Source organism: Cydia amplana, chromosome 9 (assembly GCF_948474715.1).
Source record: "Cydia amplana chromosome 9, ilCydAmpl1.1, whole genome shotgun sequence".
NCBI lineage: Eukaryota > Metazoa > Arthropoda > Insecta > Lepidoptera > Tortricidae > Cydia > Cydia amplana.
The window spans coordinates 12,318,348-12,423,521 of record NC_086077.1 but is presented as its reverse complement, the minus strand read 5'-3'; the positions used below and the strand labels follow the sequence as shown (position 1 = coordinate 12,423,521).

At 39.6% G+C, this 105,174-nt stretch overlaps 14 protein-coding genes across 14 annotated transcripts; 8 read left to right on the top strand and 6 right to left on the bottom strand.

The window, feature by feature from the left end:
• Positions 1–1,873: 1,873 nt before the first annotated feature.
• Positions 1,874–4,945, bottom strand: LOC134651121 (glucose-induced degradation protein 4 homolog). The gene is made up of 4 exons (XM_063506128.1): positions 4,521–4,945; positions 4,249–4,416; positions 3,291–3,523; positions 1,874–2,636 (listed from the first exon to the last, which is right to left on the bottom strand). The coding sequence occupies exons 1-4, from the start codon at positions 4,665–4,667 to the stop codon at positions 2,573–2,575; spliced, it is 612 nt and encodes a 203-aa protein (XP_063362198.1). The 5' UTR covers positions 4,668–4,945; the 3' UTR covers positions 1,874–2,572.
• Positions 4,946–7,563: 2,618 nt separating this feature from the next.
• On the bottom strand, positions 7,564–8,332 carry LOC134650846 (uncharacterized). The gene has a single exon (XM_063505777.1). It carries the CDS (start codon positions 8,299–8,301, stop codon positions 7,564–7,566), a length of 738 nt encoding a protein of 245 aa, XP_063361847.1. The 5' UTR covers positions 8,302–8,332.
• Positions 8,333–25,690: 17,358 nt separating this feature from the next.
• Positions 25,691–30,303, top strand: LOC134651120 (serine/threonine-protein kinase N). Its single transcript, XM_063506127.1, has 2 exons — positions 25,691–27,241; positions 28,055–30,303. The coding sequence occupies exons 1-2, from the start codon at positions 25,935–25,937 to the stop codon at positions 29,871–29,873; spliced, it is 3,126 nt and encodes a 1,041-aa protein (XP_063362197.1). The 5' UTR covers positions 25,691–25,934; the 3' UTR covers positions 29,874–30,303.
• Positions 30,304–31,347: 1,044 nt separating this feature from the next.
• Positions 31,348–32,800, bottom strand: LOC134651119 (BTB/POZ domain-containing protein KCTD5). The gene is made up of 2 exons (XM_063506126.1): positions 32,567–32,800; positions 31,348–32,488 (listed from the first exon to the last, which is right to left on the bottom strand). The coding sequence occupies exons 1-2, from the start codon at positions 32,765–32,767 to the stop codon at positions 32,036–32,038; spliced, it is 654 nt and encodes a 217-aa protein (XP_063362196.1). The 5' UTR covers positions 32,768–32,800; the 3' UTR covers positions 31,348–32,035.
• Positions 32,801–33,207: 407 nt separating this feature from the next.
• On the top strand, positions 33,208–49,990 carry LOC134650845 (BRD4-interacting chromatin-remodeling complex-associated protein-like). Its single transcript, XM_063505776.1, has 13 exons — positions 33,208–33,604; positions 33,768–33,998; positions 36,677–36,809; positions 37,564–37,713; positions 39,100–39,273; positions 39,858–39,949; positions 40,538–40,655; positions 41,548–41,662; positions 43,001–43,183; positions 44,059–44,147; positions 45,889–46,076; positions 47,697–47,819; positions 49,778–49,990. Exons 1-13 carry the CDS (start codon positions 33,368–33,370, stop codon positions 49,928–49,930), a joined length of 1,986 nt encoding a protein of 661 aa, XP_063361846.1. The 5' UTR covers positions 33,208–33,367; the 3' UTR covers positions 49,931–49,990.
• A 1,662-nt stretch (positions 49,991–51,652) lies between these two features.
• Positions 51,653–54,754, top strand: LOC134651149 (small ribosomal subunit protein mS23). Its single transcript, XM_063506182.1, has 3 exons — positions 51,653–51,794; positions 53,965–54,129; positions 54,408–54,754. Exons 1-3 carry the CDS (start codon positions 51,751–51,753, stop codon positions 54,682–54,684), a joined length of 486 nt encoding a protein of 161 aa, XP_063362252.1. The 5' UTR covers positions 51,653–51,750; the 3' UTR covers positions 54,685–54,754.
• On the top strand, positions 52,066–52,991 carry LOC134651145 (uncharacterized). Its single transcript, XM_063506177.1, has 3 exons — positions 52,066–52,354; positions 52,442–52,642; positions 52,735–52,991. The coding sequence occupies exons 1-3, from the start codon at positions 52,083–52,085 to the stop codon at positions 52,898–52,900; spliced, it is 639 nt and encodes a 212-aa protein (XP_063362247.1). The 5' UTR covers positions 52,066–52,082; the 3' UTR covers positions 52,901–52,991.
• A 430-nt stretch (positions 54,755–55,184) lies between the features above and the next one.
• LOC134651153 (uncharacterized) lies at positions 55,185–62,131 on the top strand. The gene is made up of 3 exons (XM_063506189.1): positions 55,185–55,432; positions 60,567–60,650; positions 61,788–62,131. Exons 1-3 carry the CDS (start codon positions 55,387–55,389, stop codon positions 61,946–61,948), a joined length of 291 nt encoding a protein of 96 aa, XP_063362259.1. The 5' UTR covers positions 55,185–55,386; the 3' UTR covers positions 61,949–62,131.
• Positions 62,132–62,227: 96 nt separating this feature from the next.
• On the bottom strand, positions 62,228–70,120 carry LOC134651135 (splicing factor U2AF 50 kDa subunit). The gene is made up of 8 exons (XM_063506160.1): positions 70,020–70,120; positions 69,354–69,941; positions 69,108–69,190; positions 67,644–67,766; positions 67,483–67,570; positions 66,034–66,187; positions 63,599–63,683; positions 62,228–62,514 (listed from the first exon to the last, which is right to left on the bottom strand). The coding sequence occupies exons 1-8, from the start codon at positions 70,033–70,035 to the stop codon at positions 62,383–62,385; spliced, it is 1,269 nt and encodes a 422-aa protein (XP_063362230.1). The 5' UTR covers positions 70,036–70,120; the 3' UTR covers positions 62,228–62,382.
• Positions 70,121–70,586: 466 nt separating this feature from the next.
• Positions 70,587–77,112, top strand: LOC134651118 (major facilitator superfamily domain-containing protein 10). Its single transcript, XM_063506124.1, has 8 exons — positions 70,587–70,753; positions 70,845–71,270; positions 71,598–71,756; positions 72,746–72,928; positions 73,294–73,540; positions 74,672–74,863; positions 75,609–75,746; positions 76,855–77,112. The coding sequence occupies exons 1-8, from the start codon at positions 70,751–70,753 to the stop codon at positions 76,944–76,946; spliced, it is 1,440 nt and encodes a 479-aa protein (XP_063362194.1). The 5' UTR covers positions 70,587–70,750; the 3' UTR covers positions 76,947–77,112.
• Positions 77,113–77,395: 283 nt separating this feature from the next.
• Positions 77,396–78,516, top strand: LOC134650721 (protein chibby homolog 1). Its single transcript, XM_063505653.1, has 2 exons — positions 77,396–77,613; positions 78,287–78,516. Exons 1-2 carry the CDS (start codon positions 77,430–77,432, stop codon positions 78,496–78,498), a joined length of 396 nt encoding a protein of 131 aa, XP_063361723.1. The 5' UTR covers positions 77,396–77,429; the 3' UTR covers positions 78,499–78,516.
• Positions 78,517–80,119: 1,603 nt separating this feature from the next.
• On the bottom strand, positions 80,120–92,817 carry LOC134650844 (DNA topoisomerase 3-alpha). Its single transcript, XM_063505775.1, has 15 exons — positions 92,484–92,817; positions 92,188–92,397; positions 91,622–91,874; positions 90,887–91,057; positions 90,479–90,654; positions 89,584–89,866; positions 88,901–89,112; positions 88,283–88,394; positions 86,894–87,129; positions 86,256–86,391; positions 85,119–85,282; positions 83,942–84,425; positions 82,277–82,487; positions 81,554–81,669; positions 80,120–80,289 (listed from the first exon to the last, which is right to left on the bottom strand). Exons 1-15 carry the CDS (start codon positions 92,670–92,672, stop codon positions 80,120–80,122), a joined length of 3,123 nt encoding a protein of 1,040 aa, XP_063361845.1. The 5' UTR covers positions 92,673–92,817.
• A 217-nt stretch (positions 92,818–93,034) lies between these two features.
• On the top strand, positions 93,035–94,133 carry LOC134650719 (rRNA methyltransferase 2, mitochondrial). Its single transcript, XM_063505652.1, has 3 exons — positions 93,035–93,277; positions 93,368–93,569; positions 93,647–94,133. The coding sequence occupies exons 1-3, from the start codon at positions 93,123–93,125 to the stop codon at positions 94,037–94,039; spliced, it is 750 nt and encodes a 249-aa protein (XP_063361722.1). The 5' UTR covers positions 93,035–93,122; the 3' UTR covers positions 94,040–94,133.
• A 5,515-nt stretch (positions 94,134–99,648) lies between these two features.
• LOC134650718 (uncharacterized) lies at positions 99,649–102,196 on the bottom strand. Its single transcript, XM_063505651.1, has 4 exons — positions 102,003–102,196; positions 101,645–101,855; positions 100,470–100,685; positions 99,649–99,865 (listed from the first exon to the last, which is right to left on the bottom strand). The coding sequence occupies exons 1-4, from the start codon at positions 102,117–102,119 to the stop codon at positions 99,651–99,653; spliced, it is 759 nt and encodes a 252-aa protein (XP_063361721.1). The 5' UTR covers positions 102,120–102,196; the 3' UTR covers positions 99,649–99,650.
• Positions 102,197–105,174: the final 2,978 nt, after the last annotated feature.

Below are 105,174 nucleotides of genomic sequence, written 5' to 3'. Positions count from 1 at the left end.
TAATTTTCAAAATGTATTAGTTTCGTGTATTTTTAACGTAGGTATTGTTTAACTAACTACTCATAACTTGTCTACCGAACTATTACAAATACATTATAACGATCCCACCAAAGCTTAGATTAAGTATTAGAATATCTAATAGTGACGCATTGGTGCATTTTATCTGACTAATACAAATTAACTATATCAATTAACGAATTATATTGACATAGAAAAGTGGATGTATTTTTCAGAAATATCGAATGACTATTTAAAATATATTATCAATGAAGCAATATATTTTTGTAATAGTCTAATATTACTAGGGATTTGGGCTAAATGCTGACAGTTTTAATCGTGAAATTAAAGTAGGTATATATACCGGTCACATTGTCGTAGGTACAGTCAGCAGCAGAAGTTGCTAATATAATAATTATTTTATCTCGGGGAGTTGTGCACTAAAAAGTGTACCAGTTATAGTTTATTTACCACGGCAAAGCAAAAGGAAGGTTATGATTTTGACCGGTATGTATGTGGGTATGACGTATGTATGTTCATCTGTTCCCTCATAACTTCAAAAGTGCGTATTTTAATTTATGTATTGAATATTAAATACGACATTACGTTTAGTACAGAGATAATATACGTATCTATATTCTCCATTTAAAAGACTTTATTCGCGTTTTCTGTTATTATTGGCTTACTACTCGATATAAACCTGAAGACGTCATAAATGTGAAATGGGGATACTTTTCCTTAATAAAATCTATCAATGGGCACTTTTGAACCTACATAGAAAAACTCCTTATTAAAAACTCGAGAGATACACCGTGAAGTTTCATGTGTAGATAAATCTAAATTATTCCATGCACCTGTTCCATTCCGACCTGATTTCGACAGTCACCTTTATATTATAAATACAATAGGTATTAAAAATTTGAGGACCCCAGATCCATTTTGATGTTAACTAAAGCCGTAATAGAGAATTTCCGTTATGAAACCAAACTTCCTTAGATTCTTTTAAACTATTAATAAGAATAATAAGCAGTGTTGACGTACTTAGGTATACTTCGTCAGTCACAATTTGTAACCAGTGGATCCACTTTATAAATATTGAAAGTACAAAAACATCTTCATATTCATACTTTTTAAAAGAGACTTACCTCTAAAGTATTGCGTAGGTTCTCATCTCATTCCATATTTCTAAACATGTCGCGTCTTTATATACAGTTCACGTCACGAGCTGCATGACCCGAGCCGAGTCTTGGCAACACTTCAATTCCTGATTGCGACTGTTTTGCGCTAAAAACGGCTTGCGAAGGCCCAGCCCGTGTATGTGCATCGGTCAAGTCTTGCACAAATATAACTGTTTACTGTACAAATAGATTAAGGTATTATAAGTAGTGAACTCTTAATATAATAACGACTTGAAACAGAACTAACGAGAAACTGGATAATAGTCATACAATTTCTTTTGGGACAAAGTTTGGGTTTGCTTGCCTATAGATAGTCTATCAAGTCTATCAGAAATCTCGATCACATTCAGCTTTATTGTTTTCATATTTACGTCTGTCTTAGTTTACTTAATTTAATATACTTTTTTTTTTAATGCTACGACTATTTGGATAATGGACAGTTTGTTTTTTAAATCCGGTAATACAAATTCAATGTATGTCTGGTCACTGTTAGTTCTGTTTTGAATGTTGTCGTAAAATATATCTCTAAAATTTGAATTACTATACTGCATTTCGATGAATTACACGAATATGATTATCTGCCAGTATTTTATTATTGTAAATATTAAATGTGTTATATTAAAACTGAATCAAATGGGAAGTTACGTATTTTATTTCAACGTAAACGTTACTCAAAAATAATAATAAAATCTCCAAAGTGCTGTAAAGACATTTTATTGAAAATATTCAAATATTTATGATCAAGTCAAAATATTAACTTGTTCAAAACAAAGTTCCCTGCACTTGCACATACTTCGTCAGATTGATTTGAAATGGCTTACATCTACAACAGTGACATCAACGTGCACGACAATCAATGATTACAGTGACATGATGACTTACACACAAGTTATTTGTACAAAATATCACAATAATAAAAACTTACTATTATTGAGAAAGATAATACATTAACTACCATACTTTTTGGCCGATCATGTTCCAATGTCAAAAAATAAATAAGAGTATCATTTTATACAACATATAAAGTAGTATATAATCACTACACATTTACTAATTTCATTTTGCTTGCCTACAAGATGTTCAGATAAAGCAGCATAATATTAGATATTACACATATCTTAGTCACTGACAGACACTAAACAGAAGTATGTGCAAGACCAGGCGGCTGCTGTTCGTGATCCACACATAGATTCAAATCAAATTGCTACAACATTACAGATTATTGAATATTTTGTTCTGATGAATTTTTTGTCATTGGCCCTGCATCTTTCACTTACATTTATTTTACTGAAGAAACTTATACTGGTATATTTATCTTTTCCAAAGAGATAGACTTAAGGAAAATGTAAGTACTAGCGGACACAAATAACCATCCAAACTTGAAAGTCTGACACATCTCATCTGAACTCATAAATTTGGATGCTGTGTTCCGGAACATGACTTAGAGTCAAAGATTGAAACCTGGAATTAATAGAAAAATAGGATATTGGTGATATTCCAACTTCACTTATTATAAATATGCAAACAAAAGTTGCACACAAGTTGCTTATGGTTGTATATCAGTTTATCACAGCATTGGCCTCATTGGGTCTATAAATATTCATAAAACTATAAGTTATTAATCTACATATAAACAGTACAATGACACTTTAGGCACAGATAATTATTATATGTATACACAATGAGGCCCATACCATCTTCTTTCAAGTACCATAGAAACCGCTTATTAGTATGGTATATAGTATATTTATAGCCATCTATAGGCTGATGCACTCCACATGCAAATTCAGCATGGTTTTGCTGCCACTTCTATAAATCAATATGTATGTATGTGACACCGTAAGATTGTGAACCCGTTAGTTTATAATCTAACGTAGGTTAGGTTAGGTTAGATTATAATCTCCCTACTGTCAGTTTATAATGTAACTAGCGAGATTATAATATGACGAGTGTTTACAATTTTACGGTGACATATGCATATCTTAATTTGTAGGAGCTGCAGCCAGCCTGCCTGTACAGTGTGATATAAATATTTCAGTTCTATTAAGCTTTCCAAATTGTAATAAGCAGATTCCACCAAACGAATAAATGATTAGTAAAAATTTCAATGCTCACCACTCAGAACTCCGATGATAGTAATAACCTTCTATTGTTGCTGCTGACTTATGGAAGCATATGTAATAGAAGCCTGCGAATGAAGCACCATTTATATCCTTAATTGTATGGTCCGGCACTAGGAAGTGTTCTTTCCACCTCATAAATACATAGTCAGCCTTTGCAAGTGAGTCATAGTCAAATGAATCGGAGTTGAAGGTCTTCAGGTATGGAACAAATAAGTCAAATTTACTCTGAAAAAGAAGAAATTAAAATTAAAATTGGATCAAAACAATAACTTGATAGTTGTCAGCCCCTAAACAAGTACCTACTACTTTTTGAACCACACAGTCATCCAGTAAGGTAATTCATTAAAAAAATAAAGTGGTAATATGTATATTTTAAACACTACTTTGAAATTCACAAGAACACTGAGGTCATTAACATTATAATTAGTTTAGAGTTCATTGACCCAGTTGATAACTGATAGATATGAGGAAAAAGTCAATACATAAACACTCCATTATTTATTGATATAAATAAAATAATTAATGGCAATTAACCAAAACTAAATGTACGATCAATCAGACTATTTGAACCTTTAACACATTCACTGCCAGACAAAAAACCGCACACTACCCCAGAAACCGGTCATATAAGCTGCGTATAAAACAACCCGCCCAGCGGGTTGTCTGGCATCTGAACAAAGTACACGAGCGCTCACCAAGTGGGTTCCTGGCAGTGAATGTGTTAAATGCAAATGGAAGCAACCAACACATCGAGTTGTTGAATTTTAACAAAGAATAACTGATTTTCTTGATGTAAATAAATATTTTATACTTCAATACTTTATTATTATTATTATCACTAATAGTGCAGAAATAAGTTTAAGGAATCCTAGAAGTCACATAGATCTTAGCTGTATTCTATTAACAATCAAAAATAAGATTTTAAATGTGAATCCAATAGAGATACTTACCCAATGTTTCCTATCAACATCCTCGTCAGCATCCCATTTTCGAGTCAGGAATGGATATTTAGCTGATATTATTTCACCATCAAAAAAGGTGGTAAGTGTTGGAAATTCTTCTGTCAGACCTTTTATTTTTAAATAACCACAAAGGTATGAATTCTCCTCATCAACATGCTAGAAAAACAAAATAAAACATTTAAGATTGGTCAGAAGTATGCCAAACATTTCTATATGATGATAATATTAAGGTTATGATTGTATATTTTTTATACACTAACCTGCAAAACCACCTCGACTTCGTATGAGTTGCCCTTTGATTTCTGATGCCCTTGGAATTTTGACCCATTGTACAGCAGGGACTTAGTCACGCCAGGCTGTTTGGAGTTTGCTGGCGGCGGTGGAGTAATGTCAACCTTCACTGGCATCTTCGTTCCATCAAATACAGGGAACTAGAGTATGATCTAACGTCACTACCAGCAGGAACCCCAGAACCAGATTTGCGGTACCGAGTTACAGCTCCAAGTACATTTTACGCAGCAGCAGAAGGCATCCAAGGTACAGCACCTGACACCTGACAGTTTACTCGTTTTTCCAGTAGATTCTACAGAAACTTACACAATTTTCTACTTGAGCTTTATTTGGCGCGTCAAATTTTCGTTGCTTGCTTAATTTTATGATAAACAAGTTTGTTAATAGATCAGCTTTTTACGAGTCCGGTTAATGCTCAACCCAGGAATGTACAGCCCAATAATTGGCGTCCACTTTTTTGGACGCGAATTATTGGGTTGTACATTATTGCCCTGTCCAAACAGTGGCTTCATATTATTGGCACGGACCAAGCTTGTACACCCTGATAACGCTCAACCCAATAATACACGACCCAATAATACGAATCCATTTAGTGAACGCCGAATATTGGTCGCATATTATTGGCCCGTACCGATAATGCTCGACCTGGGATTGCTCAACCCAGGAATGTACAGCCCAATAATTGGCGTCCACTTTTCGTTGCAAACCACAGACTATAAATATTTGACACATAGAGTGATATTCTAGGGATGGGACGACGATTTTTAAGTTTACGATTCAATAATGTTGTCATGCGCAAAAAATAAAGCAAATACTGTACTGGTATTATGATGTATTATAGCTGGTCAACCAAATCTTGTCAGTAAAAAAAGGCGCGAAATTCAAATTTTCTATGGGACGTTATCCCTTCGCGCCTACATTTTTCAAATTTGCCGCCTTTTTCTACTGTCAAGATCTGGTTGACCAAGTATATAAATTATAGTTTGTCAAAGGACTGTCTCATTTCAAACATAGACAGAGAGAATCATACTGTCTTTGTCTTACACTAGTACTAGCACCCAAAAGAAAAGGATGAGTATAGTTTATAGGATGAGTATTTTTTTGTGGTAACACACTATCGCACCGCCCGCGACCTTGGTGCGTGGCACCCATAAGTGAGAGCAAGAAAGAGATATCTGTCTCTCGCTCTTATTTATGGGTGCGACGCACCAAGGTCGCGTTACGGTGCGGTGCGATAGTGTGTTATCACTTTTATGTACTTACAATTTGGTTTGACCAACTATATATTTCTTTGTCATTCATAAGCCCCCTCCACACTCATGCGCGAATCGAGGCGCGAAGCTGCGAACGCGAGTGCGGAGTCGATTTCGCAGAGTGTGGAGGGGGCCTAAGGTGGAAGTTCGTGGAAGGATATTATGGTCTTGTTACGGAGCTCCTGGATGTGGTGGTGCAATTTAGGAGGATGTCGTCGGCGTATTGCATGATTGTGGTTGCCATTTTGGTTGTTTTAAGCCCCCTCCAGACAATGTGCGTGAATCACGGCGGGATAACGCGAACGGGAGTGTGGAGGGGGCTTTAGAGGCGGTCCAGATTTTAAGGCCCCAGTACACAATGGGCCATCGCCGGCCACTCCAAGAGACGCAGCCATGCGGTAGAATGAGATAGCAATATCTCTTGCTCCCTCAAACGCATAAATGCGTCCCTTGGAGTGGCCGGCGATGGCCCATTGTGTACTGGGGCCATAGCAGGTATAGCTGGTGAACCAAATCTTGTCAGTAAAAAAAGGCGCGAAATTCAAATTTTCTATGGGACGATATTCCTTCGCGCCTACATTTTTCAAATTTGCCGCCTTTTTCTACTGTCAAGATCTGGTTGACCAAGTATAGTATCCTATAGAAGTGGTCTACGCGTGCCTCCGTGAAGGACAAAACATACGCAATGCGACGCTATGAATGCTATGATTGGTCGAATTTATTCGTTGCTTACCATAATCCAAACTAAATTATGGTGGGGAATAAAAAAAAATGTGAGACTGTGACAAGGACAAACAATAATAGCGCTTTCGCTGCTACTCCTACTGAAAGTTACATAAGACTATCCTCATATATATATTATACTACTCTTTGCATAAGACTATCCCGTTCTGTCAGTTATCCCTACCACTCTTGCCCAATCTTGTTTAATACTAGATTCATGACTGGGGCCTTTACATTATTGGTCCCAGCACTGAGCCCAAGTCGTAACACACTACCGCACCGCACCGATTTTTGCGCGCCCATAAGTGAGACCGAGAAACATATATCTCTTTCTCGCTCTCACATATTGTTGCGGCGCAACGTGGCCTTGGTGCGGTGCGGTAGTGTGTTATGGCTATTATGTTTTCCGGCAAAGATTTCAAGGATATGATAGCCTGGCCGCACAAGCACGGAATTTTCATTCGGTTTCCGTACGGAATATCAGGTGGGAACGGGACGTCCCTCTACAAATGCATAGCGCTGTCTAGAGCTTGCACATGTAAATTCCGTGGGTGTGCGGCCAAGCTATAGCCCCCTCCAGACTCCAGAGTATGGAGGTGGCTTAGCAAAAGAAGTAAGCCCCCATTCGCACGGCAGCTTTTTTAACGCGCGTTAAAAAAGCGTTTGAATGACACAAATGGATACATGTGTATTTATTGACACGACAGCGGTGGCGCTTTTTATCAAGCGTTATTGGATTTCAAACTTTATGCCTTGGTTGTTAAATCGAATTTAGAGTGCGGACAGATTCAAGCGCTTTTTTAACGCGCGTTGAAAAAGCTGCCGTGCGAATGGGGGCTAAGGCCCCATACTCACGAGCGCTTTTCAATTCAATTCAATTCAATTCAAATAATTTATTTCAGAATAAAATTCCATAAAACATACACAACAAAATTAAAATTAACTAAAATATAATTTAATAAGTTAGTAACATTAAAAATACTTAAAACTATGTTAGTATACAAGAAACAAACTACTTACTTACACTATTTAAAATTTATTTCCCCACTGTAGCATGGAGTTGAATCCATCGCCGCAGTATCGGGGAGTCCCACCTCTCGGCCAGTGTATGTAGGATGGTGTTCGTGGAGCCGCGCACACGTCTCATCATCGAGGCGGCCCGTTTCCTGATTACGGCGTAAAAGCCATCAATTTGCCGCTCCGCAAACATTACGGAGGCGCTGCAATGTCGCGGCAGCCCGAACAGCACCCTACACGCATCATTATACTGGACGCGCAGGGCGCCGTATGCACGCTGCGTATGTCTGACCCATAGGCTACACGTGTACAAAGATTGGCAGTACGCCCTAAAAAGGGTTACTTTGACTTCATTAGTACAACGTGCAAACCGCCGGGCCAGCATATTACAACGCACAGCCAGCGCCCTACGTTCCCTCTCTATGTCAAGATTGTCGCTTAAGTCATCGGTGACCCAGTGGCCTAAATATTTAAATTGCTGTACCTGTTTTAACGGCGCCCCACATAACATGACAGGTGGAACATCTAGATATGTTTTAGTGCCAGCCTTGAAAACCATGAACTCGCTCTTGTCTGCGTTATATTTAAGCCCATGGGCCTCCGCGTATGACTCACAGATGCGTAACATTTTCTGTAACGCACTAATCGAGGGGCTGAGCAACACCATATCATCAGCATAACTGATGTTGTTTATGCAAACTCCGTCTACTGAGCATCCTACGGTGGTGTTGCTAAGCTCCTCGATGAGCCGGTTCATGTACAGGCTGAAGAGCCGAGGCGAGCTTAACCCCCCCTGCCTCACCCCGCACTCCAACCCCTACACTTCCGATTGCGCACCTGCCCATTTAACATTGCTTTTACAACGCGCGTTAAAAAAGCGTTTTAATGACACAAATGGATACATGTCTATGAAGGATATGGTCTTGTTTCGGAGCTCCTGGATGTGGTGGTGCAATTTAGGAGGAAGTCGTCGGCGTATGCATGAATGTGGTTCCCATTTTGGTTGTTTTAAGCCCCATCCAGACTATGTGCGTGAATCGCGATGCGAAGCCACGAACGCGAGTGTCGAGGGGGCTTTAGAGGCGGTCCATGATTAGGTACATTCAGGTACATTACATTATTGGTCCCAGCTAGGGTTGCCAGATCGAAAGGCGCTATTATCGGGAAAAAATATAAATTTTTCGCGATTTTGAGACTTAAGCCGGGAAAAAGAAAACATTCAAATTAAAGTACCTAATTGTATTAAAAACAACGATATTTTACATTATTGGCACTACGTAAACTGCTCTGCCCATAGACGTTTTTATAACGCTGACGCGCTCGACACGGGTCGCTCGCTCGCTCGACGACAGTTCGGAACTTGAAATTATTGTTTTATAACGTGCAGCTATTTTTCGGGACATTAATTTCCACTTTGTCGGGAATCGGGAACACATGCTAAAAATCGGGAGAATCCCGCCAAATCTCGACCATCGGGCAACCCTAGTGTGAAGAAACCTGCATACATCTGCGAAGGTGTATGTGAAGTCCCCAATCCGCATGGGGCTAGCGTGGGGCCTACAGCCCAAGCCCTCTCGCGTATGAGAGGAGGCCTGTGCCCAGCAGTAGGACGTTTATAGGCTGAAATTATTATTATTATTATTATTATTATTTTAATATACACCGCCCGCTGATGTCTTACGAGGGGCGTTCAAAATATTCTCGGTATTGATATCTTACGACCTCTTCTAAAATTTCTTTCGTTACTGGCCGCTAAGGTTTATTCATTGACATTAAAAAAAAGTATAACTCGAACCGAGATAGTCTTTTGTTTTTCTGCAATTGCTGAACAAACATGAACATCATGTGCGAATTGACAATGTTAACTAAATTAGAACATCGATGCGTGATAAAATTCTTGACAAAACAGGGTAAAATTCAAAAAACCATAAAAGAGGAAATGCATTGTGTTTACCGTGAGTCTGCTCCTTCTTTATCTACCATTCAAAAGTGGTCAAGCGATTTTAAAGGCGGAAGGGAGAGTATTGAAGATGACCCTAGACCTGGCCGGCCTGTAGTAGCTACTTCACAAGAAAATATTGATAAAGTGGAAAAACTTATATTGGAAGACGGTCGAGTGAAGGTAAAATCTATAGCACAAGTAACCAATCTCTCTATTGGTACCGTACATGATATTATACATGACCATCTTAATATGTCAAAAGTAAGTGCAAGATGGGTTCCGCGAATGCTGACTCGGCTTCAAAAAGACATGCGTGTAGCTTGTTGTTCCGATTTTATTGACCTGTGCGGTGAAAATCCTGATGAGGTGCTGCAAAGAATAGTTACTGGAGATGAAACCTGGGTTCATCATTATGACCCAGAGAGTAAACAAGAGTCCATGCAGTGGCACATTAAGGGTTCAGCTCATCCCAAGAAGTTCAAGGTCATCCCTTCAGCTGGCAAGGTTATGACCACGATATTTTGGGATTGTGAAGGAGTATTACTAATCGATTATAAAGAAAAAGGTGTAAATATCACAGGACAGTACTACGCTAACATTCTACGTCAATTAAAGGATGTAATTAAAGAAAAGAGGCGAGGAAAGTTAACCAAAGGTATTCTGCTTCTGCATGACAACGCCCCCGTCCATACTGCTCATATTGCCAAGGCAGCTATTGTTGAATGTGGGTTTAAAACTGTTACTCACCCACCGTATAGTCCGGACTTAGCCCCCAGCGACTTCTTTTTGCTCCCCAATCTTAAAAAGGATCTGCGTGGAAATAAATTTTCTGACGATGAAGCATTGAAGGCGGCAGTGGAGGAGCATTTTTACACGAAAGATAAAAAATATTTTTACGAGGGATTAAAAAAAATAATTGATCGATCTTTTAAGTGTATGAACATAGGGGGGGAGTATATTGAAAAATAAAAATATCAAACTTTTCGTACTTGTTTGTTTTCATTCTCATACCGAGAATATTTTGAATACCCCTCGTATATGCTAGAATATTAAAAATTCAACATTAATAACAACTAAGTAGGCAGGCATAGCGGCCAATTTAGCGTATGGCACAGGCACTAGTTCTTACGATATTACCGTAATTTATTATTTGTGACGTTCCACGGCAAAAGGTACCTTATGGCACCTGGCGCTTACGTCGCATAGCGCCGCAATAATAATAGCGCGCGGCGGCGGAGCGGCGTTAATAATAGCGTAAGCGCCAACGGCCATAAGGTACCTTTACCCGTGGGACGTCACATTTTTATTAATCAAAGGACCTGAGCTGGTGAACAGAGTGCATGTGGCAGAAATGCTCGATAACGTGCCTAATGTCTACATCTGCGGAAGCTATAAGATCAGGCCAATACAAGACAGTCACAGAATCGCGCCTGCGCTGGTACGGCATGTCATGAGAAGACCTATCGGCAGTGGCGTAGCTAGAGGATATGGCGCCCGGGGCAGGTACCAAATTTGCGCCCCCCCCCCCCCAAACGAAGTGAACTAACGAAAGGGTTACTTTTTATTACTTATTAAAGTTTACTTTTGATTTAGACAAAGAAGTGTTTTTTTAGTCCATCGGTGGCTAACAAGCTTACGACTCACCTGATGGTAAGCGGTCACCGCATCCTATGGACGTCTACACTCCAGGGGCGTTACATGCGCGTTACCGACCATTTTAAAACTTATACACTTCTTTTTTGGAGATCTCCTTAGACTTGAAGATTCAATATCGCTTGTAAGTTTGGGATCGTAGACTATTCATAGCGCGCCTTTGGACTGATTTGAAGGGACCAAGGTGGCATCTAGGTGCTCCTGCCCAAAGGTGACAGCAGTACTCATTATATGGGATCTGTCCATGGTCGTACGCAGCATTTTTAAGGGGTGGGGCAGAAGTAGGGGAGGCTGGGGACGTTGTAACAGGGTACGGTTGAAACAGAGATTCTTAGCTTATGGTCAGAGATCAGGGTGGGACAACTGCCCCACCTTGCCCCACCGTGGGTACGCCTATGGATCTGTCTGCCCCAGAGTAAAGTATCGCCTCCCTTTATTGAGCACACCGAGTTTTTTGGATACGAGCGCAGCCTACCCAGCAAGGTGGCTACGAAATGATTGGACGTCACTGATGGAGATGTCAACACCGAGGCTCCCAATACTCCCTGACATGGGAAGGGTTGTGCCTTGAAAAATGAGGTTTTCTTAGCGGTAAACGCGCAAAATTGAGCCTTGGTGGGATTGAATTGGACTAAATTCTCCCGATCCTACACCGAAACTCTGGATAGAATGCTCTCAATAAGTACCTGACACAGGTTTTTCACGGCATTCTAGTATCACAGAACGAGCGATGTTGGCACGGCATGTGTTATACAGGTTGGGCCAAACCTTGCCGTCCAAAAATTTTTTTTAGATTTCTCACGCTGTGGGCTATCAGAATATGTATTAAGCCCACTTTTCGTAGTTTTCGAATTATGATTTTTATTTTTATTACTTTTAACTTTTGTTGAGAAATTCCGGGGTGAAGCCATTATTTATTAAAAAAAATATTGAACTTTTTTGAATATTTTTTTTTTTTGTAACATAATCCTTCACAACCGGCGCAGTTGCTAAAAAAAAATCAGCATCCTCACTTGGCTGAGTTGGGAAAAAAGACAAACTTTTACGTTCAAGCATGTCAAGCTTAGATGTTGCCCTTACCTAAATAAACTAGGGGCTCTGTGAGCTGTAGACCTCGCGAGCATAGCTTATTGGAACCGTGCACGATGACAGCGCCACACAGTGGTTTGATCAATCAACAATACAAAGATTTTAATTTATTAAAAAAAATACGAAGTTTAAGTGAAAAAAAAAATACAAAAAGTTATGTCTTACTGGGGATCGAACCCAGACTTTCTGTGTGCAAACAAAAAAAGCGACTGTTTACAAAATGCGCCATGATAGTTCTTAGCTAAGCTGACGAAATTCGCCTACTCATTCTCGAGTACAAACTAAATATCTAAATACCGCCTAAACCAGCAATACAATTTTTCTGCATTTTTTCCATTTACTATGTAAATATGTCTCAAAAAGAAAATACTCTTGTGATATCGATACGACTATTTGTTTCAGCGCGAGGTATCACAACTACTCCATTTTTAAAAATTTCCAAAATCGGGATCGACAAAAAATTTTTATTTACTCATAGAATCTGGTCACAAAATTTCACAAGAATCGGTTGAGAATTGTGACCTGTGGAGGAGAACATCCGGACATACAAAAGCAAAATGCCCGAGTCAAAACGTAGACCTTCGCTTACGCTTCGGTCAATAAAAAATACAAGCGATTTCAAGGACTTTTGGTCATTTTAGAAACTGCTAGACCCTACGTTTTTTTAAAAGGTCAAAAAAGTGATACTTAATAGTCATAATTTGTCAGAGTCGCCGTCAAAGGAACTGAGGTGCAAAGCTTCCAAATTAGTAATTCATTACAAAAATCCTCTTTTGTTATTTTTACTATTCCCCATCGCTATTTCATGTTATCAGTGCAAATACCACGAACAATTATTAGAAGGCATAAAAGCAACGCAAAGCTTCACCCCGGAATTTTTAACAAAAGTTAAAAGTTAAACTCGAAAACTACGAAAAATCGGCTAACATACATGGGGTATATTCTGATAACCAACGACGAGGATTCTAAAAAAATTTTTTGGACGTCAAGGTTTGGACCACCTGTATACAGGGTGGCTAAAAAATAACTGCATTTCCGTTACCAGGGAGGTTTTGGGATTATACTGAGCAATTTTTACTATGAGACCAACGCCTAAGTCGCGAAAAAAAAATTTGACTGTTTCCTACATTTTGGCTGGTCCATTTTCTATGGGAGGTCTTTTGCCCATTTTGGCGCCCCCCCTTGGACGGCGCCCGGGGCACGTGCCCCCCCCCAGCCCCCCCCCCTAGTTACGCCACTGCCTATCGGGCCTCATATCGGGACCAAATCCACGTGGCAGACTCCTTACTAATACATGGATGTCATGCAGTTATTAAAAAGGATCTCTTCAATAACAATTTTGATCCAGTGACGACCCAGAAACGATATCTCTGGAGAAGGAGGATTAGGAGAGCCGACCCCAATTAGAAATGGGACAAGGCCGGAAGAAGAAGAGAATCAAAGGACCTGAGGTAAAAGTGAGAAGAGGTTGATAAGCCTTGGAGGATACAACTAAACGGAGTAGCCATTAACAGGCTTTCCCCTCTGTCGAAAATAGGCGGCCAACGGTCATACACAATGTATGGACTGACGTTTATCTGACATGGCTATTTTTACGTTACGCATACATTTGACGTTCCCCTCCCCCGCAAAAATCAGCAGACGGTTTTGTACAGAAAATTACAGACATGGCGTCTCCGTTTGATTATATCCTCCAAGTGATAAGCAGATGCAACCTAGTCGCCTGCGCTCAGCTTCCCCCTGGATTAGCCCTTAAGCCTGCACCTAACAGATTTGCTCATAGGGGGCTATGAGCTTGCTGTTGCGTCAAATAAAAAAGTAGTCTATTAATAACTACTAACTATAAATGTTTATTTTGCCGCATTCTTCACTATCGCTCCCTGTTTCACTAGCATCTATCCCAGAGGAGAAAAAATTGCTCATTGTGGCTACTCCGTCTTCCTCATGGCTGATATTTTACTTCACCGAAAAGCAATTGGTAGTATCAAATTATAATTTTGCACACAAGTTACAAGAAGTAAGTACGACCATTGGTTTAAAAATCAAACTTTATATATATAATTTCTTTGTATAATATTATAATAATCTGTTTTCTTTTTGACGTTTTGTAGTATAGCTGGTCAAGCAAATCTTGACAGTAAAAAAAAAGCGCGAAATTTAAATTTTCTATGGGACGATATCCCTTCGCGCCTACATTTTTCAAATTTGTCGCCTTTTTCTACTGACAAGATCTGCTTGACCAGCTATATATGTATTGCTGTATGTTTATTTTCAAGTTTTTTTTATTCTGGACAATTGCCATATACACTCGTACCGACGGTAAACGGCCTGATGGCCTGACTTTGGTACCATGGGAAAGGGGGCGGTGTTTGGTATGGGACGCTAGGTGCGTCAGTACCTTCGCCGCCTCCCATGTCAGCCGTACCTCACGCGTGGCCGGAGCGGCAGCGGAAGTAAAGCGTCGAAAATATGATCCTCTCTCCCCTGCCTACATAATCGTCCCTTTCGCAGTTGAAACGGCGGGTAGCTGGGGGAGCCGATGCGCAGCGCTTCACACGCGACTTCGGACATCGACTCAGACAGAAAGGGGAAGGCCCCGAGTCGTTCTCGTTCCTCGTGCAAAGGTCCGTGGTAGGGTTGCCAGATGGTCGGGATTTGGCGGGATTCTCCCGATTTTTAGCATGTGTTCCCGATTCCCGACAAAGTGGAAATTAATGTCCCGAAAAACAGCTGCACGTTATAAAACAATAATTTCAAATTCCGAACTGTCGTCGAGCGAGCGAGCGACCCGTGTCGAGCGCATCAGCGTTATAAAAACGTCTATGGGCAGAGCAGTTTACGTAGTGCCAATAATGTAAAATATCGTTGTTTTTAATACAATTAGGTACTTTAATTTGAATGTTTTCTTTTTCCCGACCTAAGTCTCAAAATCCCGATTTTTTTTTATTTTTTCCCGATAATAGCGCCTTTCGATCTGGTAACCCTAGTCCGTGGTGATCCATCCGGCGTGGTAATACTGCGAGCATCATGGGCACCTTTGCACCAGGAACGACTTGAAGCGTTTTGTCTTTTTTTAAATTTATAATTTTTATTTTTATTTGTAATTTTAGATCTTGTAACTAAAATTTGAACAACTTCCCAGTATCTGATTCAGTTGAAATTTGGAGTACTATTGTAATTCCGGTGCCAATGCAATAATATGCTAGCAGGGTGGTGATCTGATGATGCAGTCCGTAGCAGGGATGTTGCGAACATCCGCATCCGCATCCGCAACCGCAGAACTTCCGCATTATTTTCGACATCCGCATCTGCATCCGCATCCGCATAAAATCGATGCGGAGCTTATGCGGATGCGGATGTCGAACAAGTTGGTACAGGAACGTCTTAGCGGCGGCGTAAGTACTGGGTAATTTCGTCATTACCTATAACGAAATCGTCTAGATCCAGAAAAGTCGGCCAAGTTACTGTTTATTAAATATAACGCACCTATATTCTTGCTCAAATACTAAACGTTTCGTTTTTTTTTTAAATAAAAAAATACTAAAAATTTAATATTTGACGTTTTCTAAGTACCTAATCTTGACATCCGCATCCGCGGATGTGAGCCTTTAAATATCCGCATCCGCATCCGCATCCGCGGATGTCAAAAAATCTACATCCGCAACATGCCTGGTCCGTAGGCAGCCAAAGGAACTCCTCGATGGAAAAACACAAACACAACGAGTTAGGCTCATTAGAAAGGTCTCAAGCAAGAAGTACTCGCTAGATAGACATGTAAATAAGAATAAGTACAGTCAGAAATAAAAGTGTGTCACAATTTTTGAAGTGAAAACTTCTTTAGCGGCGCTGGGCACTTTTTGAGGTGGGGAAAAAAATGATAAACTCGAGACAGCGTAAGGCGATCACGTGACCGTAAGATTTAGATGGATCACTAAAGAAAAACTCAATGACATTAAAGTCAGACCGTGAAAAGTCTGCAGCGATTTAGATAGTCCACGCAGTGCAAGTGTCATTTTAAACGTCAAACTTCTATGAAATTATGACGTATAAATAACACTTACATTACACTGCGTGCGCTATCAAATCCGCTGCAGACTTTTCTTGGTGCAACTATACATGGAAAAGGTTCTAATCTTGTACGGGCTGAAATACGAGTATCTCACAGTTACATTCTAACTTTATATCACTCAAATATGTCGCAGAATGGCCTGGATCATCAGATTATTGTCTATTTGTGGGCATCCTAATAACTAATTAGTCCTAGGGTTCTTCGACATAGTAAAACAGTCTAGATTCAACTGAGACACACTATAATTGCACGAAAGTCAATAAACAACATACAACATCCTTGTATTGCCAAATCTCTAATCAGAATCACTAATTAGGTAATCACAATTAATAATCGGAGATCAATGCGTCTACACGTGTCAAGGGTCGATAGGAACTGTCCCGTGGCACCGCCCGCGCGCCGGCGCTGGCGCAGCACTTGAGATTAGGTGACGTCATCAGGCTTGACCCGTGGTTTGTGCACTGGGTTCCCGACATCAATAAAGCTAGGTACATCTCGATGAAATCGCTAATAAAATTAACTCTAGTACTGGTGAATAAAACTCAAAATATCATGACCAAATATATTTAGATGCGAGGTCTGCAAGGTAACTTTACAATTTCTATTCGAATTTTAAACAATTAACGCTACAAATTTGTATTTCGAATTTTAAACAAGCTCACTGACCAGCAATTTCGGAACTAAAGTTTTTCAATAGAAAGGAGGATGCAGGATGGGTCAATTATACATAGTGCTGCAGACATTTTGGACTAGTCATTGAGTTTTCACTTCTGTCGGCACTCCCGGAGTGCAACCCGTTGTTGGTTTTTTTTTGGCATAATTGTGTTAAAATCCGAAATTATTTTTCGCCAGTATCTGATCCCAATTGATGATTCCTTCTACATCGAGTGGTTTGGAAATCCAAGGAAAAATTGAACTTCCAAGGTTCACAAAATTTATGCACACCTCCTGGAATTGAGCAAACTCTGATTACACGCATTTATTTTAGGACCAAATGAAGGTATTAAAACGATTTCCAGCTTGTTGAGAATTAATTCCTCAAAATGCTGTTTTAGGTAGGAACACAAATAAACCGTATACCTTCTCAGGTATAAATCTATTTGTATTAAATATCTTAATATTTTAGTTTTTAGGGGTAAAAACGGGACCCTATTACTAAGACTCCGCTGTCCGTCCGTCCGTCCGTCCGTCTGTCACCAGGCTGTATCTCACGAACCGTGATAGCTAGACAGTTGAAATTTTCACAGATGACGTATTTCTGTTGCCGGTATAACAACAAATACTAAAAACAGAATAAAATAAAGATTTAAGTGGGGCTCCCATACAACAAACGTGATTTTTGACCGAAGTTAAGCAACGTCGGGCGGGGTCAGTACTTGGATGGGTGACCGTTTTTTTTGCTTGTTTTGCTCTATTTTTTGTTGATGGTGCGGAACCCTCCGTGCGCGAGTCCGACTCGCACTTGGCCGGTTTTTTTTTTCACTTGCGGAAGCGCCCCCCTGGGCAGCATGAACGCCCCCCAATCGCTTCCGCGGCCCTTACCGCCCCCCTGAAACTCTTCAGCGTCCATTGGGGGGCGGTATTGACCACTTTGGGAAACTATGGACTAAGTCAATATTGAGGTAATCAATTTAACTTTCAGGCCTCCATTTTGATGATATATTATTTTGTGAACGAATACAATACAATTACCTACAAACAAACAAATCATCAAAAACATTAGGTACATGTAAAAAGGTGCAAGTTTCGCAACGCTTCTACTACAAAAAAGTTTAAGATGTAATGTGAAACCAAGTCGGTTATTTTAATCAGTGCCAGGGGGTGTTAAAACCGTATCAATAAGATATCTTTAATTTGTAATACGTATAATGACTTGGCCATCGCACGGCTGCATAATGACATAAGGATCATCGTCACCTATTCAAAATAATTCTAATTTGAACATAACGCTAGCGCTAATTGCAGTTTGAGCATTACACAATACACATATTTAGTGTACGGTACGGTGAGTATACGGTACGAGTAAAGCATTATGTGCGATTGCCAAGTCATTCTATGTATTACAAATTAAAGATATCTTATTGATACGGTTTTAACACCCCCTGGCACTCTGGCACTGATTAAAATAACCGACTTGGTTTCACATTTTACAGCTTAAACTTTTTTGTAGTATAGAAGCGTTGCGAGACTTGCACCTTTTTACATGTAATGTTTTTGATGAGATCTCATCTCTTTTTGTAGGCAGTCCTTCTTTTCGGGTACTCGTACCCATACTATGTATACACATATCATAACTAAACACATCTTCATTCATACTCACATCGTACATCGTAGTGTACCTTTACTATTACTTTACCTACTATTTGTAGGAACTGCAACAGTAATTTTGTAATAGCATATATTTATATGGGATTACAAACTTACTTATGCAGTTCTTAGATCTTTAAAACGTGACTTTTAGGTTTTCTATGGCTTGATAAGCTGAAAACTACTTATGTTTAAAATGTGAAGCTTGTGGGTATGCTAGAAGTACCTTAGAATTATGATGATCGTGAATGAGTGAATCAGTGTCGAAATTAAGGAACACATACTTTCCTTAAATAATTCTTAAACTACAAATTCAAATTGAATGTTTTTGAGAATATATCTTAAGCATGTTAAGCCCTATAGATAGATTACTGAAAATTCAGGGTTCTAGCTTCAGCCATTCAGCCAGCACAAAATTACAGGACGTCGAAAATGGCCTGAAATCCTGAATCGCTTCGAGAAAAGGGTGGTACGGCCGTGCCTCTTTGTTTTGCTCGACTTGGCTATAGATAACATTTAATTTGGAGAAAATTATTTTTTGTTAATATAAAATATTTTTTCACCTTTTCCAACTGTTAAACAGTATGCAATAGTTATAGTAGAAACTTTTTATCGCTGGAATCCAATCCTGGATCTATATCTAAATCCCTAAAGTCTTTTCTCCTATCGATGCATTCCCTAATATTGTTTGTCATAATGATCAGTTGTCCTAACACTAAAAACCCTAATTTTGGTTATCCTGATATTGATTACTTATCTTAATGTTATTATGCATATTTTCTTTTTTGCGAGGGTCGCAGTTGAACCCTAACCTAACCCACTTTTGTGGCAGCAAGTTCTAAAACCTAACCATTTTTCAGAACCTTACATTATAGAAAATAATCGTTATGACAATTGATCGTTATGGCATGTGCCCATTAGGACAAACCAGTTAGGGCAAGTGACTTTAGGACAAACGTTGTTAGGGATTCAGAATGACACCCCCAATCTTTACAGTAAAAGGTTTAAATTATAATAGCACAACATAACAGATTAGGATTGTCTGCCTCCGGCTTGCCTTAGCCGGCTGTCCAGAGTGGAGTCGTGAAATCTACGTTCTCGAGGGTAGATGTGAAAACATAAGTGGCAAGTTGGCTACAGGTATGTTTAAAGTCCAGTGACACCTCTCTAGTTATCTACCCTCAGCCCTCGCACCGGTGTTGCGCTTGAGTCAACTTAGATGTAGCTTAATGTGGGGGCTCACCTTGTACGTGGGGGCGAGTCACCATCTGCCCGAAATAAAATTGTATTACCTATACCATTTTATTAGGCAGGCGTCTGGTTTACAATGCCATAGCATAGCGGTAGCCCAGTAGGCCCAGTAAGTCCATGGCTTTGACCCAATAGCCTAGCCTAGTCCATTTTAGATTCCATCAACTCTCAATAGTCTTTATTAGAGATGCCCCGAATAATGGTTTTGGCCGAATACCGAATATTCGGCCACTCTATCGGCCGAATACCGAATATTCGGCGACCGAATATTCGGCATGAGATGCGAACATTGTGAGTCGCAATATTATGAAAACTGTTCGCCAACAAAGCACAACGTTTAGGTTTAAAGAATTTTATTACTCATAAGAATATTACAATTCACTTACATGAGTTAACATTACTTATACTAAGAAGTAAGAGTTATGTGCAAATTTATTAAGTGTTTCCAAAATATAGACAAGAAAATATATATGTAGGTAGGTAGACATTTTTTATTATTTAGCCCGCAGCGACTTACACAAGTTTCGTTCTAAGATATATTTTTTGTAAAACAGGACTAATGAATGTAGGGTTAGAGTCAATGAAACCAGACCCATGATAAAAATAAAATATTTCATAATCAACAAATGCTTAAATAATAAAGGTTCTTCCTATTTAACAACTTTCCAATAATACTTTTTAAATATTAAATACTTATACCTAAATTTGGTATTTTTTTTGTGTAATTATTCTTTTTAGTTAGAGGCAAGAGATATTCGGTATTCGGCCGAATAGTAGAGAACATATGGCCGAATACCGAATATTCGGCAAAAAGGCCGAATACCGAATAGTTGCCGAATATTCGTGACATCTCAGTCTTTATACACCTTGGCGGGTGCTGCTTCCACGTGCGTCCCATGACGGGCAAGGGCAGCATCCACTCGGTGTAGCCCCTACGGGCATTAAAATGTCAAAAGGCAATATATAATATATTGTCTTCGGCTCGGCAAACGCCTCCCACAGGTCCGGAATATCATTGTTTCGTGATAGGAAAGACATTAATACTAGAGATGCCCCGAATAGTGGTTTTGGCCGAATACCGAATATTCGGCATGACACAAATATTTTTTAATCAACAAATGCTCAAACAAGGGTCTTCGTATTTAACAACTTTCCAAGAACACATTCTAAATATACCTTACCTACATAGTTTTTGACTATTATTATTGTGCAATTTTTCTTTTTAAGTAGGTGCAACAGATATTCGGTATTCGGCCGAATAGTAGGCAACATTCGGTCGAATACCGAATAGTTGCCGAATATTCGTGGCATCAAACTTGCCACTTACCCATTTAACAACACAATACAGTAAATAACTAAGCTAACATAAGCTTTAAAGTTTAAAGAATAGTGGCATACGACCACGGCTATCCTCTGAATATCTATAATTTAAAGATAATAAATATAAAATATTTTCTAAATGCGATTTTGAGATGAATTTTTTCCTTGTTTCATACTTTTAAGAGCGCAATTTTTCAGTAGTCGGGTTTTAGTTTTTGAACTTATTTTTGAAGTGAAAACTTCTTTAGCGGCGCTGGGCACTTTTTGAGGTGGGGAAAAAATGATAAACTCGAGACAGCGTAAGGCGATTACGTGACCGTAAGGGGCGTAAGGCGATCACGTGACCGTAAGCCCCGTAATTTATGGTGGCCACTCATAATTTAAATGGCTTTTAAATCAATAAAGAAAAACTCAATGTTATTTGACATTGTAAGTCGGGTGACAATGCAATATTATGGTACCATCGAGCTGATCTGATGATGGAGACAGGAGGTGGCCATAGGAACTCTGTGATGAAACAACGCAACCTAATTGTGTTAGGGGTTTATAGAATTGTCTCGATAAGTATTAGTTGTCTGTCGTAAGAAAAGTACAGTCAGCGATAAAAGCTTGTACCAAAAATGAAATTTTTGCCAAAAACTTATTTATTTTAGTATGAGGGCACCTTCGGTGCCCGGCATTGCAGTGCGACACGTACGTCGGGCTATGCCCGACGCATTTAGTATGAGGTGCCTGGTATTGTCGTTCGCCACCTACGTCGAACTACGCCCGACGCATTTCGGCATTGTAGTGCGCCACGGACGTCGGGCTGCGCCCGACGCATTTAGTATGAGGGCACCTTCGGTGCCCGGCATTGTAGTGCGCCACGAACGTGGGGCGACGCCCGACACATTTAGTATGAGGTCACCTTCGGTGCCCGGTATTGTAGTGCGCCACGTACATCGGGCTACGCCCGACATATTTAGATGGTAGGCATTGTAGTGCGCCACGTACGTCGAGCTACGCCCGCAGCATTTATAGAATCCTGAGCGCTAGCGGATCCGAAATTCGTATTACCCGCAATATTAATGTTTTATCGGGTAGGTACATGCAGGGCCGGATCTAAGGTAGAGCGGCCGCTCTAGGCGCCGGATGGCAAGGGGGGCGCAAAAATGGCAAATGAGAAAAAAGTTTTAAAAGACGCGAGCGTGGCGAGGGGGGGAATGGGGGTGGAAAATAAGCTTGAAAACTTCAACGAAGGGCGCCAAAACCCGATTTCGCTCTACCCTGATCAAGGGCTCGGGCCGGCACTGGGTACATGCAAGCAAAACCGGGGGCAAAAGCTTATAATATGTACATATTTGAAATGTGCTAATTACGCTCTTTGAAATGATATATGACACGGCATCATAACCTTAAGGAATACTATCTTTCCCTACCTTAGTTTTTATTTTTATAATAATTGACACTGTTGTTTCTTTATTTAATAGGTATATATTGTAGTTTTTATGTATGTATGTATGTCTAGATGTATGTTTATGGTTGTATGTATTTAAGTATGTTTATCTTTATTAATGTTTTGTGTTGTTTGGTTATATTCAATTCGACTTTTCATATTTTTTATTTGCGCCACCTACCGTATATTCTAATTATTTTGTCTCCGATATCCAAAGGTTGTCTGGAAGAGATCGCTCTTTAGCGATAAGACCGCCTGTTGTTACCTCTATTGTCTTTGTTTATGTTATTGTACATTTATTGTAAACTACGTGTATGTGAGGTGTGCAATAAAGAGTATTGTATTGTACTTCATTTAATTTTTTTGTTCCTGACTTTATGACCTCTAGAGGGCGCATGATCAATTTAATGTGACGTTATAAGCCTATAACCAGCGGACAATCAAGAAATTCGAATGACACATCATTTGTCAAGTTATAATGCGTGCTTTTGAAGTTATGAGGGAACAGATGAACATACATACATACATACCCACATACATAATGGTCAAAATCATAACCCTCCTTTTGCTTTGCCGTAGTCGGGTAATAACATCATGAAAAAAAAAACATGTATTCATAGCATAATTTTTATTTATAAGTAATAATAATAATAAATAATAATTCAGCCTTTATACGTCCCACTGTTAGGCACAGGCCTTCTCTCATGCGCGAGAGGGCTCGGGCTATAGTCCCCACGCTAGCCCAAAGCGGATTGGGGACTTCACATACACCTTTGAATTTCTTCGCAGATGTATTGCAGGTTTCCTCACGATGTTTTCCTTCACCGAAAAGCTAGTGGTAAATTGATATTTCGTACATAAGTTCCGAAAAACTCATTGGTACGAGCCAGGATTTGAACCCGCGACCTCCGGATTGAAAGTCGGGCGTCATATCCACTCGGCCACCACCGTTTATAAGTGAATAACAAGTAAATTAATAAGTGCATAACCTAATATGTAACAAGTAAATTAATAAGTGCATAGCCTAAAAACAAATAAACTGATAAGTACATAGCCTAAAAACAAGTAAATTAATAAGTACATAGGCTAATAACAAGTATATTCTACAATATCGAGATACAATTCTATTGGCTATGTTCTACAACATCATACGAATAAATTCTATTGGCTATAATATTCGATCTATGCCCATGTTTCCTGGGACGGCACATAATTGAATATGGGGTAGCCATAGTGATAATTATAATACATTTCATTAATGCTAGTCTTACTAAAATCTACATACGTTTCTAAAAATGTATTATACTTATCGCCAATTGGCAAACATGACATTAAGTTTAGCTTATTTACTATCGGTGTATCCTTAATTTTTTCTAAATTTACTTCTAATCCTAATTGATTAGTTGTTAAGTGAGTAGTCGGTGATGTCAAGTCTGGTGAATAATCATAGACTATGGCTCTTAATTCTAATAACCACTGTTCTTTAGCATACTGTTCTAATAACTCACGATCATTGTCTTTGTTTTTCACTTCACTTTTTGTTATGTTTTTCAAGTGGTCTTCCCACATGTCATGATTGTTGTCTTTAGTAATGCAGAATCTCTGTGTGTAATGTTTTCTCATTGCTAACTCCACCCTGGCCAATTCTGCGACGTCATCTGCTGGTGCTGGTTGGGTGATCTGCATGTAGTGTAAGCGTTCTTCTATTTGTGCCTTCAAATCCTGCAGGTCTGCGATGTACTTGGGCTCTAATTGTGGCTCTTCTAACTTGCATGTGATTGATGCGTCTTGAAGTCTTCTGAGTCTTTCTTCGTAGACACGGCGTATCAAGACTGCTCGGTCGTAGAAGTGGTACTGCCGACACCACAACTTGAGCAACTTGTAATGTTCTTCACAATATTTGAATTTCATTGACACATATTTTTTACATGGTTTGTCGTAACAGTCGTAGGTAACAGTCGTATCAGGTAACAAGTCACTGTGGGATTGATTGATGTTATCGAGGATGCCGACACGTGTCCTAAGGCCTAAGCAGGCCACACTTATGGATCAGAGACTCAGAACAGGGTTCTTGCATCTGTACTGATATGATTGAAGCTCGCCGTGGGTTATGTGATTCTTCCAGACGCCATTGGTTATTCTGATTTCGCTCAGCAAGTAAATGGGCCACGTCTACACTTAGCCGTCTTCGTTCGAGTCACGTCCGTACTTCTGTATTCCTCGCAAAAATACATGAAAAATAAAAATTGATACAGAAATTGTAAAGCAACTTAAGCAACAAGTGTCAATACTGTCAATGTCACTGATAGATGTCACTAGAAAAACCGATTATTTTTGAGCTGTCAAGAGCTCATGTCAGAACGTCACTACTAATTTTGACAGCTCCCTTAAAAAAAAGAATGTCTCTGGTTTTTGGCTTCCAATTATTGGGTCGTACATTATTGGGTCGGGCTTTCTCGACCTGTACCAATAATGTTCAGCCCAATAATTGAAAGCCAAGGGACTCAAATTAGTGGACGCGAATTATGGGGTCGTACATTATTGCCCTGTGAAAATAGTGGCTTCGTATTATCGCCCCGGACCAAACTTGCGCGGACCGAGAATGCTCAACCCAGGAATGTACAGCCCAATAATCCGCGTCCATCATGGACGCCAATTATTGGGCTGTACATTCTTGGGTTGAGCATTATTTGGTTGTGTATTAGTGGCTCCCCTTTTTACTTGCTAAAAAATTACTGAGAAGAAAGGAGGAAGTGAAAGTTAAAGTTGGTACACACTGCCGCGCAGCGCGCCGTGATGACGAAATACAAATTTACGAAATGTATTTTCAAGAACCGAACAAACAAATAAATATAATGTTACATTTACGAAAGAAAATAAATTATTTGCTTTAAACATAACATAATACAAATAAACAGTGAAATGAAATAACAAAATAAACTTATACAATCGGTTTTGTTCGATTGACAAATTGACAATCGATTCAACTATATGTATAAATGGCAACACAGTCAAATCCATTCATTAATTGTTCACTCATTCACGCTAGTCTTGTCTATGATTTAATTATCATTCATTCATTCAATCAGAGGATTTCGTTTCGTAGTTCGTCGTAGATGTGTTTCGTTTTGTGATTTTGCATTTTTAACTAATATTTATGTTTAAATTTAACGCTTTGACACAATGATTTCTTTTTTCATTAGAAAAAGCATTCGTATGAGCAAACGTTATAAGTTCTTGAACACTTTGTGATCTACAAGCAATAGTAGTGATATTTTCCCACATAATTATGGTTAACTGACGTTAGTCTGTGCATCCTCAATTATGGCAGACCCAGGTTATTACCACAGTGATTATATTCGGCACCCCGTTCTGTACGAACTGGGCGTCAAGTATGGAATTAAGACGGAATGTATTCCAGAAATAGCTTTGCCCTCTAAACTGGAAGAACTCAAGGATGTCATACGTAGAGAGATACGTAAAGAACTCAAAATAAAGGAAGGTGCTGAGAAACTACGTGAAGTCGCCACCGACCGCAGATCCCTTTCTGACGTCGCAAACATCGTAAAAAAAGCGAATTTAAAGCTCAATGAACTCAAGTCAGACCTACAAGAGCTCGAATCGCAGCTCCTCCTCTCGCGCGGTCAGTCGACGCCGACGTCACCCGAAGATTTATCGTACGATGAAGAGATCATTCTGGCGTCTGAGGCGGCTCAGCAGCAACGGCAACTTGGCGAGGCCACCACAGATCGTAAACTCGCCTCTCTGGAAAAGCAGCTCAATATCGAACTCAAGGTTAAGCAAGGCGCGGAAAATATGATTCAAAGTATCACCAGTAGCAACCAGTCGCGCGACAAGAAACTCCTCGCTGAAGCTCATCAGATGCTAGCAGATTCTAAGGACAAAATTGAGTACCTCAAATTACGCATTTCTAAATTAAGCAAACAACAAAAAGGGGACCATGCTGGTGCCAATGGTGATGGAAGAAACTTAGATATGAGTGGGGTAGACCAACTGTTGGATGAAAGAATTGCAGAGTTAAGAAACAGACTCCGAATTGAGGCAGCTGTGGTAGAGGGCTCTAAGAATGCCATAAGACTCTTACAAAGTGACAAAAAAGTAACAGACAAGAAAGCTTTACAAGAGGCACAGACTAGCCTGCTTGAATCGTCTCAGAAACTGGACTTGCTTCGGAGGTCCTTAGATATGCGCCGCCAAGAACTTCCAGCAGAAAGTGCTGCATTTATAGAATTAGGTCATGAGTTGCGCAGTACGGGATCAAGCCCTGGTTATGTGAGTTTATCATCTGGAAGTGGATCCCGGGCTCAGTTCCTGTCACCTGCTCCTGTGATCAGCCAATGTGTTCAAGTGACTGGCACGCTAGAAGTCCGGTTGATGGGTTGCCAGGATTTATTAGATGATGTGCCAGGACGCAGCCGTCGGGACCCGCTAGCGAGCCCATCGGACCTAAAGTCATTTGTGAAAGGAGTGACGATACGTAACTCCATGAAGTACACATACAGTATCAAGGAAGACACGAGCAATGAGATTATGGCTGTGATGAAGCTGGACAACCATACTGTGGCGCAGACCAGCTGGCGGCCCTGCTCCCAGCAGGCGTGGGATCAAAGGTAATCATTTCATTATAAAAAAGAAAATCGGGCTCACAATGAGTCCTTATACTTCAAGTGCAATAAGGACGTTTTTATCTGACATTCCAACAGAAATTCTAATAGAATGGTCCTTATTGCACATGAAGCATAAGGACCCTTCTCTGATGGAAAGCCACATCTTACCTTTATTTTATACCAAGAAGGAAGTATTTAAATTTTGTGAAATAAACTAATCCAGTAAAGTAAATTTCATTTTTTTATTATTCTACAGTGCTTGCATATTTACTTTACTGTCTGAAATAAAGATTTATTTATTTATTAATTTTGTGAAATAATAGCTGTAAAATGAATTATATTTGTATCCAATTGTAATTTCAAGACATAATTTAATTAAACTGTTACTCTTTAAATTCAGGTGTTTTTAGTCACTCGCGCGACATGTTTTGGAGAGAGAGAGAGGTCTAGGACATATCTTAAATAATAAGACACAAAAATGGCGTGCAATATCTTTAGCCTTAACTAGCCAGGAGGATGCACAAATAGATAACTATTCAAATACTGCTATCTTAATAATTAGATAATTAAAGCTCCTTATTGTCTTATTTGAACAAAACTAAGAACAGACATTAAACTGTTATAAAATCAGAAATTGCAATCTACCATCTAACCTCATTATGTACCTGTACTTCCTTGAATTTATTATCTTTATGATTCTTTTCATATTAGTCATATCTTATCAGGTACACATAATGCATAGTATGACTAATTTAACTCAACTTAGAGTGACACTAGTTACGTTAAGATCAATGATTTTGATGTTTTATTTTACAGATTTACTATAAAGCTGGATAAGTCAAGAGAACTTGAAATTGGTATTCATTGGAAGGATTGGCGTGGGCTGTGCGCCGTGAAGTTTTTACGACTAGAAGAATTCATTGACGACATCAGGCATGGCATGGCCTTGGAGCTGGAACCTCAGGGTCTATTATTTGCAGAAATTAAATTCTTGAACCCCATCATATCCAGAAAACCAAAACTCCAGCGTCAAAGAAAAATATTTAAACAACAGGGTAAGAACATACCAAGACCTTCGTATGGCGACATGCACATACCCGCGGTTGTACTCGGCAGGCTCTTAAAGAGATCTTCACCCTCAATACAAAACAACATCCAAACAGCCCACATTACTCCTCCGCAGCAGCTCAACTTCCAGTTTGGATCAGCAGATAACAAAGATGTGGAGAACCCGAATACTACTCTTGGTGGTATGGCCGGTGTCCGGCCTTTGGGTCTGCCTACTGCAGCCACAGCCCCACAAACACCAGTAACTCCTCCACCCAAGCCGGCATTCCCACCTCCGCATGTCTCCACCTTACGAATGGAAAAGGAACTGCAGGAAGCATTTGCATTTTTAGAAGATTCTTACGCGCGGGACAATTTCGCACCTAAGGAACCGCAAACACCCTCATGTGATACCCCGCTTGTTGAGTATCCACCTTCACCATCACCTAAACTTGTACTGGAGTTCCCAAGCAATGAGGATCAAATTGTGGAGGTGACAAGTAACATGAGAATATCATCTTCTCGCTCCTCTTCAGTTATTGAAACCATCAAAGAGCTGGATTCTCGCCGACAATCTTCAGGGGAGATGTCAATGGAATGCTTTAGATTTTTGAGTGTTCTAGGAAGAGGTCACTTTGGCAAAGTTATATTAGCTCAATATCGACCTACTAATGAATATTTCGCTATTAAAGCTTTAAAGAAAGGTGATATTATAGCAAGAGACGAAGTAGATTCACTGTTGTCTGAGAAAAGAATCTTCGAGGTAGCTAACGCGATCCGGCACCCATTTTTGGTGAACCTGTTCGCATGTTTCCAGACTGACCAACATGTGTGTTTTGTGATGGAGTATGCAGCTGGTGGTGATCTTATGATGCACATTCACGCAGATGTGTTCACTGAACCCAGGGCAGTATTTTATGCAGCTTGTGTAGTATTGGGCCTACAGTATTTACATGAGAATAACATTATTTATAGAGATTTAAAGTTAGACAACCTTCTTCTAGATACCGATGGGTTCGTCAAGATAGCGGACTTCGGCCTCTGCAAAGAGGGTATGGGATGGGGCGACCGCACGGGCACTTTTTGCGGGACACCCGAGTTCCTCGCTCCTGAAGTGCTTACAGAGACGTCGTACACGCGAGCCGTCGACTGGTGGGGTCTCGGAGTGTTGATATTTGAAATGTTAGTGGGCGAGTCGCCTTTCCCGGGCGAGGACGAAGGCGAAGTATTTGACTCGATAGTTAACGACGAAGTGCGGTACCCGAGAACTTTATCATTGGAAGCGATAGCGTTAATGCGTCGCCTGTTGAGGAAAAACCCCGAGAGACGCTTGGGATCGTCGGAGAGAGACGCCGAGGACGTGAAGAGGCAGGCCTTCTTCCGCAACGTGAACTGGGAACAACTACTTCTTCGTAAAGTGAAGCCACCATTTGTGCCAACTATTAATAATTTGGAGGACGTGAGCAACTTCGACAGCGAGTTCACGTCGGAGGCGGCGGTGCTCACGCCGCCCAAGGAGCCGCGCGCGCTGAGCGCCACGGACCACAAGCTGTTCCATGACTTCACGTACATGGCGGACTGGTGCTAGCCGCGCGGCGCCGCAGCTACATACAGCTACAAATATTAAGATATTAATTGTAATTTCAAAACTACAAACAATAAACCCCCATTGCCTTACAAAAGTGTGTAACATTTCTGTATTTTGATAATAACTCTGTTATCTCTACAGATGAGTGTGTAGGTAGATTGTCTTGTTAACTTGTATTTAGTGCGGTTAAAATGCAATATTTTATAATTAAATATGTAATTTAATATCATAAGTTTAAAAAATGCGATAATGTTTATTTTTTTAAAACATCGTCTAATAGATTTATTATATATAAAATGTAGTTATGAATTTGAATAACTTAGAAATAACAATAATATAAGGGAAGGAGTGTCAAATCATTATCACTATTACGTTCTCAGTCAGTTGTTTACTTACATCATCAGTGAAATAAAGGCATCATCAGTAAGAAGCATAAGTTTTATTGTCCCATTACATAAGTTACAACATAACTTACGGTATACTTAACCTAACTATTATTGTTCCTGCTAATTAAATTTGGCATATTGATCTCTGCACTAGTTACGACTACAGTATACAGAAGCCCAATAGTGGCTACTTAATTATCATCGTAAATCCTTTGTATATATTATAATGTACGAAATTAGGGTAGGGTCATTGCGCTAGTTTTCGTCCACTTGACGGAGTAGCGAATTTTCATTTATAATTCGCAACCTGCGAAATATTTCTATGTCGATCGATCTAAATTCAAATTTCGTCAAGTGGACGGACACTAGCGATTTACCTGTACCAGAGACAAGGGAAAAGCAAAGAAAAGCCTGTAAGTACTTTCACGATTTTCATACGGACCTGCCCATTTTCGAGAAGAAACACGTTAGAAACATCGAGATAAATAAATAACAGCCTAGTTTTTTTGGCACTTGAGAGTACAACTTCGAAATCAATACTACTTTCAATAACCTCCGGTTTTTGCAAAAATTGGATGACCACCCAATAGGTGGGCTGGTTACATGGTTTTAAGAGGGGTTAGGTCAGTGCGCCAAACCAACATGGGTTGGGGACTTCTTACTCCATACATCCTTAGGAATTGTGTGCAATTTTCTCACAATGATCTCATTCACTGAGTAGGCGCTACCCCCTACGTACTTACCCATACACCCCTTTCCCATTGTCCTACTCCACATTGTAATCTACAATAGGCACTACCAAAGAGTAGTATAATATATTGTTTCTGTTCCAAGACATTGTTTCTATTCCTTGGAATAGAAATAGCAACATTGTATAAATTGCATTTATTGTTATTTACTCTACAATGTGAATCTAATCATAAAATAAGAAATCTACCTATACCACATATTTTTTGCACCGCCTACAACTTATCTGCTTTGCCTAAAGGTTGACTGGTAGAGAATGCCTTATGGCATTAAGTTCGCCTTTTGTAGTGTGTTTTCTTATGTGCAATAAAGATTAAATAAATAAATAAATAAAACAGCCGTTATGGAAACGTAAAATTTATATTTTGCAAATGAGCATATCTGGGAAACTTGGTACTGATTATGAATAAATGTATTATTATTTACAAAATGTCGTGTATGAACAATAAAGGCCTCACGCTGTTGATATTACAAAAAAAAACAACTATTATACTCATTACACTACCGACAACCAAAATCCATGTACTTGTAATTCCAATACTTATTAAATACACCCAAGTGCAATCTCTAGCTGAATCTAGGACTTCATATTATCTAATTTTGTGAAAAATAAATTTAAATAACTATTTTTATAAGCATTGAGTAATACCTTATAATCTGCTTATGGAATGTCGGCAGTTACACTCATACAGTGTACAAATATAGATGATTTTACATTACACAACAGTACTTTGCCTCACACAACGTTAACTTAATGACTATCATTAACTAGACTTGAAAATATTGTAAAACAAAGTCACAATAACATTATTAGTAATACAATTTTCTGATTTTTTTCTTTATATCAAACTGAGTATTCAGTTGCCATCTAATTGACATAATGCAATTAACATTCCATAAACTGAGATTTAATGATTTTGGTTAATTAATAATACAAATCATGTAGTCAAGGAAATAACTGACTGTCACACTACAAATACTTATATACACATTCCACACAGAGCTAACAGTCTCATAAACTAGTAAAGCTCACATCCGAGAACCCTTTTGCTGAAGCACCTTGGCCCGGTCAGTGGGTTCCACATCATTGCTGTTGAGGGAACTGCCACACTCCCGACTGACGACACACAGGAACTCCGCGTGCTCGTCGTTGCCGTAATTGTACTGAGAACCAATATTAATGAGCTGTTCAAACTTCCAGCCGTCTGACATGGTTGACACCATCTGAGTTAGCTCCTCTTCATGGAACTGCAAAACCCTATACACATGCTTCTTTGAGTCTTTCAGTGGCCTTCGTTCTCTTAAGCATATTCTTTCTTTGACTAATCTTATGAGCTCTGTAATATTGTAAAACTCCGCTTCCTCGAGGACTCCCTCTTCGGCGATGTCATTGTTGATAACCAGTTTACCGTGTCGAAGATAATTCAATACGGGCGAAAAATACGTAGGATCTCTGTCTATCAGATAGGCACCTGTCGCGTCCTGAAACAATCGACATACTTAAACACTGTCAGGGTGTAAAACGCTATAAATTCCAACAATAAATAAAATAGTACATACCCTGTCTGAAATCAAGTCACTGTCCTCTTGAACTAATCGATACAAAAATGAGTTAGGATCACGGGATAAAGTCGTTTTAGTAGTTAAAAAATAAGTTCCTCCGACGTTCAGCTTAACCCACTGCTTACTACTCCGCCTTTCATTGTTAAATTTCTGTATATTTTCTTTAAAAAAATCACCGTCACCAAGTTCGTCCGCCATGGCGTTCCATATACCATAGACAGAAACAGAAGTTTGATATTTTACCGAATGGACTTGACATGAGTTAAAAATTATTGCCACATTTCAGGGTTTTTTACCCTAGCCGTACACCAGCCACACACGCACGGAATTTTGCATCATAGCTTGCACATGTCATTCCGTACGAAAAATTTAGAAATATAAATCAATGATGCAAATAATAACTAGCAATTTTCCTTAATTAAAATGGTTCTCAGTATATAAACATTTGTACAGTCCGAGAAGAAATTGTAGAATTAAAAAGTGGCAACATTGTAGTGTCATCCCTTTCAAATCAATCTAAGAAAACGGGACGACACTACAATGTTGCTACTTTTTAATTTCTACAATTGCTTGTCGAACTATAATTGGCTGCTGCTTTATAAAAATATTTTGTCTATGGCAAAAGAAAAGTCATTTGTTTGACTTGACTGACGTTTACATTGGCGTTCTTTTTCGTCTCCGTTTACGTTTTTGAGAAAAGTTGTAATATTTATGAATTAAATATCTCTGAAAATTGTGGCTTTCCGATGTATTCGCTTATACCATGCTAAATTGATACAAGGAACAAAGTGATCTACCATGAGTAACAATTTAGAGAATGAAAGAACAATTACTCCTGGCAAAATGTATCCAATTGATTTGGCACCACAGAAAATAACTATCGTTAAAAGTGTATCCAATTCCGAAGTGAAAATGACTCACTTGATCACAAGCCAGCCCAAGACAACAGGTGCAGGTCAAATAATCACTCACGCCGGGTCTATGGGCTTGATTCGTCCTGCCACTCAAATTCTAACTCCTGGCGTCGGTTCGCAAGTACGTCCATATTATACACTTTTACGAGCTTACAAACGATTATTCTAACAATGTTCCTTTATATTTAGGGTTTAAATGTAATAAGAAACATTTTTACTGTCAGTATCTTAGTCTTTAGGAATAGACTTGTTTCTTGTTTTGTAATATTTATTTAATATTACAGCAACAGATGATTGTCAGTGGATCCCCAATCCTTCAAGGGGCATCAATAGTGAGCCAGGGCTCCCAGCTCTTGGGGCAGAGTTCCCAGATCATAACTCCACAGTTGCTCAGTGGCCAGATACTGCAGCCCGCAACGCAGATCATTAGCCAGGGGACTCAGCTGTCTGTGCAAGTGTCTAGTTCCAGCCCTAGTGTGCAAGTCAGTGTGGCTTCCCCAGTTAGCGGAACACAGGTAACAATATTATTACTTTTTAGGGTTCCGTAGCCAAATGGCAAAAAACGAAACCCTTATGGATTCGTCATGTCTGTCTGTCCGTCCGTATGTCACAGCCACTTTTTTCCGAAACTATAAGAACTATACTGTTGAAACTTGGTAAGTAGATGTATTCCGTGAACCACATTAAGATTCTCACACAAAAATAGAAAAAAAAAACAATAAATTTTGGGGGTTCCCCATACAACTGAAACTCAAAAATTTATTTTTATCAAACCCATACGTGTGGGGTATCTATTCATAGGTCTTCAAAAATGATATTGAGGTTTCTAAACTGAATAGTTTGCGCGAGAGACACTTCCAAAGTGGTAAAATGTGTGCCCCCCCCCCCCTGTAACTTCTAAAATAAGAGAATGATAAAACTAGGAAAAAATATATGATATTGATATTGATATTTATTGAAAACAAATTTTACAGCATTACAGCTAACACCAATGCACTGTAAAATTAAGTAGTAAAATTAAGTAAGTAATAATAAAGCGATTAATAAGCTACCTATTGCATGTTTAATTCGCAAAAACGTAAAATATCTTTAAAAAGTTTACGACTTTGGTCGGCAAACAAGTAGCAGTCAGGTGCAAAAGATAAAAGATTATTAAGGAGTGTCCGGGAACGGACAATTGGAGAGTACTGGTGTGCAGTCGTGTGAAAGGTTCCATTATCTAGGAGGCGATGGCCACGACAACGTAGGTAGTTGTCGGGAACAAACAAGGTAGTCGTTTTCGCCACCAAGTCTAAGCAGTCTGACTCTCCCCTTAATATTTTAGATATAGCAGACATTAGACATGTACATTACCATGCAAACTTCCACCGAAAATTGGTTTGAACGAGATCTAGTAAGTAGTTTTTTTTAAATACGTCAAAATTAATAATAATACGGAACCCTTCATGGGCGAGTCCGACTCGCACTTGGCCGCTTTTTTTATCTATCTGTTGGTTTACTCCACGGGTCTGCATGGGTCGACCTCCGACCTATTTACCTATAGCAATGGTCATTTTATTTTAATAACCGGGCCCCTGAAGAAACTAATTGGTGTCCCCTGCTTTACTCTAACTAGCAGAATTAACCTCTAGCTGCCCAGAGAACTATAAAAAGGTCTCCTGTTCCATTCTAAATTGAATCTTTGTTTTGACAAATCAAAATTGCATTTTTATTGGCAAGTTTGACGTCTGGGCGGCTTTTAACTGAAAATATATAGGCACATTCGTTTTTCTGAACTTGTAGATGCCTAATATTATTTATAATATCTGGGTGACCGAGCTTCGCTCGGAAAACATATAAAAACTCGAAAATTCGTGTTTTCCCAGAGATAAGACCTAGCTAGATCGATTTTTCGCCCCCGAAAACCCCCATATAGCAAATTTCATCGAAATCGTTAGAGCCCCTTCCGAGATCCCCGAAATATATATATATATATATATATATAAATACATAAATAAACAAGAATTGCTCGTTTAAATCAGAATCAGAATTGTTTATTGCACTCATATTAGTATACAGATCTTAAAAACTACTTAGTACAGTTCCACATGAACCCTGTAAGGGTATAGCAATATACTTAACACTAACTTATGAGATAACATGCATCATAGGCTTAAGGCAATTCCTAAGAGCTAGTGTATGGTTTATAATAATGGTCTCTCCTGTAACTTTCAACCATATCCGTGCCAGTACTGCCGGTACCTAACATTATTTGTCCATATTTTCGTTAAAAAAATCATTTAATGTGTAGTACGCTTTTTTTACTAGGTATGTTTTTAATGTATTCTTAAAGTTATTATATGTACTTATTTCTTTGATTTCGTTTGGTATTTTATTATATATTTTTATGGCCATGCCAAAAGGGCCTTTATGGATCATCTGTAGAGTGGAGTTTTGTGTGGCTAGTCTAGTTTTAGGTCGTAGGTGGGCCGGTCGCGAGTATTGAGGAAAGAGGTTTCCATTATTCTTTACGAAAAGACAAACTTCCAATATGTACATGGAGATTAAGGTTAGGATTCTTAACTTTATGAAATAAGGTTTGCAGCTTTCCAGTTGATGAATATTTACAAGGATCCTAATACAGTGCTTTTGTAGCAAGAAAAGATTGTTCACGCTTGGACTATTTCCCCACAGTATAATTCCATATTGCAACCAAGAGTGAGCGTAGGCGTAGTATGCATTGGTGGCTATATTTATGTCGGTACATATTTTTAGGTGATATACTGCGTAAATGAAGCTACTTAATTTGTTACTTATTTTATTTATGTGATCTTTCCAGTTTAGGGCTGAGTCAATGTTAATACCCAAAAATACCGTTGAATTAATTGATTCTATTTTATTATTGTTGTAAGAGTAATTAATGTTTAATGTTCGTTTTTGAAAAGGTTTAAACTGTATAATTTTCGTTTTTTCGAAGTTTACTTGTAAGTTGGGGTCACAAAGCCAGGTTACAACTTCTTCTAAAGTAGAGTTTAAATCACGGTTCAAGTTTTGTTCGTTTTCGCAAGATATTAAAGGTATTAGATAGATTAGATACAATAAAGTTAATAAATATAAGTTTCATAATAATAATCTATCCTAGATTTCAGCACTCGGTCCGCTAAAAACAACAATTCTGTGGTAACACTAATTTCAATTTTGTAATTTTCTATAGGTGTTGAATATGGGCAGCCTGGGTGGACAACTGGTCACAGGCACTGGTAACCTGGTGGTGAGCTCCTCCGTGCGCACGCTGCCGCAGAGCGTGCGCGTGCTGCCGCCGCTGCCCCACCATAACACCAGACCAGGTCAGTTTTACTTTAATGGTTCATTTAATGGAGTTGCGCACAGCACAGATGCGGTCATATGGCCACAGTTGAGATTTCTTGAGTTTCAATGTAAAGTTTGTAAATAAAAAATAAGATTTGCCAGGCATTAGGTATTCAATAATAACAATCAATAAATATTATAGAACCATAATAATTTATCATAAGATTACAGCTCTGCTACTTTTAATTTTTTCATCTCAATCATATTTTACACTAGTAGTTCGCCCCGAACTGAGAACTCGCGGTTCTCCAAAATGTTAGATCATTATTTTAAAATTGTAAATTTAAAAACTATAATATAAATGTGTAAGCCGAGCACTTTCATCTGATACCCAAACTCGACCATACTTTCTTGCAAAAAAGATGACCAGAATAGCAGGACCCCTGACAAATAGCTTTTTAGCCTTCTAAGCTCTTCTAGCTCAATAACCCCTTGATCGAGCCTGCTCATAATTTAATGACTAAAATATAATGCCCTCAACTACACGTTTACCCAATTTCATTTAAATTAGAACAAATTTACTTAAGTTATTGTGTATCAAACTATCCTCTGATAGTTCAGCTTAAAAACATCGAAATGCCGGGACGTGCCCCTAGCCAGCCGTGTGTGCTCCGAGTTGAATGTAAGAACTTCACTTCGCTTCGCTCGCTCGTTCGAAGAACTTCACTAACGAGCGAGCGAATTCGATGAATATACCTACCTGTATGTAAAATTGGTTGTTAATATGTGTAGTTCTGACAAGCGGGGCCCCTCACAGCGGGGTGCTGGTGAGCAAGACGGGGTCCGCGCACGCGCCGGTCAGCAAGCCGGCCCCCAGCCACGTGCCGCGCGGGCTCGCGGCCGGCGCCTCGCTGGCGCTGCGCCCCACCCAGCCGGCACAAGGTGATTATAGTCTCGTTAAGAGCCAACAGGAGTGGTCATTTCTCCATACAAACGTACTCGACTGTTTCCTCCGTGAGTTTTATTATTATTATATTGTTTAATACACTAGCAGCTGAAAGCTGATGCGTGTATATCACTGCACTTGTTTTTTTTAACGATTAATGTTCATTTTTTTGTTGTTTTAAGTGTTTGTCAAGTCTGTTTTTAAAACTGTTCACTGAAGGAGCACATATCACTGTTTCTGGTAACTTATTCCACTCACGTACGACGCGGTTCGATAGCAATAGATAGCGTTTTGAAGTTAGAGCAATGATTTTTTCAACACAGATTAATATTGTCAATATCTGTGTCGGACCGTTTTGCTTTTTTTGATATTTTTGTTATTTAAGGCGCTAGAGCCCTTCAAAAATGGCCAAAATGGCCTAATTGACTATGCCGCAATGAGAGGCGTGATATTCAAAACTGATATCAATTAGCCAAAAAAGCAAAACGGTCCGACACAGATAATTTCATAATCATTTAGATTTCCAAATTTGGTTACGATTGGTTAAGTTTTGGAGGAGGAAACAGTCGAGTACGAAACCTCGGTTTTTGAGATTTTTACGCAGGATTTTTCGCCTTGTCCTTATCGCACTAGTTTCAGGAGCCGCTTCCGTTAGCGAGACGGGTATATTTACCTAAAATATTTAAATCTCAGCTCCTGTTGGCTCTTAAATATTGACTTGTAGCTTGTAGACATGCGAAACAGTGCTTCAAAACGTAATGCTATATCATATAAATGGTGATTACATTGCGATATCACATCACTCATCACTCGGTACATCGCCGGAACGTAAACAGCGTTCGGGCGCGCGCGAAATGGCACGAGAGCGAGAGGGAGCGAGCACTGAGTGCAAGTGCGAGCGGGATAACAAAGCAATGATAGCATGGCGAACAAACATGACATTATCACACGTGGCATTATACATTACGCGCACTGTGTATATACTTGAACTGACCATTCATATCGGCGCGTCAATGTATATTGAATCGAATCTATTACGGGCGCTTCGGCCGGTCGTTCGCGGTCGTGTTACGAGTGATGTTTGAAGTAATGGTTGATTTTTCGGAGTGATACTTAATGCCATATTACGCGTTCGAGAGATATCTCATTTGTGATATTAAGAGCTTTTACACATGTCTACTGACTTGTGTTTTGTTCTGATAAAAAATCCACGGAGGTAATTGATTTCTAGCGGTTTCAGTCTCGCAAGGGCATGCGCTTATGAAGCATGTCGTACGTTACACTTTTTGCGATTTTGAAAGTGCAAGAAATGAACCGCCGGGTGTTCTAAGCCTTATTGTGACTGCATAAAACGCCATATCAATAGTATACGTATGCGGCAGGTTGGCCGAGCGGGCGCGCCCGCGGCGCCCTGGTGTACACGGCGCGCGCGCCGCGCGGCCCCGCCCCCGCGCCGCGCGGCCCCGCCCCCGCGCCCGCCCCGCCCCCGCCGGGCCCCGCCCCCGCGCCGCAGCACGCCGCCCTCGTCACGCTGCCCAACACCACTGTGCTCGCCTGTACGTAATATAACACACCCACTCACACTGGGTCACGAAACGCACGCTCGACGCTGACGCCACAAATTAGACCCTTTTAGGTTATCAGTATCTGTCACAGTAGGCCAGATGGCGCTGGCAGCCACCGCAAGTGGATGCGTTCAGTTTTAGGAGGCCGTGCCGTACAGCTGCGATCGTGGCCCACAATAAATGGACTCGCCGGAAGATCAGCGCCGACTCGAGAGTCCCGAGGGTCAGCATTATGCTGAGGCGAGCCCATTTCGTGGTAAACAATATGTAATTATGAATTACTAACCTTTATCATGTTACTTTTGTATGTTTAACTAGTTTATCACGAAAAATAAATGATTTATGACAAATGGATGGCGGTCTGCTTTCTCTTACAAGAAACATTGGTGTTTGTATAAATCTGCAGTGTAAATAAAAGAAATGCATTTATTTTAGATAGATAATTGGCGACCAGCAGGACTTTTTACCTAGCAGCGAGTAGTTACAAACGTGTTTTCTCGTAGCGAGCGAGAAGTTAAACAAGAAAACTCGTTTATAACCTTTCAAGTTCTATAAGACATTGTTTATCTTTGTAGCGAGCCTCTCAAGCGGCGTGATCGCGGGCGCGGTGCGCGCGCCGGCCGCTCGCCCTCTGCCGCTTCTTACCAGGAATTACCAGCCCGCTAAGGTAACAACACATCTCTCAGGTTTACACGTCTCTCTTAATATTACATGTCTCTATTATTATTGCAAATCTCTCTTAATATTACATGTCTCTCTTATTATTGCAAATCTCTCCTAATATTACATATCTCTCTTATTATTGCAAATCTCTCCTAATATTACATATCTCTCTTAATATTGCAAATCTCTCCTAATATTACATATCTCTCTTAATATAACAAATCTCTCTTAATATCAGACATTTCTTTTAATATAACAAATCTCTCTTTATATAACTAATCTCTCTTAATATAACAAATCTCTCTTAATATCAGACATCTCTTTTAATATAACAAATCTCTCTTTATATAACTAATCTCTCTTAATATCAGGCATCTCTTTTAATATAACAAATCTCTCTTTATATAACTAATCTCTCTTTATATAACTAATCTCTCTTAATATCAGACATCTCTCTTAATATTTCAACAAACAATTTACATTTGTTTTATATTTTGTTGTTTAATATAATCAGGCTCTCTTGTGTCAACAAGTGCCGTGATTGTACTGTAGTGACCAATTTGTGTGTATTTTCATTGAATTGTTTACGCAGGTGGTTGGTGTCGGCGTGGGTAACAGTGCACCTCCACAGTTATACTACGAGGTGCCTCGCGCGCCACCGCCGCAGTCGCACGCGCAACCCCAGACACAACCGCAGCCGCAACCGCTAGGTAACACATGTAGTGAACTTGGCAGGGTTCGAAATTATCCAAATAATTTATAGTCTTTGATAACTATCGCGATAATTATACGTATGGATAATTATGCTATGTTTATTTTCTTTGAATTCCTTGATAGATTGGGGCGTTTTTTTAAATTTTAAGTTATTATCCAATCGATAATTATCAGGCATAAAAATCACGATAATTGTATTGTATTGTATTTATTTATTGTATACATGTACAGTACAGTGATGCATAAAAATACATGGTGTTAATTATATATCTTAGGAATAGTACATGCTACCCTGTGAGGGCATTACAATGACTTATTTCTATGCTTATGTTATATTTTGTAACATCTTATATGTAGTACTAAAGTTTAATGAATAATGGTATCATACAATTTAATTACATACATTTAAATTTATTCTCATTAATTATAATAGTATTTGTCACATCTAATTGAGTGTGTGTAGACTATTGATAATTATACATTGGAACCCTGAAACTTGGCAACAGCGCGCCGCAACCCCAACCTCTCCCGCCGCATTAGTCGCAAGCGCAGCCCCAGCAGCAACTGTAGCCTAGGTAACTAACGAAAATGCCTCCACAATATATAAAATTTCATGTTATTATTATTTACTTTTTGCATAGACTAGGAATCCTCTAGACGGAGTTTAGAGCAATTATTTCATGAAACCGATGCTGTCAAAAAATACGGGGGTGCGGGGGGACGAGGTGAGCGAATCCCGTGCCGTGATTGGTCCGTTCAAAGACACGGACCAATCACGGCACGGGATTGACTCGAAGATGGAGTAAAACTACCGTATAAGTGGCAGAGGGGGTAGCGTTACTATGCTCAGTCTAGAGGATGTCTTGTCTATGACTTTTTGTTTTGCAGTGACTTCAGTGAGTGTGGTGAACGCAGTGCAGGCGCTGACAGAGATCCGCGGTGCGGCGCCCGCGCAGCCCGGCGCGCCGCGACCGTCCATACTGAGGAAACGGGATGCTGAAGGGTATGTACTACCAGCAGCGGTAGCACGGTCGCATTTTTATCGCTTGTCACCATGCCTGTCACGTTCTAACAAGTATGTAAGTGCTAAAGTGACAGGCATAGTGACAGGCGATAAAAATGGAACCGTGCTGCGCCTGCAGGAGCGTTTTTACTAGCTCTAAAATCTAGGCGTGCAAGACGGACCTCAGGGAGCTTTGGGCTGTTATGGTGCGCGTCGTCTTAGGTCAACGGTGCAAATTTTTAAATTACACTACCAGTTTACAAATGTCAAAGTTGGACTATTCATAAATTTCCTGGTATGTAAATGTTTTCTAAAATACGTCATAACTAGTAGGAACTAACCTAGGTTTTTCTTCTCTAGTTACAAAGCTGTCAATCACTGCCCCATTTTGATGAAACAACCTGTATAATTTGTGCCCATAGAGAAAAAACCTATCGAAAAGCGCCGTTTGAAGTATCAAAATTGATTGCCTATTATGTATAAGTAATAATAAATAAATATTATAGGATATTCTTACACAGAGTGGCTAAGTCCCACAGTAAGCTCAAGAAGACTTGTGTTATGGTTACTCAGACAACGATTTATATAATATACTAATACATAAATGCATAGATAACACTCAAGGCTCAGGAATAAATATCTATGCTCATCACACAAATAAATGCCTACTAGGCCAGACCAGTCGTCAAATAATCAAATATGTACAAACATACATACAAGTGATACAAGTAATAATAATAATATAATAATAATTCCGCCTTTATACGTCCCACCGCTGGGCACAGGCCTCCTCTCATGCGCGAGAGGGCTCGGGCTATAGTCCCCGCGCTAGCCCAATGCGGATTGGGGACTTCACATACACCTTTGAATTTCTGTGATATAAGCAGTGATCGGGGATTTCTATGCCACTTGGGGTGAATGACCTCAATCATTATGCTAGTATGGATATGCCGCGGGAATCCGGGATTCGTGTGCGATATAGGAGAGTGTTTTGGCATGTTACTGTTAATCAATTAATCATGCATTGCATATATTATTAATATTAATAATTGAAAATTTGATTACAGATCAATTGAATATATCAATAAAACCACTAAGCTCGCATTACCTTATTAGTTTTGCATTGCCTTTCAACGACCGAGTCGAGACCCATGTTTTTTACAGTCCTTTATTTTATAAACGAATTACCAACACCGAAATAGCGTTTACTTTTCGAACAGTTTTGTTCCTATCGCGGGCCAAGTGGCGTATCCATATTACCATTTCGACTTGATATCCCGCGGTGTGGCATAGAAATCCCCGATCACTGGATATAAGTAATAAACAAATACATCTCAGGTCACCGACAAAGCAAGCCGCGTTGTACGGGCGCACGGGGTGGGAGGACGTGCCCGCCGGCGGCGGCTCGGGCTCGGGCGGCTCCACCACCATGTCGGCCTCCTCCTCCCCCGCGCCCGACACGCCCCCCCACACCCACCCCCACCCCGACCTCTCGCCCAGGAAGAAGCCGCGCAAGCAGATGTGAGTACCCTTCACATCACACATGTAATACATCGCAGGTCACCGACAAAGCAAGCCTTGTACGGGCGCACGGGGTGGGACACGCCCCCCCACCCCCACCCCGACCTCTCGCCCAGGAAGAAACCGCGCAAGCAGATGTGAGTACTGAGTACCAGGGATGTTGCGGATGCAGATTTTTTGACATCCGCGGATGCGGATGCGGATGCGGATTTTTAAAGGCTCACATCCGCGGATGCGGATGTCAAGATTAGGTACTTAGAAAACGTCAAATATTAAATTTTTAGTATTTTTTATTAAAAAAAAACCAAACGTTTAGTATTTGAGCAAGAATATAGGTGCGTTATATTTAATAAACAGTAACTTCGTCGACTTTTCTGGATCTAGACGATTTCGTTATAGGTAATGACGAAATTACCTAGCACTTACGCCGCCGCTAAGACGTTCCTGTACCGACTTGTTCGACATCCGCATCCGCATAAGCTCCGCATCGATTTTATGCGGATGCGGATGTTGAAAATAATGCGGATGTTCCGCGGTTGCGGATGCGGATGCGGATGTTCGCAACATCCCTGCTGAGTACCCTTCACACGTGTACCAAACAGGCCTCTATGCCCGACCGAATACGCTGAGAGGATGTGCCAACAGATGGACTCGGTCCCTTCTTTCATCATGATTACGAGATCTTAGCCAGATTCACCCGAGTCGACCTCTTGCCTAGAAAGACTGCAAGCAGATGTAAGTAGTATTCGACACTTTAATTTCTGTCACCGACCTAACCCACATAGGTGCTGCTCAGGTTCAAAAAGTTTTATTAGAATCTTTTTTTTTAAATAGGAAATGTTCAATGACGGATAATAACGTATAACGTGTCGCAGGCTCACCAATGACGTCCGGCAATGCGAGTTCCCCGCCGAGGATGCGCCCCCCACTCCACCCCCCGTCGAGGTGAAACCGCCGCCAAAAAGTAAGTAATCTCTGCAGGTTTACACATAAGCAGGAATACGCTGTGAATGTACTTATATTACAAATACAAAACTTTATTAATAACACCAAAGTTACAGGTCAAATTGTTTCAATAATAGGTACAATAGTACTTAAACCAAATATCACAATGTCACAGAGTAATATTTTGTAGATCTGATTCATATTAATTATTCATTCATAATGTATAAAAAGCAATTGTTACATTATAACTATTATACAACCTATGTTACCTATGTATACGGTAGTTTGAAAAACTCCTCGACGTCATACAAAGCTAAGGTTAGTAGCCACTTTCGCAGTCTACATTTAAATATATCGGTGGAAGCTGCATCTCTGACCGCTGCGGGCAGTCTGTTATAAACGGACGGGCCCATAATGTATGGAGAACGCTCTGACTTCGAGAGCTTGTGCTTAGGAGTGATAAGACGGTAACTATATTTATTGCTACGGAGCGCATGACTCTCATTCGTACCGCGTTCCTTGAACAAGTGTAAGTTTGAGTGAGTGAATAGCGCCACTTGATACACTAGTTCGCCTGTCAATGTCAGGACCCCTAGGTCCTTGAAGAGGTTCCTGCATGAGGTGTCGCTTGGTGCTTTCACAATGGCGCGTAATGCTTTCTTTTGCATTCGAAATACACGCAGTGAGTCAGCCGCGCGGGCCCACACCTCGGTACCGTATGTGAGTAAACTATGCACCGTCGCAAAATAACAGGAGCGCACTACGCTCAGTGACGCGGTGTTGGCCAACCTACCCAGCGGGAAACACGCCCGCCCAAGCTTCGAGCTTAACTCATCAATGTGCCCGTCCCAGGTGAGAGAGGAATCGATTAGGAAGCCCGGCAGCTTTGTGACCGTACTTGTTGTAATACCGTGTTCCCAGCTTTCACATTGAGATACTTCTGAGCTTTACCGTTCAAATCGAATGTCAGGAAGCAGGTCTTGTCTCTATTCAAAGCCCTATTAGAACGATGCCCTGCTTTTCTTTCTAGAGAAAAGTTTAGCGTGCAAGGTAATTATAATGGGTATTCTAATTTTGATAATCTAATTCGTAATTTGAATAATCTAACGAAAAAGCTTGATATTGATATATTTAATTGCGACGTTCCCTCCGTGAGGCGCAAATTGACGGAAATGTGTTTCAATTAGGCATTTTGTATTTATCTTGTAAGCGAGTGCTTTGTATATGTAGTATCCAATCCTTATTTTGTTCTTAGTTTTTACAATATTCTGCGAAGAAATTCAAAGGTGTATGTGAAGTCCCCAATCCGCATTGGGCTAGCGTGGGGACTATAGCCCAAGCCCTCTCGCGCATGAGAGGAGGCCTGTGCCCAGCAGTGGGACGTATATAGGCTCAAATTATTATTATTATTATTATTTTACAATATTGGTGCCCTGTCACCGGTAGTAGGTTTGGTTTATGTAAGTGAATGTTGTTAGTTCTGTTTAGTTTTGGATTGAGTCTTATCTCTTTCATGTTTGCAATGTGTGTGTGTGTGTGTGTGTGTGTGTGTGTGTGTGTGTGTGTGTGTATGTGATGCGTGTTACTTAAGTATATGTTTTTATTACATATCTATTTGTGAGTTCCTGTAATTGTTGTCATTTAGTTAACTGTTGGATCTCCTTATGTCTCTGTGTTTTATGGGTGAAAAGCCTGAAATAAATGATATTTTTATTTTTTTTATGTAAATAAGTAAGTAAATAAGTAAATGATGTGTGCAGGGCCGCTGCTGAGCTCGAGCTACGTGTGCGGCTGGCGCGCGACGGCGCTGCACTTCCTGCGGCCGGGCGACGTGCGGCGCCGCGAGCCGCGCGCGCGCGACATCCTCGCGCTCGCCTCGCAGCGGCACGTGCTCGGCACCGCCGACGGGTGGAAGGTGCACCACCTCACCGCGCAGATGGACGACCTGGTCAGCACGACACGTCGCTAATATAGCTGGTCAACCTAATCTTGTCAGTAAAAAACCGGCCAAGTGCGAGTCGGACTCGCGCGCGGAGGGTTCCGCACCATCAACAAAAAATAGAGCAAAACAAGCAAAAAAAAAAACAAATAAAAAAACGGTCACCCATCCAAGTACTGACCCCGCCCGACGTTGCTTAACTTCGGTCAAAGATCACGTTTGTTGTATGGGAGCCCCACTTAAATCTTTATTTTATTCTGTTTTTAGTATTTGTTGTTATAGCGGCAACAGAAATACATCATCTGTGAAAATTTCAACTGTCTAGCTATCACGGTTCGTGAGATACAGCCTGGTGACAGACGGACGGACGGACGGACAGCGGAGTCTTAGTAATAGGGTCCCGTTTTTACCCTTTGGGTACGGAACCCTAAAAAAGGCGCGAAATTCAAATTTTCTATGGGACGATATCCCTTCGCGCCTACATTTTTCAAATTTACCGCCTTTTTCTACTGTCAAGATCTGCTTGACCAAGTATATATAGGGTGCCCAGTAATTAATGGATAACCTTCTAACCACCGACAGGGCTAGGTGATTGAAGTTAAGGAGCTAGCTATTAAAAAAGACAGAAAAGTTCGATTATCTCGAAAACCATGAAACTTTTACTAGACCTATAAGTGCCCTAAGGCCTAAGGTGCTGTTGGTGGTTAGCAGGTTATCCATTAATTACTGGGAACCCTGTATATGTAGTCTGGCAAACCCAATTTGTCAGTAAATAACAACAACAAAACAACTATAGGTTTCTTTGGATACGTACTAACGTAAGACAAAGACGGCATGATTTTCTCTGTATATGTTTGAAATGAGGCAGTCCCTGGCCTAACTATAGCAGCGTCAGGACCCAGTGTCTACAGGGCGTGTACGTGTGCGGCTAGCGCGCATCTGCCCTCCATTTTGCGCTGCCGACGGGTATAAGTAGCTCGCGGCAGTCGCATGTGTAAATATAATGTTCCATGTACCCGATGGGCCCGATTCTAATAAATAATAGGCAGTAATACATACTTTATTTTAGGTACTTCTGTTTATGACCTATTAGTTTACAATGTTAAGGACCAGTGCCCTGTTTGTCAAAAGCTTGTAACTTGTAATACAAGTGGAAGTCCCTTTCTAACAAAAGCTGTCAAAAAGTGACCTCCGCTTGTATTACAAGTTACATGTTTTGAGAAACGGGCCCCATGGAATAATGACGACCATTGTGCTATAGTTCGTTTTTTTTAGCATTAGAAAGAACTTGAAAGAAGGTAAGCGATTTTGACATGTCTTTTAATTGAAAAACACTTTTTAAAAATCAAGAACTATTACTTATGAAAGCAGAAGACTATAAAAGATCTTATTAGATTCATAATTGTTACATATTTACCGTAACTTATTTTTAAAATGTGTTTTTCAATTAAAACAACACATCAAGATTGTTTACCAAATTTCTAATGCTAAAAAAACGAAGTATATACTACATGATATATGATTTATATAGTATGTAAGTGCTTTGGTTTAGTACTGTAAATTTGCATATTTGGAAATAAATAAATAAATACAATTGATGTCTAACTTAATTTGTATGGTTGGGTCTAGGTGTCGTTGGAGGCGGACGTGGGATCGCAGCTGGCGGGCGTGCTGCGCGCGCTGGAGGCGCTGCCGAACCGCGCCACCGCCGCCCTGCAACCGCACTCGCACACCCTACTCGAGCTGCTCAAGGTAACCACCATACTGAAAGGGATAAGTTCGCCTTTGTACTAATGATGTGTGTTTTTTTCCTGTTTTATGTTTCTTTTTTTGTTAAAGGGTTTTACTACTACTAAACTAATACTACAAACACTCTCCAATATCCTTGGAAATATTTACATGTCAATTCAAGAATTGAATGAATGAGTGAATGGAAATACCTACGTGTTTAACCAATGAAATGGTCTGGCCAAGTTATATGCACTAAAGCTTTGGATTCCTCCGAAAACGGTGCCGTCATATTACGGCCGCTATATAGCGTTGACTGACGTCACTAGAACGTTGTCTATGTAAACAAGATGGCGCGGTTTCCTAGACGGCGTTACGTTACGTTGATTGTCAACGTAACGTAAGATGACGGCCGTCATGACCTTGTCGATAGTTTCGTGAACGTTTTATTAGATAGCGGTGACGCCATTTTGAATAAATGACACGAGATTTGAATAAATGATTCCGTATTACGATTATTTTCCTCTTCTGATGATATTTCATCCTCCAAGTAAATTATAGATGATCAAGCAAATCTTGTCAGTAGGAAAAGGCGCGAAATTCAAATTTTCTATGGGACGTTATCCCATCGCGCCTACATTTTTCAAATTTGCCGCTTTGACCTTGATAGATGACGGTGTGTTATGACGCCGTGGTACTTTCCACATGTCGCCACCGTAAAGACGGCCGTCTTTTGCTGCCGCTATATGACGGCCGTCATATGACGGCACCGTTTTCGGAGGAATCCAAAGCTCGTAGCTTTGGATTCCTCCGAAAACGGTGCCGTCATATTACGGCCGCTATATAGCGTTGACTGACGTCACTAGAACGTTGTCTATGTAAACAAGATGGCGCGGTTTCCTAGACGGCGTTACGTTACGTTGATTGTCAACGTAACGTAAGATGACGGCCGTCATGACCTTGTCGATAGTTTCGTGAACGTTTTATTAGATAGCGGTGACGGGATGGGATAACGTCCCATAGAAAATTTTAATTTCGCGCCTTTTCCTACTGACAAGATTTGCTTGATCATCTATAATTTACTTGGAGGATGAAATATCATCAGAAGAGGAAAATAATCGTAGTACGGAATCATTTATTCAAATCTCGTGTCATTTATTCAAAATGGCGTCACCGCTATCTAATAAAACGTTCACGAAACTATCGACACCGTCATGACGGCCGTCATCTTACGTTAAGCTTTGGATTCCTCCGAAAACGGTGCCGTCATATTACGGCCGCTATATAGCGTTGACTGACGTCACTAGAACGTTGTCTATGTAAACAAGATGGCGCGGTTTCCTAGACGGCGTTACGTTACGTTGATTGTCAACGTAACGTAAGATGACGGCCGTCATGACCTTGTCGATAGTTTCGTGAACGTTTTATTAGATAGCGGTGACGCCATTTTGGAATAAATGACACGAGATTTGAATAAATGATTCCGTACTACGATTATTTTCCTCTTCTGATGATATTTCATCCTCAAAGTAAATTATAGATGATCAAGCAAATCTTGTCAGTAGGAAAAGGCGCGAAATTCAAATTTTCTATGGGACGTTATCGTATCGCGCCTACATTTTTCAAATTTGCCGCTTTGACCTTGGTGGATGACGGTGTGTTATGACGCCGTGGTACTTTCCACATGTCGCCACCGTAAAGACGACCGTCTTTTGCGGCCGCTATATGACGGCCGTCATATAACGGCACCGTTTTCGGAGGAATCCAAAGCTTTACGTTGACAATCAACGTAACGTAACGCTGTCTAGGAAACCGCGCCATCTTGTTTACATAGACAACGTTCTAGTGACGTCAGTCAACGCTATATAGCGGCCGTAATATGACGGCACCGTTTTCGGAGGAATCCAAAGCTTTACTCTAATTATTACAACAAAGTTTAAAAAAAAAATTCTAAAAACATTCAAAACTTAATATTTTTACAGGGCAACATTCAAAGAAGCAAGATAGTCTGCGAAGGCATCCAGGAAGCCCGCGAGGACATCCTCCGAGTATTCACACACCGAAACTTCGTGTCCGACATTCTGACGCGGCAGGCCGACAAGCGGAGTTTCCGGAAACACAGATCACAGTCATAATTAACAGGCAACACCACGAAAATGTTACGCGTAGCTCTAATGACATTGACTGATAGTCTATTATCAATTTATCATATACACGGTTAATTTCGAGGTACCATAATAAGGTTGAGTCCTGATGCTATTACTTCTGTAATTTGTATGGCATCCAAGTTAGCAACACTGGCCACTGGGACACTCCATAGAATGTAAGTCAAAGAGAATATAATCAATCACTATTGTAAGTGGCCTAATTGCCCTAAATCTATTACATATTGCAGAACATACTAGCATAAGTTCCTTTTGTAAATAGTGTAAAGAATGTGTATGTACATTTAAGTAATTATATATGAGTATTAATTTTATGAAAGAGAATGCCTTGAAAAATGAGTTACTTGTGATTTTGATTAAATAGATGAAAATAATAAAGAGGATTTCATAAAATATTTGTTTCTTTCAATATATCTTTGTAATGCTTGTAGAGTCTGTTCGGAAACAGAAGAGTCGTGGAATGTATTGGGCCCAATACATTCCACGACTCTTCTCTTTCCGAACAGTTTACTCCGAAAGCGGTGCCGTCATATAGCGGCCGTCTCCATACAAATACTACATCCATATTTAGCCGTATTATTTAGTATGGAGACGGCCGCTATATGACGGCACCGCTATCCTAGGAAAACCGATCTTAAGCTAGTGTGTGTCATCTTTTGTGAAACTCTATAAAGCGGTTTAGACTCTCGCGCGAGCCACGAAACGCGAGTGTAAGCGGTGGGCTCGTGGCTCGTCTCGCGGCTCGGCTCGCGTGGAGGAGCGGTTTTTTTGGGCACGAGCCAAAGGGGCTCGCGCGGGACGCGCGCTTGCGTTCACACTCGCGTTCGGCTTGTCATTCGGTTATAAACCTTATGCCGTGTTGTTAGGGTTTAAAATATATTAGCTCGACGAGCTTACGAGGCGAGAGTGTAATCATTAGCTCGACGGGCTTACGCGCTCGAGGCGAGCCACGAGACGAGCCGAGAGTCTAAACCGGCTATATTAGCTTTACATTCGCGGCTCGTCCGTGTCTTCTCGCCTCGAGCTCGTAAGGTCGCCGAGCTAATGATTACACTCTCGCCTTGTGGCTCGGCTCATGGCTCGTCTCGTGTCTCGGCCACAGCTATTAAGCTCGTCGAGCTAATCGATTTTAAACACAAACAACACGGTATAAGGTTTGTAACCGAATGACAGCCGAACGCGAATGTAAACACCAAGCGCGCGTCTCGCGCGAGCGCATGATTATATTCATGATATTCTCTTTGGAGCTCATCGCGAGCCCCTTTGACTCGTGCCCAAAAAACCCTCCTGTCCTATATATTATACTACTCTTTGGCCGAGCCACGAGCGCGCCGCTTACGAGTGTAACGGCTCGTGGCTCGCACGAGAATGTAAATGACTATATATTATTTATTGATCTCTATACTATAGTTTGTCAAAGGACTGTCTCATTTCAAATATAGACAGAATCATACTAAAGCTGGTCAAGCAGATCTTGTCACTAGAAAAAGGCGGCAAATTTGAAAAATGTAGGCGCGAAGGGATATCGACCCATAGAAAATTTGAATTTCGCGCCTTTTTCTACTGACAAGATTTGGTTGACCATCTATATATTTTGCAGTATGTAATCACCATTAGATTGTCTATGGCTCGATTCGAAACATTTCGATTAAGATTTGTGGTCTGGCAACACTAGCCTGTGGCAACTGTCAGCTGTCAGTCAGTTCGCATACCTATTTATTTACTTCGAGTAATTTTAACCTAAATTTTCTTCAAATTATCATTTAAAATCAAGATATTAAAGTATTAAAATGGCAAGTAGCAGACTGGAAAGAATAGGTACAATTTTCACAAGGTATTTATATATCAATTCTACTATTGAGTTCATATTATTCTGTTACCATTGTGAAATACTTTTTCTTTTTTACTCTAATTTTTTAAAATTCGAATGACTATTATTTAAAAAAAGTAAAATAGCGGAAAACGTTATTTTAGCGGGAAATTTTCGAGTATTCGTCGCCGCAGCGCATTTCGTACATTTGCAGTGAGTGGTAAAGCATAGAGTAACTTATATATACTGTGGTAAAGCCATATATTATATTTGCTCTTAACTAGTTTTGGTGAACTTATTTGATTTAATAAAATGTCTAACGCAAAAAAATCTGGTAAATCAAAGTTCTTGGCGGAAGATCTTCACGATTTCATAAATAAAAGCCAGTTTGTAAAAGAAACTCCTAAGACTGGAAAACCTCAAAAGCGTAATAAACCAGCGGCACCAGCAGAACAAGAAGGTGACATGTCCAGATTAATGATTGAGCAACAAGTCAGCATGAAAAAAAGAAAGATCTCTGCAAGTCAATCATCTGAGACACCTCAGAAAGTCCGGGACACAATTATGCAGCAAATAGAATCAAGGTAATATACATTTGTTTACAGCTGTGGCTTCTTTGGTAATTTACCTTTTCAATTTCTTGTTGATTATAATCTATTATATTGTTTCAGACAACAATGTAATGATCTTCTGCTAAACAACTTGTCAAATATTATAACGCAACTAGATGCTGATCACGCACAGATGAAAGAAAATCAAGATAAATTAGAGCAACTCACTGGAGCTCTATTGAAGTGCATTCAACAGTCTGGTGCTGCTCATAAACAAAGTCTGAACGTGTTGTGGGAGTTCCATGCCACTTTTAAAAAGAGGTTAGTTTGTACTGAATTCTACTTTTATGTAAATTTATATACAGATTATCATTTTCTATAATATTTACCTGTGTTATTGTTATTTATTTCAGATACGAGGAAATGAATCTTCTACATAAGGCAGAGAATGAAAAACTGACTGAAGAAATAGAGGATGACCTTAAGAATTTGGAGCAGAAGCTAATAATAGAAACTAAGCGGAGTGGCTGGGACAATTTACGCAAAACGATTTTTCATGCTATGCAAAATGATTTGTAAACTGACAATATTCACAATGATTGCATTTTATATTTTAGAGACATTCTTAATAGATTTTTTGTTAGAAGACTAAATAAGACTAAATGCGATTTCTGTTTTTAGGATAAAATATTAAACTAGCTGTTTGTTACAGTTTACTATTACTATTTTAACAATGATTTCATTTGAGACACATTAGTAGAAGGTTTTATTTTAAGTTACAAGAATATGAAAAATGTTATTTCTGTTTGTATAATAAATATTTTGGGTTATCTTTGTTTCTTTCACAGACATTTTTCCTTCTACAATTTCTACATGTTAGGTAACTTATGATATTGTACTGCACTTCTGTTGCACATTCATCTACATTGTTGCACAACCTAATCTCAAGTTAATTTGCAAACCAAGTTTCGATCACTGAACTTACATTAATATTCCAATTTAGATAAATTTACTGACAATTCAATATTATACGTACAGTCAGCATCAAAAGTAAGGAAATGAAACAACGTGCCAAAAATAACCGCCGTCCTCGAATATTTTTCCAAACAGAGATAGGTTTGTCTCTACAGTTCGCCTCCAGAAAGCTGCAACATTTTAATTGTTCGATATACAGAGACGTATATCTCTTTTCGTTAAGCTATTATTTATTTACCTAATCGTAGGGTATGCATAGATAATGACATTAATGACAATCTGACTATAGCTTTGAGGTCGCTAAGCCAGGTAACCAACTCAGGCGTGACTGAGTCCAAATCTTCAGCTGATCCAGAATACGAGTGAAGGTTGGAATATATGATCAGTCTGCTCTTCCTGACCGCAGTCGCAGAGTCGAGAATCTTTGAGCTATCAGAAAATGGTAGATACTTTTCACGCGTAGTCTGATACGCAACTTTTGATTCTGACTGTACAATTATACTGGTCTAAGGGGCCAAAGGTGCCCATATAACAGCGTAACCTACGTTTGGGCTCATTAGAATGGTTTTGGTGAATAATAGATGTACAGTCGTTGACAAGAACTTATATTAAATATTCATGTTCCTATACGTGTACATAAATTAAAACTTCAATCTGTGTGTTCACAGAGTGGAGGGCCTGATTACCCGCGGAGCCATGAAGCCAGACGACCGACCGCTGTGGTTCGACATTTACAAGCGGTTCCCGCCGCTCACAGAACCCAAATTTGCAAAGCCGTTGCCGGAAATCAAACCCATAAGACCTATTCTTTATGAAGAAGATGTTGTTAGAGCGTAAGTACCTAATATATATATTTATTCACTATTAAGATGGTACCTAATATGTTCCTTAACAGCCCTACTTAATGCCTACACTAAAATATTTTTGAAATCAAACTATAACGTCTATAACTGTAGGTTAAACTTACCTACCTATCCTTATTCGTCCTACCTACTACCTTAATTACTATTATGTAGGTCCGAACTAGGACAGATGAAGATATTGGACGGATGTCAGTCCCATTTGCACATATGTACCTGTATAATAATGTAATTAATAAATCATGTTACAGGAAATTTCATTCTGCCGGACAAGGCTACGGCGTCATCAACATGCTAAGTCCAACCGGAGAAACGCCTATAAAGAAGCTAGTGAAACAATACGAAAAGTTGAAGTCTGAAGGCGTCCCAGAAACCGAGCTCGTTGAGAAGGCGTCCGCGGCAGTGGACACGCAATATACCCAGCGACAAGAGGCCGCGCCGCAAAAACCGATAGTTAAAAACCCAGATTCAGTAACAGCGCAAGTTCTGGCAGAAGCAGACTTGAAAAATATTTTCAATGAGAAATGATTTATTTTACTATAGGAAATAGACTAGATACTTGTATTATTGTTAGAAATAAATAATTAACCGTAATGTTCAGTTTGTCTTCCATATTGTATTAAAACCATAACCACCACAATTTCGAGTCGGCACTGTCGGCAGAGCAAACCTACCTTTTAAGAATGTGTGCGAATGTTTTTAGGGGGCAGGGTGCTTCAGTGACTCAACATAACGGCATTCGGAGCATCCAATCCATCGCACCTGTCATACCGGATGTATATAGGTAGGTAGGCTACCTTCCTAAAAGTCTACTGTTAAATGTCGGAACTAACTTTACTGATATCTAAATCGAATCGCCATACTTATTAATTAACCTCAAGATCTCGTAACAACTATTCCTAATCGGAGGTACACACATACTGGTTTTCGGTAAGCGATAAGCGTTGTTTACGTTACAGGTAGCTTTGCAGCTCTGGACGTAAGTACCTAGGTAGATATTTCTTCGAATAGATAACACTTAGCTTGACTCATCTGACCAATTCCGAACCACGGATACGCTTCGCTTACACCACAAAGTAAATTACTGTTAGTAATCATACTTCTTATCAGTATGATAAGATAACCGAGGCTAGCACGAACACACCTTGTATTGCGTTCCAAACTGTTGGCTGTTTTTAGTGCAAAATTCTATTATTATAATTAGTGTAAAGGAAGTGACAGTGATCCAGAATGGCACAAAGGAAGTCCTTACTGTTTTACTTGGCGGCTATCTTGGGTACGTATGATGAGGGTCCTATTGTGACACAGACCTCCTTATCTCAAGTCACATTGTATTCGAGTTGCTTTGTTAAAGTATGTTGAATAGGTACCAACCTAATTAAGTTTGACCTACTTTGCATTACACGGTACGTTGAGATTGTTAGGATATTCTGTTACGTACCCAAACAAATAATTAATTATTTGATAGGCCACAGTTAGTGTCTTTGTAATAAGGTTGAAAATCAGTTGCGTTTATTGAAAATATGATTCACATTTACCTAATGTATTCCCGGTCCATTACCAACGTGAGAGTGTATTTAACTTTCATATGGAATGCCTGATGGCGTCTTTGTAAAGGTTAATGTAAATAATAATAGATTAACATCCTTAAATCTATGAAACTGGAAGACAACTTTGTTTTAACTGTTTTCTAAGTGACCCAGTTAAGAGTGCTATTACATTTCGGGGATGAGCGAGATTAGGTATTTTACGCGCTGCGGCAGGCCCCGCGACCTCAGGTCGCCGAACCCTTCCACCGCATTTTCCCTCGGTCGCACTACAATGATGGATTAAACATTCTTGATCCGATCGTGAAGCACATTGAAATCAATCATAACAACACTAACTGCACTTTAATATCAAAGTCCTAAAAATGTTATTTGGTACGAAAATACTAAATCCAGTGCAAATATACATACTTATGTAAAATGTCATTCAATAGAACTTGCTAACTATGTAAACAAACCGCCATACTAAAATTGACACTGAATGTCAATTTACTAGTAACTTTTGTTTACATAGTTAGCAAGTTCTATTGAATGACACTTTAGGTCATTATTACTAGAAAGAAATTATACGTAGTTACTTAGGTACTCGCTTATTTTCATTTTTCGTCATTGCATATGGTATAGGTTGTATAGTGAAACTATTTTAGCTATATAATAAAACCTTTAATTTGTATCTTAAGTTTAGAAACGAGCTGATACTAAGCATCTGATGATGAAGCCTGATGATGATGATGAAGGTGGTCACGGATACCAATCAACCATGTAGTAATATTATTAGGCTCGTTTGATTCGTCTCAACAAGATCTTTGGCACTAGATGACACTCAGGGTCTGATAATGGAGCTGGAAGGTGGCCACTGTTACCAGTCAACTATGCAATTAAACCACTTCGTGTTTGAGCTCGTTTGATTCGTCTCAACAAGATCTTTGGCACTAGGTGATACTCAGGGTCTGATGATGGAGCTGGAAGGTAGTCACTGGTACCATTCAACCATGCAACTAAACCACTTCGTGTTTGGGCTCGTTTGATTCATTTCAACAAGATTTTTGACACAAGATATGACTCAGGGTCTGATGATGGAGCTGGAAGGTGGTCACCGGTACCAGTCCACCATGCAACTAAACCACTTCGTGTTTGAGCTCGTTTGATTCGTCTCAACAAGATCTTGGACACTAGGTGATATTCAAGTTCTGATGATGGAGCTGGAAGGTGGTCACCGGTACCAGTAAACCATGCAACTAAACCACTTAGAATAGAATAGAATAGAAATCATTTATTCAGACAACACATCAATACAAACAAAACACATATTGCAGATACAAGGCAAAGATAAACAAATCAGTGGATATAGTATAGAGATGTGAAGCCGAAATGGTCTCCACTCAGCAATGCAGCTGGCACGACTAGCGTGGCCAACGGCGCTGGTTTTCTGTGGAGCCAGCGGAGTGTGCGGGACAGCATGCAGTGCAGGACACGTTGTGGACGACGGGAACAAATAATATTTAATACTATTATAAATAAATATATATCAAAATTATATTATATATAAATATACATAACCTAACTGGTGAGTAACTAAAGTACAATATAGGCAATAATCTGTATTTTTAAATATAGGGGTTCAGGTAGCAAAACTTTGTTGGTCCATTAGGTACGCTTTTAGTTTCGATTTAAAGGAACCAATGGTACTGCTCTGTCGAATTGGTGGCGGAATATTATTCCAGCACTTCGTGGCAGCATAACGAAAGCTGCCACGGAATGCAGCGGTTCTGTGTCTTGGGCAAAGTAGTCTGATACCACGTCTGATATGTTGATAGATGGTCAATTTCTCAAATAAGTACACCGGCCTTTTACTGTTACAGACACCAAAGAGGAGCGTGGCAAAATGTAGAATGCGTCGATTATTCATGTTTAAGAGTTTATTAGTACTCAGGTATGGGCTTATGTGTGACCGAGGTGGTATTGGGAAGCAAAAGCGTGCGCAGGCATTTTGCAGTCGTTGAATAACCCTTTTGGTGCGAGCTAGTAAACAGTTGCCATATACCGTATCCGCATAATTAAGTTTGGAAAGGATAAGAGTGTCACATAGTTTCAAGCGCATGTCCACACTGAGATGGTTTCGCACCCTGTAGAGAACTGTTAATCTATAAAAGCAATTTCTGACCGTTTCAATGACGTGGTTTTCGAAATGCAGGGAACTATCCATAAGAATATCTAAGTTGCGGGCTTCTGCCACCATGTCCACATTTTGACCTGTAATGTTTACGTTCGGATTTAAATCATGATTCGTTTCACTTGTTTTTTTGAGCCTAACACAAGAAACTTAGATTTTGTAGGATTGAGTACTAAACTATTCATTTGTGACCAAATGGCAATACGGTGCAAGTCTTCGTTCAGTCTATCAACAGCCACTTGCGTATCTTCAGGCTTAAAAGAAACGTAAATCTGGATATCATCGGCGTATACATGAAATTTGCAATGTTGTATGTTCTTTCCAATGTCTGCGCTGTAGAGGCTGTATAACACGGGGCCTAGAATAGAGCCTTGTGGAACTCCCCTATACACTGGCAGTAGTTCCGACGACACGCTAGAGCCGTCAGCACCTCGTACTTCAACAAATTGTGATCGATTAGTTAGATAGCTCGCAAACCATTTTATTGAACTATTGCTAAAACCATAATAAACTAATTTAGATAGAAGTATGGACGTGTTAATACTATCAAACGCTCGAGAAAAATCTAAAAGTGCTAATACTGATCCCATGCCTTCGTCTTGTGCAGTTAGGATTTCATCAACTACATCCAACAGTGCTGTGGAGGTGCTGTGTCCCTTTCTGAAGCCAGACTGTCTTTCTGGTAGTATCTCGCTACTCTCAAGAAATTCCGTTAACTGCATGCATACGGCCTTCTCGAGAACTTTAGATAGGAGGGGTAGTATGCTTATTGGCCTTAGGTCTTTGTAATCGGATGGAGACCCTCAGTACTATCTTGTGTCAAAGATCTTGTTAAGACGAATCAAACGAGCCCAAACACAAAGTGGTTTAGGTGCATGGTTGACTGGTACCGTTGACCACGTTCCAGCTTCATCGTCAGACCCTGAGTTCTATCTTGTGTCAAAGATCTCGTTGAGAGGAATAAAACGAGCCCAAACACGAAGTGGTTTAGTTGCGTGGTTGACTGGTACCGGTGCCAACCTTCCAGCTCCATCATCAGACCCTCAGTAATATCTTGTGTCAAAGATCTTGTTGAGACGAATCAAACGAGCCGAGACACGAAGTGGTTTAGTTGCATGGTTGACTGGTACCGTTGACCACCTTCCAGCTTCATCATCAGACCCTGAGTTCTATCTTGTGTCAAAGATCTCGTTGAGAGGAATCAAACGAGCCCAAACACGAAGTGGTTTAGTTGCGTGGTTGACTGGTACCGGTGACCACCTTCCAGCTCCATCATCAGACCCTGAGTCCTATCTTGTGTCAAAGATCTTGTTGAGACAAATCAAACGAGCCCAAACACGAAGTGGTTTAGTTGCGTGGTTGACTGGTACCGGTGACCACCTTCCAGCTCCATCATCAGACCCTGAGTCCTATCTTGTGTCAAAGATCTTGTTGAGACGAATCAAACGAGCCGAAACACGAAGTGGTTTAGTTGCATGGTTGATTGGTACCGGTGACCACCTCCCAGCTCCATCATCAGACCTATATATTCTGATTCTGACATGTCATCAAAAGCATTTGTATTCAGCCATTTTTTAATTTAGTACCTATAAAATATCAGATCATTTCAAATATCTTTAATGCTGTCCGGTAGTTACATACTATACTATAAAACCAAATACACAGTACTAGGATCAAAGTTTCTCAGTCGCCGTTTACACGTACTGTCACGCACACAGTATAGCATTTTACACGGCGCCTGCCGCACACAATGATAAAAAACCTCGTCGTCGCCGTTGAAAACGTGCGGAGCCGACCGACACACGTCCTACCTCTACAAGCTCTGCCGCGGCACTGAGCTCACGACCGCGCGTCATCGGTAATATTAGAGTCGTTTTCAAAAAATTGCCATAAAATTATAGTAGAATTTCATAAACACTAATGTATACCATCAGTATAAGCAAACGCTGCAGATTGCTTGAGTATGAAAATGACTTCGATATTAAGTAGAATTTCGTAGGAATTTACACTTGTTTCGGAGAGAAAATTGAGTTTGTTTTTCTTCGATTTTCTCTTTCTCAGAGGTATTTAGGAAAAATGTCAAAAGTAATTCCTAATGTACAGGGTATTAGTAATACAAAATAGCCAGCTTTACCAGAGTAAACTTCTCAACATTTACAAATACGAGCTCACAATTTAGTGCTTCACGTGGTTTTTCGGAAACAACCATCAGAAAAAAAATCATTACTAATTTAATAAGCCCTTTTTCCAATATTTAAAAAGTAATTCTTAAAGATAAGAAGACGCTTTTACCGTAACAAGTACTCATTGTTTCTAATAATGAGCCTAAAGTACTGAATGTCATCGAGGAATATCATCAATTTTGCATTATTTTGACTTTTCTTGTTGGAGCGCTCTTAAGCCTTTTATAAGGAGAGAATATACCTATTTCCCACCTGATTGAGAAAGTTAATATCAAAGTGATAGGGTTCTATTTTGCATAATTTCTGACATACCCTTATATTTTACAGACATTTTAGTTATTTTACTCACAATATAAATTGGAAATAATATGGTTCTAAAAATATTGTTTTTTTTTGTCAATAATCCTAAGTAAATAGGTACTTTTAGGTGTAAGTTCGTCATACATATGAATGTAGCTATTTTTCTTAGACAAAAACAGTCAAGACTTTCGTTGGTATACTTTTCAGTAATCATCAGCACGCTCACACAGGAGGCTGAAGCTCGAAGAAAGATTTTGAGAGGAAGGCGAGTCATGACTCGGACTTATTACCGTAAGTAAACTTAGTTAGATACCGTTATAATTGTAGGTAAGTATACAGTGTGTAAGTCAAATACGGGCAATAAATTAAACCAGATATAGAATTTACCCGTCTTATCATTAATTAAGATGTTTTTTTAAGTTACACTTAATTATGACCCCGTGATTAATTTTTTCCACATGTACCGAGCAGCAATGTACTGTAAACATTAAGAAACAAGATGATAATGACATTACGAGATACGAGCTTTTCATAGTAACTGCCAACAAGCGTTGACAGTTACTTTAAAAAGCTCGTATCCCGTAACGTGTGTGGTGTATTGCGGGCCGAATTATTTTGTATGGTTATAATTTTCAATGCATTTCTAAGTAAAATCTATCTCAATATACTTTTTAGGTCCTATGCTAACCACCGTTTAAATATTCGCCCGTATTGGATTTACACACTGTATAACCAGTGTGACACTGACACTGCAATCGGCCCTATATCTTATACTATAATAAAATTTAAAAAATTGCAGGCTTGTCGTGGGTCACACAAAGGCGCCATTTACAACAAAGATGAAGAACGCAACTTTGTATTGAGGCTTTTAGTCTTTAATATTTACTTGTCTCTGGCAGTCTCTGGTTTTCATATTCAATTTCCGTTTATATCAGCGAATGTTTATTACCTAGTAGAAGAGGTTAGGGCTCTTACAGACGAGCGACAGCACGCCAGCGACCGCCCGCTACAGCAATCGGCGAACGTCGCCGATTAAAAATAGAGAATGGATACGCCGTACGCCGCGGCGTATCGGCGACAGTCGGCGACCGGCGCGGGCGGTCGCCAGCCGCAGTTGGGGACGGTCGCCGATTGCTGTCGCTAGTCTGTAAGAGCCCTTAGAGGTATAAAGAATATATCGCTATACGGCCCCGTACAATTACACAATACATATTAATCATATTATACAACCACAGACAATCCAACCGATTGTCAGTGTATACAACACACACATTACACATATGTATAATTTTGTGGCAATTAATTTGGTGTCAAACTCAGGGGTACCATTTTTTCTTAGATGTACACAACACAAACACCTCTTCTAAAATCAATAACTTTTTGATACTAACCGAAACCTAGTGTTTAATGTAGCTCGTTTTATTCTAGGTGGCAACGCGATACCAGCTTGGGCGATCAGCCTCATCGCAGGCATTGGAATGCTTATGATTGGCGGCATTCTGTACGTGGTCATGAGAAAACTCGTCCTCTCCTCCGAAACGGGCACGATGAATACGTATCAACCTGCGTTGCAGAATGAAGACGTTTGAAAAGCAAACTTTTATACAAAACGTGAGTTGAACGTCTTTTGGAACTCTTCTTAGTCAATTGCGGTTTATTCACTCATCACTGCTAAGAAAATCGAAGCCGAAAAACGTTCTAACAGCTCACGTTATGTATTTTAGTGTAAATTTAAGTTAAACCACCGTTACTGTATTTCAATGTTTTACACTTTCGCGATTATAACTATGTGCAATTTACTAGACAAGTAATTTGGAGTAATGTTTAAGTTTAATGTTTACATTTTTGTCGAATAAAACTATCGCCTCGATAAAATCAATTTATTTTAGTTTAATACATATTAATTAATTATGGTGTATGAAAATCTTAAACCGAGCGCATACCTCGGAAAACGTCACTTAAGAGATTGTACTAATGAACGAATGAGAAAAATGATTTCATTGTGAAGTCAAGTATATAAGAGTTAGAACTCTCGACGGTGGTACTTGTCTGGGTCGAAGTAGGATGTGACCACGACTCGGTTGCTGAACTTTCTCCCTGTGAGGGTTTGCTGCGCTTTCTGGCAGTCTGCGATGCTGTTGAACTCTACAAACACCTGTAAAAGATAAAATATTATATTAACTTGTGATATTAATTAAACAACAATTCTGAGGATAAGAATTTTTAAAGAATGTATGTTTACATACCACATACAAAATTACAACATAACAAATAAAAAATTGCAACAATATGAAGTATGTAATAAATTACACACAATTCCGTTCATACCAATTAATGTACCTCATTGGCTGAATGGAAGATAAGATTTTTTTATTTGTTGATCCTTATGGTTTGGATTGGCATTTAGTCCCAAAGTAATCTAAGTGATCAACACACATTAACTATCTAATCAGGATTCAAACCCAGGCCGGCAGGATACAGCATCAGCATCATACCAGAGGGCTGAGTCTCACATGAGTTTAGTATCGAGTTGCTCTTGTAACATTGGCATTACTGTCAAATGACATTGTTAAACCGTAATCTATATATATATAAATCAGAAATAGATACAATATGCCTGTAAGGAGATAAATCGAGTTCTCACATGGTATAATAATATACTCCGCCTGGTACTCTCTTCCGAGATTCGCGAATGACCTAACTGTCACTTGCCTACGTCATCATGCTGTTTACAGGTTCTCAAACTTTAAAATGTGGGAGAATTTTAACCAACGGTGAAAATTATTTTAACGGCATTAATTTTAAGTTATTCATGTAGAAACATAGTAAAATAAAACAAATCTATACTGCACTTTTCACTCCTACTCTTACAGTTCCGAATAGAACAGCCAACCATTTTCGTAACAAAACATTAATTACCAAGCTTACGACGTGAAAAGTTTGGAAAACACTGCGACTGCTGACACTGAGCGAGAAGGAAATAACAATTAACACGCGTTCGACAAGGATGACGGTCAGGGACAAAATGGCGGATTGTCAAATGTGACAGCGCTATCCTGTGTTGCCAGTAGTGTAAACAGAATTACCCGAACGTCTGAAATTTCTTTCGTGAATCGGAAGATAATGCTAACTAATAATAAAAATTACGTGTTATTGTAAAATTTAAGATAAAATACATATAAATGAAAATTATAAAATTATAAAGAAATATTTTAACTTATTAGACCATGGGTTCTCACCTTTCCACAACCTGGCACTTCAACGCCTTCGATGGGTCGGGGAATTTCTATACTGCGCACGCAGCCGTATTTATTGCATTCCTCCCTGTAATTCAAATAAACATGTTAGAATACTCATAATGCTGAACATTAGTCTGAATCACTCTAGTAGGGATTGCAATCCGGTCTGGTTTTGAATCCGGCCGGATTCCGGCCGCAATCCGGCGGATCCGGCCGCAATCCGGCGGATCCGGCCGGATTGGTATTGCGGATGAAAAATTCATCAAGTCACGTATTTTATAATGTTTTTAGCGTTATATGCAAAGTTAAGGATATTTTTCTAATGGACAAAGACAGTTTTATGTTTAAAAATCAACGTTTTTATTACGTAGCCACTTGACTAAGTGCCAGTTGCACCATCCGCTCTTGACAGAATGATCAACGTCACCCGGCGCGCCACTGCGGTTTACTATGAAACTTTTCATACCATAAAATTTAGCGAACTCCTTACGATGACAAACAGGTTACCATACCAGTCTCACAAATTAAAATCTTCTTTTTCTCTTAAAATATAGCCCCGCCCCACCCCCACAACTCCTACAAAAAGGTGCTTTCCATTCAACAATTTTAGTTTGACAAACAAAATCAATTAACGTGCATACCTATACAAGTACATTAAACATTTATTCATACAAAACATTTTCCCGCTTTATTTAGTAGCATAATAATAGCAAAATAACATATTCTCTTTACTTTAAATTCGACAAATTAACTTAACTGCTGAATGAAGTCTTATAAATATTTCTTCATTTGTTTATTAACACACAAAAATAAAATCAACATAACACTTACAAAACCTACTAATATATTATTTATTATATTTTATGTTGCTGTGTGCACCGCATCTATCGCGCGCGTCGAGCGACGTTCGATTATTGGCGAGAACTTTTAAATTTTAGCAGTGTTACTTTATATTTTAGTCATTAGTGCATTGATTCTTTTTGCCGGATCCGAATGTGCCGGATCCGGTCGGATTACCGGATCCGCCGGACCGGATTGCAATAGACTCGAGCCATTTGGGGGCCTAAAATTTTTTTTTTATAATACATTATAATACTTCGTTTAGGCTCATCATCTAGATTTCAGTTTTAACCAATTTAAGAGGTAATTATGATTTTTACGTTACGATAACTTTCCGTCTCAAATGTTCAGTCGAGTTCACATACATCTTTACAGGCCAACATTCCAAATACATATATATTTACACGACCTTATTGTCAGTGTCGTAGAGGCGTGTAAATATATTTGTGGAATGTTGGCTTGTAAACATGTTTGTGAACTCAACCGTACTATTTTCACCTATTGCGGATTTATACCAGTAATCAAATCCTTATATGGTTAATGAATGTCAAGGTCATGGTCTCAAGGTCAGGCTCCGTTACTCCTGCAAGGCGGTAGATTGGCGCAACGCGCGCGCATCCCGCTTGTGCGTTTGAACTTAAACCAAAGAGAATAGAGTGTAGTGTCATGGTAAATTAAATCGCCACAGTACATTTACTGTCATTTTTCGATTCGACACAAGATTCAAAACTTTTAGAATGCCATTTGACTTTGATCCTTATTCTTTCACTGATAGGTATGTGCTAATTTGTTTAATATCAAAAATTAACGCCATCTACTAGACAGTAGGCCAAAGGTATGGCGCCATCGCTCGTGTGCTCGCAGTGAAAGAATAAGGATCAAAGTCAAATGGCGTTCTAACAGTTTTAATCTTCTGTCGAAAGATGGCAGTAAATTTACTGTGGCTACATAATTTACTTTGACAACCCGCCTCTATTTCAAATTCTCTTTGCTTGAACGCAGCGCAGCACCACCGTCGCGGCGACAATCACGCCCCGTTTTGATTGAAAGCTGCGGTTCGAAGCGCGCCGCGACGTTGGCGCGATGGTTCCGGGCCGCGCGAGGCTTGGCGCCCCGTTGCAGTATAAATAAATAAATATTAGAGGACATTTTTACACAAATTGACTAAGCCCCACGGTAAGCTCTAGGCTTGTGTTGTGGGTGCTTAGACAACGATATATATAATATACAAATACTTAAATACATAGAAAACAACCATGACTCAGGAACAAATATCCATGCAAAATAAATATCCAAATGGAATATATAGTATGACGGAGCCTTCTAACCCACTGACAATCCAACCTCTAGACTGAGCTTAGGTCAATTCTTTCATGAAACCGATGCTGCCAAAAATACGGGGGTGCGGGGGGACGAGGTGAGCGAATCCCGTGTCGTGATTGGTCCGTTCAAAAACACGGACCAATCACGACACGGCACGGGATTGACTCGAAGATGGAGTAACGCTACCGTATGTGTGGCAGAGGGGGTAGCGCGAGTATGCTATGTCTAGAGGTTGGATTGTCTGTGTTCTAACCTGACTGCAAGTTACTCACTTGATGTCCTCGAGGATGTCTTCATACTCCTCCTCGTCGCGCAGCTCGTCGGGCGTGACCATGTTGAGCAGGCACAGCACCTCGGTGGGCGGCCCGGCGCCCGCCAGCGTCAGCCCGGCCACCTGCAGCTGCACCGGCGCCGCGCCCGTCATGGCTGCACAACACATTCATAGTTTTTAGGGTTCCGTACCCAAAGGGTAAAAACGGGACCCTATTACTAAGACTCCGTCCGTCCGTCCGTCTGTCACCAGGCTGTATCTCACGAACCGTGATAGCTAGACAGTTGAAATTTTCACAGATGTATTTCTGTTGCCGCTATAACAACAAATACTAAAAACAGAATAAAATAAAGATTTAAGTGGGGCTCCCATACAACAAACGTGATTTTTGACCGAAGTTAAGCAACGTCGGGCGGGGTCAGTACTTGGATGGGTGACCGATTTTTTGCTTGTTTTGCTCTATTTTTTGTTGATGGTGCGGAACCCTCCGTGTGCGAGTCCGACTCACACTTGGCCGGTTTTTTTAAAGCCAGTTGCGCAAATAAGTATTCATGATATTCATGATCAAAACCAAAATTTTTTATTATGTTATTCATATATTTTTAACCCAGCTGCGCAAATTATGGTACTCGTGATCAAAACCAATTTTTTTGAAGTGAAAACTTCTTTAGCGGCGCTGGGCACTTTTTGAGGTGGGGAAAAAATGATAAACTCGAGACAGCGTAAGGCGACCACGTGACCGTAAGGGGCGTAAGGCGATCACGTGACCGTAAGCCCCGTAAGGTGGCCACTCATAATTTAAATGGCGTTTAAATCAATAAAGAAAAACTCAATGTTATTTGACATTTATGTTGCGGACTCCTTTTCAAGACTCTTTACCTATGTTCAAATAATTTGACGTTGTCATGGCAGTATGTAAATAAACATGTCCACTCCTCCACTAAACGTATGTATCGTGTTACCGGGCGTTGGTAACATAGTGAGGTGAGTTTTCACTTTTATCGGCACTCCCGGAGTGCAACCGTTGTTGCTTGTTATTATGTGAGTTTACTACTTTATTACTTTTCTCATTTGAATTATAACTATTATAAGTTCTATATTTGATAGTAAAAATATAATGATTGCTAACAGAGCCTTGTGGTCTAAAATTTATAATAGAATTGATGTCGTCAGCCATGAAGGCACTACACATTACGTGGGCATGGGCTGAAGACATTAGTTTAAATTCAACCTTGGCCTTTAAAGAGCTAACTAAGTCTTATTTTATTCAGAGAGCGAACCTTTGATCATTTTAGTCACCATTCTATCTAAAATGAAACAATGCAAACTGTGAATACATGAAGAGTCAGCCAATGCTGTGTAAAGTGTGTAACTATCTTACGTTTGAATAGACTAGCATCATCTTATGAGATTACAAATGTGCAAAAAAAAATCAAGTAAAATGTGTTACCTAATGTTGAATTCTTTGCCCCAATACTGGCTCGTTGGACTATGAGTTTCTTGTCACCCAGCTGCATACCATTCAGACCCGCGATGGCCTAAAAATAAATCAACATTAGTAAAGAATTTAGACAAGTAAATTGAATTTTGCAATGAAATGTTTATTGTCACCTGATCTGTCATTGAAATGTCCACATATTCAGCAAAGGCATATCCCTTGCTGAGACCCGTTGAAGAATCTTTCACTAAATTGAAAGCCCGGAGTTGTCCAAATGACATCAGGAGTTCTTTCACCTGTTTCATAACATATTGCATAAGTGCAAATCAAGTCACACATTATAACAAAAACAATACAAATTATTGAATAATATATAATTGTTTATCTAATAACACAGAAAGGATACTAAAAGTTTGAATGTTCCCGTGAACATTTGTGGCAATATCCAGCAAATTAATGTATGTTATCTGACCTGTGTCTAGCCGCATTTTAGTATTATGTGTGAATGGAGGAGACTTGCCTTGGAGTGCCGACGTCTCGTTCAAGTACAAGACGTATAGGTGAGAATGAGAGACAACAGTGACACGCGGGCCGCGAATGTGCCATATCTAAGCTAGGGAGGGGCAGAAAGCAGACTATCAGTGAGTTGTATAAGTAATCGTCGAGCGAGGAGACGCTCGTCCATGCTAGGGTACCTGAAATACCTGAAATGGACCAAAATATATCGCGGCTCACTGCTGGCGCCACCGTAGCCCTGTCAACTGTTGAATCTCGCCCTGAAATGTCGCGGCTACCTAATGGAAATGGCCTTACTGATCCACTCATTTATAATCAAATTTGCTCAGTTGTTATTTAATTTAGTTTCAGGCAAATATTGACATAATAAGAATTATATATTTGAAAAGCCTAAAATGTTATGCTGTAAAAATGACATAAGATAGATAAAATGTCTGTGTAGATTTTTGATATACAAAGATGGAAATGATTTTCAAATATAATTTGGAATAATTAGTTTTCCATGGAGTAAAAACTTTTGACAGGATAACCTTAGTAGCTGTCAGAAGATTAGTTAGAAGAAAGGTCTGAAATGTGCATGCACTGCAGTGCTTCGGCATCACTCTCACATTCATGGCCGCATAAGGAACTGTTTACCTAGAAACCTAAAAGCTGGCTATGAAATTTTGACACAGATATTAAAGAAAAACAAGGCATTTTTCTGTAAAACAAAATACCACTTCATATGAAATTAATTAGATACTGAAATAACAAATTAAATGCAAATCTTCATAATATGGATAATATAAATAAAATTCTTGAAAAATGAAACATTAATTCTTATTGGCAGTAAAACAGGTTTTCTTAATAAATTTGAAATTAATGTTTCATGTAACACTAATTTAATTTTATATATCCTAGAAACTGAAATGCTGTTTCATTTCCTATCAACATCTTTTTTACCATTATAATGGCAAAAATGTCCTTCTAGATGTGGTGGGTGGGGCACCTAGTTTTCCTTACAAATACTAGTTTTTAGTAGAAGGAAATTCAAGTATTATAATGGCATTTCAGTGTCTGGGATCTATAAATGGGATTCAGTTGCAAGTGTAAGGGCAACTAAGAAAAAAGAAAGCAATTACCTGATCCTCATTGAGATAGTTAGGCAAGCCACCTATGAATATTTTATGTGGTGAATCTGGAACCACTGTGCTGATAACTCCAGCTGAAAGAACATTTCAAATTGTTAGGTTAATATTAATTTTATATTTATACAATGCCCTTTAGCATGCCATTTAAAATCAATACTTAGAGTTAATAACATACCTACAATTACAAACATACATAAAAATAAGTCAGACAATTTAAACTGGATTAGTTCCACTAACCTGGAACATTAATAGATGGGTTCTCAGTGCCAGGCATGGGCTGGTAATCATGTGGTCGTCTAATCTTTAAGCTCTGCCCTTTGAAGTTGATTCCATCAAATGCCATGGCCTGAGTAGTCTCATCTATAGATCTGAATTCGAGGAATGCAAAGTTTTTGTCCAAGTTTATCTGGCAAGCAAGGACTGGGTTTCCTGCCGCTTGGGCCAATCCCGAAAGATGCATCTGCTGGTTGAAGAACTCCATGGTCTCCTCTTCAGTGACACCGAATGGTATGTTCCCCACGTACAACCTTCGCGCTTGCCGAGTGATGGTCGAGCCAACCACAGGGACCGCCGCCTGGGGCGTGTCTGCTACGATGTTCGCCGGGATCTGGCCTGCCGCCTGCATAGCCTTATACTGCAGAGGTGTGATGTGCTCGAAGCCCGGTGGCGGCACATCCCAGTAGAGCGAAGGCTTTCGGCGACGCGACCGTTTTGACGTGGGAGACCTCGATTTGCTCCTTGCCGGCCGCTTTTCTCTCTCACGGCGCTCCCTCGATCGTGATCTGGAGCGCCTTCTCTCTCGGGAACGGGATCTGCGTCGGCGATCTGTTCAACATCAAATCAATGAGGAAACTGAACTCACAAACAGGTCTTGATATATACCGAATATTATAAATGTCTTACCTTTATCTTCACCCATACTTTATTGATATTTAGAATCACAAATTCAACACCGAAAATACTCAACTTCACAGGCAAAATGGCGTCGCATCACATTCGTTCGTTCGAAAGCGGTGTGGCTACAAGGGCAGGGAGATGGGGAGGGGAAGGGAGGGAGAAAAAAACATCGTCAGTTTTCGTTCAGAAAAATCTTTTTGTTTATTCAAACCAAACAAATTCAAACTGGAAACAAAATTTGCTGTTTTTTCTACTGACGGAAATGGCTTGACAGACTATATGTCACAACCAAGTCACATCTTAGTCACAACCTAGTGTGTCCCTGTCAAACCAATTTGTCAGTCAGTAAGAACCAGGAAAATTATATTCATCCTTTTCTTTTGGGTGCTAGTACCAGTGTAAGACAAAGATAGTATGCTTCTCTATGTTTGAAATGAGACAGTCCTTTGACAAACTATCTATTTTTTGGTCACAACATATATTTTTATGATGGCAACTTAAATTAGAAACGTCAATGTCAGTTTCTCGCATCGCATCGCATCTTCAATTCTTCAGTCGACACTGTCGACAGTCACTTTTGAGTTTAGTTGTAGATCGAAGGTGGTGTTTTGTTTTGTCGGCAGAAAGTGAAAGTTTCTCAACTTAAGTGTAAATAGTCAATACTTACGATCGATGGCTCCATATGGTTCTCATCAAGAAGCCATATTACTAGTGCCGCGTATACAACTTGTATAAATATGGTGCGTTATTTATTTATTAAATATATGCGATATTTTAGGTCTTATTATTCATCGTTTTGAAGTTTTCATGATAAAATACTTTTACTTTTAGGGAGACCTCAAAACTAATGGTGCATTGAGGAAGAGAGAAGAAGTCCTGAGTAAACCGGCAAAACAATTAATAAAGGATAATGAAGAAATAACTTATAAAAACTCATCCGGGAACTCTAAGGCCATTGGCCTAGTTTTTGTTTCACTTCTGCTGGATCTTTTGGCTTTTACCATGATTTTACCTCTCCTACCTTCTCTATTGGATTATTATGATAAAGAAGAAGGCAAGGGCACAAATTTATATGCCTCCTTATTGGGAGCAGTTCAAAGCTTTCAAAAAGTAACAGGGGCCCCCGAAAAACTAGCGTCAGTATTATTTGGTGGTGCACTGGGCTCTATGTACAGCTTTCTACAGTTTTTAACAAGCCCCATAGTTGGAAGTCTCTCTGATGCTTATGGAAGGAAACCCATGCTTTTACTGTGTTTGGTAAGTGGATGCCTACTTATTCAACATTGTCTGATATACTCATATCAACTCTCTTATCAACTCATAGGTTCTTAACAATAATACAGGTCACCTCTTGAAATTCTTGGAAACTGCTAAATTACAGCTTGGCAAAAAAGAGTAGAAATTAAAAAGTGGCAACACTGTAGTGTTGTCCCTTTCAAACCAATATATATAAGAAAACGGGACGACACTACAGTGTTGCCACTTTTTAATTTCTACTCTTTTTTGCCAAGCTGTATTTTGTTTATTTGTCTGTGTTTTCTTGGTTCACATTTTAAAACTTTACCTTAACCATACATTTTCCAGATAGGGATAGCAACATCACATGCACTATGGAGCTTTGCAAGCACATTCAGTATATTTGTGCTGGCCCGGTTCATTGGTGGTCTCAGCAAGGCCAATGTCAGCTTGAGCATGGCTGTTGTTGCGGATGCCTCCAACGAGAAGACCCGGGCTAGAGGAATGGTAAGATTAAAAAAACTTTATGAAGCAAAGTCCCCCACCGCATCTGTCTGTCTGTATGTTCACAACAAACTCAAAAAACAACTAAATGGATATTCATGTGGTTCACCTAAGTATCAATAGAGTGATTCTTGAGGAAGGTGTAGGTACTTAATTCCACCTGTGTAAAGCCGGAGTGGGTTGCTAGTTGACTATATATTTAAAATCTAGAAAAATCTGCATGTGAAATTGAATTTTACTTTGAATTCTATTATTAATTTTATTTACCATATTTTTTTACAGGAAGAAATATAAGGTACTTAAACTTTATTTAAAGCATAAACTAAAGATTCTTTTCATCTAAAAGTTTTACTTTCATGGTTTTTTCACGTTTGTTGGTATACTTACTTAATTTTGTTTAAACAGTTGTTGTAACAACCTCATTAAAATTTCATTGGTGTAATAATGATACATGCATTACGTTATTACTGATTATTGAATATAATTTCGGTTTTAAATTTGTACAGAACAAGAATCATATTGAATCAGCATATTTATAAGTAGGCTATGAATTCAGTGACATCATACATATATATGAATGTTTGCTTAAAAGACAAGTTTATAAATAAAATAGACAAACAATCACTAAAAATCCTGACATAGAAATAATTTATAAGTACACAAATCTTTGGCAACAGAAAATAAGACAAACATAATATCAGTTCTTATTCTATCATAACTTTCTTGCTTTAAATAGGGAAATTCACTGATTTCTTATAATGAAATCAGAAATAGTTTGCCCTAAAATGGCATGAAACGATGCAGGTACGAATTATTATTTTTGATTTTACGACTCCGGCGACATTGCGCGTTGTCAGCATGAAGTGGTAGCGATCGCCAAGTGCAAGCGAGAAGTAGCATCGCGGTATTCGCGGTGTCGCACTCTCACACCGCTCGCTCCTGCGCCTTGCTGCCGTACCGAGCCAACAGGCTAATAAAGCATTAATTTACAGGCACTGGTGGGTTTGGCGTTCTCAATAGGGTTCATAGTGGGCCCCCTGGCGGGCGCGTGGTTCGCCAAGAACAACGACAACTCCTCCGGACTCTGGGGGGAGCGGCCAGCGTTCTACGCGCTTTCGCTATCTCTGGCGAATATTGCTCTAGTCATATTTTGCTTGCCCGAGTCACTGCCAAAGGTAATTTCAATATTAACCCTTTCAGCGCCAAGCCAAAGAAGTAAATAAGAATTTTTCGTTTGTGACGTCACAATTTGCGAAGCTTTGTAAACCTTTAACTGTTTTGTTTAAGTTCTTGTACTGCAAATGTTCCTCAAAGCTAAAGTTTTACGATTAGGTACAATGCCATTATGAACTAGCAACCATCAGCAGTGTATGAACCAATATGTATGTTTTACTTTTAGTGTATTTCTGTAACTCCGAAACAAAATAAATTGTTGGACGATAGGCGCTCAAAGACTTAATTTGCTAAAAATGGAAATGAAAAACATTTACAGATAAGATCTGGTAATTTAAGTAACACTACATGTAGCATTTGTTTGCAGGAAAAAAGGGCATCTCTCTCATTCACTTTATCCAAGGCATTGGACTACATATCTCCCTGGCATCTCCTGAAATTCACGGCAGTTAAAAATCTATCGAAACACCAGAACACAGTGCTGTCAAAGCTGGGGCTGATATACTTCATGTATCTGTTCATATACTCGGGCCTCGAGTTCACTATCACATTCCTGACGCATCATACCTTTAACTATACTGCCATGCAGCAAGGGAAGATGTTCTTGGTTATAGGTAAGTTACCGAAGGCAGGCAAAGAGAGATATACATTAGATATGATCCAGGTCGTCAGTTTGGTTTGCGTTTACTATAGCAAGCTGTATCTATGTAAATATAGTGAGTGGGATCCGATGACGATGATTTGTTTGCAAACTATTGTAACTTTTTTGAGAGTAGGTACAATGGCAGTACATACGATACACATCTTAGTTGACTTCCAAACACCTTGTATAATTGTGCACTGATGATTATTATTCACCGCGTGCAATTTAAACGTAACGTAATAAGCAATTTCCCAAAAGCGTGACGATTTCATCGCTTCTTGCGTCACCGTTTTAGTTAGATAAGCAGTGTTTGCGGTTACTTTTATTCTATTGTAATAGTTCCCACGGTCTTTTTTCCGTTATGACGTATTTTGGATGGCTCTTTAACCTCATCAACAGTTAAATAGGTACGAGAAGGCTTAACGGATTAAAATTACGAAATTAACGAAGAACAGCCATAAAACTCAGTTTTTGCCATTATAATTTAAACGAGGCGCTAACGTTTCGCTTCCTTCTAGAACAAAACCGAATACACGGTAGAAAAGTATTCAGAAACGCGGTCTTCAAGTGATTTTAGGGAACCCTTGAACTCATGCTCAGTACAGGCACACAACGTCCCACCCACAGAACAAGTAGAATGGCGATGGGAGCAGGGTACGTGTCGCCGCCGGTTATGAGCAAACGCTCGCATGCTAGTACTCGCCCGCGCTGACCGAAAAACGTAAACATGCCTTTTGCGCCACAATAACGTTCAGATTAAGAAGCCAGACATCAAATCTGTCTAAAGGAGGCGTATCCATTCACCAGGCACACAAGTTTTTACTACCGTTGCGCGAGAAATGTGGAAATGTGGAGAGGAACGAGCGGCGACACCGGTTCCGATACTAACTGCGCGCGATAGCCGTTCTAACCTCTTTAATAATTTTCTGTGTTCCCACCTCCTCTGCTAAATAAATGCACAAAACTCTTGCTGGGACTCTACGTATTAGTAATTTTATTTGGTTATTTTTCTGAGGTACGAGATTTCCCCCCAGTTAATTTGTTTCAAATTCATCTCCAACTACATATATGAAACTAATATTTTTTATTTATTGTCATCCAGGGTTAATTATGGCTGTGCTACAAGGCGGCGCAGCCAGGAGGCTCGGCTCGGCTGGTGCCGTGCGAGCGGCGCGAGGGGCCCTAGCTCTCACCCCAGTGTCGTTCCTATGTGTGGCGTTAGCTGCAGTGCCGCGGCCGCCGCTGGTGGCGCCTCTGGCCTGGTTGTGGCTGGGGCTCGTCTTGTTCGCTATATGTAAGTATCTGTGTACCTAGTACATTGGCCCTAGTTCTCATCCCGTGTCGTTCCTATGCGCGGCATCGGGCTCGTGATATTCGCTTTGTGTATAAGTTTATAGCTGGTCAACCAAATCTTGTCAGTAAAAAAAGGCGCGAAATTCAAATTTTCTATGGGACGATATCCCTTCGCGCCTACATTTTTCAAATTTGCCGCCTTTTTCTACTGTCAAGATTTGGTTGACCAAGTATATGTCTAGTAAATAGGGATAAAGAGACGGTACGGTTTGTTCGAAGTTCGAATCTGTCAATCACAAATCAGATATACATAATTACATAGTTTCTCCTTATTAAAGTAACCTTGGCGAACCTAATTTTGTAGGTAAGTAATTGATTTGATTAATGCGAAAGCTAATTTTAGTTTGCAAATCGTTTTCCTGTTTGCGGACAGGGATATCCTGATTTATTGTTTATTTTTGTACGGTTTTGCTGATTTCAAATGTGAACAGTAGCATAGTGCTTACTCCATACATCAGTTTTCTTACAAAAACGATTATTTTCGTAGTAATTTATGTGTCAAGTAGCGGATTTGAGTTCACCTAAGAGTCCTAAGAGAATGATATTTCGTACATAATTACAACCCAAGAGCATAATCGTACATAATACGGGGGCGTATTCGAAGGTGCGCGTCTTACCGCTAGGCCAGCAGTGCTGAATTTTGAAAACTTTAATGTTTGTCCAAATAAATTGTGTCATTTATACAGCGACGGCTTTCGCGGTGTCCTGCATGACGGCAATGGCGGCGGGGCAAGCGCCCGCGGCGGCGCGCGGCGCCGTGCTCGGAGCCCTGCGCTCTCTTGGAGCGCTCGCGCGGGCGATGGGACCGCTTGTCGCTGCTTCAGGTAAATAAGTCACTTCACTTTTAGGCATTGGTCTCTGTATGTTGCCTACAGAGCTGCGGTCGATAGAAATGTGCAGCGACAGTGTTCGCGGTGCCATATGTATGACATTGAAGGGCAAGCCCCGGCGACGGCTGCTTCAGGTGAATAAGTCACTTCACTTCTAGGCATTGGTCTGTGTATGTCGTAGTTTGCTGTAGGTATATAGCATTCGATAGAAATGTGCAGCGACAGTGTTCGTGGTGCCATATGTATGACATTGAAGGGCAAGCCCCGGCGACGGCTCGATGCTTCAGGTGAATAAGTCACTTCACTTCTAGGCATTGGTCTCTGTATGACATCGTATGTTGCCTACAGAGCTGCGGTCGATAGAAATGTGCAGCGACAGTGTTCGCGGTGCCATATGTATGACATTGAAGGGCAAGCCCCGGCGACGGCTGCTTCAGGTGAATAAGTCACTTCACTTCTAGGCATTGGTCTGTGTATGTCGTAGTTTGCTGTAGGTATAAAGCATTCGATAGAAATGTGCAGCGACAGTGTTCGCGGTGCCATATGTATGATATTGAAGGGCAAGCCCCGGCGACGGCTCGCTGCTTCAGGTGAATAAGTCACTTCACTTCTAGGCATTGGTCTGTGTATGTCGTAGTTTGCTGTAGGTATATAGCATTCGATAGAAATGTGCAGCGACAGTGTTCGCGGTGCCATATGTATGACATTGAAGGGCAAGCCCCGGCGACGGCTGCTTCAGGTGAATAAGTCACTTCACTTCTAGGCATTGGTCTGTGTATGTCGTAGTTTGCTGTAGGTATATAGCATTCGATAGGAATGTATACAGCGATAGTGTTCGCGGTAGCACTGTCGGTGTTCACGCGCGGGCGATAGGTACGCCTGTCGCTGCTTCAGGTGAATAAGTCACTTCACTTCTAGGCATTGGTCTCTGTATAAGTAATATCGTATGTTCCCTACAGAGCTGCGTATCTTATGCATTGCACTTGTAGAATAATCCTCCAAATAAATCAGGCCCTGATATGAGATATAGGTATTAGGTATGTCTGCGTGTTATCAGATAAGCTGATGTGCTATAGATGTTTGTATATTTATTTGTTTCCAGTGTATTGGTGCTCCGGAGCGGCCGTCACCTACGCCATCGGATCAATAATGTTAATAATCCCAGCTGTGATGTTATTTAGACTGAAATCGTAATAATTCCGCAGACTTTACACTGCCACTTAACTTAAGCAATAATAATTTAGAGATCAAGTTTGTATTATTACATTATTTATTAATTTATTGTTAAGTATTTCTTTGTACCTTTTATTTTCCTTTCATATGGTTGTATTATTGTACCTATTATACTAAATGTACCTATGTATTAATATTTTGTAAACACCAGTCTTTCTCGAATAACAGTATTAAAAAATACGAGTATTTGATTTTTGCGTTTTATTTATTTACCGTGGTAAGTTCGACAAACAGGAAAAGACAGAGACAGCTATTTGTTAGATCGAGATAGTGATATCCCATTCATATCCAGTCTGGCATATTGCATTATGATTACGCACCACGGCACCATGTAGGTTGCATCCATATTTCAACGCAAGCACCCCGTTACTACGTTGCCATGGCAACCGTTTGTTATGACGCGCAGCGCTCCCATGTAAATGCACTTCTAGTAAGCTAATCAAAATGCCTTTATTTAGTAATAAGTTTACTCCTAAAACGATTCCTGTGCGAAGAACAGATACATCGGTGATAAAGAAGGAATTCGGCAGTGACTACGCGTCTAAAGAGCTTTCGTTGGAGTTGAGCCCGCCCAAAATAAAGCTTGGGGACTTTGAGGTCACTTTTGAAGATGGACAATGGATTCCAGGTAGGAATTAATTAATATCAGGAGACATTATCTTACACATATCAACCTAGCCCCAAACTAAGCAGCCTTACCTAGCCCCTTCCCAAGTTGAAAAGCACCTACCAGCTGACTTACTTCGTCGTTGTATGAATGTAGTACCTATTGATTCAGGGTGAAAAAAGGTAAATAATACATACACATACACATAAAATCGCAACTTCTGATTCGACAAGATTTCGCGGAATAACCTCATTACCCACAGCGACGCACGGCTATTCTCTGCTTGATTTTTAATAATCATGATGGGCTAAAGCAGCGGTCGGCAACCTTTTAGCAGCCAAGGGTCGCATAGTAGTTAACCAAGTTGACGCGGACTGTACTCTGTTCATATTTATGACTTTATCAGACATTATCGTTTGTCAATTTATATACAAAATAGCCAGGGAGACTCGCGGGCCGCAAGTGACAGGTTCACGGGCCGCATGCGGTAAGGTATTATAGTTTTATTCGTGCGTGGCATGCGCAGTGGGCTTCTCCATTTCCCTATAAATTGGCCATGAGTGTATGTATATCTTATCTATTTCTGTTACCTATTTACGATATAATGGTCAATGACAAACGTTTTGTTTACGATTAAGATAGGTACGCGAGTAGGTACTACCTACATTCTAATAACAATTAATCCATGTTTCAGCATCAGGCAAAGCCGGCGCAGCTCACAAAGAAATAATAAGACTAAAGAACGAGCTAGAACAGTTAGAGGAGGAGAACAACATGCTGCGTCTCAAGTTCGAGATATTGTTAGACATGATGACAGATAAGACTGTGGAAGCGGAGCAAGTGGAGGTGCAGCGAGCGCAGAGCTTGAGCTCGCTTAAGCAAAAGAGTAAAAAGCAGAAATGGTAGAATGTAATATGCAGAGGATACACTGTGTCTTGTAAGCTGTACATAACTGTCATTGACGTATATCTCAGGACTGGCTTTACGGGCAATAAGAATGGGGCCAGTACAGCGGTGGTTGATGGGTTCTCATCACGCGCGCGATTGGTCGCAACTAATTGCGTTATACTGCATGATTGGCTGGAATTCGTGACACCGCTGAACTAGTACCATTTTTAGTGCACGTAAGGCCCGTCCTGAGATATACGTCAATGATAACTGCCTAGTTTGATAATGTTGATAGACGACAACAACGAGAGACAACATTAGCATTACCATAGGGAAAAAAATACATAGAGTGCTCACTCCATACATCAGTTTTAATACCAAAAAGACTATTAGCATCTAGCATCGAGTAGCGGAACTATCAGTACTGCTACTTGACAATAGATGTAGCACCGACCAGAAACTAGAAAGGCTTATGCTGTTGAGATAAGACTTTCCGGTCGGTGCTACAGCTATTGTCAAGTAGCAGTACTGATAGATCCGCTACTCGATGCTAGATGTAGACACTGAAATTAATAGTCTGAACTGATGTATGGAGTGAGCACTCTTGTCTTACTATATTCCTCTATGGCATTACACATAAATTAATAATTCCTTGGTGTTTCGTGAACATCATTTATTAAAGTACAGAAGATTCTCTCATCTGATTCTGGATGAAATCTTAACTGGCTGGCAATGTTTGAATAGGTTAAGAAATAAAAACCAATTGTACAATAAATAAAATCTTTACTTATGTATAGTTTTGTTCTTAACTAAATGTATATATTCCATTAATATCTTGTTAATATACACAACCCTTAACAGTAACAAAACAAATTGGCAACCAAGATTCAATTCCAATTGTGTCCTCGCGTGTAGCCCTTCAGAGTCAAAGGCATCTGAACTTTCCTTACAGTAAAGTTTCATATTTTAATTAACTGCGCCCAGCGTAGTTAGTGGAGTAAATGTAGCTGTCGGCGGCCGATCGTAAGATCAGGCATATCGTGAAATTCTTAGGCACATCGTGAAACGTGAACATCTTTGACCCGTTCCCTGAGTCGACGGGGTAATATAATTAGTGAGAGGCCAGTATAATGCGTTCTGTTCAGCCGTTTGATGCGATAAGTTCAATATGTTTTTCACCTCAGCAGCTCGAACAAGGGTACTTTGCTACTTAAAAGCAAAATTGCATTTTGCTCATTTTGTCTCACTCAGTGAGCAAAATGCGATTTTGCTCACTGTTTTTAAGTAGCAAAGTACCCTTGTTCGAGCTGCTGAGGTGAAAACTTAATTGTTGATATATTTTAAGAAAACATGAGTGAATAGGTAAGTGATGAAGAAGGAATACATTTTTCGGGTTCTCTAATATGTTCTCACTGCTGAGGTGAAAAGTTTTGTGAACTACACGAGATCAAAGTTATTTACATCTCGTGCGCTTTTGAGTCCCTTACTACGCTCAAGATTCTAAATTAGATTCACTCGCTACGCTCGTGAATAGTATAGAATCTTTCGCTTGCACGGGACTCAAAATAAGCACTCGAAGAAATATCAAACTTTGATCTCTTGTTGTACAAATAACTATTCTGCCTGCAGTGAACCCTCACTAGTTTGTATAATTTCCATTATTGTTAGGGCAGCGGGCCCTGGTGTGTCCCTCCTGGCGACACAGGCCGCAGCGCCGGGCGCCGCGCGCGCCGTCGGCGGGGCCCCCGCCCCGCCCGCGACCGCGACCGAGACCCCGAGTGATTGTCGTACTGGAACTGCCCCATTCTCCTGTCGGAATATAATATTAGAGGTTTAAGAGCCAACAGGAGTGGTCATTTCTCCATACAAACGTACTCGACTGTTTCCTCCGTGAGTTTTGAAGCTAGAACAATTATTTTTTCAACACAGATTAATATTGTCAATATCTGTGTCGGACCGTTTTGCTTTTTTTGATATTTTTGTTTTTTTAAGGCGCTAGAGCCCTTCAAAAATGGCCAAAATGGCCTAATTGACTATGCCGCAATGAGAGGCGTGCTATTCAAAACTGACATCAATTAGTAAAAAAAGCAAAACGGTCCGACACAGATAATGTCATAATCATTTAGATTTCCAAATTTGGTTACGATTGGTTAAGTTTTGGAGGAGGAAACAGTCGAGTACGAAACCTCGATTTTTGATATTTTTACGCAGGATTTTTCGCCTTGTCCTTATCGCACTAGTTTTAGGAGCCGCTTCCGTTAGCGAGACGGGTATATTTACCTAAAATATTTAAATCTTAGCTCCTGTTGGCTCTTAACACATTCACTGCCACCGACGCACATGTGCGTCGACCGTCATACGAGTTTGTTCCTAGGCCACGCCCCCGGCAGTGAATGCGTTAACCACGCAAAATACATCCATTCAAAAGTTCAAGGTTTCAAACATTTAATATTTGGTGAATTGGATACCTAAGGTGCTTGAAAGTAATCGATTGACGTAGACGTTGACGGACGCCGATACATTATTGCCAATACAGCAGATAATACGACTCCGCGGCTGGCTTCTACTGGCAAACTACATTAAATTTATAAAAAATACCAGACTAAAAACTAACTACCACCGCCGCCTCTTCCTCGGTTTCCTGTCACACTCGGTGCGTGCCACTCTCCTGACAAAAAGTAAACCGTAGGGAATATTACAATTCTGGGTTACTGAAGCCCCAAATACCTAATGTACCTATGATTACCACTCAAAAAACCCTATCTTATTTTTATAATATAACGCACTCGCTTCAAAAATTTGTGTAATACATAGTTCAATGTGCCTCCGTGGACGTTATTTTTTGTTTCTTTTAAAGACTACCTAAGCAGTAGTTCCTAAACAACCTCATAGTAGTCTATAATACAAGCATCCTATTTAGCGGTGTGTTTTAAAAATCGACTTGAAAAATAAGCGTAGTACAATACAACTATCTCACAATTGGCAAAGACGTAAAATTCACTACCCAATGGTTAGGAATGTTGGTGTTGTTAGTACCTTAGACAAATATCAGATTGTTATTTGAGAAACTTACCACCCCCGCTGCCTCTGCCGTCGGCCCACTGGAAGAAATTGCAGCGCGAGTTGAAGTCCTTCGGGCACGCGTAGAACGGCCGGCCCTTGTTCGGACCTTCTTTGTGGACTGTTATCCTGTAACATCACATCATACAATCACTACATAGTATAAAACAAAGTCCCTTACCGCTGTCTGTCCGTCTGTATGTATGCTTAGATCTTTAAAACTACGCAACGGATTATGATGCGGTTTTTTTTAATAGAATGTTTCAAGAGGAAAGTTTATGTATAATTTGTTAACCCGTGCGAAGTCGGGGCGGGTCGCTAGTACAATATAAATCTATTGGCACTCACACGGTTATCAATTTAATTATTTCTCCACTGTCACATGTCGTAATCGTAATAAACAGTACTGAAACTGTGTCCACCTGAGGGGATTAGGACTCGGAAAATTAAAAACTTGAGTTAGAAGAATATTACGGGTGGATCAACTATTTCTTGTTGTTATTCTGTCCGGTCAGCCAAGAGACAATAGTAGCATAGTGTGTTAGATTAGAAGACATTGTCCACCACCTTCTTTTGACACGCTTTGTAGACGACCCTCTATGGAAAGCGTTTATAAGTTTCACAAAAAAGCATGTTTGGAGAATTTCAATGCCTAAAATCAGGTTGTAAAAAGTGACCCAGCGGAACGTAACCATGGCAACGAGTGACAAGAAAAAGTTGATTCACCCTTACACACCTTTTACAGGGCAGCCCGCATTCACAACTAACGCCATCGTCATTCGGCTGGTAGTTGTCCCTGGAGAAGCTCGGCGCGACGCCCCAGCCCCTCGTGTCGGGGGCCATCGGGGGCGGGGCGGCGGCGGGGGGGGACTGCGAGTCGGGCGCCCACAGGAAGAAGTCGCAGCCGCCGTTGTCTCGGCCGGCGGCGCACTTGTAGAATTGTTTGCCTGAAAAATTTAATAGTCGATTTAGACTCTCGCGCGAGCCACGAGACGAGCCGCGAGCCGAGCCACGAGACGAGAGTGTAAGCGGTGGGCTCGCGGCTCGTCTCGTGGCTCGCAAGCTCGTCGAGCTAATATAATTTAAACACTAACGGCACAAGCCGAACGCGAGTGTAAGCGGTGGACTCGCGTCTCGTGGCGCGGCTCGCGGCTCGTCTCGTGGCTCGCGCGAGAGTCTAAACCGAGTGTAAAGTGTAGGTACCTAGTTTGCAGTAGTTAAGCGGGCTATCTAGGTATAAAATTAAAATTATCACTACTGCTCTTTTCAAAATGAAGTTGTGTCCACCATTTAGCTATTTAAAGGTGATGTTTTGTTAGAAATAGGTCACGGCGACAATGAAAATAAAAATACTTAATACAAATAGAACAAAAAACAAATCAAACACTAATCAGCAGACCTCGGATTTTTTACGGCAAAACAAAACACTATCGGAATCTAGCCAGTGATAGAAACATTATTTTATCGATATCGATAATTCAGTACTAGAAGAAAATACGTCACCAAATAAAATAAATATGTAATAAAAACATTTGTATGAAGTTATATATTAGAAACAGACGCAATTTCTAACTTCGTTCTAAGTTGTACATGCAGACCTACCTCTTTGTTGCTCGACTATGGCAAAGCTAAAATGAAAAGTTATTTTATTACTTACCTATATAATAAATAGCAATTACTAGCCACTGTTAGTTACTGGCCACCTTTAGGTAGATAGATACTGTAAAATGAATTCTGTTAAAGGGTGAATAGAATTTATTTACAAAACACCTAATTTAATCAAAAAATGGTTTTAGAAGACTCATATTCTTTTTAAGAGACCTATCCAACGACATCCCACACAGTAGGGTTGGGGCGAAAAAAAATGTTTCCCCCACTTCATGTGTATGGTAGGTACCCCAAAAAAACATTTTTATTTAGATTTTATTGTACCACTTTTTCGGCGTGGAAAATATACATACTCATACCAAATTTCAGCGTTGTAGCACTAACGGTCACTGAGATAATCCGCGGACGGACGGACAGACATGGCGAAACTATAAGGGTTCCTAGTTGACTACGGAACCCTAAAAATGTATTGAGGCAATACCTGTCATATACTCTAGTAATACTCGATATCGATAAAATAATATTTCAAGCACTGGCTAGATTACGCTAGTGTTTTGTTTTGCCGTGAAAAATCCGAGCTCTGCTAATCAGATTTGGGCGACGATGTAACAGCGTATAAAGTGTCATTCTATGGAACTTGCTAACTATGTAAGCAAACCGCCATATTAAAATTGTCTCCGAATGTCAATTTACTAGTGACTTTTGTTTACATAGTTAGCAAGTTCCATAGAATGACACTTTACTTACATATATGTTTGCCACTTGAATCCAATAAAAGAGAATGTACACTTACCAAAATTCGCAGTCTGTTTCCTGACAGTTAGTATAATAGCGGGCTTATTACATCCACACTGCACATCATTATCATCACTTGGCCCGTCCCCACCACCCCTCGGGGCCGGCATTCTAGCCCCAGCGTTCGGTCGAATTTGAGTTGTATTCGCAGGAGGCGGAGGTAGAAATTGCCTTGGCTGATTCTGATTAGGGGCACGTATTTGGGCGGTTGTGTTTTGATTCCAGTTTTGCCTCGCTGGCATGACTTCGACAGTTGTCCTGGGCACATTATTAGGGTTAACCCTTGTGGGGTTACTATTGGAGCTCATCGTGTTCTGTGTCTGGTTTTCAACCCCAGCTTTAACACAGGAGATGTTAATCTTCATGAGTTCGAGGAACGTGGTATCGCAGCCTCCGATGCAGCAAGTATATGGTGGGGGGTACAAGTGGCTTATGGAGTTGTTCCGCCATTCGAATTTTAGTTTTTTGTAGTTTGGACCGCACTGGAAGGTGAAAGAATAGCAGTGCTTAGATTCGTAGTATGGCCAAACGCTATGGACGCCTAAACAGTAAAATAGCCGAGGGGTATAGGTACCACCATCATCATACGCACGCTCAGGGTTATTCCCACTAGTTACCACCGAGTTGTTACCAGTGGTAACTACTGGGATTTTTTTTCCCACCTTTTACCACTGGTGCCAACCGAGTTGGCGGTAACTACTGGGAATTATTTTTCCCAGTAGTTACCACTGGTAACAACTTGGTGGTAATGGTAACTAGTGGGAATAACCCCACGCTCATGGCATATGCTGCTAAATTAAATTGTTTTTGTTTTGCTCACTCACTTCTCAATAAGAGTATGACAGAGCGATCGAATGTGACGCGTGAAATAGAAACCCGTATAAACATGTTAAGTACCTACACAATATGTACCTTGGAGGATATAATCGAACGGAGACGCCATGTTTGTAATTTTCTGTACAAAACAGTCTGCCGATTTTTGCGGGGGAGGGGAACGTCAAATGTATGCGTAACGTAAAAATAGCCATGTGAGATAAACGTCAGTCCATACATTGTGTATGACCGTTGGCCGCCTATTTTCGACAGAGGGGAAAGCCTGTTAATGGCTACTCCGTTTAGTTGTATCCTCCAAGATATGTACACTAAGGTAAGGAGTAAGGTTTAAGGTAACTTACGGTAGGACACGTATCGTTCAAGACTTGTATAGTTCTGACGACGGTGGGGAACCACACGGCGTTCTTGCAGTTGGGGAACGACAGGCAGCCGATGTAAAACTCGTCTGCGTTGTTTTTCTTCTGTCGCACCACCATGTCCGCGCCGCATTTGGGACATTTTAGCGCTGGAGACGGAAAATTATACATTTATATTTAGAAAACAATATGTTGGCTGTGCCAAGGAATGTGCCAATTTATATTTAGGAAACAAGTCAAGGAATGTTTTAAATAGACCTTGTATCTTCGTTTTAGAGTCGAAATTTGTGTACATGTACGTATTATAGCAGGGTGATACCTGGTAACATGTTGACCACATGCTTTCAACCTTATACCTTCGGAATAAAGTTCAAAAGTTACCTATGGGCATGTCCAGCGCCGGGGCCTCAGCGAGGTCGTTCGCTAAAGACAATAAATCTTCGGCCAGTTATAGAGTTGAAAATTGTATACGTACTATATTATAGTATAGGATCACACCTGGCGGCACGTTGGCCACATGCCTTCGACCTTATATCTAGGGATTAAGGTTGAAAGTATTGTATTATGTTACCCGAGCGCAGTGGGGCGCTCGCTAAAGGGGACATATCTTCGAGCTTATGTCCCGGGTATAAACGTTACCTGTTGTATGTATGTATGTAAACAGTACAATGAAAAATGCATGGACGCAGAATTGTTTGGCAGTTCATTAAATCTCTTTAAGAGGACTGTATATTCTCTATTAAAATAAGGGTGTAATGTTGTAAGCATAGTAGACACTGGTTTTTTGAGTATCTTCTCTTGTTCACTCATTTGTTATGTACAACTATAAGGTTACACTTTTTTATTATTTTTTTAATTGTACCTCGATACAATTTGTAGATAATTTATTTACAAACAAGATATATACAGTGTATTACTAAAAGAAATTAAAAACTAGCTTAAATCTAAAATAGGGAACTATAGGTCTATAAATAAATCAATTTGTAGCTATTAGCTAAGTTGCTCTTATGTTTATTATAAGACTGTTTGTTTCTCAATAAAAAAAAAAAAAAAAAAGTTACCCGATGGCATGTTGGGCACATGTGTTCAACCTTATATCTAGGGAATAAGGTTACATGTTACCTGAAGGCATGTCCAAGGCCGGAGCCCCGGCGCGGTCGTAGGGCGCCGGGCGCTCGCTGAAGCGCTCGGCTAGGGCGCTGTCGATCTTGTCGGCCTCGCCCGTTACTGTGAGATACACTTCTTTATACTTTGCTATCTGATGAACATAACATATAATCAATTAATCAGTTATCTGCCACATTACTTTTATATATATATACCAGGGTAATTTCGATATGGAACTGTTACATTTTATTATTGCCACAGGACAAATGAGAAGTATGCTCAATAGATAAATATGAATTATAGAAGCCAATTGTGACGTTATCTATGAAAAGGGACCTTATTGTGCGCCGATATAAATAGAATGCCGCGCGACGCTGTGCGGCGTAAGCGCCATCGACAATAAGGTCCCTTTTCATATGCCCCAATTGTTTATGAAAATCATGAAAAAAAAAATAGTGAAGGCACCAGTCTCTTTAAAGCTCCTAAGAAGCTATTAAATATTTGAAACTAATCGGTGAAAACTGTTATCCAAGCCTTCTAAAAAGCCATTTTATGCGGACAAATATAAAAAATGTATGTCATGGTTTTGTTTTTCATTTCAATGAAATCGTTATATTTGAACAACGTCACCCTGTATAAAACGTTAAAAGCACCTGTTCAGCCAAAACGGCTTGTGGCTCCTTCCTCCCTTCGCTAATAGCCTTAAGGTCCGCTTCCAGTTGCGCCCTGAGATGCGGCTTGGATATGGAGATGGCGAGGCCCATGGCATCATAGCCTTCTACCAGCCCCATGCCTAATAGCCCGGGCACGAAGTGTATCGCGTCGGCTAGGGCTACGTATGAACGGTTTTTAATAGTTTCTATGTGTTCTGCGTGAGTTGCGTCGGTACCTGCAATAGCATTCCTAATAAATATTATGTTAGACAATCTTACACATTAACAAAAACAATTAAATCAGCAACCGGATGTCGCAGTTGTCCATAAGCTATGATGGCCGCTTACCATCAGGTGGGCCGTAGGAATAGTTGTTTTCCGCCAAGGTGGTATTTAAAAACATGATTGTTACACTAATCCTAGGGCATTTAAACCGTGGAGCGCCCTAGTATCACACGTGTGACACTAACTCAATTCGGGTCGTAGCGACTCTGTATCAGACGTGTGTTACCACAGATCAATATGGGTCAAATTGCTTTGCATTAATTTGTTGTATGGTGGTCGTTCGACGGGGTAGTAAAAAAACCGGCCAAGTGCGAGTCGGACTCGCGCACGGAGGGTTCCGCACCATCAACAAAAAATAGAGCAAAACAAGCAAAAAACGGTCACCCATCCAATTACTGACCCCGCCCGACGTTGCTTAACTTCTTTCGTCACTTAAATCTTTATTTTATTTTGTTTTTAGTATTCGTTGTTACAGCGGCAACAGAAATACATCATCTGTGAAAATTTCAACTGTCTAGCTATCACGGTTCGTGAGATACAGCCTGGTGACAGACGGACGGACGGACAGCGGAGTCTTAGTAATAGGGTCCCGTTTTTACCCTTTGGGTACGGAACCCTAAAAACGGAGATTTTTTTCTTCTTGGTACTTCCCAGGGGTAACGAATTAGTGGTAACAGCTGGGAATAACCCAGCATGTTGTGCGCACGTGCAACCCGCGCTTTAACATGTGCCGTGTGCAAGAGCCATTAGCAGCAAGTATTGGCTCTACCGGATTCGAACCCAGGACCACCACTTTCGAACTCGGGCACACACCTAATGTCTAAATACAGTGACGAAAAGTTGTTATGTGTAAAATATCAGCACAACCTCCTTATTGCAGGTTTAATTCCGATTTATTTCCACAAACAGTTCAACGATTTAATTTTGAGTTTATTACAGCAGTGAGGCCTGCCGGGTTAGCACATGATTAGACGAGACGAGATAGACTACCCGTTTTATTCTAAGTGTGTTAATAAAAGAGGGACGGGTAGTCTTATCTCGCCGCGAGATACTGTCGCGCCAATCATGTGCTAGGGGTACTGTAGTAGAGTGAAACACACTTGCCTATCCCATGTTTTTCCATGAGCGCTATGAGATCAGCTTCTGTGAGCAGGTGCGGTGGTTGCGTGCTGCCTTCCACCATGTCTATACTGGTAGGGTTAAACGTTTGACCCATCTGAAAAATACACAGTATTAGTTTACAAGCTTTTAGAACATGGGCATTCAAATTTGAACCAGAACTTGTGCTCATAAAAGTGAATTTTGAGGACCACTTTTTATGTGTTTACGTTCACGGTGCCTTGCGGTCTAGGCACCGTTAACATAAGACCGTCCGTAGTAAGCCTCTCAATAATCAAGTGCCAGCGTCATTTGAATTTAAATCACAGGAAAACGTAAATTTTCTTTAACGGCTATAGGTACCTATATGGACTACCCGTCCCTCTTTAATTAACATAGTTTAAAAAAGACGGGTAGTCTATCTCGCCGCGAGATACTGTCGCACCAATTATGTGCTAGGCCTACTGACCGATAGAAGTAAACCTATCGTACGATAATGTCAATGTTCACTGTAATTTGAGCTTTAACCCTTTAACAGGCATAAGGGTGTCAGAAATTACGCAAAATTGAACCCTATCACTTTAAAATAAAGTTCAACATCGTACATAAAGGCTTAACACCTACCTCATAAACGTGAATTTCCTTCGCCGACCACTTGTCGTACGGGTAAACGTCTAGATAGTTCCGTGCTATGATCATGAGGCCGTTGGCAGTGAACCTCTCGCCAGCTATGTCGATGGCGACGGTAGTCTCCTGGCCTTGCGCGTCCTTTGAGCAGCAAGCGAGGAATGAGCGGACTATGAACTCGTATAGACGTTGCTCGTTGCCGTTGAGAGCTGTACGGAAATAGTAGGTACAATTATTGTATAACGGCCCAAAAGTGTCAACAAATTCATGAATGAGTAATGTGGCTCCGTACAAATAATATGCCATCTACTTCGACTATCAAATTTGTCACCAAAATGTTTGACGCTACTTTTACCTTAGAATTCCTTTTATTTGTGTCCAAAACCATACACATTGAACACAAGGAAAAAATAGTTATTTTGACCCAAAAAGATTAAATTAATTGGCCAAGGAAATTCTGTTTAAAGGTGTCGTTCTACCTTCCCCACTGCGCCAATATTGACAAAGTGTTATGGCATATGTACAATTGTACATTGTCTAAGGAATTTTATGCTAACTTCCAAGTTGGCATGCATGTACCCCTAATTACATTGGTGCATATTAAATAAACGGTAATGTTGGTGACGTTTGCGTATAAGCGGTAATTTAGGATATATAGTGAGAGTGAAAGTGCGACTTACAATTTGTGTACTTAGTAGGATGTATCGGGGGATGGGCCTTATCGCTCTTGTTGCCCTGGCGCGGCGTGGGGCCCCCTGCGTCCAGGAGGCCCTGCGCGAAGCCCCCCCAGTTGGGGTCCCCCGTCTGGAGCCCCACGAGCTGCGCCAGGTTCATCTCTTTGGGGTACTCGTTGGTTTCAGTACGGGGGTAGCTGATGAAACCTTGGGTGTACAGTTTTTCGGCCAGTTTCATGGTTTCTTTGGCATTGATTCTCAGTTTTCTTGAAGCAGATTTTTCCAGTTCCTAAAGTATTGTCATCGGGTTGAAATACGAACGTAGGAAGGGTGAGTAAGATGTTTGAGCCTAATAAAGTGCATTATTTATAATCGAATTTAAACTGTTGTGAGACATGCTAACATTGAATAATTTTACGGTTTAAACTCACTCTGTGTAGGCTCTCCGAAACATGTCGCGCGAGTGACTTAAAACAGAGTGAGTCTAAACCGTAAAATTATTCAATTATTTATAATAATTATTATTGAAGTACCTAGATTACATAGGTACTTTGATGGTACTTTGTCTCAAGATGGATTTCAGTATTTTTGTCTTTGGTTTGATATAGTCGTCGAGCATGCTCAGCATGCTCTATACCTGAGTCGAAATAAATGTTACATTAGATGTAAAAAGACAATACCTAAATGCATGACCACTCGCCTCTCATTCGCGTCAAATCGCAACTAATTGAATTTTGACTGTCGTGCATGAGTCATATGCCCCGCGATTGATTTAAAATACGTGAGTTAAACCATAATACCTATTATTTTAAATCGCATCCATCTCTTTTCATTTAGTACAGTGTGAAAGGCACGGGAGATAGCGAATCACGCGTCCAACTTAGTCGTAACTGCAACTTACCACAGTGTCCAAAGGCAGCGGCCGCCATTTTGACTTGGGCTTGGTTTTGACCTCACAGACCTTGGCCGTGGGGCTCTCCTCACAGATGTCCTGGAGCACCTGACACGCCTCCTGGTCAAACAGCCGTATGCGCTCCCAGTTGAAGTCCACACTAAGATCGTTCATTGTGTGGTTCACTGAAAATCATAGTTTGAATTAATATAATGAAATACAGCTATAGGTATATACTGTAATGTATAAAATGGACTATGTCTAAGAAGTAATTAATAAAAGATTCAAATAGAGGAATACCTAATATCAAAAATGTAAGAATAAAATTGAAATTATGATTAAATTACATATTGGAAACTGCAAGATTTTAACAAATGTGACATAGTAGAAAACTGGAATAAGTGTGTTGCGAGTTACCTTTTATCTTCCAAAATGGTTCCGGAACAAAGCTCTCCACAGCCCGGTACCGTTCCACGACAAACCCAAGAGTGGGAAACTGGCAGGAGCCGTAGCTTACTAGACTGTCTGCTAATTTACTCGGGAACACTTTCTGCAGCCGCAGAGTTTGGAATCTAGTGAAGGCAGCACCTGTAAACAGGGATTGGAACCGGTTTTTTGCTAAAACTACGAAATAAACATATTTTTCGATTTTTTTTATACTCGAAATGTAGGACTCAGTTGTGTGTTCAGGTAACGACATCGTGTTATTAGATTGCCCAATTAGAAATGAAATAATTAGCAAAAAAACTAAAAAATACCATTTTCGTTCCCATACAAAAAATACCGGTATTCGATAACTAAGCCTACGGAATGCAGTTTTTACACCCAGAGCCCAGAAAACCTAGGGTCATTGTCAACTAAAGGCCTTGCCAGCCTAACTCTGTCCAAGAGCACAGGATTGGACAGACAGCCCAAAGAGAATATAATCACTATGTTAGATGGCCTACTTAGTACACAATCCTACTAAATTAAATTGTTGGTGAATTAATCAACTGTACTACTAGATTTTTTGTGGAAATCCAAAATAAACTTTCAACTTCTACATATTTCATCCTAATAATGAAACAATCAAATTAATTAATTCTAGTTTGTTGTATATTTATGACCCAAACAGAAGTAAAATAAAGGTATATTTTTATAAAACATACAAACCAATTCTTAAATCCAACTCTTGCCTCACATCCACAGCATCACTGATGTTCTTATTAGGTCTCTCCAAATTATTCAGTGCCCTTGTCACAGACACACCAGTGATCTCCGAGAACTTGGCTCGGTAGATCTGGAGATTGTTCTTGATAGCGGTGCACACTTGTATTATTTCAAACCCTATGTTTTCTCCTTCTCTGTCACAATCTGTCCATATTATTAATCCTTGGCAGCTGCGAACTTCTCTCTCTAAAGTTTTCTGAAAATGTGTGAAATTAGAAAATTACTAATACAAGTCTCTACCTCTCTTTATGCAGTATTTTTGTTTGTCTCTTTGTTCCTTCATGTTCAGTTTCTTAATCATTTAGATGTCAGTATTTTTTGCAAAGAGGAAAACTTAATATATTATAAAATTAATTGAAAGTATGGTTTCAACATGAGACTCATGATCACACATATATATATCCTTTTATTACAATAGAGGTAAATAACAGGCGATTTTAACACTAAAAAAGAGAATGATCATAGGTGATTACAATAATTTGACAAATATGTCTATTAGGCTACAGTACCTTAATTTTCTCATAGTTTTCAGGACAGTATTTGAAGACAGGCGCATCAAATAGAACCAGAGGGTTACAAGATTGCCAGTGCTTGTAGGACCCCACAAATTCCAATCCTAAAAGATGGCCCGATACAGAGGTCATGACCATGTTAGCTTTCTGGTGATTCACTTCAGCTTCAAATTCATAGATTTTGTTGTATTGTGATAAGCCCTCCCGCTAAAATAGTATAATGCATTTTTATAAAACTTAATAATAAAAACTAGCATTGTGTTTAAGCTATAGAACATATTTATTATACATACCCTCCTGGAGGTTCCCCGAGATAAGTGCTGAGCAATATTCTTGGCCGCATCATTTTTTTCAGCTACGTTAAGAAATTTCATTTTTTCTTGTGCTGTTGTGGATGTGCAGAGTAATAAGCATTGATTGTTTGTATACAGGCTTAAACCAAATCGCCGCTTTAGGTTATACCCGTTCCTGAGAAATTTCATCCTTGGCTCGGTTATTCATACTGAGGCAGATGAACGTCTTACAGTTGTCCTAAAACGGCAATAGATAGCTTATCATTATAAACAAATTAATAACAGAATAACAAACGAAAAAGCAGGAGCAAGGAGCATATCGCGCGCTTTTGACTTTGACAATGACATCGACAGTTCGGTCCTGCATGTTGGTAGAACCGGATACGAGTGATGTACTATCTAATTAGCAATAGCTATACCGGTTTTTATTTAGACAAACTTTTCTTTTCCGTAAGCGGTTTAAAAACTGTCTTGAATAATAATTTTGACAGCTACCATTTGACGTTTGTATACTCGTTCAGTTCAACACCGTTCAATATGTATTGTATTGATAGTGGAAGGGGCTGAGATTGGAGTTTATTTTTGTTATTCTTCCAATTTAAATATAAAGTTAAGAAAAACAAAGTCTATTAATATACAATGTGGACATCGCGCTCAATTGCGCAAACTTCTCTAAGCTACACCAGAATGTGTTTTTTAGTAAATTGTCTAAAGCGATTCAAGAGTTCTCAACAGTGGCTAAGTCGTCAAAGAGTGGACCCTTATGTTGAAAAGGCAAAGATGTATAATTATAGGTATGCGTTTTATTCCAGTACATTGTTTATCATATGTACCTAGTGTGTTTTAATGTATCATTGTTACCTATATATTTGTGTATATTACAGATGTCGCAGTGCATTCAAACTTCTGGAAATGAACGAAAAGACGAACATACTAACACCAGGCCTTACGGTTATTGACCTAGGAGCTTCACCAGGCTCATGGACCCAAGTAGCAGTGCAAAAAACGAATGCTGATGGAGCAGACCCCAAAAAACCTAAAGGGAAAGTGTTGGCCATTGACAAATTACAATTATTTCCAATTGCGGTATGTTACTAATTACTTACTTGATTTATAATGACCCACCATTAAAATACCAACTGATCTTGCAATCTTTGTTTTAGGGAGCTACAATATTGAATAACATGGATTTTTCAACAATCGAGGCACATGATAAGGTGATAAAGGCTTTAGGGGATAAGAAAGTAGACTTGGTTCTGTCAGACATGGCCCCGAACGCCACCGGCGTGCGGGAGCTGGACAAGGACCGCATCATAGGGCTCTGCTACATGGCTATAAGGTTTGCGGCACTAGTCACCAAGATTGACGGCAACTTGTTAGTTAAAGTATGGGATGGAAAAGAAGTGCCAATCTTAGAAATGGATTTGGAAAGATTTTACAGGAGTATCAAAATTTTAAAGCCAAATGCCAGCAGATCAGAATCGTCAGAAAAATTTATTCTTGCAAGAGGATTCAGGGGCATTCAGAGGCCCTTGGAGAATGGCCGCTGGGGGTAGCATGTACCTGAATGTGAAAGCTGTGTCGCTACAAATAATATGTCTTCCAGGTGGAATTGAGGATTAAGTTAGTCTTCATATTTAGGCAATCTTAGTAATTTAGATTTTTTTTCCCTCTACCTTGTATTGCAATGGAATAGTTCCAATTTAACCCCATTGGTCCTTCTACTGGACGATTCTTAATAAATTTGACAGAACAAATGGGAATGTGTTGCCCTTGTATAAATCTAGCTTTGTTCTCAAATGTGTAGAATGATGTTTATTTTATTATAAGCAGGGGCGTATTTACCCTAGGGCCAAGGGGGCCATGGCCCGGGGCGGCAGGCCTCGGGGGGGCGGCGAAGCCGCCCCCTCGCGGCTTTTTCTGGGCGCCTTTTATAATTAAACTTAGCTATATTTTTTATTATATTTTATATTAATTGACATTTAAATTAATAAACAAACGAACGCTTCAAACCCCACCAATTGCTTAAAATATCTACCAACAAGTACCTAAATTAAGCAACATTTTCGTTCAAGAAGTATTAGTATGGTAGAAATTCTTAAAAGTAAAATAATTAATTTTGCGTGATGATCTGTGTATTTTTTGAGTTCATTATTTTAATTTTTTTTTTATTATTTTATTTGATACACTAGCAGCTCTTGGAGCTGATGCGTGTATATCGAAGCACTTGTATTTTATTTTATTTTGCACTTTTTAAAGTTCTAAAATGTGTATCCAGTCTATTTTTGAAAGTGTTGACCGATGGTGCACTAACAGTTTCTGGTAGAGAGTTCCACACATTTACCACACGATTCGGTAAGAAGTGTTTTCTAGGATTACTAGCACACGGAGGTTTGACAAGTTTTTTGGAGTGTCCTCTTAACCTTACATTCTGGCTTGATGTGTATAGGTCTATAATATTAGGAACATTGTAGTGTCCAGACAAGATTTTGTATGTCTCGATAAGATCGCCTCGCTTCCTTCGGTCCTCCAATGTTGTAAGACCTAATTCCTGAAGCCGTTCTTCGTATGGCTTGTCTTTCAATGAAATAACCATTTTGGTTGCTCTTCGCTGAATTTTCTCCAGCAATGTGATGTCCTTTTTAAAGTAGGGGGACCATATCTGAAAAGCATACTCAAGTAAAGGACGAAGGTATGACTTATACACACCGCGTCATATGATTAGGACCACAATATTTTTCTTTGCTATTTAAGATATAAGACAAAATAAACATATAAGAATAATAAATTTAAACATCTTTAGGCATACCAAGTTTAACTTAGTCAATCGAACTTCTTAAGTGCTCAGAGAGCATTTGTAATAATATTTGTAGGCAATTACGACGCGTCACTTGAATACGACCATGAAATAAAACACAAATTATTCTAATGCTGAATGAAGTTATTTAATAAAAGTAATGATTAATAGTCGAGGCTTTTTCCCTTCTTTTGTATTAAATCAAAAATCCGAGATGGCATTGAATCATAAAGACTTCTCAAGTATTTAATCGATAGTTTGCTCCAACACTTTTTTATACCTATCTCGAGTTCTTTTTTATTGTTTTTTTTTTGCCGTTCTTATAAATTTCACGTGACAACCATCCCCACACATTTTCTAATATGTTTAAATCAGGGGAAAGTGATGGCCAGTCGAGAACATCAATATTATGTTGTTGAAACCATTCACGGACATTGTGTGCTCTATGAATGCTGGCGTTATCATGCTGAAAAACGAACCCATTATCACCTGTGGTACTGCTAATCTTACATATTTCATTCTCTAAAAGATTAATGTAGCTTTCAGAGTTTTGTCGTCCTTGTATGACGACTAAATCTATCGGTCCTTTATATGATATTGCTCCCCAGACCATTACTGAGCCTGCATCATTTCGCCGCCGCGATAAAATTATTTAATTTTTGCGTAAATCATGAAAATAGTAGGAGTAACCGTCGAGGCCATCTAAATTAAAAAGGTTTTCATCACTAAATATAACTTTATACCATTCTTTTGTCCAATGCATTATGTTTCGAGCAAACCGAAACCGTTCTGTACAGTGATGTTCTTTAAGGCATGGCTTTCTCTTAATTTTCAAACGTTTTAAATGTGGACAATTACGTAAAATCCTTTGAACAGTCCTTATAGATGCGTTAGTTCCAACGTTGTGAGCTATTTGTGCGGCAGTTAGCATAGCATTTGACGCTTCACGTAATATTGCCCGACGCTCTCTATTAGTTGTAGAAAATTTGGTACGACCTTTGAACTTCTTACCATAATTTTCGGGATCGTTTAGAAAATTACTGATCACCTGGTGTGAACGCCCTATTCTTCTTGCGATTTTTCTTAGAAAATAGCCTTCTTCACGAAGAATTCTTATTTTCCTTATCTCCTCTAGATTTAAACAGCTTTTTCGACCCATATTACATAAAGAAAATATTATATCGTCACCATTTGATATTGTTCACTTCAGAAATAAGCAATACGTACGCAGCACTACGCACTGTGCTGCTTTTGTTTTACAACTGAAGCCGAACGGGGGGAAAGAGTTCGTTGGTCGTATTCAAATGACGCGTCAGGACCTGTCGCATTGATGCCGAGCGTGGTCGCGCGGAGTATCTAATATCTATAATGTTCCATTTAGTTATAGTTAAACTTCGCGTGCCTAACGATGTTTATATTTACGATTCTTGTATGTATATTTGTCTTATATAATAATATAATAAAGAAAAATATTCTGGTCCTAATCATGTGACGCGGTGTGTATATTCTAACTAGCTTTTGCCCGCAGCTTCGCACGCGCAGGAGAGTTTTTTTAATTGGACCCCCATTTCACCCCTTTAGGGGATGAATTTTGAAAAATCCTTTCTTAGTGGACCCTTAGACCTTATAAGGAACCTACTTGCCAAATTTGGACTTTCTAGTCCCAGCGGTTTGGGATGTGCGTTGATTTAAGTCAGTCAGTCAGGTCTTTCACGTTTATATATGTAGATAAATAGGTCCTTAGTAATTACATGGAATGCTCTCCGGATCATAAATATACAGCATAGAATTTGCTCTCTTGGTGATTTTGGTTATATGCGTGTCCCATTTCAAATAATGTGAAATAGTGATACCCAGGTCTCTTTGACTAGCTACAGCTTGGAGGGGAACAGAGAATTGTACAATACCTAAAATATAGTATTTTATTAGTTTTTATCAAATCTTAAACTTTATTTTTATTAATTAGTTATTAAGAATTCATACTCGTACGTGGTTTGAAACGATGCGGTCTGAACCGTGAATATACCGTTGAATGTGGTTTTAACATTTTTTTGTCTGTTTCTTTTTGCTAACAGTGTGAAAGGGACAGAGATAATAGAACCCAAGTATTTCGAACTTGTATTTAACCCCGCATGTTGAAATGACATTTGACTATAAAGTCACTTGAACGTCATTTTGTCTCACTCAGTGAGCAAAATCGCATTTTGCTCACTGTTTTTAAGAAGAAAAGTACCCTTGTTCGAGCTGCTGAGGTGAAAATACTTTTTTCTACTCCCGTACTTTTATTTGTCATTTAAAGGGTCGTGCACACACCTAACACACCTTTAAAACCCTACCTTATAGTTGTCAAGACATGTCTTTAGTCTATTCCCCAAAAAAGAATTTGTGCATACACGCAGTATCTTTTTGGCGATTTTACGATACTTCGTGTAATGACCACTTAAAAAATATTGAATGAAATACACTGTTGCCAACCTTATTTTAAATGTCACCTCTGACAAATAAGTGAACCACAGACATGTTTTTTTTTAATTTCATTCATTCATTCATTCTTTTCCCGCCCGTACCCTCCATTTTTGCTACTTCTTGAATTAAAAATATTTGTTAAATTTACAATTTTATTTCAAAGTAAGTGCTTGGTCGTAGAAAAAGTATTGTATGCAACTTTGTTTAACTGAGTCAAAAAATACTCGTGGCGCCTTTATTAACAATTTTCGGCTTCGCCTCAAATTGTTACTCACGCCATTCGCCTTTTTTGACCTCTCTTAAACAACGGTTGCATAAAATACTATATCGTCACTGATGAAGGGGGGCGGCAAATCAAAATGGCCCGGGGCGCCAAATTTGTAAATACGCCTCTGATTATAAGCACAAATAAATGACTTTTGTAATAGTACAATTATAGATAAAGTAATCAAGATATACTCATAGTACTTAATCATTAGTCATGATGTTGCCATCTATATAAAGTTTATAATTAATTAAAATAAAACACTGGATTATAAAAGATTTTTCTTTACTTTCATATAGCATAATTTTTAAGCATCATTTATGACTGCTAAACATAATCATATTTTTATAATAATTATGTATTGTAAGCGTTTTTAATATCATTGTATTTGCTAAAGAACACCTTTAATCTTATAATAAAATTATAATATACTTTTCATCTTAAACATTTGACTTGCTTTTAATTTGTTTTTTGTACCATTGCAATTAAATATAACTTATCATTTATTAATTGCTCTCTATACTTAAAATATCACAATAAATAATGATAGTACTAAGTATCATTGACTCTAAGCATGCCTACTTAATGCACTAGTAATTGGACGTAAAGAAAGTTACCTATAGTTGAAATTATTCAGGATAAACAAAAACATAAATCAAAAAGTAACCGTGAATATTTATTCATCTTTCCCATATTGTTAGGTCTAAGATTGTTTATCCCAAGCAATTTCTACCATAAAGCTGGTGTATACGTAATATTTTAGTATTGCTTTTTTTATCAGAAGCCTTGCACACCTTTCACCAGTCATTTAAAGTATAATTTTATTTCTGTAAGCAAAATTAACTAGAAAACTACTAAAAAAAGCTGATGCATCATTTTACTTATAGATAGTTGTATACAGGTAGGTACATGTTTATGGCAATAAAGGAATGTATTTAGAGCCAGATGAGATTAGGCGTGTCTTACTTCGTAACGAGTTGCATCAGCCGTTAGCGTACTAGCGTAATAATCATTAATATAGCGTGATATTGCTAAGAGTAAGTGTAAGGCCTGAGTGGACGCTCGAAGCGGAGCGTTCGGCGGGGCGTGCAGCGTGGCATCGGCAGGGCATCGGGCCCACAAGTGATTTGAGCAGCGCACTAAGGCCGCTCCTATACGTTTGCATTTGTTTAACATGCACGCCGCACGCTCAACTCGAGCGTCCACCCGGGCCTTACACTAAGGACTAAGTTTCTGGATAAGCACAGAAGTTCCAATCTTCACCGGAGTTCATCCCCGTTCATTAAATATTAACAGAATTATAATCTTTTCTAAATGGGACAGCGTCTCATATTATGTTTCACCCAAATTGAAACTAGAATTAACCGTTTGTTCGGATGAGTTATGAGATTACCTTAGTAAATACTGTTCACCCGTACCCGATTCATCCTCTACCAAATAGCGCTCTGAAACCTCCTTTTTTGAAGTCGGTTGTAAATAAAGGACAGTTTGACAGCGTAATGTACGCGGTTACCAAATTGATAAGGATCTGAGCGCTTTAGTATGTGAGCGAGACTATACACATACATATTATAGTTATGTCCCGCGCTCGCACACCGTTGGCTGGCGGTTCCGAATCCAATGTGAAGACCTCGCTGCCTTAAACGAAGTGCGTCCTCGTGTTGGTGAGCTTGTTGAGCTGCGCGGCCGACAGCAGGCTGGAGTGCGCCGCGTGGTCGAGCAGCAGCAGGCGCTCGCCGCGCTCGTCGCTGGCGGCGCGCGCGGCGCGGCAGCGCCCGCCCGTCTCCAGGGCGAAGCTCGACACCGCGCAGATCGCGTAGATGAAGGTCAGGACAAAGAGCGCGCAGCCGAAATCTGGAAAGAATATAAGTGTGGAGTCAGTAAATACCTACAGAAAAAATAAATGACAATCACCTTTCAATACTGCGACTTCAGTGTTGTAGATGGCGCTATTTATTATGATCGTATTTAGATATGCATTACGCGTATGACGACTGTCTATGTCTAAGTTCAGAACGTAAGAAGCATAATCAAGGCGGTTTAGAATGAGTCATATTATTATACCATGGCGGAGTATATTATTATACCATGGAATGAGTAAAGCCAGGTAAAGCTCAGTACAGCGTCATCTAGTGAGCGTTTGCGGGTTTTAATTACGCGCAAAAGTAAACTCCAATAATACATAGGCAAAGGTACACGCGATGTTGTATGGTGATTGTAGGTCTTCTGTATAGCCCTTGCTGCACGGTCGCCGACAAGCCTTCTAACCGTCTGTCCTTGGTCTGACCTTGGTCAGTTTTGGTCAAATTTTGTTGGAAACAACTGTCTACACGGTCCGTCCAGACCAAGGCCACGAGGTCTGAAGGGCTTGTCGGCGACCGTGTAGCAAGGGCTTATGTTGGCTCATTATAATATCTATATAAGTATTATATAGCTGGGAACAAATTCGGCTACTCACGGTAGAGGTTATGTCCGCCAAACAAGTTGACAACGCAGGGGTATCCGTCGCCCACAACAATAGCAGCCAGCAGCAACACCACACCGACGCAAGCGGCCAGGATCCACGGCAACACGTACTCTCGCCGGTACTTCACGGCGCCGTGCAGCAGCGAGATGCAGCACATGAGGTAGATGGACGTGAGGATAGTGCTCGTGTACAGGAATATTACTGTCACTGGAACACGGAAATTTTACAACTGAAAATTATATTGAATCTTAATGAAAAGCCCTTTATTTTATTGGATTAATTGCCATTATTTCAAATAAATTATTAGTTAGTCAAATTGCTGGCTTGTTTTGTTTTTGAAGAGGTTTTATATTCGGATTTATTTTGAGCCTGCTTACACCCTGATGCCTCCTACTTAATAATGTAAAAAAAATTGAAATATAACGCTCTTGTAAATGTATAATTACTTGCAATATGAACTAAGATCAAAATTCTTAATTGACCGTTATCTTATGTGTTGAATAAAATAACGATACAGCGTTAACGAATTATAAACAGTGAACGATAGTAACTAAATATTTAAGTATCTATAGGCTAATTTTGACCACTTTCATACACGTAGTCCTGGTCGAGCGGTACCTTGGGCGCAGATGCTAGTTTGCGCTAGTGATCTGCGTTCGAGACCCGTTGGGCTGGCTATGTTTTGCATTTTTTTATTTACATATTTGTTTTTTTGCCATTAGTTTTTTTGTTTTTTTGTAAATTTTATTGCAGCCTCAAAATTTATTAGATGCGTTATTCAGTTAGAATTGTATGGAAAAGAAATACAACTACCTATATACTATTTTTTTGACATGTTATTAGCCTATACAATAATTAAAGAATCTGACTAGTGACATCAACATTCCTGACAATTGATGAACCTTATATTTATACCTAGGTAATGCCTAGGTAGAGCCTAGGTATTATAACAGCGGATGATAGTAAATACGTATGTGAAGTGAAGGCTAATTTCGACCCAACTCGTACGCATAAAAAAATGTAAAAATAGTGTGCTAGAACAGAAAAGTGTTACTTTGATCCCTCCTAGCAGGGAGGAAAGGTGCCACTTTGATCCCTCCTAGCAGGGAAGAAAAAGGTCTTTTCTGAATAGGTGTGAAAAAAATGTTATTATGTACATAATGTACCTGAAGCCAGATGTTGCGCTTTAGCGAACCTCCGCTGGTTATTGGTGCTCATGACTTCACCCTCGTGAAACGTGAGCTGCTGGTCGTACGTCACCTCAAAGAACCCCCGTCTCTCTGCGTCGTCCTCCATGTCGTTGTGAAGCATTGACAACATCTCGCCGACATGAGAAATACCAACTAATAAAATAATTAAAACGAAAGATGAAAGCGCCTGAAAAAAATAATTAGCAATGTGACTTGTAGAGTATTTATTGACGCTATTTTATTTTTAATAGGGTATAATTTATACCCATACCTCAGCCTAAATATTAATCTGATAGTGTAAATTGTGATAGGTAAAGGTTTGTTATGTACTCACGATTTGGTGGACGGCGATAAGAATTGTGCCTTGACGCAAATTAAAAACATACAAAAAATTGTTTAAGCGAATCATCATTTTGTGCGACAGTTTACATTGCTTGGTTCTATCAAACATTTGTGATTTTTATATGTCTAACGCATTTCCACTACGAAATAACATTGTTTAGCTACTCCTACTGTCAAGTTACGTCGGGTGCGTACCCGACCACGGGCGCGTGCCAGGGCGCATGTTTTTTTCTATTGATTATTTTTTGTCGTTCCGTGCGTTAGTTTTAGTTTCACGCAGGTCTTGTACAGTAACGAGGGAAACACGGTGACCGTTCGATGTTTCTTTGTAAGGCATTGTTTTGGGTTACCAGACTAGAGTTACACGATTTGTAGTTCCTAGCTACAAGAAAAAAATACGTATGACTAGAACACTAGTACCAGAGGCTAGAACTTATTTACATAAGGTACTTTTAATCAGTGGAAAATTGTTTTCCCGGGGACCTATACCTACACTATACGCACTCACAAAGAGCTGAAAACACCAAAGCTAAATGATGACATTAAATCCCCCACTACCCCTTTTTACGAACGGTCTCCTTGATGAAGTTAGGTGCAGGTAGGTATAAAACTATAAATGAGTACACAAAGTAATGATTATAAATTAAATTTATTTCACAACTTACAATAATAGTGATAATGACTGCATCAATCTAACCCAAACTTTTAGCTGGCATTAGTGTATGTATTTGGATTAAGTTTATCAACTAAATCAATCACAAGTGAAAAATGAAAATAACTCATAATGTCGAAACAATATTTACAAAAGTTAGTTATTTTCGTCAACAGTTATAATTTAGTAAAATAATTTACAAATTCGTCGCTTTGGACGTGTCACCGCTTGTCAAAATATACTGTTGAAAGTTAGCCAAAGTAGGTCTAATTACAAGTAATCTCCCATTTTATTATTCGTTTTCATTATTTTCAACATAAATTGGATGGTTACTTTTTGCTGAAAAAATATTTTATCACATTTAAACCCCTAGTTCCTAAGGGGTGCAAACTGTATTCGTTTGCTGACCGCACTTAGGACAACTTTCGGTAGCGAGACTATCATGCAACAAGTATTAAGTAGTTCCAATAATTTAGAAATGTATTCTTGGGGCTTCTAAGCAGAGCGAACCACAAACTGACCACACACGTCTTTTCAAATGACACAATACTGAGAGAAAGATGGATACGTGGTATAGTACAGCCCAGGACTATCGCGACAGCCTCTCGCCCGCGAGAAAGACTACCCGTCCGTTTCTAGTTAATTAATACAGTTAGAAAAAGACGGGTAGTCTATCTCGTTGGCGAGATACTGCCGCGGCGCTCCTGTGCTAAGCCTACAGTTAATAGGCCAACCAACTAAGATATCGACCCGAATAGTTTCCCGATATTTTGCATGATGATCTAAAAATATCATATTGGAATGTCTCGAAACCCTTGTCGCGCAAGTGTCATTACAACAAGGTGAATTTAGGTCAAATGTTACACTTAGTAATTAACGAATGGTTCGGTTTTGTAGGGACGGAGAACCAAATGTATTGATTGACACACTTCCGACTTCTTAGTGGGTTCGTGGCTACGTGCTGTGCTCGATATTACATTTAAATGCAAAAACTATTCATTGTCACATACTAAAACATACACAACCATATTTTAGCTTATTTCCAAAATATGAAGATCCCAAAATAGCAATCGATATACCTTCACAAAGTTAACTAAAATATTTTCCTTAGCTTCTTTAGTATAAAACAATAAACAAATATCAAATATGTATTATGTATACAGGATTTGTTTCAAAATTGTAGTCTGTTAATCATACTTCATGCATTTTGTCAACAATACCGGGATTAAAAAACATTTTGGAAACAAGCATTCTAGATAATGTACATCAATATAATTTCATTACGCGACAAATTGATTAACCTCCTAAACAATAAGACCCCACCATGGTAAACAAGTTATCTGAAAATATCCCACATATGTTGTTGGAATTTAGATTGAACTTTTGGTATACGACGAATTCCTCAAATAGTTAAATATTTACAAGTGCTTACATAATATGTGACCTTAATCTACTTATTAATAGTGGACAATAAGTGACTATAATTATAAGGATAGCCCACGACGATACACAATATGGTTACAAAAATAAGGACGTTGTACTCTAGTGGTTGGAATTTAGGTTCTTTTTTTGATTCAGGAAAATAGAGCATACTATGTACATATAAAGTAAAATGTATGCAAGTTAGCAAATACCACAATCTGTAGAGAAACGGGATTATTTCGACATTGCAGTGTAGTAATTTTAAGGATTTATATTGTGTGTGCAGTAACTTGACATTTTTTGGAAACTTGTTCAATTTGGATAGGAACTGTTTCAAAAGAACAATTGAATTGTTTTCAATATTTATAGTTACATCACATAATTATGTCAAGTGCGATAGATTTTCCATTTATTCTTTACATATTTAAATGCTCAATCGATACTGGGCTTGGGATAAATAAACTGGCAGGAACCCCTAAAGTCGAAATAACCCCGTTATATCAGAATTACACTTTGAACGAGAAAAATTTAGATATTGCTTTGTTTGGGGTGGTACTGTACGGTTGAATCGATCAAAGTTACAAACTTACGAATGCATTACAGTACGCATTACTATATACATGCGTACCTGTCGTCAAGCATGAGCAAAAACATGAGCTGGATACATATTAGCGTTGATTAATCTTAACTACATACATAGAATAGGAAAATACAAGGTAACTAGTCCTTCCTTTCAGTAAGTATAGCCTTTCATTACGCACGACGTAAAGTCTTGCCGAACTGTTATGAAAATTTTACGCTATGACGAGAGAACAGTGTAACGGCCTATGCAAGAGCTTTTCGAAACAATTATTAAGCCATTACTCTCCCTACCTCGTTAATCGGGTAGAAAATAGAACAGGCACACTCAGGTTGAGCCTTGGTGATGCCAATAGGGATGATGACACATGTTGAATTTTATAACAAAATCTAGTAAAATAGATAGCAAACGAGCAATATATCACAATAATGTGGATATTAAAATAAAATATTGAAAAATTACAAAAATACAGGACCTGAAAGTTTCAAAATTTAAGTTTTTTTTAACGCC

Bases quoted from the DNA above. Each gene is read 5' to 3' on its own strand.
- LOC134651121 (XM_063506128.1), bottom strand. From the start codon at position 4,667: ATGCCAGTGAAGGTTGACATTACTCCACCGCCGCCAGCAAACTCCAAA. The intron at 4,417-4,520 runs GTTAGTGTATAA...TTGTTTTTCTAG, and splicing joins AAGTCGAGGTGGTTTTGCAG to CATGTTGATGAGGAGAATTC. The intron at 2,637-3,290 runs GTGAGCATTGAA...TATTAATTCCAG, and splicing joins TATCATCGGAGTTCTGAGTG to GTTTCAATCTTTGACTCTAA.
- LOC134650846 (XM_063505777.1), bottom strand. From the start codon at position 8,301: ATGAACCGGCTCATCGAGGAGCTTAGCAACACCACCGTAGGATGCTCA.
- LOC134651120 (XM_063506127.1), top strand. From the start codon at position 25,935: ATGGCAGACCCAGGTTATTACCACAGTGATTATATTCGGCACCCCGTT. The intron at 27,242-28,054 runs GTAATCATTTCA...TTTATTTTACAG, and splicing joins CAGCAGGCGTGGGATCAAAG to ATTTACTATAAAGCTGGATA.
- LOC134651119 (XM_063506126.1), bottom strand. From the start codon at position 32,767: ATGGCGGACGAACTTGGTGACGGTGATTTTTTTAAAGAAAATATACAG. The intron at 32,489-32,566 runs GTATGTACTATT...CGATTGTTTCAG, and splicing joins GTGACTTGATTTCAGACAGG to GACGCGACAGGTGCCTATCT.
- LOC134650845 (XM_063505776.1), top strand. From the start codon at position 33,368: ATGAGTAACAATTTAGAGAATGAAAGAACAATTACTCCTGGCAAAATG. The intron at 43,184-44,058 runs GTGAGTACCCTT...AACGTGTCGCAG, and splicing joins AAGAAGCCGCGCAAGCAGAT to GCTCACCAATGACGTCCGGC. The intron at 47,820-49,777 runs GTAACCACCATA...ATATTTTTACAG, and splicing joins CCCTACTCGAGCTGCTCAAG to GGCAACATTCAAAGAAGCAA.
- LOC134651149 (XM_063506182.1), top strand. From the start codon at position 51,751: ATGGCAAGTAGCAGACTGGAAAGAATAGGTACAATTTTCACAAG. The intron at 51,795-53,964 runs GTATTTATATAT...GTGTGTTCACAG, and splicing joins ATAGGTACAATTTTCACAAG to AGTGGAGGGCCTGATTACCC. The intron at 54,130-54,407 runs GTAAGTACCTAA...ATCATGTTACAG, and splicing joins GAAGAAGATGTTGTTAGAGC to GAAATTTCATTCTGCCGGAC.
- LOC134651145 (XM_063506177.1), top strand. From the start codon at position 52,083: ATGTCTAACGCAAAAAAATCTGGTAAATCAAAGTTCTTGGCGGAAGAT. The intron at 52,355-52,441 runs GTAATATACATT...ATATTGTTTCAG, and splicing joins ATGCAGCAAATAGAATCAAG to ACAACAATGTAATGATCTTC. The intron at 52,643-52,734 runs GTTAGTTTGTAC...TATTTATTTCAG, and splicing joins CATGCCACTTTTAAAAAGAG to ATACGAGGAAATGAATCTTC.
- LOC134651153 (XM_063506189.1), top strand. From the start codon at position 55,387: ATGGCACAAAGGAAGTCCTTACTGTTTTACTTGGCGGCTATCTTGG. The intron at 55,433-60,566 runs GTACGTATGATG...TATACTTTTCAG, and splicing joins TTACTTGGCGGCTATCTTGG to TAATCATCAGCACGCTCACA. The intron at 60,651-61,787 runs GTAAGTAAACTT...GTTTTATTCTAG, and splicing joins CATGACTCGGACTTATTACC to GTGGCAACGCGATACCAGCT.
- LOC134651135 (XM_063506160.1), bottom strand. The intron at 63,684-66,033 runs GTGAGTAACTTG...TTTGAATTACAG, and splicing joins GACATCCTCGAGGACATCAA to GGAGGAATGCAATAAATACG. The intron at 62,515-63,598 runs GTGAGAACCCAT...TATCTTTTACAG, and splicing joins AAGTGCCAGGTTGTGGAAAG to GTGTTTGTAGAGTTCAACAG.
- LOC134651118 (XM_063506124.1), top strand. The intron at 71,271-71,597 runs GTAAGTGGATGC...TACATTTTCCAG, and splicing joins CCATGCTTTTACTGTGTTTG to ATAGGGATAGCAACATCACA. The intron at 75,747-76,854 runs GTAAATAAGTCA...ATTTGTTTCCAG, and splicing joins ACCGCTTGTCGCTGCTTCAG to TGTATTGGTGCTCCGGAGCG.
- LOC134650721 (XM_063505653.1), top strand. From the start codon at position 77,430: ATGCCTTTATTTAGTAATAAGTTTACTCCTAAAACGATTCCTGTGCGA. The intron at 77,614-78,286 runs GTAGGAATTAAT...TCCATGTTTCAG, and splicing joins AGATGGACAATGGATTCCAG to CATCAGGCAAAGCCGGCGCA.
- LOC134650844 (XM_063505775.1), bottom strand. From the start codon at position 92,672: ATGAAATTTCTCAGGAACGGGTATAACCTAAAGCGGCGATTTGGTTTA. The intron at 92,398-92,483 runs GTATGTATAATA...ATACTATTTTAG, and splicing joins CTCGGGGAACCTCCAGGAGG to CGGGAGGGCTTATCACAATA. The intron at 84,426-85,118 runs GTAAGTTACCTT...TTCACCTTCCAG, and splicing joins TGAACGATACGTGTCCTACC to TGCGGTCCAAACTACAAAAA.
- LOC134650719 (XM_063505652.1), top strand. From the start codon at position 93,123: ATGTGGACATCGCGCTCAATTGCGCAAACTTCTCTAAGCTACACCAGA. The intron at 93,278-93,367 runs GTATGCGTTTTA...TGTATATTACAG, and splicing joins GCAAAGATGTATAATTATAG to ATGTCGCAGTGCATTCAAAC. The intron at 93,570-93,646 runs GTATGTTACTAA...TCTTTGTTTTAG, and splicing joins TACAATTATTTCCAATTGCG to GGAGCTACAATATTGAATAA.
- LOC134650718 (XM_063505651.1), bottom strand. From the start codon at position 102,119: ATGTTTGATAGAACCAAGCAATGTAAACTGTCGCACAAAATGATGATT. The intron at 100,686-101,644 runs GTACATTATGTA...TCCGTGTTCCAG, and splicing joins AGCGCAACATCTGGCTTCAG to TGACAGTAATATTCCTGTAC. The intron at 99,866-100,469 runs GTGAGTAGCCGA...TATTCTTTCCAG, and splicing joins TGGCGGACATAACCTCTACC to ATTTCGGCTGCGCGCTCTTT.